Raw genomic sequence first — 144179 nt, 5'->3', positions numbered from 1 at the left:
AAACATAAACAAGAATGTTATTCCACTGGTTTAAGTTCTTTTTCAGAACTCATTTGAGTGCTTAAAGAAGAACTTTCTATTTAGTGCTTCTTTAGTAGTACTCTTCTCAGATTTCAGTACTCTTCTCAAATATTCTTTCTTTGGAAAGAATATTAAAGATGGATTTGCTCTCTTTTCTTCATTTCCTCTTCACTGCATTCTTACAGTACAGTTTATAGAATGATAAATATGAGAGTAACGCCTGTTGATTTTGACTCACTTTGGATGATAAATATGAGAGTAACCACTAATGATTTTGACTCACTTCTGATTTCCTTTTGGGGCTTTCTCCCTTTATTTTCAGGCTTAATCACTGCTATTGTAAAAATATTTACTGTCTTCACAGAAGTTCCCAAAGGATTTTTGACTATGACTTGGGTGTGTCCTGTTATTCATACATATAGAATTGATCCACCTAGGCATGTTGTTAATTAACTGCCAGTTAAGTACAAATCTTATTTTATTCCAAATATAAAACACACTTTTTCCCTATCATGCTGTGCCACACTTAAAATAGTGTTTGAGGAATTTCCCTAATCTTTATTTAGATACGCTCATCCTGCTAAAAGATAAAAAAATATATTTTTGGTAGCTAAACATAATAGGCTTTTAATTGTTCTACTTTTACTAGACTTAGTGTCTGAATTTAGTGCAAGAATCTAAATATTTTCCTGGGATGTCCAGGATCGTCAGGTTTCCAGATTGAAAGTACTTAGAAGTCCAGACTTATTTCAGCAATTTTCTGTACTCTGAATCTAGAGTGAATGTTCTGTTTCCACTTTCAAATGCTAAGAAATAGTTTCTTTTTCTTTTAAAAGTCATGATATTATTTATTTCTAAAAGAATACTTACTTAACCACATGGTATTTACTATGACTTTTTGATAGTGTGTGTGCTTCTGCAAAAGTTGCAGAAGTAATTTATTTCCAGAGTAGAGGTTTACTATTAGTCTGGTTATCTTACAATTTTCTGATCATTAATGTGAGAAAAAAGCTTTTTCTGAACAGAAATTGTGGTCATGTATAGCTTACTTTTGACCCATTCTAGTGTAGAAAGCAAGCAAATTTCTTTCCAATTATCCATATAGCTAATTTTCAGTTCAGTTTATATTTTTCATAATCCTTTTCATATGTTGCTATCTTTTAACTGAGTTGTATTATTGCCATTTACAATATCAACCTAAATAAGAGTGAGGAATAGAAGACCCAAAGGAAAAGTAAGAATAAACAATTTACAGTCTTAATAATTCTTAATTAGCTGCTACTTTGGATCCTTTAACCATGGTGATAATGAATGTGGAAAGCTCTGGAAGCCTTGGTAAGCTAGCTTGATCATCTGAAGAATGCCGGTACTTATTAGGGAAAGTTCATGATTCATACGCCAGCATTAAGCCAGGAGAATCTTGTGACCTAAGCAGCCTGGCTCTGCAGTGGTAAAAATGGGATTTTCTTATCTTAGAAAAAATTCTAGTTGTGACAGACAGCAGGGATGGGAGCAGACAGGACACGTTTGGTGAAGAGTGAACACGCGGGCTGTAGGAATCGCTGGTTTGGCACATTGCTGGTACCACGACAGAAATACAAAGTTAAACTGCAGCACACAAACTGTTCCACAGGCATGAATCAGAACATTCCTGAGAAATGGCAGTGAGGAGAATTGTAACATGAAATGTGTGGGGGTTTCATGTTCAACATTTAAGTTATTCTTAAAAAATTTTTAGTAATTTTCCTGATTGCTCTTCCATGGGATCTAAGCACTTAAACCCAAACACATGAACATTTATCACAGTGTGGTAGGTGGACAATTCTGGATGTAAGATTTGGAGGCATGACATGAAATCTAATCCTTCTTCTAACAGTAAATATTGACTTGATAGAGTCAGTCAGCTTCAATATTTCAATTTCCACAACTGAGTTAATAATTAAACTTTTGATATGTATGTTTAGAGCCTTGGAAAAAAAAGGCCTTTGAAATATGAACAATAAAGGATGCACAGCATAAATGAGCATTGCAAACCAACTCACTGAGACAGTCACATAAACACACTATCCTTTTGCAGAGCTCATTGACATAAACAATCTTGGTTATATTTAGAAGCCTTGCCACCTCTATTCTTCTCTCCTTTTTTTAGTGTTTTCACTGCATTTGACAAATTGAAGGGGAAAATGGAAGTACAAAAGCTGTAACCTAAATCATCACTTTTTAACTGAAATTTGCAGTCACAAGCATGAGAAAAGTAAAACACATATTGCTTACATTTCTTTTAAAAAATGGATTAATATCAGCAGGCAAAAATGTAATCATTGTATGTAACTGATGATCCTCTTGGCTTCCTTTAAAACCACGCTGGCAAATTCCTTAGAATTCTCAATGCTGAGATTTCTGGCAGGCATTTGAGGGTTTCAGTGGTAGCTTTTGTGGGAACTGCAGGGGTGGGGTCACAGCAAACTCCTTCCCGTGCCGTCATGTGTACAAAGCAGTTTTAAGGACTGATGATGTAAGACAGGCCACTCACTTTAATATTACATCAGGGGGTTGGTTTGAGTTCTGTGGAGGAAATACATTTAAAGCTTCATGCAAAGAGATGATTTGTAGGAAAAATTTCCCATCGTTACACGCCTGTGCTTAGTCAAAACATGTCACATTTGTATTCACACTTTTCTTCACCATCCTGTTGAGTTGTGGTTGAAATAAAAAGTCATACAATGAAAACTATAATCCATAGCAGTACATACAGCAAGTTCCATTACTACTCTACTTTATATCTTTGGTACTATTAGCTAGAGATGTTTTATTTACTAGCATCTATTCCGATAATCAGTGTAAGTGCCAGAAGGTGTCTGCCACAGACAAAAGTGGGCCCTAGAAGTTTTGTGAGGATTATGTAGTCTTTCAAAAATCTGTACAGTTTGTATTGGGAAAAGCATTTCATTTATATTTTATTCTCATTCCAAAGTTATGCTCATTATGAATATCAAAATATACAGAATGTACATAATCCTGACACTTGCACAGACATGAATCACCTCACTTTTCAACATAGCTTTAAATAACAGAATAGAATATTTTACCCATAAGAAAAGAATAAGCAAAACAAGGATTATGACAAAAGTTAGATTTTTGAAAATTTTCCCATAAGCATTGTAAAACAATAGCAAAATATCCTTTTATTTATTTTCTGTTGAGTAAAAAGAATAAAAATTCCTCAGTTCTACATGGCATTGTATCCAGGCAGTCCTGGTCCTCTGGGGAGTTCCATCACTGAATTATGTTCAATGAAGATTACAGGGCTCCTTGCAATAGCACAGTTTGCACACGGAAGAATAACACATTTATATAACATAAAAAAACCCTACTTCTACAATGTTATACAGGTTTAGGATTTAGATTTTGAGCCAAAGTGAATGCTGTAGTTATTGTCTGCTTCTTAATGGGTATTGCCACTATCCAGAACTCAGAATTAGAAAGGATTTCTTCATAACAGGAAATGGGCTGAACAACTCAATTTTACAAATACCTGGAAAATAGAGATTATGGTAGAAACAATGCTGCATTTTGCTGAGTTTTACCTTGCAGTATTTATTTTGACAATCTTAAAAAATTTGATGTAACCGAAACTCAGTCTTTATCAACATTTTAGGAATGCGGTGTATGGACTCAGTAAATTCCACCAGTGCCCTTAAATTCCACACAGTGGGGTTCCCTACAGAGTGCTCTGCAGCAGGCTTGTATCAGAAAACAGCTATTTGCTAAATCTTTTTTAAATATATGTAACTTGGGCATTTTTGTTAGCAGTAGTTGATTTGAACAATCTTATTGTATTGTGTCTTAATTAGGAGAAAGCCCATTTTCCCCAACTATAAGTCATTTTAGATATCGAACCAATCCAGGTTTTCAAATCTCTGACATTAGGCTGAAATGCATTTTTCAAATGGAGCAGATTTCATTATTAAATCAAACCTTCCCACAAACAGAACAGATAGCAGGAACATTAATGACACATCCATAAGTCTTTCATTAAAAGCTGACATAGATATAATAATGACAATTAAAATCATGTGGTTATTTAAAAAGACTTTTATTTTCAGAGTATAAATATTTTTGCAGTGAAATTATAGTCAATTCTCTCAGAAAATTGTTGTAAAGCTGATTTTCTTGTAAAAGCGAGAGAGATTTCTGCATTATTTATATACTCCTACACATGATAAATGGTGTCAGTGCTGTCTTTTTTATTAGCATGTCTTTCCTACAGTATTTATGACATTAGAGGATTAACAGTATTGGCTGCAGTCAAGTCAAGTGCAGAGAGCACCATGAAGGCTTCTCCTATGTATTTTAACTAAACTATTGCATTTTAGGACAGAGTCTTAAGCTAACAACTGAGTTTGCCTTTTCCAGTTGATCCTGAAAAGATTTCCTATTGCAATTTGTCCATGCTGCTAAAGACTTGAGGAATTCTGATGGAATTGTGTATGTGTACTTTGTTTTGGTGAATAAGTGATTATCACAATTAATTCAAGCTAGTGAACATTTTGCTAGAAAACTTCAATCCAAGACTTGAAAGATTTTACAGGGAGCTATAACCACATTGTTTTCTGTCACCAACCACTAGAAATTCCTTGTGTAGGTCATGGTTTGAAAATATGCTTTTTACATTATTCATTCTAGTCAAGCAGTTGCTTATGGATAAACCTTATGCTACAGGTAAAAATCCATTCTACAATAGGGAGTAAGGGTTACATTAATAATGGATGTGTATGAAGAGTGTAAATATTGAGTGAAAATGTACATTTGTATAAATGAAACATATTTGTTGTAAAAAGTGTGAAACAACACCTACAAGCAATACTTTTGAATGTTAGTTTTAAGGACAAAATGCAGTTTTCCTAGATGATTTCTGGATTATGCTACTCATTTGACAGTGTTCTGCAGCTCAAAGCAAGTACCTGAGATGTGTGTCTGGGATTACATCACAATAGCTCTTTATTTGGTCCAACTGCTGGAATAATGAAAAAATAATTGTCTAGTTATCATGCAACATGCTTTTTTACATTAAAGTCAAGTAATCTCCTTCTTCCCTGAGGTCACAGCCTGGCCCAGGCAGTGTTTTGTGTAAAGAGATTTACAGATACACAGCCATGGGACACTGCTCCCTCACACACAATTTCTCACTGCAGTGGCAGCTCCCACTGCAGCAAAGGAGCCTGTTTAAATGTGGAATTAAGCATAGGATTTATGGTTAATTTGTTGTGTCCTCTCCTCCTAAACCAACAGGAGTATTGCAAAGGAATTAGTACAAAGAAATTGCCAGTAGCAATATCTAAAAAGTCATCATCCTTATTTATTCAGTGTGTTAATCCAGCTATCAGAGTCTGTGTTCAGAGAGAACCTCCTCTGGGACAGGCACCAGCCATTTTTATCAACCTGCATTTCCAGCCTCCAATGTTCAATCACTCTGCATTTAATAGGAGAGGGACCCTTCCTGTTCAGTACAGTCGTAAAAATTGGGATTTTAGTTTTATGAATATAGCAAAAACATTTCACTTTGGTAAATAACTAGGCATGAAAAGGTTAGCATGGATAATTCCTTCACTTTTGTACTGGTTTCACATACTTCAGACTTATTAATTCTCCAGATTCTGCAAGAATCACGGCCAAAATCTCTTGAGTTTCATGTTCTTGCCTGTCACCAGTACTATTTGCTGTGTTGAAAGGAAACCAAAATCAGCTTAGGCACACTGAATATGTTAAAGGGAATTTGGTCTGGGTTTCCAGTTGATTTAAAAGCAAAACAGCCTATTCAAATCAAGACTCTTTTCATAGATTGAGATTTGTTTTTCAAGTCACACTGGTCTCTGTGACACTTGTAATTTATAAAAGTGATTTTTAGGATGAAATATAGAAATAGGGACTCAGAATAAAATGTTCTGTCAAAAGAACATTTTACTGTATTTCATTATAAGTTAAATGGTCTCACAAATCTACTTATTTAAAGGCATGCTAAAATTATGGTTGTGCAGATCAGTTTCTGATTTCAAAGCTTTGTAGAGCTGTCAGGTAATAGAGACACCTGTTTCTGCTGGGACTTTTTTATGACTCATACCACAGGGATTTTTACAACACAATATTTAGTGTATACTTTTATACTGTAGAAAGTTTTACCAATATGATAATAATGACATAAAATCTTACTGCCAGTAATTTTATGGAGATAATTACTGACTGTTTTTTCATTTAGACTTTATCTTTGATCATGTTACTTCCTGTGAGTTAAATGTGTAGTTGCTTAATTTTTTTCATGTGATATTAGCCTTGTCTAGTTCAATTCAGAATGTATTTATAGGTGGAAATTATTTCTGCATGATAAATGCATTATGTTTTCTATATTGATGTTCAATTTTGTTTTGTCATTTAGAGAACTTGTAGGTTGCAGGAATAGATTTGTACAGTTTATAAAGTGGTGTCATATGTAGAATAGGCAGCCACAATGAGGCAATATTAGAATACTCCTTTTTTTCAGGATTTCTTCTGATCTTGTATGTAAGAAAAATAATGTGCTGACTTTTGATTTTTTTAATCCTCTAAGGAACATAGTGACTTTAAGGATAATTAATCCCTCCTTACTTTGGGTATCTAAAATCTAGGCACCATGATGAACAAGAGGACTATTTATCAGTGAAGAGTAATGGTACTGTCAAAGAGTTTTCATCCCCTCACATGATAAGCCTCTAAGGTAGGTAGGACTCCAAGAGGAATTTGTTGAGTTTTGAAAGATTCTACTCTGAATATGGATTTACCTACAAAACCGGACACCATCCTTAGGGGGGTTAAGCTCTTAAGTCACCCTACAAACATTCAAGTGTGGGTTCTATAGAAAAGAGGTATTTCCTTTGGATCTCCTAAAGGAAACTGTAAGTGTGTATATATATATATATATATATATATATATAGCTATATATAACTAAATAGCTACTGGTTAAATGATCATTTAAATGATCATTTGTTGCCATGAGGCAGAACCTATTACAATGCATTACCTGCATTCTGAAATGTTTGCTCATTATTTTAATCACTTACAACTTACATTGAGACCTTGGCCAACAATCTATATGGCTGTAAATCCAAAAATTAAGTAGAAATAGATATTTCATTTATAGGACTAAATATAATGTACTTCCCATATTATCAAAGATCACTTAGTAAAGATTCATAAGTTTTTTAAAAATTTGTTACTTCACTAAGAACTAAACTAGTCATGCTCTGTAGGAATGCTTTCTAGTACTCTCCTCAGTTTATACTCCTCTGTAAAGAACTTACCAGTCAGCTCTGTAGTATTTTTTTCCATAGAGAAGGACTATGGTCTTTCAGTTCCATTCATGGTTACATTCCATTTGCTGCTTTGCTAGGATGTCCTGGTTTAGGGCACACAGGATTAACAAAGCGTTCCAAGTATTGTAACAGGAAAGTAACACATTCACAAATATTCTCATTAAAGTCCTTATCTTCAAGTTACAAAAGACTGCACTTTTTAATGATTAAAAACCACATACTGAAGCAACACATACTCAGAGAATGATTCTGACAGTACTTGGGTTGCATGGATTTGGGAAGATCCTCTCTTTGCTAACCCATTCTTGTGTCTTGGAGCTCTTTTACTGCAGTAATAAATACTGAACTGTTACTCAGGAACATGATATGTGTTTAGCAATGCCTAACTAACACATCTCTTACTAAAACAATTTCAATATGGAAATGTACAGTTTTAAATGTAGAAGATCAAATTATATTTGGGGTTGTACAAGGTGAGTAAGGCTACAAGTACACCTAAATAGCATCTTTGTATGAAAGGTGCTATTTATTTCTTGCTATTTATATACTGCAAGATTTATGTCTGTTTCATATTAATCTGTGAGGATTCTTAATTCATACTATAGTATTTTTAAAATTCAAAGGAACTCTATGTAATTCTAACCACAACTGGAATACATGATGTAAGAGCAGACTAGGTGCATTATCTGAGCAGATATAAACATCAGAGCTTGTTGGGATGAATTCCTGTGCAGTGCTCCTGGTGCACATCAGAGCCATTACTTCAGAACAGCTTCTCCACCTCCAAATTCTCTACAGCACATTCTGAAATCAGGAGTTTCTGAATCAGAGCCTGCTTCCAATATACATCCTCCAAAAAACCAAACAAATAAACAGCAACAAAGAAAAACCTACTGCTGGCCTATTGTTTTAAATAAAGGGGTCCTTGAAGTGCCTTTGTAGATTACTTTTTGCAATGATGTGTGAGACCCAACCTAATCTAATAGAACCCAATTTAAAAAAGTAAAAAAAAAATCTGCTTTAGGCAGGAAAATGAGTCTAAGTGATAGGAAATGATCTTTTATGACATATGAGCTTTATTCAACCCTAAACATTGAATCTGTCAGACCCAATATAAATGTTATCAAACAATATTCTCTTCCATTTTATCTTCATTTTATTAGCTCCTTACAGCACCGACTAAGCAAAATATTCTTAAACCTCAGAAGACAAATGCTATCTGTCTGTTTTCTGTGCTTGCCATATGTGATCTATTCATCTTAGGAAATACCCTCAGCTAAGTTGGTGTGAAGTTGAAAGAGTTGATTCTTTGGGCAGTGTGATGCTCCTGTAGGCACCCAGCCAGCTCATCTGGGACGTTTCTCCTTGTTCCTGCATATTTATGATACAGGCCTGCATAAATTCCCATAATGATCCATTAGTATCCTGCTTTCTTCATGCCACAGTCAAGGTAGAGAGTAGCTTCATAAGATGTGTTACCTGCTGATTATCACAATACAGACTTTGACAAAATCTGCTGATTGTCACACAAAGGTGTGCTGCTGTTAAACACCACATCCTTTGGAGGAAATTCATTGCACTGCAAGAAGCTTTAAGCTTCACAAAATACTTAAATTGAAATGTAGAAACCTTATAGACCATTTTCTCAGACTGCTCGCATTCTGAATCTTAGAACTGCTCTTAGCACCAGCTGTTTAATAGTGGAACTGTTTCCTGTACCAAGAGACCTCTAAGTTTAGTGCCCTGTTGTACAAAGGCAATATCTCACCCCTCAATTTACATGTGTCACTGTCTGGTCTGTTGTCTAAGTTTTAATATTCGAGACTGGAGAATCAGAGGAAGCCAGAATAAGCAACTGAATATGTGAATTTCATAAATAACTGAGTAAAAAATTAATTTATTAAAATTTTAAACTTATTTAGTTAATGGAAAATATTTAACATGCCAATAGCAATACTTCTGTGCTATTAGCCTCAGAGTAGTTCAAATTCAAAAATAGTAACCCCTAGCTGACTAATATTAATATGGTGAATAAATATGCTACCAAGAAAATTTAATATTTTCTAGGAAGCCAAGCATCTGCATATAAACAATTTCTGCCTTTAGCAGAATGTGATTTAGTGTCTAAATATACAGAGGGGGGAAAAGCCCTTACTCTTTCTCCTTCAAAACAGACAGGAGTTTGTTTACTTTCACCAAATATCTGCATGTGTGACACTCTGTCATGAGCATTCAGTTGCTATAAAACTTTTTATTCTTTTCCATAAACATCCTGCACATGCATCTCCCGTGCCTGTGCCCTCAGTAAGGGAGGAAGGAAGCCCTGAAAGACTGTCAGTGTATTCAGTCCGAGCTCCCAGTGGGAAGCCAAGGCAAAGGACACAATTCTTATACAATGGGCAAAGGTAACTACATTCCACAGTGCCAAGCAACCATCAAATCCAGAAGTTCCTAGTCCTTACCCTTGCCCTACTTCAGGCATCTGGGAATCATTGAAGTCTTGCAAATAACTGAAAATATTACCTGACTGATCACTGATCACATCTTGCTAATGTGTACATTTGATCTTATCCTAATTTTCTTGTCCCTTTTACCCCATATTGTGAGACAGGATATTAAAGTAAGTTCTTCTGCCTTTGACAAAGTGTAACAACATTTGCCAGATAAAATGTCAGAATTTTCTCCTAGATGTGTTATTATTATTTCTCTAGAGCCATAAAAATTGGCATACCACAAATGTCAATGGTGCCTTAAAGTCTGTCTTAGTGGGGGAAAGGGACTATAGAATAGTATGGTTACTTTTGCAAGGGAAAAAACCCCAAAAATTTTGTAAAATAACTGTTCAATAAAACAAATTATACAAAAAAGTCATTGCAGTGTAGGATACAGGTCTCTTCCTGCAATCTAGGAAGACTTTTTGCTTTTGTTTTATCATCTGTGATTAATATACCACATGCAGGTTTTGCTAGTAAACTCTGATCCTACATCACTGTATTATGTTTTTTGTTTCTCCTTGTTTATATTATACTGCATTGCCAAACTAAAAGTGCCATTGGGGATGTATGGCAGGATTTTTAATATTTGTTTTGGCAGGTCTTAGTTCAAATACAGATTTGGTGACACTATCAAGAGTCAAACACTATCAATTTGTTGCAAGGCATGTATGCCTACATCACAAAACAATCAGGCAAGAATTTAATTAGGCAAGTGCTAAATTAAAGGATACTTAAATACATTGTATTTAGTTTTCAATAACTACAACAGACAAAAACATGGAGACAAGATCTCAACACCTACTGTTAATGTGAAAAGACACCAAGCAGAAAATGTCACTAAACCAAATTCTGCCTGTTGTGCAGTGACTTTAACAGAGTTCCTTGTGAGTGTAGAATTCAGTCTGCTATATCTGTACCATCTGAAAATACAGACCCACAGAGCAGTGGTGTAAGTTTACAAAGCAGGCAGACACATTGAGGAATTTACTACAAACAGAAAGAAAAATTGTCTATAGCAATGAAAGCTCCAGTCACTAAGAATAGAAACCCTTTTTTCAGCAGAACTGTTTTTGGCATTGACCAGTCATTTTTCATTTTTCAGCAGCACATCAGAACTTTCTACCATGTTTATCTTTTGCTCAAATGAACTAATAAACTCCTGATACAACTCTTAATACCCCTTATCAAATTGTCACGCATGGCAGTGTTTGTTAACTTGCAACAAGAACATGTTTATCTTTTTGCTACAGTCAAAGCAAGCAGCAGAACTGAAAGTTGATGTAAGGAGCAGCTGGCAAGTCTAGAAACTCTGCTTTACTCTTCTATTTTTTAGTTCTCATGCCTTTTCTCAGCTTAAATTGTTCTGTATTCCTGATGCTAAAGATTGGCAGCAATAATTTACAGCCTAAAAAATATTCCAAAATCAGGTACAGCACCTTGAATTTATTATTTGTTCTTTCCAACTTTTTAACACCTGAGTGTTAAATCCATATATCAGGACTGGGAGATGCAGAATCATCACACAGAACAGAAACAAAGTCCTTGTCTCCCAATATATCTAAAACTCCATGTTTCTGCTGTAATACTGCAATAGTCTGGTGCCTTAGCATAAAATACTTAATTATTTTCAAGTGTTCTGTAGGCAGAATAGGAAAATACATTTTTATGTTCTCCATAAAAAAATGAAAATTTATAATAATGTCAATACCACCCAATATCATGCTTCATCAGAAATGTTTTGGGGTTTTTTGTGCAATGAGATAAAACTTGCTATTACAGGAATTGTAATATACTCTGTGGAATTGCTGTTCAAGGATATATAGAATATATAATATATAATACTCCGCTGGTATGAACTCCTAGAGAAATCAGTTAAAACTGTGTCATTAAATCATGACTGCTTTGTTTCCCAACTAGAGTTGAAGGCAGTTTTCCAGTTCCATTATTAACAGTGATAAAGGAAATTCTCTTTGGGAGTTGGTTGAGATGAAACTCAAGATGCAACAGTTCACCATCTCTGCTATCTTGTGGGTGACATCTGAGAAAAAGTCAGTGAAACTGACTATAAATGAAAGTGAATAAAATAGCAGTGACAGAAGTGCCGTGTGCTGTGCCTGCCGAGCAGCCGCAGCTGCAGCACAAAGGACAGAGGCACAGGGCGAGGGACCGGGGTGTCCCTGCTCCGGGGGCTGCCGGGCACGGCCCCAGCCCCGGGTCTGGGGGGCAAAGGTGGCCTTTGGGACACTGCCTCCAGGACACTGCAGTGTGCTGTGACAGTCTGGCAAAGGTGGCCTTTGGGACACTGCCTCCAGGACACTGCAGTGTGCTGTGACAGCCTGGCAAAGGTGGCCTTTGGGACACTGCCTCCAGGACACTGCAGTGTGCTGTGACAGCCTGGCAAAGGTGGCCTTTGGGACACTGCCTCCAGGACACTGCAGTGTGCTGTGATAGGCAAAGGTGGCCTTTGGGACACTGCCTCCAGGACACTGCAGTGTGCTGTGACAGCCTGGCAAAGGTGGCCTTTGGGACACTGCCTCCAGGACACTGCAGTGTGCTGTGACAGTCTGGCAAAGGTGGCCTTTGGGACACTGCCTCCAGGACACTGCAGTGTGCTGTGACAGCCTGGCAAAGGTGGCCTTTGGGACACTGCAGGCATGGCCGTGTCCTGTTTTACACGAAAATCCAGAGCCTTGAGCTGCCTAACTGGTGTCACTTTTTCACTCACAGCCCCCTCTGGGATGTTTGCAAGGGCTGTTATCAGGAAATTGCAGCTGTGGCTCCATCTTTACTTACCTCTGGTTTTGGGTGGGTTTTTTGACTTCTTGGAACTTTCTGTTTATGAACTAGCTAATCTGGAAAGGACGAGGTAGGAATGGAGCTGGTACAGAAAGATATGGTGTTTAAGGCCAGAGCTGACTGTTCCAGATCAAAACACATTCTGGAATTGGGTGGCAGCTGTATTGCTCCCTCTGACAGGTAAAGTGCTGGCACAGGCTGGCACATGCCACCTGACCTCACCTGGGTTCCACTCAGGCATTTGGCACCTCCCTGTCACTGTCCAGAGGGCAAATCAGGGCCTAGACCTTGACTACAGAACTCCTGCTGAAACATCCACATCCTGATGCTCAGACTGGAACCAGAACTCTGGAGATGTTTTCATTTCAGATATGTTTGAAGAAGGGATTTGTTTCCTTTTTTGTTTTAGACACACCCAGAGTCTTAAAAGAATAAAAAGGTGATGTTCTGGTACAAGTTAGAATAAATCCATAAAACAAGATTTTATGTGAATTATCAAAATACTAAAGCTAGACTATTTGAGTATGAGCCCAGATTATATCACAAAGCCCACATTTGATCCAAACTACAGTCTGGGGATCTTGTGGGCTCCCTCAGTTCTCCATATTGCCAACGGCAGTCATGGGATAATTTTGTTATGGATTCGTTCAGCACTCCAAAAATGACTAGCACAGATTCCCTGGATTCATATAGGAATATCTTATTGCTTCCTCTGAAGCAAAATTAACCTGCTGCAATCTTGTTTGGTATTTACACTGTTCTCACAGCTGAGATCTCCAAAAGCCTCAAACAGTAGTCACAGCAAGGCTGTAGATTTTGCTTTTAAAGGAATATAAAAATACAATCTGTCATTGGAAAAGTAAGGAAAATTTTGAAGCGGCTTTTCCTTAAAATAAAAACCAAGCCCCAGTAGTCAACAAAATTAATTTTGGTGAAGAATTCCAGTTTTTCAGTAAATTATTGGGTAATCTCACCTGTTAAATCTAACTACTGAAGAAATTAATAATCTCAAAACATTTCAGCTTCTACTTTAATTTCTTAAGTATAAAATAGGTCATATCTTGATAAAAGTCTGATTATAAAATATCTTGTTTCTTTCAAAGATTTATATTCAATTTCATTGATTCCTTGTGTTGCTAAAGTGTATGTACACAGTTTTCTCCCAACTATAGCTGAAATTATGTCAGCCATGGACTTCATAACTCACATTTGCACTTGCTGATAATACAATGATAAAGATCCACTTTAGTCAGAATCTTGGCACTAATTATTTAAATATGGGAATAAAATTGTATACATTCAAAAGTTAAGGAAAAATAAAACCATTTAGCCATCTTTAATCAGCCGTAAATGGCAACAAATTAACAAAGTCTGAAACAATTTAATATAATTGACAAATGTAGTAGTGACCATTTATTCATGGAGCTTATTTTTGTATGCACTTCTGCTTCCATAACTAAGCATTCAGTGAAAACTCCATTGCAGGCTGTGATGAATCCTTCCTTCCCCTTTACTTCTGGCCACATTCTTCTGCTTTATTCTATATTTCAAATATTATTCTACATTCTATATTTATTTTATATATAATAAAAAACTAAAATGTTGTTAATGCTCTTCCATTTTGTAAAAGAATCTAAATATTCTTGTATTACTAATTTCTTGGCACATAACAAGTACTTAATGTCTTTTCCACTGTGGAAATTCTACTCCAAAAATTACCTACTTGCTACTGTTCTAACTTTTAGAGCAATTTGCTTGTTCTTCTTAATGTCTCTTGGCCCTATAATTAAAAGAAACTAAACTCTCTAAGAAGAGGCTAATAGAAATCTGTGCTTTGCTAATATTTAAGAAAACAAGCAGAGAAAGAATATTATCTTTTACAAAGTGTTTGACACTGAACCCTACTCACAGCCTATTCCTAATGTGCTGTTAGCTGCAGTGGACAGTTTTACAGATGAGTTTTGCAGTCATTCCTCTGAGGCTATATCAGATCCAAAGATTTTTGTGACATACTGTTTCAAATGATTTGAATATTTAAAAAAATTATTTGAAGCAAGTATTTGAATTCAGAAATTTAAGTACACATCTCAAACCTTATGCTATACTCTCATTTTCTAATGCTTATTCTTCAGCGATAAAAGTGCGTAAAACTAAAGTTATATATTATTTGCTGTTGTGTGCTTTTTTTAAAAAGCATTTTCTATTAGATGCAGAGTCTTTACCTAGGAGTGTCATTTGGAAATAAAAAGAATGCTGAACATACACCTTGGCATGTTTAGAATAGAAAAATGCAAAAAACTCTAATGAGTTTTTTACTAACGACTAATATTAATAGTTCAATTAGTTTCATACCTTATAAGTAACTGTAATTACAAAGGCTGGGTAAACCTCAAGCCAGTCTGTGTTACACCTTCCATTTATGTCAGAAGGTGCTAGGGATCATCTTGTGATCAGTAGTCCAACAGGAGTGCTGAAATATTGATATGAAGATTTCAAATTAATGTAATGACCATTTCCTATTCTCTGTCTATACATTAATTTGAAATGCTGTTGCATCTTGCAGTGTTTTATTTGAAGGACATATTCCAGCAGGTTTTGACCTGTGAATATAAAATTGTTCAACACTGCTCGTTCCATCCTTCTAGAAAGGAATTTTCTTGTAACTGTAGTATTTCTCTGGGCAGGAAAAGTTCTGAGCCTCAGTCATAGCAGCAAGCCTGCTTTGTGACCTGGAGGACATGACCTGTAAGACTTTGCTGCATGAAAAATGAGACACATTCCTACAGCAGAATGAAGAAGAGCATCTCCCTGGAGATTAAACTTTTATATTAAAGTGGTATGGTGAATCCACCCAGTTAGTTTCTTTCCTGTGCCACCAAATATTTTGAAGGGTATTTAAAGACAGGAGCAGATCCTGTCAGAGAGACCATGGCACACCATCTATAATTTCTGTTAAATGAGTCAGGGAAGTGAAGAGTACATTTAACACAAAGCAGTGACAGCACTGTGTGTGCCCCACACTAAGCTACAGAAATAAATGTTACCAGCACTGCACATGTCAAACTGATGATGTATTGCTCTGCAAGACCAAGACAACAACAGACCATGTTTACATGTGTATGTTCTGCCTTCTCCTTCCAGAACTGAGACACTGCAGGCTCCAGTGGAACCTGCCACCCAGCAGGAATAAACTGTGCCTGGGACACCCCTGGGCATCTCTCCCTTCCTGCATTCCCAATGACTGGGCCTTCCTCAGAAGCCTCAGCAAGAGGTACGGCCACACAAAGACCTCCTGAGCTGAGTAACCATAGAACACCTGACAAACCACAATGTCTTCTGCAGGTATAATCATAATTTTATTTTGAGACTGTATTAAAACATGATTTTAATATTTTGGTGCATTTAAATAAATGTACTGAACAGATCTATGCATTTGATAAGTGACCTGATGTGTGTTTCCAAAAGCAGTAAATAAGTGAGGCTCACAGCAGTCATTTGAGTTAGCTTGCAAAACATCTGTCATATTTTCAGATACATAAATGCTAAATTCTTATGTAAAAAACAAGTTAGTTGTACCAAAAAAATGAAGCTCTCACTCTCAAGCCAAAACAGACCCCTCTTCATAATCCCATGCAGTTATCAGCATGTCCCTTGGATTTATGACTTATGACATTTATTTACCAACAGGTGGTTGCATATCTTGCCATTTATATTTTAAGCAACAGTAAACACAACTAAAAATAATATAAGACAAGCAAAATAAAACTCAGTGGTGTTTTTAAAGTGTTTTTAGAGAAAAGTTGTATTTATAAGCTAGGTCTTCAAGTAGTTCTCACCAGGCCCAGCAATACAGAAGAATACTGCAAGAGCAATAAGGATTTTTAGGGGCATTATGATAGTGTAATGGAAACACATCTGCCCCCAAAAGTCCCTCATTTTCCCTGCGGTTAAAAGCCATGCAGGAAGTGGTGAATGCTGTGGAACATCAAGAGTGAAACTATAAAGAAAAGATTTTTAAGTTAGAACAACTTTCCAACAATACCTCAGGATTTCATCATTTTCTGTTAGTCCACTGGACAGTAAAACTGTAGTTTTTCAAGGATCCTCAAATTCATCAGTTCTGGATGGAGAAAATGGTTCTGTCCACGTAATAAAGTGAATTTTGAGGCAGATATCTTAGAAATACTATTTTTGAGATGCAAAATACATTTTGCATGAAGAGAAGACAGGACAAGATTTCTTCTTTCAGCTCTCCAAAAAAACCCCAAAAACCCCAAAAAAACCACCAAAACAAAACCCCAGGATAATCATCATTAACTGTTGACCTGCATTTCTCATTTTTAAGGATACTTCATTGACAGAGTGAACATTAGTTTATAGAAGAAAGTTATACATAATAGAATTATAGAACATCTTTAATTTTAAAGAACTTTAAGATATTTTCCAATGAACTGTTTGGGCAGTTTTCCATACATACAGAAGGACCAGTCAGAGTGAAAATACAAAGGGGAATCCCAATTTAGTAGGCTGAATTATCCATATTTATAAATATCACTAGTAAAACAGGTAACACATTTGAACTTTGAGTTATGCCCATTCATTGGCATGCCCATTGAAAAGTTATTATTTTAAAACACCCCCCATTGAATAGCACCTAACAGGCATATCCTTCACAGATTCTTGTAGTAAAAACATAAAATATAACAATATTGTTGAAAAAAGCAATGCTCAATTCTTCATGTTATTTAGTACTATGTTGTAATACATTTGTCCTTTGTTCATGTTAAAATATGAAAAATTAACTAAATTCTTTTCTCAGGTTCCAGAAACTTTAACATGATCTCACTTGCATTTTTACAGATGTAAATCCATTGAATTCAGTGGAGATACTTCTGACTTAGAGCAGCATCCAGGCACCTACTGATAGAGGTGTGTGTACTTTGTGTGCTTTGAAATAGGCCTTTTAATAAAAAAAAAGCTTTAATACAAACAGCAGCAGCATCAAAGCAGAAAGCCAGATTTTGCTGACCATAAAACAGAAATTTTTAACAGCAGCAATGTGTAACATCTAGAAATGCCCTTTCAGTACAATTACTGCATTCACTTATTTTTCCTGATGCGTGTGGGCCAGTCCTGAAACATCCTGGAATTATTTTTCTCACCTTGTCCTACAACCTTGCCTTGCCAATACATGCCTTGTTGTAGATGACACAATGCATTTTATATTTTTGGGGGGGTGTGTGTGTTCTCTTTTAATTCTTGTCCTGAACTACAAATGAAAATCTCTACTTAAAAAATTAGTGTCCAGATACTATTTTATATTGGTTCATATAGAAAGGCCATGATTGCAGTAAAAGATTTGGACTGTCTGACTGAAGCTGAGATACTTCAAATAGCAAAAATACTACTTTATACTGTTGAATTGTAGTCTCTCCCATTAACAGCTAAATTACATTTAAGAGTATTAACTGAAAATATCAAAATAGTTTTGCTTAGAAGTTTTTCATTTATATCAACAATGTAAGTATTTGGCATTCTAGGAAATCAGATAGGACTCAAATTTTTGAGACTTCTTTTGAGCTGAGCTAGGAGCAGGTATACTCCAAACAGGAAAAAAAAAACCAACAAAACTCTGGAGCCTATCTGTAGAGAATTACAATTCCAATATTAAAAGAAAAAATGTTGGTAATTAAAGAGCCTTGTATCCAACAGGGAGTCAGAGATCAGGGGTAACCTGGAACCAACTGCTAAGGTGTAGCCCTGTCAGCTACCTCACAAAGCCAGTTACCTCACTAATGCATGGGGCTTTATTTCTGTTGATATATCTTTATTTACTCTGTAGGTGTTTTACGAAAGGTCCTGAAAAAAATTCCCAAGCTGAAAAAGGCCTATCCATTCACACTTGAATACAGAATTATTGCCCTTGCCCCCAAACCTTGGAAACAAGAACTATTTGGGCATTTTGACAACAGGAAAACCCCCCTGATTTTTTGTTTCCTTTTTCCATGTTGATACCTTTACCAAATTCCCTACATGTTTGCACTGTTTGACTGAGAACAGCATATGGCATTGCAGCAAGGGATTAGTGTAGTTAATACCTGATGTGCACTGTGTATTGGGCAAATGATGCTTTAAATTCATTGATTCCACCAGAAGCTCAAGCCAAGCTCACTTTTCTACCATGTCTTCCACTACAGCTGCAGCTTCCAGGTGACAGCAGTGGTGTTCCCCACATCTCTTAAACCCGTTTACAAAAATCCACTTCTTTGTTTTGTTTTTGCTTCATAGGCTTCTAATATGATTTCCAAGGCAGGTAAAATTATCTTTTGAGTAATGTCCTTAAAAAACATGCCTGAACAGACTGGTTTGTGTTTGCATAGACCTTTCCTGTGGCATGAGCTCCAGGTTCTCCCCAGGGCAGCAGGGCTGCTGTGTAACATTGCAACAGGGAGCAAAGAACAAGGCACAGTTTAAAATTCAGACCTCGGGGGTCTGTGCTCTTGCCCTGATAAAACTCTGGATAATTTCCTAGGAAAGGACAACTGATTCTGCAGCCTTTAGTAAGGCAAAATTTTAATTGTTCCAGGTCATGAGTTTCCAAACTTGGGGTCAGTAGCTCTCTGTCTCTTTCTCTGTGGCAGGATCAGAGGGGAGTCACAAAACTTTTCTGTTGCAACACGGGATCAGGAGGTGTCAAAGGTTGAGGCCTTGCTGCAGAAAATACAGACCCCAGAGCAAGCTCCAAACCGTGCCACAGGATTCCAGGGGAGATCCTGATCTTTTCACTGCTTTCAATAAAATTTCAAAAGTAAACAGATTAGGCCATTTGGTAATCCTCTGCTGATTCAGTGTGTTTGTGAGCTGGTTTTTTAAAGGTTTGCTTAAAAATGCAGAAAAGTAATTCCAAAAATGTAGTTTAAAATTTATTCTAAATAGAAAGACAGCTAGTAGGACTTTCAATTTTGTAAATTATAAATGCAATAAATAATTTGGGTTGGTATTTCTAATTTTTTTTCAATAATTAATGACATTTTTATCTGAAGAAAATTTAATTTTTACTACAAACATACCACCTACTTTTTATCTTCTGTAAATTTCTTTTTTCATATCAAATGGCAAGATAGACTGATCCCAAGTATTTAATTATTAATACTGTGGATACACAGTGCACTTCAGGAGTCTCAGCTCTGAGGCCAGCACCCCAAGCTGCACGCAAAGCTGCTGGGAAAACCAGTGTGAGGGAAAGAGATCAAATTTTTATAACACAGATGTTTAGGAAATCTATCAATGTTTTCTCTAATTATCATTAATTTAAGTAACACATACAAAATGAACACACATTCAAAGTTTAAAATACATGCATGATATCTATAGCAGCAGAAAATTGTCTGTTCTACTGCACACCAGAGACAAACAGGAGCTCTTTCTGTAAGTTGATGGGAAAAATGTAAATAAAAATATTGTATGAGGAAGGCCTACAGAAGCATAACTGTGTTCTTTAACACTGCTCATTAATCATTTAAATAGTGTATTAATTCTATAGCTAGGTTATTGGTGCTAGAAGCAATGCAAGTGAATTTTATATATCCTCAGTAGAGAGCCATATAGCAGATAGAATCTATTTTAAAAAATAATCTAAAAATAGCTGATTAACAAAGTGTGAATTTTACATCTTACTGGAAGTAGCTGCACAAAATTACATTTTAATTTAAGAGCTTTTAAGTAACAGTTGGTGAGAAGTAACTGTGGTATTTCAGCAGAGCAGAGCTGATCTTTGCTGATGTTTGGATGTGTTTCTCGTTTCCCTTAAAGCAAGATCCTCACATTGATCCACTTTCTCATCTCTGATTCTCTGCTCTTACATTCTCAGAATACTAGAGAAGAGACCACAGGAATTAAACCAATCCAAATCTGACAACTAGGAAGACTGGACTAGGCTGGAATGTATTCACAAAATAAGTACCAATATACTCTAGTATAAGTCAAAAATAAAAAATTTCTACAGTTACATTTTTAACTTAATTGGCTTATGAAAATTTAACCTTTCATAAATGCTGCTTCCGAACAGTATTATTTTCATGGAAAATAGTAGCTAAAAAGCATATTAGCACCACAGTTCTGACCTAAGCTCCTCCAAATCAGATTTCAGTCTTAAACAAGTGAGGAATTTGTTGCACTGAGGTTTGGCCACATCCTATTCCACTTTTGTTGCAATTATTTTGCTGTAAAATGTAAAATGTGAGAATTCTACAGAAAAACTGGATAACTCATCCTGATATTCATTTGCATAAATGCACTGATCCTGCACATAGTCATCAGATAAATCACATGCCAACAACTTTGCTTTAACAGCGTGTCACTGTCTCACTTCAGCTGAATTTCCAGGCCTTCTTGAAATACTCAAATTGATTCAGTCTGTATAGGTCAACTCTTAAAATTAACCTGACTGCAGTGACAATGTGATCACAATGTGAATGTCTGGATGTTTATGTGCAGCTCAAGCAGGTGATTAGCTGCATTAAATGTCAAAACTATGACAGACACATTTACACTAGCTGAGCTCCTGCATGTATTTTGTGTGAATATGCTGCATATATGAAACCCTGTATAAATTACATTTGTATCATGTGTTCATTCAGTGTTAAATATCTGTGCAGTGTATTTGGAACCATGAGAAATGTTTTCAGCATTTTCTAGAATCCCATGAAGAAAGTACAGTTATGTAACTTTTAAGTAAAATAATACTTAAATTCTTTGCAATATTGATTCCAAAATGTAAATAGTAACACGAACTTAAACAGCTCTACCAAGCTCAGGTTTACACTGCCTTACTCACAATAATATATTTCACAACTTTTAACAGTACAAAAATCAGCAGTCTTTAAATTGAATAATAGGTAAAGACTGTACACATGTGGACACACACAGACACACAGAAAGGATACGTTACAACTAAATACTTTGTGAGCAAAAAAAAAAAAAATGAGGTGGGGATTGACAATACAAATGCTACCAAGTGTTTAAAAGATTTTTTTCAAGGTTTAAACTGTCTCTCTTTTCTAGGGACCATCTTTTCTCCCAATTCACCTGTATTGCACCCTTTGAAAGGTGACTTTTGCTTCAGCTTTTGCTGTCTTTTTAAGAGAAAAACACCACCAATAGTTAGAAAACTTTTATGTTTAACTTTCAGAATTATTTTATTTTCTATCTACTTTTTTATTGCTGAAGACAATTTTAAAGCTAAAACATGATTATTTATTTAAAGTGTATAATAGCCCTTTACTGAGTGCAGCAGTAGTTTACTACTAAGTTTACTGTCCAATGTAAGAGCCATAATGTGCTGTTTTCTTTTGCAGAACAAAGTGACCACCAAAAGCGGGACTTTGTGGGCCAGTTGGATAAAACATAAGCTCATCTCGCCCCCAAAACCCCGACTCTGGAACCACAGCCTTCCAAGACTCAATTTGTAAGTAAAGTATCTTTGTGAGATATGCCCAATCAACTGAATCACTGCTTATAGAGTAAGCAGTAATTTTCACACTAATCAAGAGAGAACGTTACAGCCCAGTCGCAATACATCCTCCTTCTGTTTCTGGACAGCAGGAATTGCTAACAGATACTAATTGATTTTATTAATATTTTATGAATTATTTATCAAGCAGGTAAGAAGTACCTTTTCTAAGTGTCTATAAAATGACACAGAATAACAGTTATTAGACCCAGAACTCAATATATCTATTAAGACTTCTTCTCAAAGTGTGTAACAAATTATTATTTATGTTTCACTGTATTTCAGATTAAAGTTGACACATTATAGAGAAATAGCTGTCATTATTCTAAATTTGTTATTTGTACAATCAACTAGAAATTATTTTCACTTTAATTGAAAACAGGTCTCTTCCTACTAACAATGATAGTCTCAAGTATTCAGCTCTACATCATCATCTTACTACCCTCAATATTGTTTCATAAGATCATTCAAAGATGAGAGGAATAGTGGAAATTCACACACAAAAGGAACATATAGTCTAAATCTTCACTTTATAATTCCAACAGAGCTTCTATATAAAATCCATGTTTAAAAGCATTATAGTTTACACTTGGATGGCTGAAGTAGGCTAATGTCAGTTACTTTAAAAGAAACTAATTACTGTCCTTGAAAAGCCACTATTACATTCATTCTACATTTGATAATCAAAATGCGGAGCTGAAGAATGCTGTCCTAGCTGGACTGCTTTATAAACACCTTTATAATACATGCTGAAAGGAAAACGCAGAGAAGTTGATGGAAATTCTGGCGAAGTAAAAATGTTTAAATAATTCCTCTTTCTACAGACTCTACATTTTAACCGACTTATTTACGGCTGTGATGATTTAGGAGGTTTTTCTGGCTTTCACACGACCTGATCAGACGGTGCGTATCGACCCCCTCCGCACGCGCGTTTGGAGTTATTTGTGCCTGGCGAAAGTCGCCGCAGCAGCCACGCGGAGGCAGCGGGACGGGAGCGGCGGCCGGACACCGCGGGGAGCGGGTGGACACCGCGGGGAGCGCACACCGCGGGGAGCGCACACCTGTGGCTCCCGCGGGTGCCGGTGCGGCGGCGAGCCGCCCCTTCTCCGGGGCCCGGCGCCCCGCCCGGCGCGCACCCTGCGCGGCCTGCGGCAGGTGGGCGCGGGGCCGCGCCGAGAGCTGCCCGGGGCCGCGCGCCCGCCGATGCGCGGCCCCGCGGCGCCGCCGCCGCTCCCGGGGCGCCTTTCCGCGCCCGCGCCGCCTCGGCCGCGCCCGCACGCCCCGGTGCCCGCCCGCCGCGGAGCCGCCCCATCCCCGCGCAGGGCGCGGCCCCGGCTGCCCGCGGAAGGGGGCGCGGGGCGGCGGCCGCACCTGCGGCCTCGGCGGGGACGTCGCGGGGCCGCGCTGCTCCCCGCGGGCGGCGCGGAGCGGGGGCGCGGAGGGAGAGCGCAACTCACCGCTTGTCAGTGCCCGCGGCGGTGCCCCGGAGAGCCGGGAACGGAAACGGATCGGCGCCCGCAGCGAGCGGGGATCCCGCGCGCAGGGAGCCGCTCGCCGGGCAGGTCCCTGTTCTTGAAAGGAGACAGCCCTCCGGTCCTCGCTCCGAGCCGGCTCCTTCCGTTGGCAAAATCCTGACTCATTACATAAAAAGATCACCCTGCCAGGCGCCCTGAAACATTTCTTCATCACGGTCACGCCACAAGCTAAACAAGAGGCCACATCAAGGGGAGGGGGAGAGGGGGGAAGCGGAGAGCAAAAAAAATCCTGAGGGTTTTTTTTCTTTCATTAAGATCCTTTCCCTTGAAAAAAAAAGGAAAAAAAAGTGCAGGAAAAAAAAAAAACAACCAAAAAAACAAAGAGCAGCAGCCGGGAAAAAAAAAAACTAGAGAAGATTCACTCATTGTTGCCACAAAGACACCTCTCCCCTTCCCACTCCTTCTCCATGCTCATTCCTCCAACAGTGCTACAAAGACGTGCAGTCTGCGCCGGGAGTTGTGAGCCCGAGCCGTGAGCTCCTCAACTCCGCGGGGGCCGTGCCAGGAGACCCGGGGCGCACAGTCCTCTGCGAGGAGGTGTGGTGAGTCCAAGACCGTCCGAAAATTATTTTTTTTCCTAGAAACTACCACCAAATATAGTAACAGGGAAGGGGTATTCCTAGAAATTCGGGAGACGTCAGAAAGGGAAGATTTGTGAAATTCAGCTTCACTTCCTGCAGAGGGCTCCTAGCACAGGGATAAAAAAAAGGCAATAAAGTGCTTTTCATGCTTCTCTGATCAGATAATGGTTAAAAATAAAGAACGGTAAAACACTTAACTCACATTTCTCTGATACAATCTAATAGTTTTATATGGGAAGAATGCTAATCAGTAACCTCCTTTCCTCATTTTCTAATAATATTTATTAGATGTCTATCTCCTGTATTTATTTTCTCCACATCCTCATGTCAGACCTATGCACGCAACAAATAAAAGGAACGTGCATTTGAGTGAAAAATGGGCCAAATGATAAACCTCCCACATATCACAGAAACACGGAGTGTTTGTGTGTTATTTTAAACAGGCTTTGCCGTTTGCATCTTTCATGCTACACTGATGTGAATAATTCATGTCCCCGCTGTAGATGTGTGCAATATTGTTACTCGCATGAATCGGAATTTGTAGCTTGGCTTTTATTTAAGGGCTTTAACACCGAGTACTGCTGAGCACTGTGAGTCCCCATGGACCTAATGGTATCTTAGGCTCTTAATTAATTCAGCTCAGCAATTGACAGGATCAGGCCCTGACCGACAAACGCAGACCTGCACGCTGTCAGGAGCCACATTATTCCTCGTGTGTCTCCTACATCTCTGTTTGCTTTGTGCTAGTGTCTAACACCCAATCCTGACTCATATCTTCTTTAAAAACACTATTTCGTATGTTTCATAGGAAGCAGAATTGAATGTTTGCAAAGCAGAGACAAATGAAGATGTTATTATAATCTTAATTATATAAAGATGTCAGTGCTTTTGTAATAAAGCATTATTTATCCAGGAATAGCAAAGGTTGCTATAAAAACCACAAAGCCAGCTTTTGGGAGAAGATAATAGATTTCAATGTGTGCAACTCTTGCAGGTTAATTGGATTTCCTTAATGAAATTCCCCTCAGCCACATGAAATCCTTGAGTTTGTTCTTTGAATTTCATTATGACTTGCAGAGTCTTCTCTGCCCCCAAATCAAATGCAATAAAAACACGGGAGTTGGCTTCACTTCAGTGTTTTATGAACACTCACATTTAATCAAAACCTGGTTACAGACACCTTGTCTTTCAGCAGCTTTGAAGGGGAATTAGCTGAGTTTACCTGACACTCCTGAGTGTGCTTTTACTCCTAAGTGTGTTTTAACTGTTATTGCAGTGCTCAGTAAACAACTGCGGCAAAATACAGACCCAGGTTTCACCAACATGCACCCAGAGTGTTTCGTTAGCAATAATGCCTGGTTAGAAGTAGATTTACTTTTAAGTAATCTCCTGGAATTCAAAACAGCTCTAGTTAATTGCAAAAAGGCCTTTTTAATCTGGCTGGCTTACTTAACGGCACACTGCTCCACTCTGCCTGTCACTCTCATTTCCTGAGTGAAAAAGTGAATGGCAGCTTCAAGCTCAGGATCTTTTAATCATTAAAAGAAATGGATGTGCTGTCCTCTGTTGGTCATACTGGTTGTCACAAGTAAAATTGAATTTAAAAGGCAGGCAAGAGGCTGTTAGAGTGACAAAAAAAAAAAAAAAAAAAAAAAGAAACTAAATTAAATTTTCAAATTTTCTTCACCTTCTGCATTCACCAATAACACTATAACACTGCACAGTGTAAGGGATTTTTTTTTTTTAATTATGCAATGATAGAAACTGGATTATGGAGAGAACTCATTTCACATGACTGTAGTACAAATTCTGCCCTGGCATTCCCTGGTCCCCTGCTGCTGGGTCACCCTCTGTGCCTGGCGTGTGGGTGCCACAGTGAGCAGCAGGTGCCCTTGGGAGCCAAGGCTGCAGGGGGTGCGGTGCTGGCAAGCACGTGGCCACAGAGATTTGGAGTTTAAATTTCATATCCCCTGGTCTGGTCTGGGGACAGGGCTGTGTGTGCCGGTCTACACTCAGTGTGTGACCTGTGTGCCCCCCAGTGCTCAGTGTGTGACCTGTGTGCCCCCCAGGGCTCAGTGTGTGACCCGTGTGCCCCTCAGTGCTCAGTGTGTGACCTGTGTGCCCCTCAGTGCTCAGTGTGTGACACGTGTGCCCCTGAGTGCTGTGTGTGCCCCTGAGTGCTGGTCAGTGCTCAGTGTGTGACCCACGTGCTGGTCAGTGTGTGACCTGTGTGCTGGTCAGTGCTTGGTGTGTGATCCGTGTGCTGGTCAGTGTGTGACCCATGTGCTCCTCAGTGCTCAGTGTGTGACACACAGTGTGTGACACACAGTGTGACACGTGTGCCCCTGAGTGCTGTGTGTGACCCGCGTGCCAGTCTGTGCTCAGTGTGTGACCCGTGTGCTGTGGCCCCTCAGTGCTCAGTGTGACCCGTGTGCTGCTCAGTGTGACCCATGTGCTGCTCAGTGTGACCCGTGTGCCGCTCAGTGTGTGACCCGTGTGCTGTGGCCCCTCAGTGCTCAGTGTGACCCGTGTGCTGCTCAGTGTGACCCATGTGCTGCTCAGTGTGTGACCCGTGTGCTGTGGCCCCTCAGTGCTCAGTGTGACCCGTGTGCTGCTCAGTGTGTGACCCGTGTGCTGTGGTGCCCTGGCAGCCGGGCAGCCCCTCTGGGCACGGTGGTGATGGCAGCCCGGCCTGTGCTGGGCCGTGTGATGCAGTTCCCGCTCAGCCTCTGCCTGGGAGCCCTGCTGGGTGGGAATGCCCTCTCTGAGCTCTGCTGCTAAGCCTTGCTGGCTGCTCACTTCAACAGTAACATGTAGCATCCGCAGAGGATTGGGGGGATTGTAGCAAGGATGATTAGAGGTGTAGAAAACCTGGCCTAAAAGGAGATATTTTTAAATTTGGGCATTGTGTCATCTAAAAAGAAGAAAGTTGAAGGAAAATAGCGCAACACTGAAAAAAGATCTAACATCAAGTAAATGAATCCACTGTGGCAGTAGACCCGTGTGATATGTTAATTATTTCTACCTCTTAACTCTTGCTGGAGTTACTGTTTCTGGGCTGTACAAGTTTCTCCTAGGCTTTGAGTGCACAGATAATTTTCTAATAACAAAATTAATTTCAAGTAGATAACCACAAGACATGTCTTAAAATGTTACTTAGCAACATTGTTATCATGCTAATAGTTCAGCAGTGTTGCTCCACAGAATGTAAGTTCTGTGTGCAAACTGGAAAACAGGCTGTGTTACCTGATTTCTGTGTCATCTAACACAGACTCACAGGCCTCAAACCATCGTTAAGAGGGTCGGACACAGCCACAGCTCTTGTGCATACCTGGCTTTGTCCTAGATTATTTCCAAAAAACAGGCACAAATTTATGAAAGCTTTACTCATCAGTGGCAAGGTGGCTCATCTCCACCCCCCCTGAGAGGCTTATCCTTGACACTGTAGTAAACAGAAAGCAGTATTTATCAGATATGTGTTTTGTCCTTGAGTTTGATTTTTTCATTGAGTTTTCACAACCCTCCAGTGAAAGTAGTTTCAGGGACATGGATGTACCTCACTGTACTTTTTATTCCTAAGTAAAAATATGTAAGAATACTTACAAAATCCAGTGTAAATAGTTAAGGACATTTATTTCTGTTCATACAACAAATATACAGTTTATACTCCTGACAATAATGGTGCAGAATATGAGAGGAAGATTTGTCAGGCAGAGAACAAAATTGATTGTGCAGACACAGTGATCAGTAAAATTTCAAATAGTAAGTAAATATTAAACAGGAATCAATAAAGATTTCCTTCAATTAGTAATTCTTTTCTTATTTACACTGTTAGGATGCATTTATGTGCTGTCAACCCTTAACTGTGTGTTAAGGTTTGGTGCCTGGTCCCATCAGTGTCACTGAGTTGGACCTCCTGGGCACTTGTGGTACTGCTGGATCAGCTGTGTCCCAAGCACTCAGTGTTTGTTTCACTGGAGGAGGGGAACACTGCTGGGCTCCTGTGAGATAACAACTGCACCCTTTCCTTACCCATTTTCAGTGTCACAGGGAGGTTTTTCTATTAGAAAATAGGAAATGTAAAGTACAGACTAATCAGATTGCAAATAATCCTTCTAAGTGGTTAGTGATAGAGATGAAGAAACCTCATGGTTTATCAATCAGGAGAAAGAACCAGATTAATAAATACTTAATTTCGTGGTGGTAGGGTGGGGTGAACCAATGAAAGGGACCTGGGGGATTACAGGATGATCTTGATAGCTGCAGCCTCTGGAGAAGGCTCTCTTCAAACAAGAGTTTAAAGGAGCTGGAGGATCTCTTCAAACAAGATCCTGCAGAGGCTTCACTTGTTTCTCCCAGGAATGACTGCGTGATAAGGTAGGCACCAGCACTTGCCTCAATAGTGTTGTGTGGAAAAAGCGTTTGACATAACTTCCACTAGACGTCATCACTCATCTTGGCCTTTCGCGTTTCAAACTATTTTTTGTTTCTTCAGGCTGAGCTGAGGGTCTCTTGAAAGCAGGCTTAGAATCCAAGGAAAAGCGAAGGAAAACTGTTGTGCTCCTGCAGATGTGAGAAGGGCGGTCGTGCAGCCGCTGAGGGATGGGCAGGAATAACCGAGGTGGAGGCAGAGCTGGCACGACATCCACCAGAACGGACCCGCACCTTTTCCTGGGGCCGGAGGAGCCGCAGGAGCCGCTGCCGCCGGTGCGAGAGCCGTGGCTGGGTACCTGCGCTCGGGGGGAGCGGGGACCCGCCCGGGGGCGTGGCGCTACTGCTGCCGAGCGCGCTCCGGCGGCCGCGGCTCTGCGGAGCTGCCATGCCCGGTGCCGGGCGGGTCGCGGGCGCTCCTTGGAGGGTCCCGGGGCCGGGGCTCCGCCCTCCCCTAAAAATGAGGGACGAGCTCCCGCCTGCGCGGACCCGCCAAGGCACGGACGGGGTTCGAACCCGTGATCTTCGGTTTACGAGACCGACGCCTTACCACTTGGCCACCGCGCCTGCGTTAAGAGTCCTTCCTGACGCCTTTCTATCGCTGGCGCCACTCCCGCACGCCCGCCCACGGGCCGCCCTCGCGCGTGCCTGGGCTGCCACCTGCCGGGGGCGCGCGGCCCTGAGGCGCTGAGGGCGCGGCGGCGGCTGAGGGGGCGGAACGGGAGGGAGGGACCGACCCGGGCTGCCCCCGCTCCCGGTCTCGTTCTGGCCCTCGCTTTCCCTTCGTCTCCCTCTGGCTCTCGCTCTTGGAGCTGCCCGGAGCCTCCCTCCGCCTGTGGAGGCGTTCTGAGGGCAGCGCCCTCCGCAGCGTCCGCCCCGGAGCTGTGAGGGCGCAGAACCCGGAGGCGGCCCTCGGAGTCTCACATCGGCCGGCCCGGCTTAGAGAGGGGGAAAAAAGCGGGATTAAAGTTTTCCTCTTCCAAGAAGAGAAGCAGGAATGCAAAACGTTGGGATAACTAAATGGTAAATACTGAATTAAACACACTTGCTGCCCAGTAGCTGTTCCCTCAAAAAACTCAGTGTTGTGAATTGCAGAAAAGATACTAGATATTTTCTAGACAGGATCTCCTAGATTTTTACAAGTGTGACATGAAAACAAAGGTTTAAGTTTTCATTTAATGTGTTGTGGAGGTCTGTTTAAATTCTCCATGAAAGTGTTGCTTGATATCCCAAGCTTTATATTCCTTTTGGTGTGGTTTTGGTTTCCTGTGGAAGAAGCGTGTGAACATATTGCAGAGGTGCCATTGTAAAGGTTTGGATCAGAGCACTGATTTGGTAGTGCTGTAATGCAGGTGCCTTGCAAGGCTGATATAGAACCAAAATAACTTCACTTGGAAGAGACCTTCAAAGGTCCTCTAGTTGAACCACCCTGCAGTGAGGAGGGGAATGTTTATGTATCCTTTTGGGATGTTCTTTGAACTGTCATCATGGAAAGTTATGCTTGATGCCTTGAATGTATGAAAATACTTTAGTTCTTTAAAACTTATGATTTGTTAGGTTGTCTGTGATAATTCTAGGCCTGCCTGTATTTAAACAGAGTGATTTGAATGAGCTTGCCCTGCAGTGAAAGGTGTTTAATTTAAATTACCTTACTGGATAGTGAGCCCTTGTAAAGCTGCCCTGAAAGTGACCTGGTTTTTCAGTTCCTATGGGCATAACTGATGGCCTGGCAGTCTGAATGCTTGCTGGAATTTTTCTGCTAGTCTTGTTCATCACATGCCCTCATCTGGACTATGGAAAGCTAGGAAATGAGAACGGCACTGTTGTATTCTGCTTTTGTCTTAGTGTAATCACTGCAGCATTTCAAAGTGTGATGGTGTGTAGGAGTGGAAGCTGCCTCCCTCAACTCTCACACCTGTGAGTTTATGAACGGGTGACCTCAGAGAGCCACTTATCTCCCCTGGCTGAAGGAGTTACTCTTAGTATTAAGCTGGCAGCAGAAAGGAGTTGTTTTAACCATTCATGTTTGACTGATGATACACCATTTCTGGCCTACTTGCTTATTACAAAATATGCTCTTTTATGTGCCATACTTGCCAGTTGTAACTTGTCATCACTTCCTGCAGCTCACACTTCCTGTGCAGCTCACATCTGTGTTTATTAATGGTTTTTGATCCTTATGAGCTGAGAGGTAATTTTGTGGTGAGTGGAAGGAATATTTGAATTGTTGGTGGAATTCATGTGGGTTTTATGTCTTCAAATACACTACATTGTAATAAATGTATTTGCTTGGCATTGGGAACAGTATTTAATGGTAAATCAACTTCTATTGATCAAGTTCTTCCATAACTGTATGGGGAGATGGAAACTTCAATTTGAATTCATATAGATCTTCTAACTAGATTAAGAGGAAATGCTTATTAAAGTTTAAAAAATTTGTCTACTCTCTGGGCCTAACTTCCTTAGTGTGCCTCGAGAAACTGTTTCTATCTAAACAAAGTGTTGTATAATGGTGAGCTGATTTGTCACAATAGTTTTTATAATTAAAAAGGTTGACTTGATTTAAAAAAACTGTAATTGCCCTTTCAGTGTCTGGATACTTTTGTTTGGAAGTGTCTTTCATGCTGGCCCTTACCCTTGGTAGAGCTGGGTGTTAAAGCCTTTCCTCCATGCTGAATCCTCCTTGTGCATTAAGGGCTGTTCTCCTCTGACACAAGCTTCTTTGAAACACCACGTGGCTTTTCAAAAGGGAAGTGTTAGAGAGCTCTATTGCTGATTTGGTGTCTGTTTCCATGTGCAAAACGAGGCCTTTCAGCACATTCCCTGACTCTTCTGAGATACACTCAGGGGAACAATCCTATTTATGTAGATGTGGTGCCATTGAGTTTTATAAAGACTTGCTATGGGATGCTGAGGAGCTGTTGCAGCTACTTGAGCTTTGTCTTAGCTGTATGAAGAATGTTTCTGTTCACTATTTTACTTTCTAATCCACAGCACTTGTCTTGGAAGGGGCTCAAGAATGATGCAGTAGATAGCAGAATGGGCCTGCAGTCCTTTTTCTGCACAGAAGACTGGAGACTCACAGGTAATATTTTTACAAGAAGTGAAGTATTTATCTTAGAGTTTCTCATTTCATTTATGGATGAACACTTGAAGAAAAAACCCCAGGCCCTGGCTGTTGGCTCTCAGCAGCTCTGATTTGTTACTTTGATTTTGCATTAAGAATGTCTTGGTAAAGTTGCACTATACTTTGAGGTGTGGGGAAATCCATGTGACTTCTTTGCCATCAAAGAAACATCTCCTACTTGAGACACTTCAAATACTCTAAGGAATATGTTCCTCTAGCAACATCTGTACAATAAACAAGAAACCAATAGGCAGGAGTAAATGGCATTGAATGTGCAACAGAGTGAAGGCAAATGTGCTGATGGCCATCTGTAGAGCATGTTTGAATAAACTGAGTTTTAACTGAAAATCAAGGTTTAGCCTGTGGAAGAGGTTCACTCAGCATAATCTCAAGTTTTATCAAGCCTTGTTTTGTGTTTACATCAAATAGTAATATGAACACAACTTGTGAAAGAAGGTTATGTGTTTATATTTTGCCACTGTAAAACAATCAAGCCCCCAGACTGTCAGCTGGCACCAAACAAGTGCTTTATCTCTGTTATACTCCAGCTGTAATTTCTTTAATGCACAAATACATGGTCAAAAAGTGCTGCACTTGTTTTGCAATATTTGTGCTTGGTGTGTGATATCAAAGGTAAGTTTGTGGCCCATACAGCCCACAAGCTTTTACAATTGTTAAAGTTCAAAGAGAAAAGGTATTATATGAAATTTACAGTGTTTATTAGTAGGTTTTAATTTTTTCAGTTTTACTGACTTAATTATTGCTTACTACTTTATGGAGTTTTTAATATTTGGCCAAATATCAAAATTTCTGATGTTATCAGTGTAGAACAGACTTTAATGAGGAAAGGGTGGGTGATTAGTATAGGACTGCCTTCCCAAGGGGAAGTGTAACACTAAATATTTAAATGAAACAGTTTCATCTTTAAAAGAAGCTTGTGCAAACAGCTCATAGCTCATACTCCTGAAAAAATGCATTCAGGTGTTCCAGAAGCTGAGCAGAATGCAAATCAAAAATACAAAATCTCACAACCCAACACATCTTGAAAACCTTGGAAGAATTTGGGAAAATCATGTATTAAAGTTTATTCCAAGAGGTTTGTAGTGAGAGGACAAGGGGGAACAGATTCAAACTGAAAGAGAGTAGGTTTGGATTGGGTATGAGGAGGAAATTCTTTGCTGTGAGGGTGCTGAGATGCTGGAGTGGGTCACCCAGAGCAGCTGGGGCTGCCCCATCCCTGGCAGTGCCCAAGGCCAGGCTGGGCAGGGCTTGCAGCAGCCTGGGACAGTGGGAGGTGTCCCAGCCCAGGGCAGGGAATGAGATGAACTTTAAGGTCCATTGCAACCCAGGCCATTCTATGAGTAAATGATGCTATATTAAAAATTGCTGGAAAAAAAATGGAAATCCAAACCTAAACTTCAAGGGTTCAGGAAGTCTCTGTTCTTACAGATTTTGGCTCTGATTTTAAAGACAAACCATAATTATGTTGGAGTTTGTCAAAGTGCAGATTCATTCTTACTCCTTTTTGTGAGAAAGGTACTTAGAACATAGGCTAAATGTATCAGACCCATAAAATTCAGAATGATATTTTCATTTTAAGTAGTAACCATGGACAAATGAACACAAGTTTCCTTTTTTATTTTGAGACACTTAGCAAAAATGCTGAAATATCAAACATTTCCTCAGTAGCTACAATATTGCCACTATGTACAAAATATTTGATAAATGTAGTACACATATAAAAATACAGTATGCATTACATATATACAGTACAATGTGCAAAACATATGGCATTCAAACATATGGAATTGATTTTAGGGGTGCAAACAGCAAATACAAAGGCATCATGGTTCTAGAAAGGCAATACATAAACTGACGCCCTGATTGCCATAATTTGCATTTAGTAAAGTAGTGCTTAAATGAAGAGGGCCCCAGAGACAGGTGTTTATCTGCTTCTTTTCACAAAATGAGATGCTAAGACATAATTATGACTATGAAAATAAGAAGAGAAACACCTACTCGGGTTAGCGTTATTTCTACTGCAAGCAGTACTGTGAAGAAAATCCTATCAGGAAAAAAAGCCTGTGCTATTAGTTACTACAAATTCCTCAAACAACAAAAACAAATCTGTACTGTTAAACATCAAAAACAACTTTGAAAATATCTACATCCTTAATTTTAAAAAAGTACGGATAACACTTTTGGGGACTTAATTTCCTATGTTTTAAAATACAAAGTGCCTCCTTTGGCAATATAAATGGCAATGCTTTGGTTCCTATTTAAATTTTTATATTATCATAATTTATTTTAGGCTGTCTTTTGAATATCTGAGCTGTATAATTCTATAAAAATAGTATGATTATATAGTTATTAACCATTCCCTGCTTTCTTTTTGAGAATTTGCTCTCATAGCTAGAATGGCTTTTTTTGGCTAGATTTCTACAAATACATTTATGAACTTTTAACTTAAAAACACTTTCTATTCAGTATTGGACACTACAGAATGATGTAGGTGTCTCTTTTTTGCACTTTATTCCTAGCAAACTGGTATCAAAGGAATATTTGAGATTATTTCAGGTTTTAATGGATGCTCTTTATTTGCCATGTATATACTATGTGTAACTCAGTTCCACAGATCTCACATAAAACACCTCCTGGGGTATGGTCTAGAAGTCACTGAAAGGTGACTTCATAGACCACAATACAAAGAGTTTCAACAGAACATTTATTAGAGATAAGTGGAAGATTTTTTTCCAGTTTTAATAGAGTTTGCTTTAAGTTTACAATACACTTCAGATGCCTGTTTACATCGGTGAACTTTCCTGGGTTTTGATTACATAATGCCCTTCCAGTTCAATATATCCTGTAATTGCAGTTTCTCTGCCTTGAAAATAGTTCAGCAGCTTGTACTTGTCTTCTGATTACAGTGCCTACACTTTTGAGGCACCTGAATGCTTGAGATTATGTAACAGAAAAGGTTTAATATTGACACTTCTCTTTGGATCACCATCTTCTCTGAACATGACTCTTGTTGGTGAATTTAGAAATACCTGGGAAATAAATGTCAGTATTAAGTAGTGATTGTTTCTAAAAGCTGTGGCCTCAGCTTTCTGAAGTTCTAATTCTGCAGGTCTGCAAGCCCACGTTGCTGGATTACACTTTAAATTTCTGTAGAGAACAACTGCCAAAAATTAATTTTATTGTCAGAGAGAGTATGGCAGTGCTTTTTAAACTATTTCTAAGGTTAAACAAAATTTTGCCTGTAAACTTCCTTGCTGTAACTGATGCTGAAGGGCACTACAAGTGTGCAGCAAATTCCATTTCTCTACTGAACACAGGATGTGACTCCTCCTGAGTAACACCAGCCTAGGGAAACATTGTCTGAGCTCTCTCTGTCTAGATGTGTAAACAACCAACTTTTGATTTTCATACTGGTTAAAAGGTATTCTTAATTACTTTGAAGAACCCACTAACACCACATTTGATAGGATGCATTCTGTTAGTATACTGCAGCCATTAAATGGCAAATTTAGTGCCAGTGCATTCCTTTGCAACTGTTCTCTTAATGAGAAAGATTCAGTTCTGTGCAGTCAGACTGCACAGGCACAATTAAATTTCTAAGATGTATTTGTGCTACAAAAATTTTCATGTAAAACATGCACACACAAAAGTCTAAGCAAAACCTATTTCTGCCATAAACAGGCATATACAACTATGGCAAACATATCACATTTCAGAACAAAGTCTAAAGCAAACCATTTTATATAAGGTTTAATACACAATTCTGAAATGTACAGAAAAGTAATCACACATTCCCTACACTAGAATATTTGTACTTCAGAAACTAAAATGATCCCTTAATTTTTATTTTTTTTCAAATAGACGTTCAGAGCAGAAAGCTATACCGTACTGATAACAAGACATCCCAACTGTTTGGGTTTATTTCTGCACAAAGATTCCTATGGATTAATTAACATTCTACACTGCCAATAAGGGTAATTTTGTAGCAAGATGACTTTGCCAGTTTCAAGCTGTATTTACATGCACATCCAAAATGACAATACAGTTGCTCTAGGTTAATTTGTCCTCTAAAAATTAATTTACTTGCCTCTCATTTAATCAGGAGGCAGGGTCAAAAAGGGATAACTCTAACCACACATATATTGTATGATGTCTGGTGTATCACACATAATAAACTGACAGTACTGCAGAACACTAAATTTCATTCAGAGTTGTTCCTATCAGACCAAGAGTCCTTAATTCTTATTCTCGTAACAGCCGAGGGCACTTCATATCTCAGAGTGTCAGCTCCCAATATTGGATGATGAACAGGAATGCAAAAAGTTGAATGTGAAGTGTTCACTGTTACTGAAAAGTCCTATACCATCAAAACTTAAGGCAGACAGTCCCCATGTAATATTGTACTCAAGTATTGTAGGCACAGCAAGAAGGAATAAGGAATTCTGTCTTTCAACTGTGTGTAGTGAAAATCTCCAAAGATTGTTTCTTGTATTACTTTCATATTACAGTAATTCTTGGCCAGTAAAACCAGTGAAGGTACACAATGATTTAAAGTGCTGTAATTGATATGATGCAAACATATGGTATCAGTTCAAACCCTGAATCACTGATGGAATCCATTATTTTATCTGAAGCCAATGGAACTCTGTCGTATCAGTGAACCAGACTGCATTATATCTGGAGATGCAAATTTTCAGCTAATTCCGTAACATTTTCTGACAAAAGTATTTGTTTGATGTTAACATGATTGTGTTGTGTTTTAATTTTTGAAAAATGTGGTGAAGGCTGCTAAGTGGCTAACAGCTACTTACTGTTTTCAGTATTTCTTTGATACATAGCATTATTCTAAGAAGTAGGCAAAAGCTTTGGGGCATTTTTTCATTCAATCCTACAAAACTTTATTTTTGAAACTTGTTGGTGAGGAAATAACCATGCAATGAGATCAGTTTTCAGACTAGAAAACATGCAATATTTCTGTATTTCAGGAAACAGGGAGTGTTTCCTTTTATCTTAATTTAGGAATTCCCTAATAGGAAATTCCAATTTTGTGTTTGATTATAAGCCTCCATCATCTATGGCAACATTTAACAGCTATTACCTGAGAGACAACCATAGAATGTCAAAGTATATTAGTTCTACTTGATTTTTTTGTTTTTCTTACTCCTTTCAAAATAGACTCTGAAAACAACAACTATGGGCTTTAAAACAACAAAAAAATATTCATGTGCTGTGCTGTGAGGTAAGAGCTTAATTTTTGCTATTCTCTGTTTCAGATATGCAGTATGCCTTCTTATCACAAACAGTACATTCTGATCCTGGTGTTTAGGATTTGCACTGAGCAGCTGCTCTGTTGGTTTCCCTGATGTTATGTAGTGGCAGACAAAGCTGTTCAACAGACAAAGTGTTCACTGAAAAATTATGGTTGTCCTGTCAGCACTGTCCCCTGCAACTTGATCTCATCCTACAAACATCTTTTATTGAGGGCATTGGGACTATTATGCATAGATGCTTGCAGGATTGTAGTATACAACACTATTAATTAAACTTTTCTACTTCCTCAAACTTTTCTAGTATGCTGAGATACTGGATTCAATGATCTAACAAATATCCTCAAACACAAAGCAAAACAGGATATTTACTTCCATTATAATAATCTCTTGTTTGAAGACCACTGTGTTCCCCTCTGTTCACAAAAATAAGCTATATAAAGTTAAAAGAGTATACAAATAACTGTCTGATATACACATTAAAACCTAGCTATTAAATCCAGAGCATTGCTATAGAAAATTCAGTGTTCTCAATATTACCTGGCATTAGCTACAGTGGATTTCTTGCAGTTACACTTAATATCCCTTTGGATGCAGGTAAATTCCTCCCTCACGATTAAAGAATGGGGGAAGTGTTTTAAAATCCACAAAAGCAAAATATAAAAACAATTTGAACAAATTAAGAGACTAGAGATATGAAATTTCACTGAACCAGCCAGTGCTTCTATTTGCCTTTGCCCTCACAATTAGTTCTGAACCTGGCTCAGGCTTTCCACAGGAACAATGAAGTGCAGTGATACCTCCCCTCCCCCAGCCATTTGCTCACTGGGTCAATACAGAGAACTGACATCTCACTCTCAGTTTAGTCATGTTGTGTTGCTCATTTAAGCATTACAAAGTCAGAGATGTAACTTCTCTCTTAAATATTTGTGATACATTTACCTTGGGGTACTTTTAATCACAAAGTACAATCATCCTTTCTTGACTTGTGAAATACAGCTTCCAGAGGGCCCTGATCTGCATTACTGATAGGTGCATAAAGTGATTCACTGTTGTAAACTTGAAAATCAATAAGGAATTAGCTTCAAGCATTTGTTCTTCCCAACATTACTGTCTTAGTTTATGTTAACTGCAATCAGAATGGTTTAATAATGGACCTCTGTGTAGAGAGACTTGCAGGTTGTGTTCTCATTGGCTATAGCTTAATCCCAGTGCAACTGTAGATCTTGTGGATCTAGAAAGTCAGTGGAAAACACGCTCGGGGCAGCAGAACTGAGAGGGGTGAGTCCAGATGAGGAGCTGGGCATTGGAATGTCCAGCCATTCCATATTGTCCAAATTTGTATCGGGAAGGTCAAGAGACAGACAAGAATTATTAGTAGTAAACTGTGGGTCAGATGTTTCCATGGGTGAATGAGAGTGATCTAAAATGCTGGAGTGATTAAGCAGATCATTCTGGAGGTCTTCAATTAAAGAAAATGACTCTCTGTCCTCATTACTGCTTGTCAGTTGAGGAATTTCATTACCTGATGGTAAAGTTCCATCCAAGAGGGCTTCAAGTTGGTTTTCCAAACTGATAGACAAGCTGGTTGTTGGTTCTAAGGACACAGGAGGAGGGGCCATTTGGATCTGCGGAGGTGGACGGGATACCACTGTGTTCACTGGCATTGTAGTGATGTTGGCTGTTACTGGTCTCATTTTAGATATGGGAGATGGTTCTTCTTTTATTGGAAGGGAAATCTCTGCAATAAAAAAAGCCCACTATTGAATTCAAACAGATAATGACATAATAGCCTCCTACAGAGAAATTCCAGCCCATTTTGGGATGCATCCATAGTGAATTAAGTGCAGTAACAGTCACTGTGCTGCTCCACTCATATTCACATACATCAGACTCTGGCATGGCCTCCATGAACCACAGAGTATTTTAAACAAGTCCCAAAGTTCTGCTTTCAGTGATAGCTCAGCAAATTAGCATGAGTATTGATGAAAAAAGGAATGTATCTCTAGATGTTACCTTAACCTCCTTCATGTTTATAGTTCTTCTCATTAACTGGAATAATTATGGAACTAACACATTTCCTTGTATAGAACCAATTTTCAGTTTCATCCCTGTTTAGTACTGTCCACGTTGGTTAATTAAGAGCCCATGAGATGAAATGATGTGATTAAGAAGCATTTATTCTCAATTCTAGAATCTAAAACTACACTTCTGTCAAGAAGTTCCAGTGGCAGTAACAACAATGGGAAATAAAGCCTAAATTCCAATTTATTCTTAGGCATGAATGAAGCCCAAAAACAAGACAGACAAATATGCAAATAAATCCTCTAGCACAAGTGATGTTCCTAGCAGAAAAAATATACCTGACAATATATTTTGTGCTGGTTTTCCAAGCAAAAACCCACAGCCTTCTCACTCTCCTGAAGTACATTAGTAAATGAAACATTTTTCAGGGCAGAGCTTACTTACATTAATTGCAACAGCCCTGAATGCTTTACTTTGTTTTTTTCATAAAGATGATCATTAATTTAGCTTGAGTTGTTGAATACTCAAGTTACTTTTCTCAGTCTACTCATATTTTCTGCAGGTGACCTTGCAATTTGCATTGAAAAAGAAAAAAAATACTCTGATATTTAGAATATGGCTGAAGTGTTCCAGTAGCCCAGAACCAGTCCCTCTGCCCTGGCATTCCCTCCTGTCAGGATCCTTACATGACAGCAGTTATAATCCATTCCCTTAACTGAATCACTTGGCACATCTCCCACTGCTGTAATGGCTTCTTGGGCTCCTAAGCCTAATTATGGCTGAAAGCCTCTTCCTTTTACTGCTGAGCTACTCTGTTTATTATTTCAGTTTTATCAGTGCCTTGCTGATAGCTCCCTTATTTTAACTGACATAAAGTTGTTATTCATTAATGTCTCCATGTAGTTCATGCACACTTTTCCCAGTAATGTATCTTTGATGTTTATAGTTGATAACACAGGGTTATATTTAATGAAATTTTACTATCAACATGCTTGAACTCTTACCTTACTCTATTCTTTGTATAATTTCAATAAACATGTTATGGACTTGCTCAACCTTTCCAATTTTGATAAAGTATGTATGTGCTAACCTAAGGTGTTATTTTAATCATTTGAATGCTGCAGAGATTATTGTACAGGTCTGCCTGAGCTAATTTGCAACCATGAAGTTCCACAGCAGGTTGACTGTGTTTTGGTAAATGTCTTTTTAATAAGGAACCAAGCAAACTTTCAAAAATTTAGTTTCATTCAGGCTTGCTAGATTCTAACTCCTGTTCCTAAAAGAATCCTCATTTGATGATAGCAGTGAGTTTTTACTATCAGGTTTTAAATCTTTCCATCACACAGCTGTCAATAAGCTTACCTCCACTCTTGATGAGAATATCAAAAAGATCATCCATCTGCTGACTGTGTGCACTGGAAATCTGTAGTGCAGGAGAACAGGGTTATTCTCTTTCATGAGGGATTTTTTCCTATGCTTATTTTTCCTAGTTTTCATCAACAGTATGTAAGTACTAACCTATAATAAAGACTAAAATCCTTAATAGGAAATTGTCTAGCTAGAAAACAGATACTTTGGAGAGACATTTGCAATCTCTGTAGTTGGTTTCAGTACAAAGCAATAGGGAAAAAGCATGACAAAGACTTCATGAAGGCAACCTAGGAGAGAGGTGCAGGAAGCCAGGGATCAGGAGAGTTACTAACCCCATTTTGTACCAGGATGGTAACAACTGCAGCACTTTGGGCTTGCAAACCCTGCTCTGCTGTCTCTCAGAGATAGCCTGTAAATGTCACTCATGTAAGATGCATATTATTAGGTGTCTTTGGGATTTCTTCCCAATTTGTAGATTTATATTCTTTTATTTTTTAAAGGGGAGGGGGTAAGCTTTCAGGAACTGCTCATCTTTGTTTTGAACAGCCATCCCCTAAATAAATGAACCTTAACCAAAAGGTAAGAAAACCCCCCACAAACCCACTCATTCAAAAAGTCTAGAAAAAGTGGAGACTTTGATGAAGGTCTGAAGAAGTGTTTTAAACCATTACTTGTACTCCAGGGATGGAAGTGATTTGTCATCAGGAGATCCACTGGGGAGTCCCTGGCTGACTGGTAGTGACAGAGTAACCTGTGTGCCCTCCCTGTGGGGATGTCCCACATGTGCCAAGGACACAGGAAAGGGCATTAGGCACCCACTGCTGTGCCTCAGATCTGCCACCACAAAAACCCAACCAACACAAGGGGCTACAAGGTTTTATCTTTTGGAATTCTTTTTTGCATTCTGAAACGCACAACATTAGGAATACTCATTATTACTCATACTGGCAGAGCACTACCCAGGACTATTCACCAGGATCACTCAGTACAGACTTTTCCAGCAAGCACCAAGCTCGTGTTTGCCTGTGTGTACAAACACATTCACACACATTCTCCTCACGTTTACTCACTTTGGAAAATACAAACATATTTCCTCTCTTAAGTGTGAGGTTTGGGTATCCCACATTCTCAAAACAAGTCATCTGAAGGCTAGTTACTGTTAGTACCAGCAGCATTATCCCAACTAGATGTATCACACACTGGGAACTGTAAGACTTATTTACATACATGCTGCTTTAATAACAGAATAATGAAACAGGAGTCCTGTAGTTAAACACAGTTATGAAACTAGTGACAGGGTATGTTAGAAAATCTTGACACCAAACAAAAAAATCAAAACCTAAACCAAGCAATGGTTTTGGTAATTACAGAGAAAAGCTTTGTTTTTAGAGCCTGAAGAAGGCAAGTACCTCACGCTGCGACGGCTGAACACTGCGGGTCTGTTTTATGGCCTCCTCGTAACGAGGAGGATCTTTTGTCTTGGACACTGTGTTGTTGAAGAGGGGCTGCTGAACAATGTAAGGCTGGGCTTGAGATGGAGACCCAGGCTGCATGAAATAACAAAATAATGACCAAATAATGTGATTTAGTGAATTGAGGATGTATCAAGCTCTACAGATTATTCTATTTTGTCACATCAGTCCCCTTATTAATGTAATCAGAGGATAAAATAAGTTTATTTCTCCCTCTAACACATATGCACATATCAGCATTATTTTAATCTACAAAACATTCTTCCTTGAGTGAACTGCCATATGTAAACAGTCACATGTTATATAAGAATAATAATAATGTAAACATGAACTTTATGGAAGATTGTTAGGATATCCTTACCTTGTTGGGAGCAGCAGGTCCATTCTGCACAGAAGGGACCTGATTACCACCAGGGTGAATGTTAGAGTTTGATGATTTATTAATAAAAGATTGTGAAGGTGTTGAAACTGGTGCAGTCTGATAGGAAAATACTGCATTTGATGTGGCAGGTGGAAAAACCTGAAAACAATCAACAGATCAGTCTCAGATTGTGGGTTTTTTATTTTTAAAGAAAGGTAATATTGGCTATATTACATTAATGAAATAGACCTTTGTTTTAAAAATACTTGCTTGCTTAAATTCCCTATTAAGTGAATGTTATTTATACTGATTTTTCCTTTAAGTGGAATAATTTTTAAATTCAGAACAGTTAGCTTCTGAAAGAAACTTTGTGCTCTGACATACTTTCTTTCATCACTCATTACTAAAAACATTTTCCTGCAATTTTCCAGGAAGCATGAGGAAAGTGTATGGAACAGTTCAATAGAATATCCATGATTTCCCCATCTAGTGGACAGTCAATAACATGAGCTTATTTCTGGCCTGACACAAACTGTACACAATTTGCCCTCTCCTGCCAGTTTTAAGGCAGAATGGTTTGTCTGTCATATAATTCTAATTTTTTTTGGAAAGTAACTACAGGTATCTATGAGGATTGAGGGAAAGGCAAAAGATAAAACTGATGAACATGGGTATCAAGTATAAGTTTGGTTACTGGTATATGAAACTTTTTATTTCTTCAACTGGTAGTCCACATACTCATTGCAAATGATTCCCAGCAGAATCCTGTTTCTCATACTTTTGAGTTAAAGGGAGATAAAGAGAAGCTATGAATGCATCAGCATGTAAGGCTGTTGTAAATTCTGCCCAAATACTCCCAAATACCTTTATAACAAAGGTGACAAATCTTAGGTCATGGATGTAGATCTAATGCTGCATGCATGAGGGGTGTCCTGATCTGTTGTACCTCATCAGTATTTTTCATTTTGATGTTAAAACCAATGCAACAGCAGGCTGCAAACTCTGCTGGGAGCTGTGGTCTTCATGACACTTGATCTGAATAGTGGGGAGGACTGGAGAAAATGTCCTACAGACATTTCAAGGAACTTGGAGGCAGCAATGGCAGCAAGCTGCCAGTCTCTGTTACAAGTACATGCCTCAGGATGACTGGAAAATTTCTCTATAGGACCTGTTACATTAACATGCTAAGATTAGCCCCTCACCAAAGTGCAGAAAACTTGCATTAAATCTGCTTTTTGGATGTATGTCAGTTTTGACTCCTCAATGTCCTCAATGTCCATGAAATTACACAGATTGAACAAGCAGTGTGAAGAGTACTGATGCTCTTTCAGCTGTGTCCCCCTTTATTACCCAGCTCTCTGGAGAATGGCAATGCACAATTGCACATCCTCTAAGTTAAGTTCTTATCTGCAACAAGAGCCCAAGCACAGGCAGATAAGGTTACTCAGGGACAATCCCCAAATCACAGCAGAACATGGGGTTCATGATGCACTTTTGTAAACTGAAATAAGAACTTTGAAGGCTGAGATGTAACAGTTACATAATATACTGTAAAAATGACCCTCTTCATCTTGGAATTTGAGTTGTTTCTGAATTATCTGTCCCTAGGGGCAGGCTGAAAATCCTTGCTGTCCACTGATAAGGATGCAATAAAGGTCCAAAACTAATGTCCACATTCCTAATAACAGGGGTCAGTCTAGAAGAGGCTCAGAGGAGGAGAAAGCCTTTCTTTTGTGATGACTGGTGCTGATGGGTTGGTATCAGTTCCCATATGAACATGACTGGAGGGGCAGTCACAACTGTACATCCAGTGCTGAGAACATGTGTTGGAATGGGCCATTACAGAGCTGATTGTTTTTGGTAGAAGCAAGAGAAAGATCTCTCTGAACCATCCCCTGCATTCCTTAGGAAGAGCTATGGTAGGGTTTGGACTCACTGGAATTACCATCCTCAGGATCTGAGTCCATAGCTTTCTTCATAAGGAGGGATGAAATCAACAAGGAAAGTCAGAACACCAGAATTAACTTCTATAAAAGAATAAATCTTTGAAGTCCTAAGTAAAAGCTTTCTCTTAAAAACTGCCTATGAGAATCTCTTATTTAGAGCCAGTGGCAAATAAGAGAAACTGACTGGAATATACCTGGCACACACCACTTGTGCCAAGTGTGAGGAAGGATGCAGTAGGAGTCATGGCCTAAGTGTGCCATTAAGATAAAAAGTCTTTAGACTATGTATATATCTGCAACTGAAAAATAAAGTCCTGCACAGACTAAAATTTGGGAAAAGAAGGAGTTACAAACCCATTGTATCACACAGAAAAATATGGTACAGATGTTAGGTGACTCGATCATTTGTATATAACACAAAAAAGATTCCCAAAGCACTGCCTAGAACTAGATCATACAACTATTTATCTTCATGTTTATTGCTATCCACAAACCTTTCTGACTTGTTGGCTCTGACCAAGTGCGTGCTGCGTGATGGTATTTTGTTTTGATTGTGGAGCATGCATCTGAGGTGCTGTCTGCACCAGGCCAGAGGAAGAAATAGGAGCAGGTATTTGTGATGGGGTCTGTATTCCAGCTTGTGATTGAGCCTAAAGGATGAAGATAAAATATTTGAATTACTTGTATCTTACACTAAGTTACATAATCTATTGCACACCTTATGCAGAATAGCAGTAACATGTATTCTGGGAGGGATGAGTGGGAACTGTACAAGAAACCAAACTGTTACTGTGTTTGGTACTGGGGAGTTCCCAGCTAAAAGGTGATGTTTATTTTGCCAACAGAGTTTAAGACAAAGACAAACTGGAGAGAGCCCAGAGGAAATGCTAAAAATAACAGGGCACAGAGAGAGCAGATATCAGTAAGAAAGGACTGTAAGAACTGGCTTGAGTAATTAGAAGACAAAACTGATAATGCAAGAAAAAGGTTGCTTTTAAGACCATGGTAATTTTTCATGGCCAGTGAAAGGCAAGAAGTATGTCCAACTCATTAAAAACAATTTTAAGTGATAGTGGAAAACTTTCTGGAGTATAAATGAAGTAAAATAGCAGGACAAGCTGCTTAAGGTTGTGACAGAATTCTAGTAGGATTTTAGAACAATTCATGTGGAGATCTGGGTGTATGGCTCCTAGGAAGAGTTCTTGCACTGCAGACTGGGGCCCATTCTCACCAGAATTTTCCACCCCTCATAAAGGTTGGTGGATGTGCTGCTGCACAGGCTTGCAGCAAGCCTGGGCCCACAGCATGCACAACAGCCAGGGACTCACTGCAGCTGGAAGAATACTTAGCTGCCATGATGGGTGGCAGGGGATGTTCCAACAATGCCAGTGGGAAGTGCATTACTGCTTAATTCTACCATTCCTAGTTCAGACCAACAGGTTACACTGATTCAGCTTGGTCAGATTACTCCTGTACATCTGTATTTATAGCCTGTCGTGGTTTATGCTGTATTTATTCACTACCCATAATCAGCCTAGAAATAATATTTGCACAACCATGGTTTCTTTTTCTAAGTCCACAGGAGAGTTGTACAATCTGGCATTCACATTTTTAAATATATTGAAGCATCACCACATAGTAGGTAGTTCACATATGTTTTGCAAACAGGGCTATCTCAAAGTACTGAGATTGTAGCCATCTATTACAATTTGCAGTTAACAAAATGATGGTATATGCTACCTTAAATCAAATTGTGCATGGAGGCAGTACATGGTAAGGCAATTGCTTATCAGGAAAGAGTAGGAACAAAGTTGCAAAGAAATAAGTATTAGAAGCAGGTATTACAAGATCAACTCAAGCTTTTGCACTGTTTCCCTTAAGCAGAAACAGGCTAAGCCTGAGTTTTAAGTTAATCTTACAAGCAGCACATTTACCTATTTACACTAAGTTATGAAATACTGCCATGCAGGTTACATGATAAAAAAAATAGAAACACCCTTACCTGCAACTTGATATTTCCAACTGGTAACTGCACTGCAGTAGCAGCATTGGGTCCCTGGATGGACAGTGGGAGGAGCAGCTGGGCAGTTCCTTGTGTAGTTAATAAAGCTTGAGGCTGGGCAACAACTGCAGTTTGTGGCTGCCTCTGTGGACTAACATAAAACTGAGAAATGGCATTGTGAGGTTCAGCTTTGGCCACAGGTATCTCCTGCTTGATAACAACTGCCTTTTTGGCAACTGGATTGTGGCCAGCGGTGTACACGGGCTGTCCTAAGGAATGGCTGGCCACAGGGACAGACTGACTGGTACTTGAGCAGTCAGCAGGGGCACTTTCATCTTTGACAGCACCACTGAACTGCTTCTGTTCCAAAGCAGCTGAGTTACCAAAAGTCTGAGACTGTTGCTGTTGTCCCCTTTTTTCAACCTCAAGCTGCATTTTCAATACTTCCACAAGTTTTTGCTCTTGTTCCAGTTTTCTTTTGAGCTCTTCAATTTGTTTTTCTTTTTCTTGAAGCTTGCGGTCCTTTTCTGCTACATCAAACTCCATGGTTGAGATGCTGCCACTGCTGCGATTCTGATTATCCTCGTTTGTAGTTGCCCTCAGGGGTGAAGTACTCAGGAACTGGGATGGTGACATCATGGTCATTTCTGGGAAAGTGTCTGCCATACTCGTGTCATCTGTGCTTAGACTGGACTGTTCAGAGGGAGAGGGGGATATAGGCAGGGGAGAGCTGACGTTTTCAGTATTTACTGCTTTGCTGCCAGGTGCAGTAGATGTTTTTTCCGGAGGGAAGCTGGATATTGTAGTAGCCACTGGTTTATTTACTGCTGCAACAGGAAATGCCACAGTCACTTCCCCAGTGTTACCTGTGGCCCCACTAGAAGTTGTCACTGTCACAGAGGTACTTGTAGCAACCCCATTGTTGTTAAGATCTTGATAGGTTTTCAGACGCTCAATAAGGTCTGTTTTTGTTCCAGACACTGGTAATCCCCTCAGTTTCAACTCCATTTTAAGCTCTGCTACCTGAAATAAAATAAAATAAAACACTATAATAAAAAAGGAAAATATTAAAACTTACTGATAGGCATTCTTATTACATCTTAATAATGAAAATTATTTTCATTCCCATATTTGCTAGTTATTAAATCTCTGGGTTCTGACAGCATGCATTATCTATGAACACATTGCCATGACCTCCTACTTACTTTAGTATTTAAGTGGCCAAAATCTTAGCAGTGTTCAGCTGTACAGTGAATAGTAGCAAACTGATGATGTTTTTTCATAAATATTCAACATGGAAAAATGCACCTACAGCTCCAGTTCTGAGCTAAAAACCTCTGTAGCAAAGCAGCAGACAATGGCAGCAGTGCAGATAAAAGCAGTGAGCAGCAGCACGCTGAGCCCCTTTGTTACACCATCAGGACAGACAGATCTGTTTCTGAGAAACTTTATCAGGTCAGCTGATGATTTAATAGACTCATCAAACACAAAAGGCTCTCTTGCTAATTAGCAACCAGTCACCCTATGTGCCATCTGTGTTTCCTTTACAAAAACAGTTTAAGCAGTCAAAATTGATTTCTGACAGAAAAATGTTCTCAGTTTTTTCCAATAAGCTTACAGACAAAGTAAAGTGCAAATATGTTGAATGTAAATTGATTCTATATTTCAAAATATCAGTTAAAGAAAAGCAGTCACAAAGAATGACTTCTGTTTATCATAAACATGCACCACATATTAGAGCTGCATATTAGAGCTACCTCTAATAGAACAAAAGGTAGTGACCTCAGTAGTATTTCAGTACTCAGCCAGCCTAGAATTTAAGTTGGAGGTATTTTTGATTTGGAAATGATGAGAAGATCACAGCAATATATTTTACATCTCTAAAACCCACAGCAATTTTATGTTAAATAACTCCCTAGCCAATAACCATCAGCTGTTTCCCCCAGTCTGGTACCCTCTGCACTTGGGAGTGTGTTCTAATTTTTCTCTTTTTCAACAATTCATTTCTGAACTCAGAACTGATTTAGCTGATTCAAAGGTAAAACTACCACCAGCAGGTCTGCAAGGAAGGCTTATGTGAGTGTTACCACATCAGCAGGAATACCAATAAATTGTGCCAAGAAATAGATAAGTGAACAGCTTTAATCACTGCAAAGCACAATTCCAGGTATTAACTTTAAAATCTTCACAAGATTTTAGTTAAAAATTTAAGGACTGGAAAACTGATTTCAAATGTTTTTGTTTGAATTGCATTTGACTTATTTCATATTAAAAGATTGGCTTTAACTTAGGACAATATATTACCACATTGAGAATCCAATCTTCAGAAATTTCTTCATTTTATCCCTTCAAATCTAAAAGAATCCTCCCTCCCACCCCTCACAAACGCTGGTAAAGGCAGAGAGAAAGGAATTAATTGCCCACTAGATGTCCCTACGCTGCTGCTGAAGTTTGGCACATTCCTACAGCTGCTGAATCCTAAACCCCCACAAGCTGCTTCAGATTTGTCTTTATTCCTTCTCATTTATTTCAGAAGGAACAAGATCCTATGCAATGCCCTCACAGTGCAAGCTGAACAGTCTAAACAGTTATTTATGACTTAAAGAAATTTTGGAATTTAGCATTCATTTTCATATGTGGGGTTGAACTCTGGTAAGATCTTTTCTGTTCTCTCTTTATAAATAGTCTTATTTCTGTTTCTATTTATAGCAGTGACCTCTCAGAGTATGTTTTTATTAGGGCATCTTTTCATTTATATTGCTTAACTAAACCTCTTCACTGATACACTGAAATTGTCATGAGGAAATTACTGCTCCTGTGTTTAAATCTGCCTGAGCTGAAAAACTTCACATGAAGTGAACCTCACATCTTACCCAAGGTGTCATAGTGAGGGACCATTACAATGTGTCTGAAATTCCTCCTCTTCTAATTCTTTGGGAAAGAAATGTCAGTTCTGGAACATAGGCATATGAGGAATCAAACATTTCAGTCCAGGAGAGTTGTGTGTGAAAACTTAGACACTCTTATTCTAACCAGTTAGGAGGAAAGGACAGTTTTCATTGGTACAAATTGCTAGGCACATTCTCAACAGTAACAGTTCACAAGTTATGAATTACAGGAATGCACAGGACTGGACAAATCCCTCTTATCTTTTACCTTCAAGTCATCCAAGCTTGAAGGCAGAGGACCTGGTTTCCTGCTAGGAACATTACTGGTCTGTCTTGGTGAGCTGGCAGCTGATGTTGGTGTACTGTTGTTGTTCAGAGTATTCAGTGGTGAATTCCCATTGTTGCTCTGTTTGTCATTCAGTGGCCTTCAAGTAATAGGGAAAAAAGGGACAAGAAAGTCAATGCTAAATATATTATGTTTTCAATCAAGAGGCTGTGATTCTGAATCTCATGTCTGTGAAACTAATGAACAAATTAACTTTTTTTACAAATCTATGCTTAACCTAACACATTACTGTTAAGTATTTTCAGTAAAACAAAACAGGAAAACAGAGAGTAGTATGTTGCTATTTTGGTTTGGTTTTGCAGTTAAGCATACCAGTTTATGCTTCATAGTTTTGATTATTGTCATGGTATCTCTGAAGAACACTATGGACTGCAAACTCTATTTACACAAATTAATCACCAGCTAGGGCAATTAGATTTTTGTCTGGCATCAATAACCACCCTCCCATCACTGAACTCTGTGATGCAACCCTTCCATAGATGTCCAATGTTCACACACAGTATGGACTGACATAAAGCAGTTCACTTTGAAGATGATGCATTTTTATCAGCTGTACTCAAGAATCTCATAGAAGGATTCTGAAGTAATTGTAAAAAATTAAAAATGCCACCATTTACACTAGGTATCATAAGTCAGCTCTTTGATTTCGTTCAGCTGATTTATGAAGAAATGTTTCTGAAATGTCAGTAAATGGAACATAAGAAGCGTGGGCAAGCAGGCAGAAACATCGCCAGTCCAAATGTTAGGATACATGGTAATTATAAATACAACCACAGATGGTAGCTTTAACTTTTCTAGCCTCACTTGCTGAAGAAAAAGAACTCAGTGAAAACTCATTTTAAAAAAATAGCTGAAAGTCAATTTGAATTTAGGCTTGTGTGACAGTGGCATGCTACACTTTAAGCACTTCTAGGAAAAGATTGGTCTTAGATAATGAGAATTAAACTCTGCAGATAGTCAACTTCTTGTTTTGTTATGGGATGCTGGCACCTCTTTAAACATTTATTTTTTTGACTGTTTCTACCTATAAATCAGTGAGTGTTCTTCTCACTGGTAAAAGTGCTAAAGATCAGTACTAATGAGGAACTCATACCAGCATTAGAGATGAGGCTATAAACAACAGACAAATCTTATCATATCTAAAAAGACTGATATGTCTTATTTGTAAACTGCAAGGATGTGGTTTGTGAATTTGATGTAAAAAAAATAAACCCACAGGAATAGTGCATGTCTTTTTTAAAGACATGGTCTGCAAGCTTCTCTCCTGCCTACCTAGCTCACATTTGAGTGAAAATGGTGTCAAAACTTTCTTGATTTTGCACAAATGTATTTGAGTTTCAAATATGCATTTTGTCAGAAAAAACACATCTGACAGGTAGGATGTTCTGTTTCCATGTCACATAAAAATAACTAGGACCACCTCAAGGCTTCTCAGACCTCAGGGTTATTTTAACAAGAGAACAACCTCACACCTTGTTAAATAAGGCAAATAATACCCACAGTGATGCAAAATACCATTTAAAGTTTTCTTGGGTTCCAACTGTCTCTTTAATGTTTGCAAACCATGTTTACTTCTAAAGCCCTAAGCCTGTAACTGATGTATATGTTTTTTCTTAAAAGGACACAAACAATGCTTCACATACTTCAGCAGTGCAGGTAGAATTGTCTGGTAGTTGTAGTGTTGTTGCTGTTGGCTCAGGATCTGCAGCTGCAAAAACAGTTGCTGCTGTTGTAGCAGACGAGCATAGTTGGAGTCCATCTGTGGCTCATTTTTCTCACCTTTCTGATCAGGTGGAATATACTGATGGTACTTCAATTTTTTCACCCTTGGCTTAGGTTCTTTACATTTCTTGCTCCGATGTTTATCATTTGGGTTCTTTGGGTGGCTTTGCTGTTTATGGATGGAAAAGATTGAAACAAAACCACAACAAATGTCACTTCAAGCAGTTATGCATGGCTCAGAGATGCAGCATACCAGAGCACTTTTACTGTAGAGAGCTGCTGAAAACAACTGTCCTTGAAAACATCCCCAAATGAACCATCCTTGGAAGGTTAACATACTCCAGCTGGCTTATCCCCTGCACATGTAGGGGTCATCAAATCACAGTTTTTGAATGGTTTCTCAAAGCTGGCACAGCTAAGGGATTCTACTAGTCATGACCTGTCATTGCAAAGAGGCATTCTTCTTAAGCAGCTAAATTCAAAGCCACTTAGCAGTTTGTGGAAGTAAAAGCCAGTATTCTAAATTCCATCTGTAAACATCTGAGGTACTTAGAGGTCTAGACTGAAAGCATGGACAGACACTCCTGTAAATTACTGGCAGCAACATCTTCATTAGCAACACTTAAGTGATTAAAACTTTCTTCCTTTACAAGCTCTTTGAAATTATTTTGAGGGGAAAATTGAAGGCAGAAGGTATCAAAGAAGAAATGCTGTGTTGATCCATGCCTGTTCACTACACAGATAGCCTCTTTTGGGGCACATCTGAATTAAGGTCCTGCATTAAGTAAGCTGGTACATATCCAGTGATTTCAAAGGATATAGCCAAATTTATATTAGAAAATGACTGCCAGAGGTCATCCTGGTACATTTAACTGAGTTCATTTCACGTAGGTAAGTAGAAGTCTACATACAAATATTCATTAACACAACTGAAGACAGTGGAGTTACTGAAATGAAACATTATGGACATCTAAAAGAAATCCCTGTCTAACTGTATTTGAAACGTTTCCAATGCTGCTGGCAAAGTCAGTGCAGAAAAGAGAACTGAGTATGTTCTTCTGATCCCCAACAAGGGTACAGGAACTTCTCCCTCACAATGCATTCTGCTTATACATCAAAACAACTGAGACAACAGTTGTGAAAAAGGAGCAATGCTGCTCACCACTGCTTGCAGGTAGACTGTGAATGCAGTGACTCTCTATTCAGTTATCCTCCATATAAAACCCACCTTCACTAAGGTTGGCCCAGGCTTGGCTGCAGATACAGAGGTTGTGGTCAGGGTGGTTGCAGCAGTGGAACGAGTCACGTGCTGTTCGATTGTAGAGGGGGTTTTGAGAAATTCAGGAACTGGAGAGGTTAAAGGTGGATACTGGTATTAAAAAAAATATAAGGAAAAAGAGAAACATTAAAAACGTCGACCGCCTGAGTGACTGGAAATAATGTGAAAACGTTAAGACAATTGACTATCACATCAAATTCACAAATACTTTTTCGGAGGAATGGTGAAAACAGAACTCCTGTACATGTGTACAAGTACTCTATAAGGGCACATTTTGGCACACTTCAAACACAGCAAATAAAATAAAATGGTTTCTTACTTTGACTTCTTAGTTAGCTAAGAAAACATTGCTTTATTACTATAAAATTGAGACCATCAGTATTTTTTGTCTGTGAAGTCAGATTTCTGTGTATACAAGGAGAATCTTAACACCCAAACAAGTACTGAAAGGCATTGCTTTCATAAAGGTCAAGCTTCAGCAGGCAAACAAACTTCTTGCTTCAGAATGATCACGCAGCAGGACAGAAGGTGCATTTTCACCCTTCCTGTGGTATTTTCACAGAACCCCACCTCTGACTGTGCCAGGAGGTGCATTTCTTCTATATCTTATGCCAGCAGAAGTGTAAACCCGAACTTTGCTCATCTTAAATTTGTCATACCAATTTTTATTGTGCTGAAATTGGTTTGTGATTTTAGGTCTTAAAGAAACCTACTTATTTCCTTCTGTGGTGAATATCCCTCTTGATGGAATACAGACTCTACATAAACAGATCTCAGCCCCTGTGTTCCTAGATATACACAGAAATCTTTACTCAGAAATAGATTTTTCATTCTCGGATTATCTTCCTGTTACAGTTAACTGTGTTAACAGTTTTCATTAGTCTTTCTTGGATATAAGTAACTGAAAATGTTCAGGATATTCCACATAGAGTCTCACTGCATCCTTACACAGTGGCATTAGCACTTCTCCTGGAATCACCTCTTCTGACAGGCTTGCAGTTTTACAGAGGATGTCCACAGGAGCTCCCTGACTCCACTGCTGAACATTGCACCCCAGCTCTCTTCCTCCTCAGTTTTCTCTTGAGTCAAGAGTCCCCAGGTTTCCACATTTCTTTGTCATGGGAAAGAGGGGCATTGTGTATTTTTCTTTCCAAGAACGGTTCATTCTATTGGAATTGCATTTCTCTCCTAAAAGCCAAATCACCCAGTTCTTTTTGCATAATAACAATCCAACTGTGTGCTGACTGTGCCTTCCTACTTTTGTTAGGTGACCTGTTCTTACGTCAAGGTTGTTAACGGTAACATGAAACCAGAACGTCCCAGATCACCTCCCACAGAGCACTGGTACCAGCTTCCTTTCAGCCAGCACTTCCCTCTTTCTGGCTCATTTCTGGTCATCTCCATCCTCATTTTCCTAGTGTTTACTATCATCCAGTAATAAATCCAGCCAGATGACATCAGTTGCACTTCCATTGTTTAAGAAAGCAATTAGATCCCCTAGCACAATGCTCCTTTTATAAAAGCCTCTTCTTTATATTCCTATCAGTAAACATCCTTTTTCTTCCAAATTAATTCCAAGACTTGCATTATAATGAAGTCTGACAGGTACTTTCTGTTTCATTTCTTCCTGTACCTTTCCTGTATTTTTCTGTACTACAAAGGACTTAGTACACATTTTGCAACTCTATGTCCTGGTTCTTTTGTGTTTCTGGGATAGCAGTTCCCAAGGTGCCAGTCTGTATGAACAAAGCTCTCTGACTTTTGCTCACAATTAATTTGTAAGAAATTTCCATTTTGTCTTCATGTTTCATTTAGACATCTCACTGTGTTCCCAACCATCAGCTGCCAAGAGGCAACTCTAGCCCATAACCCAGTCAGCTGAAAAGTGGGTTTGATCCCTGTCTTGCAGCCACAGAGGAACAACTCCTGATGCTTGCTTTATTAGACAGCAGATTTACCATGCCCTCCCTGTCACTGAAACACTGTGCACATGCCTGGCCTGTCCTATCCAGCCTGGTGGCAGGCTAAAGATACAAATGTCTCTATTTTTATTTCCAAGTTTCCAAGTGTTTGCTCTGGAAAGCATCTGATATCTACACAGTATCTGTTTTTGCTGGACTTGCACAACAAAAAAAAGCACCACCAAAACCCCAAATAACCTCTTTTCACATTGCATGAAAATCATGGTGTTAAACATTTTCCTCTTGCCAGAGAGTAAATTACTTCTCCTTACACTAGCCATTATCCTAACCTACACACAAAGCTTTTTACAGACTTCCCAATTTTACCTGCAAGTGTTAGATAAAGCAATGAACCATACACATAATTTATTTTTAAATTCAAAAACTTAGATTTAACAGATCTTGACTTCTTCACCTGATTGCTTCATAAACTAGTCATTATTTAATTTGATCAGATCCCTATTCCAAATAATATGATTTCTGTACCTTTTCTGCTGGATGCCAACAAGAATCTAGCAGGTTAACAAGCTACAGAGAATATATTAGGGAAACAGTCATTCTGTGCCATCAAGCAAAATTCTTCAGCAGTTTTGAAGATAACTATTTAATATCTTCTGAATTGTGAATACCTCAATTTGATCTGTTTAGAGTATGACTAAAATGCCTAATCCTTACCAGATGCAAGTACACTGGGTTAAAGCAAGTTTTAGGTCATCAGTCAGCAAGAGCTGAAGGTTCTGAAACTTCTGTTACATCCTCTGATGTCTGGAAATGTGCAGAGGAGGAAGCCTTGAAAAGAACTCTGGCTGCACTCTGCTTTATTCAAAACTTTCTTTGTATTTTTTTATTTACTTTGTTGTAATAAAATTTAAAATTTATCAGAGGAAATTAAAAGAATAAAGGAGCCATTCCCAGACATGTCTCCTGTAGAGACCTGCTGTGCTGTTATTCTTTAATTCAAAAGGAACAACAAGGTGAGCATCTGTTTTATTCTGCAGAAGAACAACTTCTCATTTTAGATGTGTGCACAGAAGTGGCTGTAATGTGATATGAAATCCATAAGCAAAGGCTTAAAGGTTTTTCTGAAGCGCTTTTTCAATCAAGTTCAAGTGCCCTGCTTTTTGTTTCTGCAATCACAGATCTCTCTTATGCTTCCTACTTGAAAAGCTTTTGGCATGTATTGCTTTGAATATTTTTATTTAACTCTCCATTAGGAACCTAATTCCTTACTCAGGAATCTAATTTCATGTGGTTTCTTTTCAATTTATTCAACACAAATTATGTTCTCTCAATGTGAAACCGAACTCATATCTTAAATCTGTATGTCAGGGAACAATGAAATACAATGGATGTGCTGTACTTTCCATCCAGCATTGTTTCTGTATATAAAATTTACAATACTGCTTCCATCTCCTGCGATAATAAGAAAACCAAGGAGAGTAACACCAGATCCTGAACCACTCAGCTATCTGGTGTCCATGGTCATGAAGACATTACAGACTTTGGAGCATTAACAAGAGCTGTCTCTTTTTTACTTATTTAACAGTTGACTTTTACATTACTTTCTGCAGTAAGGAGCAAATCCTCAGCTCTCTAAATCCTCACACATTTAGATGCTCTGCTATAGAGATAACATTTTATCTGCCACGACACATTTACTTTCCTTTCTTTGTAAGTACCTTGAGGAAATACTAAAAACCTCAGAAAAATCAAAATAACTGTTATTTTGATTTCTTAAATAGTAAATTCCTTAGGCAGTATTTTAATAATATAGGAAAGAATTTTTAAATTATGTGGGAAACCTTTTTTGTGGACTTTTCTGAAGGTAACAGAACTGACATCAACTGTTGTTTTTTCAGTAAAGTTTCATTCTAAATGAGTTCAAGACCTTGCCCAGAAGGAAGACAGACATTAAGTAATCAATAACAGCTGGAGTAAACCATGGCCATGACCTTTTAAACAACTTCTGGGAAAGCTGCAGATCTTGTCATAATGAATTCCAGGGAATTTATGGCTTCACTGCAGCCTATGGGAATTTCATCACTGCCACCAGCTAAGCCAGGGTTCTACTCTATACACCCCCAAGCAGAAAAGAGAGTCCCAGACAGCCCTTTGTAGCAGCAGATGTATTCATTCTGTTTGAAACCATGCCCCACTTCTGCAGTGCCAGACCAAAAGCATATTATGAAGATCTTAACATTTAAAAACTGTACCTGTGTTGATGTAGCAGCATTTGGGGTTATTGGTGAGGGTGAGTCACTTGGTTTTGGCTCACCAGGGGAAGCTGCTGAACCCTGGGATTCTTGGCTGGCTGGTTGATCTGGTGATAAAGCATCACTGCTGTCTTCATCAAATGAAAAATCATCCAAAGCTTGAGGGTAATTCTCTTGTCCAACTGCTAAAATGTTTACATAGAAAGAAACAATGTTTTTTTTTAATTGCACAAATTTAATTTAGACATTTATGGCAGAATTAGCTAATTGCTGGAAAATGATCAGTTTTCAGCAGTCTAAACATATGGTACCTAAGTATTTATTGTGTTTTTAATATGAGAGCCATATTAAATCAATAAAACCAAGTGTGGAGCAGAAGTGGTTTTAGTAAGAGATTAAAAGGTACATTCAAGAGATGTGGGGTGCACGCAGACACCTACGACAGGCTGAGGGATGGCTACATATGTTTGATTATTTGTAATGATTTTTATTTTAAAAAATGTATTTTCAAAGTTTCATGTAAAAATAGGACTACTTTATTTAAATGATAACAAAGTTTAGGTCTCAGAAGCGGAAAGAGTAAGTAGTAATAAACTTAGCATGTGTTATCTTCTAGTGAACTCTACCCTCAAGAGTTAAATTATTTATTTTCCACAATGCCACATAGATTACAAACAGAAGCTGTGGGACTACTACTTGCCTATAATGGCTTCTTTAACGCTGGAGTCTACAGGAAGAATATTTTTTTCTACCAGTTCCATAGGGCCAGGTCTCTGAGCAATCTTCTCATTCAGATCATCTGCCAAGCGAGCTCTCTTCAGTTTCATCTGAGTGGCCTGTAGTGAAGGCTCTGCAAAGGTCTCTAAAAGGATATATTGATTCAAATATTCTGTTCCACTTGTTCCCCAATTTCATGACAAACAACATTGTCTTGTCTTTGCAGTAACCATTCCACTTGTATCAAAAGCAGCCAGGTATAACAGGTAACAGGATAACAGTCACATTTATTAAAGGTTCTTTAGGGCCAGAGGAGAGCATAAGGCTGTCAGGTCATTTTAGAGCATGAGTAGAAACTGAAATAGAAACACTCCATGTACACATCTGATACCATAATTACCATTATAGATCAAGAACAATATGCAAGAGCAAACAAATAAACACACTGCTGGGAATACCTTCACTGCCATAGATGTATCTGTTAATACACAGATTTAGAATACAGACTATCACAGACACTGCAGAAGCAGAGAAATAGAGCAGATAAACCTTCAGAATGAATTGCCAGGCAGTGTCATTCAGGGAGACAAGGCAGAGCAAAGCAAGGCCCTGCTGTGAGCAGCCTGGGCAGGCTGCAGATGCAGCCTGTGAGCACGTACCCTCCAGGATGTGCATTCTGACCAGCTCCGAGCGGTCCGGCCGGCTCCGGATCTTGTGCTTCAAGAAATTTTCAGTCTGTAAAGAGAGGAGGAAGCACCATTAGCTACTGTTCACTTAAAAACTCAAAGCAGTTTGACAAATCAGCCACATCCAATCAATGAATAGTTGCAGTTTCATTCAGATGGGGGGTTAGCACTGTCAGAACACAGGCAGTGGAGGGGTTCCCCCTGCTTTGTTCTGTTTTCCTAGCAGTTAAGCAGGGCTGATGGATTTCCAGCTTCTACAGACAAGATGGGAATGTTTCCCATCTTTCCCATAATCACAATAGTATAGATTTGCCATAGAAAAAAACTGCTGAAGCATAATTTCCCCAAGTATCCAATCCTTAATTGGAGGTTAACCCCCCATATGTTTTAACCCCCCCATAAATTTAATCCCCACTGATCTGTGAAGGGTCAGAGAAGTTCCTCTCAGATTTGATATTTTATTTTAACAAATTCTCCCAAAATAATAATACATTTTTACTGTAATGGTAAGAATTTTTTCATATACTCAGAGAATTTAGTATCACAAAAAATTGACTCTCCATTTCCAGATGTTAATCACAAGTCTACACAAAGTGGTTTACCCTGGCTCGCTCCAGGCTCTTTATCTGCTCATGGAATGCAGCTGGACTTTTCAAAGCTGTGAAGGGAGAGGAAGAGTTAAACAGACAGGAAATAATTTTCTAAAGAAATATGCTAACCAGAATGTGTGTATGAGTTAACACCACCTCAGAGTTGTGCTTGCAGGATTACATTTGATTTGTGCTAGTTGTATCCACCTATATTTAGCAGAGACGAGCAGTACTCCTTTATAGAATACCTGGAATATTTAACAGATTTTTACCATGTAATGGTTAACTTTTTCACCATCTACAAAGGTGTTTGTTTAGTTATCAAAACTGTCCTACAGTGGAAATTTTGTGAGGTAAGGTTTAGAATGCCAAAATGCCAATTTAATTTGATTTATTGCACTGAATTTTCTGGCTGTCCATACCTCATACTTGCTGTTATTAGAGAGAACTGGACCTTCCCTTAAGAACGATGTGTTGATTTAAAAATGATATAGAAAAATGTGGAGGAGTTAAATGTTCATCTTAGAAAACAGAATGATGTCTAGCTACTAAATAACCAAAAAGAGTAAAAAAACCACTGTTAACCTAGCAATAACATAAATTGTAGAGTGCTCCATCTCAGTGCTATCCACTTAGAGATCCTCCATGTTTCCTGTGCACCTCTCATTTGTTTGGAAACCTTTGTCATTCTACTCTTTAAAAACTGCTGGTTTTATTAATAATGCCAACTCATTTAAGTAATTCAGTTTATTTAATAAATCAGTCGTCATTATTTAAGTAGAGAAAATAAAAGCAGAATCGGACTAGGTCTACAAATCCCTGCATTTCTGTCACAATGGCTATTTTAACTGAAACATGATGCACTTGAATTCACTGAAGCACAGTGAATTCACTACATGCTCACTTAGGTTATCAAAAGGATCCCACAAGTCTTTTCAAATGCTAAAGTTATTTTTAATGATCTCACAGAAATGCTTATCTTCATAATTTTATATATTCAATTCATAATTAACAGTACAGAAATACAAATTACTAGGTGTAAGTCTTACGTGGCATGATGCCCTGGTCCACCAGCTGCTCTCGTGTCCGTCTCTGTTGCAGCCTCAGCTGAAGTACTGACAAAAGAAAGCATTGATTCCTGTGTGAGCACAGTCTCCTCATCCAGTGCAAAACCCCCATTCTAATGATACCAAGTACTGCAATCTTAGAAATCCTTTCTGCTGTGTATTCAGCCCTGACAGTAACCTCCAGGAGCCCTCCTAGGAACAGCTGCTGATAACAGTTCCCAGGGATGACTTCCATCCCCACTTTCACTGGAGTTTGCTCTCTATCTCATCCCTGATGCCAGGATTGTATTTCCCATGTGCATCCACTTTTCCCACCAGTCAGGCCTCATGAGGAGTGTTGAGCTTACATCACGAAAACAGTGAGGTAGAAAGAGTTTAAACCATAAACTGGAGCCCATAATGATTACAGAGCCTTACTGCATGTCCTAAGCCAATCTTGCATGACTTCACTGGGCTGAAATAGAAATGAACTGTGCAGAGCATTTTAGAAGAAAAGGTCTGTGTGTGTCTTGCTCATTGTTTCTTCTTAAGGCTTTTTTTTTTAATATAAAGGCTGATTGTACATTAAATAAACTTTGCTGAAACACAAGAAACTGAAGCTAAGCAGAATTTTATCTGCCTTATTTAAAAACAACAAAAAAGTGTTACAATCAGGAACACACCTTATTCTCTCTCTGAACATCAGAAAATGTTGGTTTTTTTGACTGAGATATGTGTTATCATAATTACTTAAAGGACAGAATATATCCAGTACTGTCAAATGTGGAAAAACAGCTTATAAAGCTTCAGAGGTAACTTCTTACATTTCATTACATTTAATGAAATGTTTCTCACACATTTCTGTGTGTCAACCAATGTGACATATATTAAATGCTACACCAGAAACCACAAAACCTGGGGGAAGAGGTAGACATTAAAGATTTATACTTTTAAAGATTATGGCTTTTTGTTGCCGGGGGGAAAAACAAGGAGGGAAAAAAAGTTGTTTCTACCCCTCCCATCCCCTTGTTTCTGTATCTAATTATCATAATGCTTCATTATCTCCTTGACACATATAGCTACTACCCCAAAGTGAAATTTCATCTTCTGAACAAAGGACAGTTAAGACAAAGTATAAATCACATTAAAGATGTGATATTTACATGCTGAAATTCCGACTTGAGAGCTTATTATGGGTGTATGATTATGGTATGCTGTTCCTATTGTATTTCACAAGGAAGCAAAACAAGCTAATGCATTGTCCAAAACATCAAAATGAATGTAATTTCTAAAAAATTAAGCTAAGGACAAAGTTCATTGTTTCCAGAATTTAAAAGGAACCAGCTTATTTCCTGTTCTGCAGTACAGGAAGGATATTCCTCTGGCTAAGGCATTAAGACCGGGAATAGCAAGTCCTGAAAACAAGGACATTATTTTCTTGTGTCACACAAACATTGAGAGTTCAAATACAAACATTTCAGGGCTGTGGCACAGCAGATCAGTTCAGACTTTACAATTTTCTTTTACAATTTTTTCTTCACTAAGCTTTCTCATAAAGCCCATTTTGTAGGTGGAGCTGGTTCAGCTATAACTACCTAAGCATTGCTAGGGATGTGCTTTCAATATTAGTAATCACAAGTGGGAAAGAACATTATTATTGAATATATTATACTGAACATTATATCTAAATATAAGTGATAGGAAGCCCTGCTGTGTAGTTTAGGAATGTATCTATGATTTGTGGCTTCATTTATGGTCAGATATTTGGCTTAAGCTTTACAGAAAGACTAAAAACACAGCCATATCCTAAACAATGTACAGTGTAAAAAGGGAACATACATGGGACTAGAGCAAAAGGGAGAGAACAGTAAGAATGTACCTGCACATAAACCTTATGTGCTCACGTGTGAAGCTTTAGCATTTTTTAAGAAAAAATGTAACAAACCTTTTTGTCTCTCATAACATTACTTGTCTGCCCATCATCTGTTCATCTACACTGGGCACTACAAAGCAATAAGGGAACATTTTGAAGTTGCCCCATCTGTATCTGGACAAGTCATAGAAACAGTGAGAAAATCAGAGATATAGAAGATATAGAACATGTAGTTATTCACTTACTAGATAAATATCATGAACTTATATATTACATAATAAGGAAAGGACAGCCTGTAGCATGACTAATAGGAAAGCACTGCAGGGGAATGCTAAAGAAGAGATGACTCATAGTTAGAAAGATGGTATAAGATAATAACTGAAGATTTTGACTTGACCAGAGCAAGGTTAAACAGAAACCAAGCTGGATGAAAACCAGATGTTTGCTTTTGCAATCAACTCCAAAACTAACGTTGAAAAAGCGTTTCATAGCTACATTTTTAAAAAAGATAAATATTGAGCAGTCAAATGCATTATTAAATAGAAAATTTTCAAATAGAAAGCAATCTTGAATAAAACCCCTAAACATATTATTTTTTAAAGTTGGAAAGCTAAAAAGGTTTTGCTACTCCAAAGCAAATCCATCAGAAAAAAAGCCAATATTGATATCTCTATGAAAGAGATACAAGGATCTAAAGGATCTAAAATACTTTCAGCCCCTACGGTGACACAAAGCAAAAAGCAGAGCTGTTGATAAGGATGAAGCAGAAGGACCTGTCTGTGAGTTGCAAAACTTCACACAGTCAGAGCACACCTGGGTTACAGGTCAGGGTGTCAGAGCAGGAGTCACAGCACAGGCAGGAGTGACCCTTCAGTGTCTCTGCAGGTACACACAGATGTGTCTCTCTATGCTGGAGGGGAGCCTGCTGTGGCTATGAAGGGAGGGAACAGCAGTGAGGTCTGTGAAAAGCTCAGGAGGAAATGGGGACTCACAAGAACAGCCAGCCTGACGGGAGGATGGGAGTCATGGAAACTGAATCACACGTTTTCAATAGGGAAAATATAATGAAATTATCTTCAGAGACAAGGATGAGCCATATGAGAATTCCACTTATGGCAAAGAATTGCTCATTTATTTCTGTGGGAAACTATCTAGAACAGAACACAGGTTGGTTTAAATCTAATGTAATTAAAGCTAATACAGACTTTACTTATGATATATATGGAAATCCACATAGCAAGAGATTTCTAGAACAGTCAGTAACACACAAAGTGGTATATCTAGTAAAGCTGGATTGAGATAAGAAGACAGCCTAAAAAAAACCCAAAAAACCCACCAAAAAACCACCACCAAAAAATCTAAAAACCACTGAAGCATTACCCAAATACAACATATATCTATATATCTATATCTATATATGCACACATACATATATATTATATATGCATATATATTTTTTACTCTTGTTCTAGTGTGGGTCGGGGTTTGGATTTTTCCTTCTTTTGTTTTTCTCCCTCCCCTTTATTTTAAAGAAACATTTACAGACAAACCATCATGGAATGTGGGGAAGGGAGAACTCGAAAGACAGGAGGTGGAGGTACTACAAAGCAAAGTTGCCCTTGGAATGGTGTTTACTCAAACATTGTGTTTTACAGATGGTTCTTATCAGAGTAAATCCATTCAGCTTGCTGCCAGATAGTTTACCTTTCACTTTTACACTTTTAAAATCAGGAAGTTACCTACATAACATCTAAAATCATAAGTGATTTCCAAAATGAAGGCACAACATTAACAAATATTTACATATGTTGAAAAACTATTAATGCTGTTAATGCTGTTCCTCCTATTTAAAGTACATGTGCAAAAGAAGGGCAGTGTTAACACCATTAAGCAAATGTAGTTGTTAAAAGACAGTACAAATATTTTGCACTTCACATTATCTGGCAGGAATCCTCCTTCACACCACTGCAACTCTAAAAATTGTCTGTGAACTGCTTCTGAATAAAAGCCATGCACAGAGAGGTCAGACCAATTCCTGCTGTGACCGAGGGAGAAGGGAGGATATTCTTTTTTGTTTTCAACTAAACATACGATTTTAACACTTGAACACCAGGTGGAGAGATTCCAAAATTTCCATGTGTTTTCTTAAGTCAATAAAATGATCACTAAAGCTTGAATAGCTTATTTAATACTTACTGACAAAACAAAAAAGCATAATCCCTCCTCACAGTAAGAACATCTGGTTATCTGACTCTCAGAGTCAGCAGAAGTCTTGTGACTGCACTGGAGGGAGAGTGTTTAGCCAGCACAAAGGCTGAGTGCCAGAGGCTGGTGCTCCACTCTGCAGCTCCTTCCAGTGTCAGCACACCAGGGAATCAACACTTCTGACCAGGGAATGGAGATGGTGGTGCAGAAAGGGGAGCTCACCCATTAACCAATGCACTTGGTTATGTGGAAGTGAATCTCTGTAAAGCAGTAACTTTTATAAAGCCAATGAATGCCCTGTTCTCACCCCAGGAGTCCTGCTCAGGTTCACACACAGTGTGCCCCAAGGGGCAGAGACTGAGGATAACCAGAACCAGCAGCTCCCAATCTCCTGCTGGAGCGCTCTGGGGGTGAGAGCAGAAGTGCCACAAGCAGGCACTTGAGGAGACACAGCACGTTCTGTACACCTTGGAAAGGCAGCAAACAGCTCCCTGGGCATGTTTTACTTGCTGTGAGTGGCAGAAGGAGTGAAATAAAGTGTATTATTGAATCACCCACAACAAACAGCTTTTATCAGAGCTGAGCAAATGATGCCTCTTACGAATCTGTAACGTGCATCCTATAGAAGAGCTGTCTCAAAGTAGTACTACATAATCACAAGCACTGGAATGTAGAGGCCAAAAATAAATCAATAGTTGTCCTGCAGGAACAATGCTATCTACACTGATTGACAAGCTTTCACCACTGCTTCTTGCCTTGAAAAAAACCAGAACACATATTGTGCACAGTTCCAGTGGTTCCAGCACTAATAATTCCACATCTAACATAGTTCATTACATAGCCTATTAATTTAAGATCAAATTTTAATCTTTTTATAGAAGGTACTATGAAACAGCAAATAGTTGTTGCCATTTCTCAATTACACAGCTGAAACAAACATTTCACCGTGGACACAGGGTCCAGGAGACACCACACAGTCCTTTCAAATGGCAGCAGGAAGAAACACAACACATCGAAATTTTTTTTATGTTCTGTATGTAATAATCTCATTATTCTCCTGAAGTTAAAATCCAACAGATATTACCTATTTAAACACTTCAAACTGCAAGTGGAAATGAGAAAATGTAATGTCCAACATTCCTCCATAACCCCTTGGAAATTTCCAAGAGCGGCAGAAACTCCAGCGCAGGCTGCTAGGCTGGCTACCATGGAAACAGACAGTGCTGGAACCGCGGCCGTTTCCTCTCGGTGCAAAGCTGGGACACTGAGAGCCTCCATTTCTCTCTGCCAGCTGCCAACAGCTTTTCTGCAGCCCGTGCCCCCTGGAGGCTGGGGCACAGCGGGCAGAGGCTCCCGGCACAGGCTGCAGTGGCACCGGCACCGCGGGGAGACACAGAACTGTCCCCTGGGCTGAAGCGCTGGACCCTTAAGGCAACGGTGTCACCAGCGTGTGGCACTGCACAGAGCACAGAATTCCACCGGGAGTGATCCCAGCATCACCTCTGCCCTGGAACTGGGACACAGCCTCACAGGGCAGCAGCTCCAGAGCTGCAGAACCTGAGCACCGAGTGCTCTCTGGGCATCCTGCACTGCTGCCCTGCACCCCACACCCCACTGCTCACATCCTAAAGTCTGGATTTTCTACACACCCTAACTTTATGCTAGGCTAATCCTCCAGAAATAGGTTTTGCTTTCTCCTGAGCTGAGATTTCTCTCTCAGCTCTATGATAAGGTATTGTACTTAATCTATTTAAAAAATGGTTATTTTTTTCCCACTAATATTTGTTCTGCAAATAAAAAAAATATAGTAGAAAGTATATTTTGTGTAGTAAGTAAAAGAAAGAGCAGGTGATATGCGAGGTACATAATTCAGGAAGGTTATGGAACATGGTAGTTTGCACATGGTATTACACATTCCACCAGGCCAAAGTCAGAAATTTGTTAATATAATGTTAACTTCATTTATATGGCATGTCAAAAAAGGAGAGGTGAGAAAACCATGAAAATAGCTACTTTTAATTTGTTGGAAATGATTCTAAGTAAGCTGTATGGAATTTTAAGATAAAATGCATTTTACATTGTGGTACTCATTCCCCATCAGCCTGAGGATGGTAACAACAGCATATTAAATACTCTTCGTTTTAAAACAAAAATAATTTATCACCAATTCATCTTGTAAAAAGTATCAGACATCATCTAACCATGAGTGAATGCCTTCACAACTTCCATGTATGCCAGAATATAATTTTTAAAAGGAACTATTTTATTTTATTTAGTTATCTTGCTTTCATTAAAAAAAAAAAAAAAACTTACTGGTTTGTTATATAATTTCAATGTTCTTTTTTCCATTATTGTATAAGTGATTTTTCTGCTAAGACTATATCCAAAATAATTAAGAAAAGTTGAAGCAGCTCTTTTGCATATTCATTTCAAACAATTATTCGGTCATACTTCCATTTCAGCTTAGAAATGTACTGTGTAAATGTAAAGTACATGAGAGGAGACTACTGAGGGCCATTTCAGATCATCTCTCCAGAATTCTGGAGGGGAGCCCTGCAGGACGTCCAGATCTCTCAAATGACACCACTGTGATTTAAAGCTTTTGTCTGCAGCCAGTGCTGATGCCCAGATGAGTGCTCCAGCAGGAACAGCATCCACTGAAAGCACAAAATGAAAACCTAGATGGCAAAGAGAGCTGCATGTAAACTGAACATTTCAAACAAACACATGAACTATAACAATATCATTAGCTGAGAGGCTTAAATGACTAGGATATAGGACAATCTGTATTGTATCCTATTGCTGTGGAACATGTTGCTTAGAAACCAGCCAGAACATACACAAGCCTTCAAACAAATTACTGGGATGTCTGCTGGGATGAATATATATATATATATATATATATATGTGCATGGATATGTAAAAAGCAAAATCTATACCTTTCATTATTCTGTTTATGTCTTTAAAATGAGAAAAATCATCATGTTGGGTGAGAAGTCTTAACAAACTAAAGCTTATATTACCATTTTCTGTAAAATTGCATAACTTCAGTATATTAACATTTTCTAAATCTGCAAGTATTACTCTGCTTAGTGCAGACCTCTGATTTTTTAAAAATAATCTGCATTTCCTCAAATACCACTATTAGCCAAAAAGTGTACTGTGAAGGGGCTCATGAAACTTGAGTTTAAATTCTACATCTATTACAGCTTCCTTTGTGATAATTTGGAGTGTATTACATAGAATGATGACAGATGATTTCCAGCCAAGCCCCCTCCATTGTCCATGCTATTCCTAGGCACAGCAAACAAAATGCACACCCAAGCAGATTCTCCACCTCAGGAGAGTACACAGTAATTGAAAGCAGAGCAAGGTGGATTGCACTGAGAGCCTGCTTGCAGCCGGGGCTGTGAGCAATGGTACTGAGTCACTCTGCTGCAGACAGCTCCAGACTCTGCAGATGCTCTGTGGGTGAGTCCAGCTGATCACAGGCATGGAGAAGTTGCTGCATTAGGGAGGACCCTGCACTGGAGGCTGAGGCTCCCACGTGTTGTGGTGGATGTGACAGGAAAGAAGAATCCCCCAGCAGAGCAGCAAAGCAGACAGTGCTTTCAGAGAGTGGTTTCATAACTCAATATGATCTAACACAGCATTACCAATGAAAAGCCAATGGTCTGTGCCTCCCTCCACTCCCAGCTGCTTCTGCTGCTTTCACACTGGCAGAGGTGCCTCCTGCCAGGTCTGTGCTCTGGCCTGGCAGCACCATGAAAGAAATGCTCTTCAGCAATAGCCACTGACTTTGGGCTCCTAATGCCAACAGGAGAAAGAGGCTGGCAGTATGCAGGGTAAGGTTGGATGGGAATACCCCTGGCCCTTGGCAGCAGCACTCCTAATCCTTCTATAAAAACTTCAAGAAATCTTATAGTTGCCATAGCAAGTTTTTTAAAAGCTCTTGTTTCGCCACCATCGTCTTCTAATTGTATACATATTACATACAAAATCAAATTAGTACATAGTAGTCTTGGTTTGTTGAAGTAGTTAAGCATGTGTTTATTATAATGGTATTACAATATATTTATTATTAATTTAAGTGCTACACTGAAGAAGAAAATTCTGTGGAGTAAGTGCTGATTTACTTTTACGACATCCAATTATACCATGACATTAAAGAGACTGTTTATGGTAGAGTTTAGCACAGCCCTGCAGGATCATTACACAGAATTTACAGTGCTTCCTTTATTAACAAAAGAATAACACTTTCTCACCAGTATTTTTCTCATTATCTGTGTCTCAAGAAACATACCTGATGGACTACCACTAATAAGGGGTCATAAAAACACCTCTAAACACCAGATGACACAACTTAATGCTTTTTCTTTATAAAAACCAACCAAACCAAATAAACCAAGAGCAGAATCTTTATCATGCCAGGGCAGGAGAGCAGAAGAGGTCAAGAGTATCATCAATACTCAACATGCCAGCAATAGCAGGAAGTCTTTTGAATAAACAATTCTCATGCACCATGGATTTGATTGCAAGGGATGAGGGGAAGAAATCCTTCCTGACTACACCTGGTAATCTGTTACTCAGGCAGCACAAAGACAATTCCAGTGCACACCTGAGAAATCCACTCATTGCACCCTGTATCCTGTTTGCAGCACTTGCCAGTCTCCAGTTCCTCACAAACCAGTAAATTGAAAATGCATTACAAATCCCGGAAAGAAACTGTGTTTTAAGGTGGAAATAAAATTTCCTTCCTGGCTAGTTTTTTTTTAAATTAGAGTAGCCTGCAGGCAACTGGTAATTTTGAAACTCAGATTATGATATGAAAAATATGGTGCAAACAAACTGGGATTCAGCCTCCTTTTAAATCCCACCTAATCACCAGACTGAACTGTTTAACCAGTTTAATACTGTGTCTTCAGGAGTTCTGTATGGTCATAGAGCTCACCCATCTTTGTACTGAAACAACTCAGGGTATAAAACAAGATCTCCTCAACTCTCTCCAGTGCTGTTGGAAACCTTTCAATCTGCAGGCCAGATATATTCCCAGGTCCCAACAGGTGCACTGTTTGATGGCACTGAATATTCCTTAGTAACTGTATGCACATTTAAGGCTTTTCACTTGAATTTTCCAAGTGTTTTGGTTGCTTAATTGACAGAGCTACAAGATGCTGCAGGAGGTACAGTCAATGGTACAGGAATTTCTGAAAAAGCTGTTTAGTTAGCACTGTGTGGTTCACCTCAGAGACAGAAAATATATTTGTTCCTTGCTCATAACAAAGGTAATTTTGATCAGACAGATAAAAGAACTTTTTTCACAAAAAAGGCAATATGCAACAACAGTATCTGAGCTGTTTACAAGAAGTAAGTAGGATTCCCTCCCATGCTACAGGATGCTATAATGTGTATCAATAGCCTAAGGAAAGAAAAAGTTCAGCTTTGCAATCTAAACTGCTAATGTCCTTAATATTAATTTGCTGAAGACAGTGTTATTGGTTTTGCTTCCACCAAAAATCCCTTTTCTTATAAAGAAATACTAAGTAAAAAATATTGCACCTTGCAGTTCTCTTAAGGTACTCATTGCTGAAATAAGCACTGCACTATCTCAGGATTTTTACATTTACCAAACCTGTGCAAAGTAGCTTATGAAACAAAGGCACCTTTTGAATTGGATCTCTACATAATTACATTTTTAATTTTTCCAAGTTTTATAACTCATATATCATATTTTTAAGTATTTTTGTGTCCTAAGGAAGAAATGTTTGATAATTCACGTGGCAAAACCAGCCACATCATTTTAAGGAGGAAGAAAGGAGGAGAAAAGAGGAGAGCAAAAAAAAGAGAGACAGAATGGCACAAGCTAATTTAGAAGATACTGTTCTGTAAAATAAGTTGTCCTACAATTTATGTTTTTCAAAAAGTAAAATCTGTTACCTGTAGTATTATTTAAATAGGATTAAACTAACAACTGCAACTGAATTTTTAAAAATCTATAAAGTGTCTGAACTACATATTTTATAACATAATGAACTGGAAACATGAAGCTCTGTTTTAGTCCCTCTAGATGTAAATCAAGAAGATTTGGAGTGTTTTCAATAATTCATTCTATATACCACAAGAAAGAAAATGATTGTTTTTCTAAGCTTTAGAAGGAGGAAAGGCTGGAAGAGGAGATCCTGTAGTCAATCAAACTCTCAAGAAGAGGTTCATTATTTTAATCATTACATTGCCAAACTTGGGAGAGATAAAAGAATAAGATATATTCACTGGGGAAAGTGAAAATGGAGAACAGGTACTAAAACACAGAAAAGGAAGCAAAGATAGTGATTATGGAAAACATATCTTCTTGTATGCAGTGAATAATTTATGCTCTCAAATATTAATGAATTTAGACTGGCAGAGTATCCCATAATTGCAGGTTTTTTGCTACTCTGACAGACCATCATTACTGTAATGTACATTCTTTCATCCACTTTCTCCATAACTGACATGCTTGAAGAGGCCTGAAGATAATAATCACTGCTGTGGTTACTCATCAGCCCACCTACACTACCCACCCTGCTGCCTTTGCCATGTTTTTTTGCTCTTGATTTTTTGGTAGCTTACCCCAGACAGGTTTTGTTTCTTTCCTACATCACTGCCCACCCCTGTGACCCTCCTGGCTCCCTTCTCTCGCTGCTGTCCCCAGAGCCTCAGCAGCAGCAGCAGCAGGGCTTTAACTGGGCTGCTCTGAGTTGGGAGGCAAAAGCACCCCGAGCCAGAGGCACTGCCGGCCCTTTCTTTCATCCTGTCTCCCAGGCAGGACTTCCCTGCCACAAGGGAGGCAGAGCAGTTCTGCTCTCAGCCACTGCCACAGGCAGCAACATCAACCTCACAGTACCTTCCAAACCTCTCAGTACCTTCCCAACCTCTCAGTACCTCCCCAACCTCTCAGTACCTTCCTGATCACCAACACACCTTCAGTACCAGTACCCTGCACAAAGATCAGGGCTTTCCCTAGCTCAAACTTAAAGCTAAGTAATGGGGGGCATTAAACTAACCTGTCAAGTACTGAATTTAGTACTGAATATGGGCTATCTTTTTGCCAATTTAAACACTATTAAGATCCAAATTTAGGAAAAGAAATGGACAAAACCCCCAAACAAACCCAGCATTTAAATTCTGATAAAGGCAGTATCTCACATAGAACTCTTGCCACCACACCAAGGGAGAAGTCTCTGATTCACCAGAAAATCCAGAGATATCTGGAGGAAAAGCCAAAGCAGAGTGCTGTAAAAGGAAAGCAGGAGTTTTGTCTACTACAAATGCAGTTTGTGTCCTATTGATTAAGCAGCTGGAGCTGAGCCCAGAGCTGCCAGAGCCTGGTGTGTTACTCCTGCCGTGTCCCACGGCTCTGGGCAGGGTGGCAGCCGCCCTCCAGAGGTCTCTGCCTTCTCCTCCTTCACTCTGGCCAGCGGGAGGAATCCTGCCCGCAGGAGTAAGACAATTCCCCTGTCTCAGCAGCATTATTGCCTCAGCCTAACAGAGATTACTTCAAATGAATCTCATATAGTTCTATTTGTTACCTTTGAATGATATTCCAAATATTCTCAGACTACTGCTATTTTAGAAACTAATGCCCGTGCATTTTATCAGTTTAATGCCCAGCTGAAATCTAATAATTTAAAAAGACATAATGTGGTTTGAAAAGCACACTTCTCAAAACCAGAATCAAATCTAATTTGAAGTATAAGGGGAGAACAGAATTCCAAAGAAAGGAGCTGAGAAAAGCACTGTTGAAAATGAGGTAACAATATGTCTAATACTAAAGGTGTGGGGGGTTTTATTTTGACATGCCATATTTAATGATGCTTATTTCATTAGATTTATTTCAATAGAGACATTTTGAAGCGCTTTGTGCAATATTTACAGGACAATTTCAAAGTCCTTAATTAATTCAGCACTAAGTGATAACCTGAAGACTACTTGATTGCTCATTTTTCTTCATACTACAATTCCTATCAAACTATCATTATTTTTCTGGTCCCAGGTAAAATAAATATTCAGCTTTTAGAGTATTTTTTTTTTCAGAGGGAAAACAATACCTCATTTAATGTACAAAAACTCTTTCTGACCTACAGCATTAAATCAGGCATGCTGGTGAACTGAACGTGCCCAGGACTTCTGCATTCTCTGTCCCCCAAGCAGCAAGTGACTGACCTTCCTTGAGACTTTTCTGGCTGTTCCCCTCAAGGCATTCCTTCTCCTTCAGTGGCTTAAGATCTCCTGCAGGTAAGATCTCGGAAAAGCCCTGCTGCTGTTTCTTGGAGCTATCGATCATGGTGGGAATCCTTTAGAATGGCAACATCCAGCACCGAAAAAATCGCAGGCCGCGGTGGGCAGCGATGCAGCGCGCTCCGCACGGGGCCGGCCGCGGGCTCCTACGGCAGCAGCAGCCCGGGCACCGCCGCGCCGCCCATGGCGCTGCCCCGCCTCGGCTCGGCTCAGCCCGGCTCGGCTCGGCTCAGCCCACCCTGGTTCGGCTCAGTCCGGCTCGGCTCGGCTCAGCCCACCCTGGTTCGGCTCAGTCCGGCTCGGCTCGGCTCAGCCCACCCTGGTTCGGCTCAGCCCACCCTGGTTCGGCTCAGCCCACCCTGGTTCGGCTCAGCCCACCCTGGTTCGGCTCGGCCCGGCCAGGCTCGGCTCGGCTCGGCTCAGTCCACCCCGGCTCGGCTCAATTGGCTGTGGCCGCTCCGAGCCCGCAGCCCGCTCTCAGCGCGGGCACCGAGCATGTGAAGCCGAACTCCCAAAGCCCGCCTCTCCTCCCAGGCAGACACTCCTCCTGTGCCTGGAGTTACGCTCGCTTCCTCTGCACATTGGTGTTCAATGTGCAGCTCGGTGGTCAATCATCTGACAAAGAATGAGTCAAGCGGTTAAAAATAAATCCAGCAGTTGCTGGAGAGCATTCGCTGATACCTAAGACAAACTACTGCTGAGGTCCCTCTCCCTTTCCCCCCTTCCTTTTCCCTGCCCCCACTCCTCAGAACACTGCTGCAGGCAGCAGAAATATTTCATCTTTGCCTGACCGGCACATTCATTACTCATTAAGTTTCACCCGTAAACAAAGCTGCACAGCGGGATTTGGAAATGTTATAGTTATGTCAGGAACCTTCCCACCCATCAACCCCAGGACTGGTTCCAGAGACAGGTACCTAGCAGAGGTAACTGGGAAAACCAGTGATTATTTCCATGCCTTTCCTGCAGTATGAGAGCCTCTGTTCCTTGTTGTAAAAATCTAAGCCCCGAGTATTTTATTATTTTCCTTTTTGCATTAGTTACACATCTCATTATTCCCAACAGTTTCATGAGTATTTCCTCCCACAGCTTCTGATCTGCCATTCTCTGCAGCATATCCCATTTATCTTACATGAGTCATCAACTTCAGTGTCAACCTGGAAGATTTCAGGGAAATGGATCCCCTCTAATTACCTGGCATTGGCCATAAGGGAACAGCAGACGAGTCTGCATTTAATTTCCTGTACTTAGAGAAAAGAAAGTATACATAATGTTTAAGAGTCTCTACATGTCAGCTAGGAACTCTGGCAGGTGTATTTTCCCTTCCCTTTGCCCTAAAAATGCTATCATTGCACACAATTTCTGCACCTCTACTTTGTATTTTAAATCCTTCAACCTGAAATTATAAAGGATATCTCCATTCAGATAAAATGTTTCACTTCCATAGAATCAGATTTGAAAATACCTATATACATTGAGACACAGAAATTTTAGCAATGGAAACTAGAAAAAAACCCCCATCTTTTCCTCTTTGGATCTTTCTACGAGGCAGCCACTGAGCACTGACTGTTCACCTTGACAGTGCACTGCCAGGGCAACTGACACCACGGGCTGTGAAGCTGCCTGGCCCAGCCAGCAGGATCTGGAAGCCTCTCCCTGTTTGCCTGCTGCTGGGAGAGGGAGACCTAGATCTGCTCAGAACTGCACACTCCAAGGAGGAGTGAGCTCACCAGGCTTTAGCAACCTCTTGACATGTAAGGAGCTGACAATACAGGCAAAAAACTCTTTGCAGCATGAATGATTTGAGGCCACTCTCCCAGCCTAAAAATCAGTTGTCTGCACATCATTTGTATAAAAATTATCAGCTTAAATTATGTTCTGCCTAAAGACAAGTTACAGACTATTCCAATACATTTGCTTTTGCAGTGATTTTTACTGAACACAAGGAAAAAATACTGTGGAAAAGCTCCTTCATAAATCAAATTAACTTCCTCAGCTGAACACTTGCCTGCAGCTGAACACTTACTGTGCATAAGAAACAAAACTACTGTTGAGAAACTCCACACATTCAGAAAATAAAACAGACAAGCAGAATACAAACACATACTACTTAAACACACATTAAACTCTGACACAGTCAATAAACAGAGTATTACACACTTTCTGATATAACAGATTATAACTCCACATTTTTCTTGTACCAAGAGAGAAGTTAATTGTTTGGATTGATTAATTATATTCTAACAGTATACCAATATATAACAGCACAAATTGTTTTATGAAAAGGGTACAGTGCACTTCACACACTCTGAACTGATTTCCCATTGATTCAAAAACAGTATTTTGAAATTTAAAAAATTCCATGCCCTAATGAGGAAGTGTGTAATTAAAGGTGCCAGAGAAAGACATTCTTCAAACACCATATTTCTGAAGAAGTTCTATCCATTCCTATCCCTTTACACTGCCTGACATAAATTGAGAGTACCCAGTGCTCAGGTGAAAGCTGAGCACAGTAACAGCAGCTGGGTGGGAGCAGTTCAAGCCTTCAGGAGCGTTTCTCTTGTTCAGAAAGTTGATCTTAGCTAGGAGTTGGTGCTGTCCACTCCTCCCCCTTTCCAAGGGTAGCCACCCCACAGCAGATCAATGTGCTTTTGCTTCAGTTACTTGAAGTTATACCTCATATTTTGCTTCAATTTCACCTCTTAGTTCAATACAAGCTTAAAACACAGATGAAAATTTTAGAAGACCTTTAAGAAGTCTGATCAAAATCTCAACAGTAACATGCAAAATCCTTAGTATGAAAAGTGGGAATTACACATTTTATGAAAAATAAGAATGAGGAAATTCTTGTACAGACTAGGAGAGATGAAAGGTCAAAATGATGCTGTGCATTTTTCATGTAACCAAATACTGCCATTGCCAATATTGCTATACAATATGGAATAGTTGGGTGAGGGCAGACATAACAAATGAAGACAAAGAAAAGATGCCTTTGAAGAAGGAAATAGTTCTGTTCCAGATTCAGTTATACTGTGAATATGGAGAATATCTGGATATTCTGCTCAGGGATAAGTTTTTCTTAAATCCCTGCATGGAGAATATGCAGGGATATGAAGAATAACATTTATCTCCCACATCATGAAAAAATATTCCTATCCAACAACCTTTTGTTTTCCCAGCAGTCCTGAATACACCTTAATCCAAGCTCAATTGATAACTTGGTTTTACTGGTTGAGTGTGCAACAATATAGTTGTTATATTTTTAGTGATAAGGCTTCAAAGAAAAACTAATCATCATCTCATCATGTCTGCTGGAAAAGTCTAAAACTCTGGGACAGCTTCACAGGCACCTGGAGGCATCTCACAATTCCCAGCTCGACAGCACTGCAAGGTGGGAAAAGTGCCTGTTCCTATGATGGACTTGGTCAGCATTCCTGAGAGCTGTACCAGAAGGAACAGAAACACTGTTAGCACGTTCCTGTACCAAATTCCCCTGCTCCCTACCAGTACCAGGTGTTCCATGAGCAGGTCCATGGGAACCCAGGCAGTGCTGCCTGCTGCCCCCAGTGCTCACCCACCTGCCAGTTAAGGACTCCTCCTTCCCTGCCAAATGAAATGAATTTGGAACTCCTCTAGAATGGCTCACATATGTTCTTACCTGTGACTGCTAAAGCACCACAATGACTCCTGAGCTTTACTCATGCATTTTCAAATTTGATGGCAATTTTTTAAGCTCTTATGAAATAGCAGAATTTCTGTCATGAACCACTACCACCACACTAACACACTGCTGGTGTTTGGGCAGTATCTGCCTTGAAGATTGTTTTGACAGATAAAACTGCTTTGTATTTCAGTTACTTTTGTTGTTGGTTTTAAAGAACCATGATTTCTAAAATTGTGACTTTACAGGTGGGAACTTAACACCTTCCCACTCAAATCACCCATTTTGGCCTACCACAAAAAATCCTCTAGTGTAAGTATTAGTGAAACAATACCAACTTGTTTGTTCTTTGACTACTCTTTATTTTAGCAGTAATACAGTTAATAGAACAACCCATGAATTACACAATATAAATCAGGGACAGAAAGAGCTTGGGATCTTACAACTCCATTCAGAGTTTGAAAGGATTTTGTGTTCAGTGTCTAAAAGTGAGCTGGAATTTGGATTGTAATTTGAAATTGATGGCATTGTTAAAAACAGGCAGAAAACTTTTTCAAATTGCAAATTTTTCTTTTTCTCTTTCTGCTGCTGACTATTTAAATGGAGAATGTTTTGTAATAGAGAGAACTACTCATTTCCAAACTAAACATTGGACATAAAACCTCTGCAATTTGAGCATGTACCTGTTTCAAATGAGCTGGTTTTAACATTACAAATAGCAAAATGAAACTGAGACTCACAGAAAAACCTATAATGACCTAGAAACAAAACTTGTGGCTGAGAGACTGGTTTCTATCAAACAACAAAACCGAAGTATCTCTTCCAGCTGAAAGAAAATCTTGAGTCCTGCATGTTGTATTTTTCAGTTACAGGTTTGAACTCTGTTACAAACTGCATCAGTGTATCCAAACCAGAAGCTGAAGTAAAAGACACACAACAAGCTCTTGGTTTCAGTGAAAATGAAATGTTAGAATTTGCATTATTTTCAGAGGGCAGAAGTACCTCTCATTTGAATTTCAATTACAGTTGAATATACTGCATAAGAGTGGGTGAAATGAAGAAAAAAGGCCTCAGAATGGAACATTTCTGTCAGTTTCATAAGCCAGAATCTCATTTAAAAGCAATGTATTGCACAAGTTTTTCACAAACATTTGCTTTACATCTAAGGTCATCAGCACTTGTTCCTTCCATTCTTCTGCAGCACAGACTCCAAGTGTTCTGCCAACCTTCAGCCTACAGCACAAGTGTTATTTAAAAGGTGGAAGTGTCTAGTAGATATAAACTAAAATTCCAAAGTACAGGAGGAAGCAATGCAGCCCCAGGTACCTCCCCAGTGCCTGCCTGTCTGCCCCTCACAACAAATCCTTGTCTGGGTGAAGCATCAGTGAAGTGCTGAGTGACATCACTGACTGGGAGCTGCTTCACAGCCTCATTAAACACCAAGTAACTAAGCAACAATTGCTTTAACAGTACATTCCAACTTTCACATCATATGGAACTCATTCCTTTGCAATCCCATCAAAAAGAAAAACAAAACCAAACCAAATGCCCTTGGGTGCTTAAACTCTTTCACTACCATAATAACATTTTCAAGTGGGAAAGAAGTCTAATTACTCAAATATCTATTTCACCTTGGCTTTACATACACCTTGATGAATATCTTGGTGCTTTATATTGTATTAGGATAATCGAGTTCTTGATCATGGTGTAATAGTTTCTTCACATAGGAAAATAGTGCTCTGACTACACAAACTAAAGCATCAGTTTACATAACCCCTATTATAACTTATTCTATTACTTCTATAAACATTAAGAACATTACTTCAAATTATTAATTAAGGGGAATTGTTTTGGGGGAGCTCTGTTCTGCCTAAATTCTCCACCATTGTGGCAATAAAGACCCAAACAACACAAATAATGGTCACCATCTACCTCAGTCACCCTTCCCAGAAAAATACCAACCACTTACAGTGATGTCAAATTTATAAGTCTGCATGTTCTTCTACTCCCACTAAAACCCACACAAATTCCTTTTAAGGGAGGACATATGTTGGCAGTGTTCACTGCTTAAATGAAAACCACCTTCCATTTGGTCTTACCCATATACACATCTACATTAATAAATATTTTTAAAATGTGTATATAGAGTACATTAAAATGTGCATTTTTGTATATGTTTAACTATACAGATCTACATTTAACTGCATATATATATATCCTGTAGAGGACAATATTTAATCAGCCACTGTGCTACCTCTGATTTGCACAAGTTGCCTACAGTAAGTGCTGCACACCAATCACCAGTTCTGTTTGCTCCCTGTTACCTTCTCGTAGTGGCTCTGTCACAAATGACACTTCAGCGACAACATCTGCACTTAGGACTTAGTTCTAACAAATTAAAACAATTATACAATGGAATTTAAAATTAACTCAACATTCTTTTCTAGCTATGCATTTAGTTATACACAAAGAATTTCAAGAAAAAAGGTCAGAATAAGACAGTTTGATCAAGTGATCTCTTTAAAGGAAAACATGCTTTCTGTATCTCCTGTAATCACTCAAATGCCAGCCCTCAAACAGGATTTCACATATACCAGATGCCTTGAATTGAGTCAGTCACAGGTCATGTCTCCTGTGTTAATCTCTTCACAATAAGCAGATAATTAAAAAAAATAATATCTATAAATCAAACTAAAATGATGGAATGTTTGTTTAGAAGTTTACCAAATGGAATGACCCTGCTGGAATTCTTTCATGTAGCCTGTGAAAATGTCAGAATATATTCCATTTAAGAGGTCACAGTCCCTAGAGATCTCTGAGTTTTGGCTTGTGTGTCTTTTCACATGCTTTAATATTTGAAAATTGTTCCTTGTAGACACTGACTGATGGCCTGGGAATGCTAGGATTGTGGGAACTGGCAGTACCAGTGACAAAGACAGACTTACTGGGAAATCAGTACCTACTCGGTTTGCGCTCGCCTCTCAGATAGGATGACATTCAAATATTTACAGGGAGACCAAGGGACTTCTGCTTTTCTCTACTGACATGTTAAAAAAACCAATCAAAACCCCAAAAATAAACTCCCCCAAAAAACAGAGCACTACCAAAAAAACCAAAGCATAAAGACAAATATACATTAATTACAATATGCTGCGTGTTCTTAGCAAAGATTATTTCACAGAATATTTGCAATGGATGTTCCATGGGCTTTTAAAACCTTAATGGAAAGACAAATCCCAGAATCACTGAGGCTGGCAGCAGCATCTTGAGATCCCCTGGCCCAAGTCCTGCTGGAGCAGGGTCAGCTGGAACAGGCTTGCTCAGGACAGTGCCCAGGCTGATTTTTAGTATTTCCATGGGTGGAGATTGCACAGCCTCTCTGGACCACCACTGTATACACACATTATTTATGACTACACTATAAATGCACACACACATTTCTACTGTAAGCTTACAGAAATTGTGCACTTCTTTATCTAGATTGGCCTTTCAGGATACACTTCCTTTGAGGTCTGGTTTGTGGGGGACTTTTATGTTTGGTTTGTTGATGTTATTGTTGATGGTGGTGCTGTTAATGAAAATATCTGCATGCTGTTTTCCAGATCTCACTGCTTTCAGCTTAGTGATTATGAAACAGCTGAATTTAAGATGATTTTTCAATTACATTCCCTGCCAAGCTATTATTTTAATCAGAACTAAGTTTTCCATTTGTTATTCTCTAGTCTTTCCACTAGCCATCTTTTCTACACTGTGTCTCTCCCAGCTCTCTAAAGAAAAATTCTAAGCGCAGTGACCTACCTATATATCATTACAAGGGGGAAAAGCACACCTAATCACTGATCTTAGAGGAATGGAGAAAAACCTGTCATACACAGATGCAAGAAGAATGTCCCAAATCTCACCTGATTCCCTAATATCAAAATTGCAGTTCAAATCTATGAATTGCACAGAGGATTGAGAATTTGTTCAGAAGCCATAAAACTATGCCAAGAATGCACATTACCAGTGCTCCATACTGGGAGAGTGGAAGATAAGAGATAACAAGCAAAATAATACATCGCAACTCTTAGATGCCAGAAAAAATCCCTTGGATCATCAAATTTATTTAAGTAATACCATTAGGTTAAGTGGGATGTGGATTTCATTCAGTTATTTTAAGAACTGTGTCTCCCAGCTGACTTGACTGGTCCCTTAGGAGGACTCAATATACACCATTTGGAGTATTTGTTTTTGTTTGGGTTTGTGTTGGGTTTTGTGTGTGTGTGTGTTCCACCTAGCCCTGAATTCCCCACAGTACCCCACAAGCTCTGCAGCCCCACAGGAAGCTGCAATTCTCACCTGACCTTCGGTGCCTCAGGGTCTCTGATCCTGAGTGTCCCTGTCCTTACACAGCCAGGGGCAGTTTTCTCCTAATTGAGATTTTACCAATCTTACTTTTACTTTAAAGTGTTCACTGTCCCAAGGCTTTTTTCCTCCAAAATATCCAAGACTCTTGGTTCTTCTCTCAGTTAGCCCAATTCTGCTGGAGAACAGCTGCACAACCCCAAAGGGAAGCAGAAGCAATCCCATTCCTGTGCTGGCTGTGAGCTTGGAGGAGCAGACACCTCACAGATCCCACTGCCTGGAACAGAACTGCTTCTCCACACCACACAAAGGGCACGGAATGGACACACTCTCCTTCTGACACGATTTATGGCCAAAATGCAGAGTCAAAGGGCCCTCAATGGCCCTGACAGGTGCCAGCCACTTATCCACTCATTTTACAAAAATATAACCAGGCTCCCACCTGTGGATGACAACTGCACAAGAGCAACTTACACATCTCTTTTTCAGAAACTAGTAGCCACTGTCACAAGAAGAGTTTGGCACAATGAGATAGTCAAGGAAGCCACTGCAGAGCCAAGAGAGGCTGCTGTAATACACAAGGAGCTTTCTATTTTACATGTACCTGGAAATAATGACAGCATGACTCCTCACACCCAGCCCTTCACAGCTCCCTCTTCCAGCCAAAGTGGCATGCTCACCAGCTCTGGAAAAGTATTAATTCAGCATGCAAAAACCTCTGGTCATGCACTGCTTCCTTTTTCTGATGGTATCTACATGTGCAATCCCTTCCCATCATTTGGCTCTGAAACAGCAGGTTGGAAAGCTGCAGGCAGCATCATTCCCATCCACCCTCCTGCTGTCAGCAGCAGACAGCCTATCCTTCCCTCCCTTGCCACCTCCTGGCTCTCAGACAGGAGCTCATGAAACTCTGGTACAGCATGTGGGCAGCACATTGTTCTGACTGGTACTTGGGCCGTGCCACGCTGCTGCTCCTCTTGTCAGCTTCCTCCAACAGAGCCCAACTCAACACCCAGCATCAGTCTTCTCCTCCTGCTTCCAAAGAGCCTCAGCCATGTCACTTTTCCTCCAAGCTGTCCTTCCTAAGGACACAGCACTGTGCCTAAAAAGCACATCCTGGACCCAGCCTGGTGTCCTTCAGGCAGGGATGCAAAGGCAGAGCCTTTTCCCAAACTCCATGTACGTGAGCAGGCCCACTGCTCGTGAGAGGGACTGTACACCCATGGCTGTCACGAGATCACAGACACACTTTGTCATCACTCAGGAGGTGACAAGTGTGAAGAGCAGAACCAATGAAATAGGAACTTTTGCTGCTTTTTAGCAAGTGGAGCAAGAGTTGTCTCCAGAGAACAGGCACGGAAAAGCACTGCAATACACAGGGCACATGCTTACATGATCAATGCACTCTATGTACTGCCTAATTATCCAGAAAGATGCAGACTAATGAGAACCTGAAATTAGTGTCAAATGAAACAGCTCAAAGGAAATAGGAGAACCTTAAAATTATGACAGTCCAGGAAACTGACATGTAACATCCACCTCCCAAAATTATCCATTTGTCTTTGTTCAGGGAGTAAATACCTGCATGTAATAAGTGACTAGAAAATCTTAAGCTGCTAATGCACTCCAACTGTTTTGTTATTGATCCTCTGCTGGAAGTTAAAACCTCTTTGACAGAGTTGGCACAGCATATAAATGTTCCTTTGTAAACTCAAGGGACAGTAATTCCACTGGAGCTTAAGCTAACCATGAGAATTTGCAGCAAACCCACCGAGCTCTGCTCACCCGAACTCTTACTCCTGCTTTGCTCTGTGACTGAGATCTCTGGGGCAGAGGGCAGGGGAGAGGAGGAAAATGTGAAAAAGGAGAAGGGAGTAACAGCTCCAGTGACTGCTGGCTCACCCAGGCATGCTGTGATTACCTCCATGGTAAACAAAACCAAACCAGAGCAGAAGCCTCCTACCCTTGCAGTGACATTGGAAAAGCTGGAAACACAGTTTCTGTACTAACTTGTGCAAGTCAGCTTAACAACACCACAGAACAACACTAGAACAGTTCAGCCTCCTCCTGGACTACTGCCAAAAGACTCATTGAAGTAAACAAAAGGTTTAAAGGATCACTACCAGAGCTCACAGTAAGCATAATGCTTCCTGCATGAAAATATCCTACCAAAAATACCTTTAAACATTTCAGAATTTTTTAAAGTGCCACTGCATTTCTGTGAACTGCAATCTCTTACGCTTATAGACTTTATAAAGTAGTGGCATGCTAAAATACTCTTGCAAATATCCACTTTTTGGTAAAAAGTTAAAATACTAAATTGTTAAAACTACTTTAAATGTGAATCCATAAGTTCAAAGTTCAAATTTGCTTCTGACTTTCATCATTTCTACAAAAAACTGTTTATAGCCAAATTAACCAAATTTATTAAATCTGAACTAATAGATGAGCAATAGTTTGGCTGCTCTGGAGGTTTGACAGGACACAGATACCTCATCCATTTCAGTTTTACAGGAAACTAAGAAAAAACAATTTTTCCAGAAGTATTCTAATATTGAATTAAAATTTGCAGGATAACATAAATGATGTATTATTTATGCAGAAAAAAAACCCCATTATAGAAAATGATCCCTTTTTGTCTGATAATAATACAACTCTCAAAAATATTTCATCAATACTTGTAGTATACACCAGGTGCAGTTTTTAAACTAAAACTTAGTTATTAAACTAAAACTTAAAAATCTCCTCAACTCCATGGCAGGTTCCAGAGTGGCTGCTGCTGCTCCAAGAGCTGCCCTGGCGGGTGAAGCTCCCGGGACCGCCTCCCCAGCACGGCGCAGCACCTGGCCGCGGTAAGAGCGGGCGAGGAGGGTCCCTCGCGTCACCGCCCGTCCCCCCGGGGCACCGGGTCACCCCTCACTCACCATTCTTGCGCTCGGTGAGGGGCGGCAGGCAGGGGCTGGGCTGCAGCGACAGCCCCCGCAGCTCGTGTGCCACGGCCTCGCTGTGCGGGCTGGGCGCCAGCCGCGCCGGGGGCCCGGGCTCGTCCTCGGCGTCCGCCGGCCCCGCGGGCTCCATCCTGGGCTGGCCTCGGCGCTCTGCGGAAACAACGCGGCTCTGGTCACTCTGTGCTCCGGCAGCACCCACAAACGCCTCGCACACCGCTCTGCATTCACACCTGGGCTGTGGGCAGTTCCTTTGCACCCAAAATTCACCTTCAGAATTATGGACATTACCTACCGATCTCGGGGTTGGCAAAAATACAGTCAGGGAATGGATTCCGAGGCAATTTCCAGAGAGCGGGACAGTTCCTCTGCTCACACTGACAGAAACATCACCCCGTGCTCACCCTCACCAGAACTCCTGTGCCCCACCCTGTGTCCCCACCCGCGTATCACCACAACATCCCTTTTCCCCAATAACTTCCATTGGAGAATGCTGAATTAATATATTATGCTAACATACAAATGGCTTTTAATATTGTCAAGCTCTGCACAACTCTCCTTCAGATCCCAAATCAACGTCAGTATTTATAGAGGACTTCACACCACCAAAGGAGTATATCAGACCTAATTAATCCTCATTCTCCCCAGTCAGGAGGAATTTTGGCCATCAATATTTTAAAATTAATTTTACTGCACACTAGCTACTTATTGAATAGTTGAAGAAAAGTCCCAATTTACTATAGCCTTCCTTTCTATCATTAGTGTAGTACTTAATCTACAGTAAGGAGAGACAGAAGTATGAATTACTGGTGCAGGCTTTTTATACCTCACAGAACTATCAAGTCATTAAAATTTCAATAAATCAATATGGACATCAATGAAGTCCTATCCCTGGACTCTTGGAAACTTGAATGATATGAAATATTAACAACTCAGATCCACAAAAATGAAGAAATGTCTTATTATTGTGAGATTTTTTGTTACTCTTATATTATTTTTCTTAATAAACACAACTGCTTGCCATACTCAGCCTTAAACTTCAAATATTCTGAATATAAACACCACATGTGTTGGGGCATGTATTCAGAATTTTGAAAATGCAATATATGTTTCAATGATCAATACCAAAATATTTCAAGTGTTAACATGGTATTTAAAAAACCAAGATGACAAACCAAAGAATGGCCTACACTACAAATGAATAGAGAATGATGTTCTGAAAATGTGAATTGAAAAATAAGAAATATAAGCAAGTACTGCTTGACATACACCTAAACAGAACAATTATCATGGTTAAGTGCATATTTTTCATTATTTTCCCTAGTTACCAACTGGAGCTTTCACATTAAATGAAGACACATTAACTTACTGTTATGCAAGATTTTTCTTCTTTGTTCTTAGCTTCTAGAAGCATAATTTACTCAGCTCTCACTCGATTTCCTGACATTACACTCTCCTCAAACTCCCACTCACTCATACAAATTAAGTACATTATTAACCAAGCAGGTCTCTTCAGAGCAGAATTTAACTGAAAATTCAGCTGCTTATCTGTTCATATTCACAGCATTTTATCCACAATTTACTAGTTATGAGTTGCCTTGGAGTCACTTTTCAGAGAGATGAAGCCACGTGAGCTGTATTCATACTTTTAAACCAGTTGAAATTAACAGAAACACCTTCTTGTACTAAGGCTCAGCATTTGTTATGCTGCAGACTAGCTTTGACTCAATTTTTCCCCCATGACAGGTAAGTAAACATCATGCTTTGAATTAAACTAGCTTGACTTTCACCACATCTACACTGCACTGCGGAATTGGTAACATGTCCATCCCTTCGTTTTTATTTCAGGAATGTACAGAAATGTGGGTTTATTGTCCAGATCCAACTGAGAACACAGCATGCCATTAAATGATGTTGACTGCAGCACAGCAGCACAACTCAAAACAAGTTTGACTTGTGCTTGATCTGTGGTTTGAACATTAATAGATCAGATTGGAAGGGACCTTCTGGAGGTCATCTAGTCCATCCCCCCATCTCATGGCATTACCAGCTCTCAGGAACTTGCCTTGTCAGCTTCTGAAAACCTCCAAAGCAAGTGATTTCACTACCTGTGGGTAACCTCAGCATGAATGCTCTGCCCACCTGCTTCACACAGAATTTCTTCTGCTGATCATGACTCTCAGGGCCCTGTTTTCACTGTGGTTTCATACAATACATGAATGTCATCATTAGGAAACCTCCAAATCCTAAATTCTCCAGTGCAGAACTCTAACCCTAATTCTAAACTTTCCAATTCACAGTAAAGTCCCAGATACTGCACTTCCCTTTTCCTAAATCTTTTAGATAGGCTGCTAAAAACCCAGGTATGTTCTCAAACGATCCTTTAACTTTAGAACAACCCTATTGCTATGTTGCTACATAATCTTTGAACAAAAGACACTCCAGAATTCCCAGAAAGTCTAAATTCCTCAAATTCTTTACTCATATCTCAAACCACATTTTGCTCTCATTTCTTTTTGTTATTACTTATGAACTGCTCCTGTATCAGACTACAGAAATATTTCTGAGCTAAGAACAACAAATTCTCTTAACCTTCCTCAGAAAGGAAAACACACATCCCCACCCAACATTTTCAGGGTTTTTTTGTAGGGAGAAAATAGTCAGTGACCTACATCATGAACATCTGGCATAGATACACCAGGATTCTTACAGCTCCTTACTGAATCAATGAACAGAACTTCTAAAAATATTAGAAAGATGGAAAATTGAAGACTTACAATAATATAAACAATTAATTTGATTCTTATCTCTTGGCTTATTAGAATCTAATAAAGAATTCATTCAGCTGCTCAACTTTCTGAACTTGGCATCCATGAAATTAATAGTTTGCCTTTGGCATAAGGTTTTCCTTATTGATTGAAAAAACTAATTTAGGAACTTAAAAATAACTTTTATAAATATCTTTCCAAACAATCAAACAAAAAAAAAAAAAAAAAAGGACAAAAAACATCTGTAAACATCTCTGTAAATGTATTTTTACACTGCTGCATGTATGATAACAAACCATTACCATTTTCTAGCACACTCATTTTAACAGCTCCAGATGAACACAGCTGCTTTAGCATCAGGTGCAGGCTACAACCAGCAGCATTTACTTCACATAAAACTCAACTAAATATATGCAGAATATCTCCCATCTATTTCCAGTCTTCAAAAGCCATTTCATTCTGATGTTTCTAATACAACCAACTGTTTGTACATCAACAATCCAAACATGAAAATGAATAGTAGAAAATATTTATTCACCTTGTTTAAAATCAAACCCTGTACAACACCTTATCCAGCAACCATCTGCAAAACTGAGAAACCTCTGATTTAGAATGTAAAGCCCATAATACTCTCACATTTTATATTAAAGATAACAATTTGCCTCCCCTTTCTCATTTGTTTGAAGCCTCCTCAATCCTGAAGAATTATTTCAGATTTGCCATCTGCATTTACAGATGGTAACCATTATCTATGTAACCCCTGAATAGAAGTAGATCTACACACAAAGTATATTAATAACATAATTGAAACTCAACAGCTAAAACACGTACAGGAAAATACAATTTTAAAAAATCCATTCTACTAAAGTTTCAATATTCTACTTAACATAATCCAAGAAAGCACCTTTTATACCAGGCTGATCTGACAAAAATGAGTTGTCACTCAAGGGGTTTCCACTTCCTTCTTTGCAACTAAGACACCTGAAGTTAAAGTTGTGTGAGCCATTCATCTGGTCCATTTCTGCTTATGAACTGTTGCAAAGCATAATACCAACTTCTTTCCAGAAACTAAAAATCACATTACTCAATTGTTCCAATAGTCTTAAATTATTACAGGTAGCTGGGTTTTTTTGTTTTGTTTTTTTTTTTTTTTTTTTTTTTTTTTTAACACAGAAACAGCAAAATGTTTAATAGTAGAGTGAAAATTTTAAAAAATATTTTCCTACCTAGCCTTTAGAATACATTATCAAAATAGAATCTTCACCAGCACTGCTAGGAGGCTTCGGTTCACATTTCCCTGACAAGTACATAGGAACAGAGTTCCAGCACTGGCAAACCAGAACTCCTGTACAATGTATGAGCCTTATGTAAGTGTTCTCACAGATTGTAGGTGGTTGCTATCTTCTTAACTGCTGAAGACAAACGCTCCTTTTATTTTTAAACATTTTATCTTCATAAGACAAAATGTATTTCCTTGGGAAAATCTTATCATCTTATATCTCCCTGCTACTTGAGACACCAGAACTGGTATTTTATTCGGCACAAGCTCTGAAATCTGGATGACACTTCAGTAGTAAACCAGCTTTTATTTTAGCAATCTGTTGGAAAATAACAGTTCAAGAATGACAATGCATTCAAGCTTTGGCCAAGTCAACTGGCTGACATTAACACTGCTCACTTACTCACACCTGCAAGGAACCTGTACCCAGTACAGTACTGAATTAACAGGCATCAGATATTAGCAATATCAGCTCCAGGATTTTCAGAATTATGGTGTGAACATGAGCACTCAGTTTCTCCATTTATAAAACTCAGCAAAATTTAAAACTCTAGCAGTTTGTAATATACCAGAATCTTCAGTGGGGAGAATACTAGAAATGTCAAAAGTTGGGTTTGTTTTGTTTTTCTTACCTTTTTCTTCAATGTATCAGAAAACACTAAAAGAGATCCTCAAAAAGTGTGAGATCCAGCAGGTTAACCAACAGCTGCCAAGGCAGCCATTGCATTAAGCTTTTTAGTCTCCCGGTCAGTGCCTGGAAAGACTTGGTAATCTGTGCAGTGGGAACAGTGCTTTCTGACACTGAGGCCCATAAGCACTTTGGGGGCTGTTATAGTTTTAAATATTCCTTCTGTTTGAGCAGTGGGCACTAATGACCTGAGAGAACGTGAGCAGTCACAATCTGAGACTGACGTGGCAATTCCCCTTCCCCTCTCATGAAGAAGGGCAAGGACTGTGCTTTCAGAATCAGCAGACCTACCCATGCCTACACAAGCCTACAGCAAACTTCCTTCCTGGGCTACAAATGAGTCCAGTCCAGTGGTCAGAGCCTTGGAATGCTCAGTGTCTCCTTTCTTCCAAGGATCAGCACACATCAGGCCTGAACATAAACAAAGCAGTCGGGAACACTGAGCTCACTGAGGAGGGCGGGAATTGGGAGCTCCAGGAGTCACTTCCCGGAGAGGAGCCCTGGGCATGGAACACTTCTGCAAGGACAGGAAGGGACACAGGCTTTTAAAGGATGGCTCCTCTGGGCATGCTGCCTATCAGCCAGGGGTAAAGAGAATTACACAAACAAATCATGCCTTGGCTGCAGTCTCCATCTCCATCAGCTCCTGGAACAACCCCAAAGAGGGGCTGTGCTCCAGAGGGTGACACTCCTCAGCCCCAGCGGCTGCTGGAGTCAGAAACACAGCAAGGGCTGTGGGGGCACAAACCCTGATGGGACAGCACAGCCTCACCTCTGCTGGGCTGACACCTTCCTACACACACCCCCTTACTGCAGCACGGGAACTTGGACATGGAAACTGACATTTAATCACCAGATTGAAAGAGAAACTGCAATCTCACAGTTAAACACAATGTTGATAAACCTAATTAATTAAGTTTTGTGGTCAAATACAGGGCAATAAGGATTCCAATCATACAGCTATTTTTATGAAGGTAATTATACAAAAGCAGAAAAAGATGAGAAATAGCAGCTGACTAACCATGAGTAATCACCTTGGATTATGCATTATGAAAAACTCACTATTACTATTCATTTCTTTAAAAAACAGTGTGCAGAAGTATCTGACAAAACTGAGGTCCTGTCACGCTTCTCACTGTTCCAGTACCTGGAATAATGTGTTTCTTCCAGGAGCAGAGTCCTCTTGGACTGGTTGATACTGCAGAAAAATATCCACTTTTATTAAATAACTGAGATTAAATTTTTGTAACTGTCTGCTCTAGCTAAATTAATACCACTGAACAGACACCAAAAGACCTCCAGAAACTCATTTAACACTTCTGCATATTTTGATGACAAGGCTACATTGAGATTCTCTTTACTAATTCTTCAGAGAAAGTCTTTAAATCTTAAGTCTTCGGACTGATCCAAAAATGAAAAATGAATAAGCTACAGTGGCAAATGCACATGGTCCATGAGGTAATGTATAGAGAATTACTTGTACCTGGACAGAGGCTGGGGATGAGTCAGGAGAATCCTTGATGATACATTCATTCCCTCCACTGCTACCTCCAGGCAGGAAAAAAAATCACAGTAATTGGTAATGGGAGCTGAGCCCTGCTGAGTGCAAATGAATTACCCTGCAGTGTGGGGCTGTGAGGAATAAAGGCAGCCTCCCACAGCTCCATTAAAGTGTGGGGAAACTAAAGCCTACCCTGTCGCTGTGCAGGGCCATAGAGATGATTTATCTATTCTTTTCTCACATTACTGCCTGCTCAAACTAACCTGTTCAAACAAGAGTTCGTGAAATCTGGGCTACACATCAGCCTTCACTGGGAAGAATCTACCTCATAGCAATGTTGTGAAGCTTAGTGTTTAAATACTTTAAGGTTTCATACAAATGTTTAAAGTAATTGTAAATATTACAACTATCTTCTGTATTCACATTTCAAGGGCTTTAAAATGATAATAATAGAACTTAATATAGCAAAGGTTCAATATGCACAACAGTCATCACTGAAACAGAACCCATACCTTCAGACAGAAGTGATGTTTAAATTGTTTACTGATTATATAAAACTGTTCAACTATGTCATCTTTCTTTAAGAAACAGTTGAGAAACTCTGCAGTGTGCACCAAAACCAATAAATTGGTCTGAGGGACCAAAGAAAAAGTAAAGTCTAACATTAGCTGCCTCTTAAAGGTACCATCCAGTCAACAAGCTCCATTTTTAGGGAGAAGTCTGAACTGCTCTGCAATTCCACCCTGCACGAGAGATGCTCATCTCTGGAGAGCTGTTTAAGACTGGCATGGAAGCAAACATCCATTAACCCACCCTGGTAACCCAGGACAGCCTTCAACTCACCTTCCACTGACACAATACTTCATAAACAGAACCTGTGCTGTGTTAACTTGCAGTGTTTGCAGCAGAGTTCATAAAGATTTATGCTGAAAACTCTGAATCAAGAGAAGACAATGATTTATTTATTCTACAACTAAATCCATCTTCCCTAAGAGCACTTAGCAGCAAGCAGAATGCTGCCCACAATACCTGAAGTATAGAAGACATTGACCCATAACTTGTTTTAAGTGAAGGACTTCAGGCACAGTCCTCAACAACTTTTCACTTTTAATCACCATATGAACAGACATAATTTGATTTAATCTCATATTTTCTGTGGATATTCTTAATAAAAAATGCTCCTCTTAAGGCAACATTAAGTGGTTCAGCTGGTTCCACTTGATTAAATAAATACAAAGCTGTCATAGCACATATCCTCACTAGTTCTATTAAAATAAAGAGCTTCATAAAAAGACTTAAAACTAGATAGGCAAAACATGAAGTAGTGTCTTGTTTACATGTTACTCTATAAGGAAATAAGTTGTATGCAAATGGTCAGAAAAATCTAAATATGACATTCCTATTTTTCAGTCTGTGAAGATGATGTTGATTGCCAATATTCTAAATCTGCTTTAATTCTCTAATTTAAGAAGCTGACATTAACACTGGCAACAAACACATTCAGGCTGAGTTTACAAAGCAACATAGGGTCAGTTTTACACCTAAATTTAGCAGGGCAAAGAAACAAAGAAACCAACCAAACAACAGCTATCTGCATTATTGTGGTGTGCAAACAAATGATTCTCCTAGTTTCTCACCTTCATAAATATCTACATATTTAAATAATATTTTTTTCCAATGAAACATTGTGACATATGACTTCCAAAGCCACTTATTTGAATACCAATTAGCAAAAATCCCAAAGTTATTAATTTCAGTTTTAATATGAAGTGCTTTGCAGGAGTATTTGAGTAATTGTGCCATCAACTCAGATTAACCTCATCAGAAGCAAGTTCAGCTCTTCTGGTCTATGACAGAACTTTGTGAAAGCAGTTTGTAAGGTCCCATGTGCTCCATGATTTTCTGTGGCCAGCAAACACAAAGTGTAGCCAGAAGAATCTATTTATGTAATTGAAGTTGCCAACATGGGAAAAAATCAAAACCCAAGTGCTTGTTTTTGTATAATAAAGGCACTTGGTATCTCAGACAATACTTGATAACTTTTATCAATGAATCGGATCATGATCTTTCCCTGTGTGTTCAGAGACCTTTGATAACCAAAATAGAGGTCCTTCTTAAAAATGAATGTGGGTAAAGCTCTTAAGGCAATTCAGGAAAGGTTAGATGACTCCATGATTTCATTTGTTTGCTTGGATACTGTGAGATGTTCCCATTTATGACTAAGCTGCAGGTGCTACTCTGTTTATTTTACTGCCTGCAAACCAAGCCCTTGAATTGAACAAAGCAAGGAAAGCACAAGGATTCAAACCAAAGAGGAAGGAACTGCAGGACTGCCTCCCATTGAATGTGCTGCTTTCTACCTCAGATCAGAAGTGGGACTGATTGCACAATCATTTCTAGTAGATGAGATTCCTTGAAAAATCTATGTTTGCTTATTTTTATATCTACACACTTTACAAAGATTAGCAAAGTTTTATTATTGAAATTTGACTATTAATTATTGTAATTATTTTATTATTGTAATACTCGGAGTTAAATTTGTCTTTAAAAATGCAATCAATTTCTATTGGACAGAATTTAACATACTATTTACATTCAGCAAGAAACTAAGTGCTACCTAGACTTTTATTCAAAATAATGTAAGCATAATTAAGAGATTACAAGCAACTTCAATTTAGGGGATCTTGCAAAAATCAGAATCATTATGTCTGAGCTGAAATTCAGTGACGTGCAGAAGGTCCTCAATTAAGCAGTCTCTACACACAGGTTTAGGAAAGCTAAGAAAATCTCTCTCACACAAACCTTTTGCTGCATATTGACTGGACCAACACAGCTACTTTGAGGTATTAACAATGCAAACAGTAACCTGAATTAGCTCCCATGGAAACCAGTCAACTTGTTGCTCCCAACTTCTGAAAATGAAACTTTTAGTATTTAATCTGCTAATGGACAAAAGGAAAACTTAGAAGGTGACACATTCATGTTTAATTAAAAAAATATATCAATCAACTTGCGGTACGTCTCAAGCAGCAATTTACTGCACATTCTTTACCTGATTAACACCAAGTGCTTAAGAGTTCACCTACAATATTCTTTCCTGTTTCTTACTTCTAATCCCACATTGTGTTACATGGCCTCATTTTTATACAGCAATGACAAAAGGTCACAATCTGAATGCAATTATATCACTTCTACTAGATTTACACCTTACAGCATCTTCCTAAGAATTAAAGTCAGGGGTTTTTTTAATAGAAACAATAAGGATGTAGACTGGAGGAATGCTGAATTCCATACAGTTAAGCAGACTTCCAGGAAGAAAAATCCCACAACAAACAACAAAATCCCAGCCCTGACACTCCTAAACACTGGAAATCAAGCAAGAAAATATACCACACACAAAGTATTATGACTAACAGCATAACAAGTTATTTGATAAAGACAAAATTACACTCTTCACTTAACAGAAGCCAAATTTTTACTTTTCAAATCAAACATATTTCTTCTAACAAGGAACAGGGTGGGACCACAGGAAGGAATATAACTTATTGCTTCTTTATAAATACAGATCCAAGATCATAACTGATGAAGTCTAATCTCCAGATCAACACCCATATTCTAAAATAATCAGAAAAAGTATGTTATTAGTATGGTGCCTGAAAACTCTGATGTTCCAAACAGTTTAATGCTATAATCCACAGTCCATGCCCTCAGTATTTGAAGAACCAATTTCTCACGATCTCCAAAGCTAAAATGAACTTGAATTCCATCTTCCCTACTGAAAGTAGCTAAGGACTAATAGGGCAGAAACTCTGGGTCAGGAGAGTTTATGTTGCCTAAGGCCAGTTTTAAAGAAGTCTTATCTGTTAAACTATTGTGTTCCAATATTTCATTCCATACAAAGCTGCTTGTTTAAAACTAAGTAAGAAATAGATGGTAACATAAAATTGTTTACAGTAGATTACAAATTTCTGCACTTAGCAGCTGTCACACATTTACTTTGTGTAGTTCTTGTAGTTTGAGCAGTGCTCAAAATATTTTAAAAAGATGCTACAAAGCTTTATTAGAAACTCTGTTGGAAAATACAAGATATTTGTTAAATGTAATCTGGTATCAGATATAAATACTGTAGCCAAGGAGTTTTTTCCCTTGGTTTATTTTCATTGTTCTTTTTCTAGTGTCAGACAATAGTTATTTTTTCCCCAGATTACTTCAATACCCACTTTCCTGATTTCTAGTCCTGTATTCTCTATTTTCTTCTATCCTCCATCTATCACTAAATCACCTGAACTCAGTTTTACCCATCAAAAATGCTCTGTATACCATCCTTCCTTGAGAACCTTTTCTTGACCTTGTTCCTCAGGCAGCCAGCACAAGGCTTGGCTTAGGCTTTCCAAAGTCTCCCACCTATGCCAAGAACCCACAGGCAGCTGGGAGACACCTTGGAATTCTCTCCTGCACCACCCTGAGGCCCCAGCTGCCAAGGTATTGGAGAGCAGCTGGTGCAGAGCAGTGCCCAAGGCTCTCTGGAGTGTGGTTTTCCCTGCAGCACAGGGAGCAGTCCCAGTGTTTTACCCATCCCCAGGTCACACTGGGGGCTGGGCTGGCTCCACATTCCCACCTGTGCTCCTGCCCACAGCCTTCCCAGCACAGCCAGGATGAACTATGGGCCACAGCAGGTTCTCACCACCTGCATTCACCCCTTCCAAGAGATTCCATTTTTCTCTTTTACCAATTTTGCACAACAAGTTTTTTAAATTAGGCTTCTGATGCAGGACCTGGTAAAAGAGTCATCAAATGGTTTAACTGGCAGAACAGGGGAAGGGTGGAACATCTGGCAGAGGAGGGAGGATCTGATTCCAGAAGAAATCACAAAATACACTCAGTTATTCACAGAAGCAAAGAAAGTTGGTTAAAACTGTTGAAAGATATAGAGAGAATTATTTAGGGCTTGATTCACACAGGAATACTTATAATTCCCATAACCATAGAGACAGTTCATATTTTGCAAAAACTGACAGTATTTGCTCAGTACTTTATATTTGAGTGCTGCTGTATTATTTGACATTAACGTAAAGAAGCATTACTGTAATTAACCCATACAAATTCAGAAATAATAAAGACTGCAAAACAAGAAGCAGTAACTTCTCTTTAATTATTTACTAGAAAGACCTAAGTGAGCTCTACCCTCATAGAGTGGGTATTAAAAACCTTCTGCAGTCCAGACACTGCAAATGAAATTAATGTTGAAAACATTAAGTAGAAAATGGTGAAGTTTCCAGTTGTTTCTCTACATTCCTAACTCATACAAGTCTTTAACAAAAACCTTATAAATATACTAAGTATACTTATAAAGAGTATAACTGTGCAAAGAGTACAAATTACAAACTGAAAAACATTAGCCAAACATTAAGGCTTTTCTTTTTTGGTACCTGTCTTAGTTGTACTTTCCATGGAAAAATATGTTTAAAATTTTATTTTTAAAGATTAAATCCTAAAATAAATAGTGTACCAAGTGATATATAATGAAAAAATACAATCAAAAATAGTTCAGAGTGATTTATTAGTCCATTCAAAAACTCCTGAAATAACTTAATACACTAACAATTTGAACTCATTTAAATGAGTGTCTCTGATGAATTTTTATGAGCTACCTCTTTTACATTTAAAGAATGACTAAGATTCTAATTTTAATGTCTCTAGAATTTGTAAACAAGTTTTCAGCAACTGTTCCCTAGCCTTCCAGCAGGCTTATTAGACACATGTGGAAACATGAACACAACTGCATGTCCTTCTCAGGTAGGTAACTAGGACCACCTATGTCATAAATTCACTAAGAAGGATAGAAAACCAGTGGGTGTCCTTTTTGTCTTTATTTTTTGTTTTGTTAATTTGTGTTTCACTAGTTGGTATAAAGATCAAAACTGAGTATAACCAGGACTTCTCTCTCACTCTGTTGCTTTTGGCACCATGCCCAAGTAAAAGCCCCTTCTCCAACATTTAATTAATGCTTAAGCCAAGTACCAAATATGAAATCTTAAAATACTCTCTACTGAGTCAACAATCAGAGAGATCCAGTTTATTGCCCAAGTGCAAAACTGTTACATTAACATCTGGATTTAATAACAGTAATCTGAATACTTCAATAAATTCTGTAATGTGCATTTGCTTTGGAGTTTCAGGATATGGCAGATTTTTGTGGTAGACATCAATCTTTGCCACAGAAGGAAAGTTTGAAAAAAGCTGTATCCTGTAACTAACACTGGGCAATTCTGGCTCTTGAACTTCAGGTGCTAAAAATGTTTCAAAACAATGCTAGGAATACAGCACAGCATGGAAAAAGAAGCATTTCTTCATCTGAAGAAGCAACCATCAAACATTCATGGTTGTCAAGTGCAAACAGTCTTAATTTCAGTGGTTCATCTTTGTTTTTTTGACAGGCAGCTAAAAAAGCAGCAGATTTATTCACAGTAAGAACCAAAGGTTGTAGATTCACTAAAGGAGATCACAAAGTGAACTGGTTTGCCAAGTGTAATCAAACCTGCTCTTCATGGAGCCTGCACACAGCCCAACACACACCTTGCCTTCAGGTTAGGGGAAGCTCCCCTGGCTTTAAGTGTTTCTAGTTGGGCTTTTTTGCCTACCACAGTTCTGGGGTTTGTTGGAACACATCAATGTACAGATACATCCCCCTTCTGTGTATATCCAGTTCTGCACATCGTGTTCTTCCAGCCTCTGCAGCAGCTCCTAGCCATGACAGTCGTGTGCAGTGTCTGCTTTTTCTGTAGAGGTGGAACCAATGCTCTGGTTCATCTAGGAGGCCTCAGTGGAAACTATCAAGAGGCTTTAAGTCTTGGTTATCCTGAAAATCAGGCAACCTGTCCCACCCTCTTTTTCCCACACTGAAGATGAGGAGGGAAGGGCAGGATCAGAATTTTCACCATTTAGGGATCAGCCAAACTCCAGAAGCACACAGTTCCAGAACTGAGAATGTTTAGTCAATATAACCCAAGTTCCTTGTTTTACTGAGCTGCTTGACTTCCCTTGTTAACACCTCCTGAAACAGCACTATCAGCAAAGGCAAACACCCTTGGTGACTCCCTTTGAGAGAGAATTTTCCTCATCTATAACTGGATTGATTTAACCAAACCACACAGAATCTGGAGTCCCTCTGGAGGTGCTGTGCTGGTACAAGCCTGAGTCACTGCAGAAAAACTGTTAAAAGTAAACAAAATGTTCTACAGGCCGAAGTTTTAATATCAAAACCACTCACATGTGGAAAACAGCTAGCATCTATGAAGGCTTGCAAGCATGACAGCCCTTTAAAAAGAGAAAATATTGTTTAATCAACATATGAGTAGTTAAGTCATACTCTTAAGAGGTGATTAAAACCCACTCACATCAAGGCCAAAGCATAAAATCACAATAACTTGCTCTTCAGTTTATGTAATACAAGTACTACATATAACCAAATTTCTGTTTGTATAGGAACAGATCTCCTGGAAAACCTTCCATTTTAACAGGATTATAAAACCTTAAGCACAACTTAAAGGAATACACTGCTCACTAAAAAAATAGCGTAAGAGCTTTATTAAAAAAAAAACTTATTTAAAAAGTTTAAATTTTTTAAGATACAGCACTTACCTTGTATCTCTAGCACCCTTGTAGAGTGTCTGTTTCAGCACATTCCTGGTTGGTTGGAAAGTAAAAAGGAAAAACAAAAATCACAAAGATGTGTCAAGGATTCGTTATTTTAAAAGTTACATATTTTGTTCTACCTGAGATATTAAAGTTTTAAGAATACTAGTTCAGCTTTCTCAACTTCTGCAGTTTTCAGATGTAAGAGTGTGTTATTAGGTTAAAATCCTGAGAGTAAAGTGATTTTAATATACTTCATGTGCATCTTTTAGCACCTTTCATCCTCCTGCTCAAATTCTAAGATGATATTTGTCTTTCCAATTACCTCTGGCAAGAACAGCAGTACCAGAGGTGCATCATCTGCTCCTTTTAGCTCAACTGCAGTACACAAACTCAGCCCTAGTTCCTTCAAGTCTTCACACCTGCAAGTGCCAATTATACAACAGAAATGCATTTTAGTTTTCTATAGATTCCAATACAATGGAATGTTTACAAAAAAAGGAAACTGTTCCCATCCACATTATGCCTTTCTGCTATGTCAAATGGACCTGTTCCAACATCAACATTTCATTTATTGGAATACTTTAGACTGTGTGTGTACATATATACATATACAGACACATATGATTAAGTCAATAGAAACCTACTGCTCACTGTATTTAGAAAAGTTTAAAATCAGTTCTTTTAAATCTGGCATTTATCAAATGCTGTTTCATACAGTAACACTGATGGAGTTTGCCAGCTTTGGCTTTGAACCCACAGGTATCAGACTTAGAAGGTCCCTGACACTGCTCAGCCACACAATTTTACTTTTGATCCCAGAGATGAATCCTATCAGACTACTTTTAATTCTTTTAAAGGCTGAAGCTGATGTTATGGTTTCTGTACATGTCAGTGACAGAGGTTAAAAGCTGCACATGTAAAAAACCAAAGCAAAACACACAAGAGGAAGAGGTTACAAGACGGAAATGCCAAAAAGAGCCAAAAAGGCCCACAAAAATAAATGGCCTATGATAAAATATATTCCCTCTTCCTTCCAATCATCATTTCATCAGTAATCTAAATGCTGTTTAAAAAACCCCAAACCTCAACTAAGCATATTCCCTATCCAATGTTTTTAAAGTATTTTATGCATATAAATCACTAAATTTGTTTGAATATCTATGTATTAACCCTCACTATTAAAGCTGTTTGATACTACCTTATAATTCAACAGAATCTGACAAACAAAAGGTAAATATAAAGGTGATTTCAATGTTATTGTATGACTGCTTCTAAAAACTCATTTGCATCTTTAAGTTCAGATTTCTACACGTCTCCAAATACTGCCAAATCCTGAAAGATATTCCATACTCCCAACAATGTACTAAGGATGTTCAGCTTCCAGGTGTTTTTATTTGCTGGTGTCATCACCAGGCAGCAATCCAGTCGAGTTTTAAATGCAAGTTAGACCACAAAGTCGCATCTCCCCTAAGCAATAACACAGGACAGAAAACTTTAGAAAGGGACAAGATAAAATGTCACACATTAAGAGAAGAATTTTATGAAATTCCAGCTGTGCCTTTGTTGAAAGCTTTAAAACCTCAATTAATTCAAAACCTGGGCATTTTTTCTCATAAAGGAAAAGATGTAGCATGAGGAAGAAATGTGAACACCTTTGCATAAAGAAGAACTTCAGATCATGCTGTACTCACAGGACAGTGAAATCTTGGCTTTTTTTCTTAAAAGGTGAGTGATGTTTAAGCTTTAACTATTTTAGACATATTGAAACACTAGACTTTATGGAGGTGTTTTTGAAACATTCATAAAAAGATAATTTTCCTGATATTTACTTTACAGCTAAACAAACAGGATTTTTTCACTTTAAATCCTGTAGTCGTTATTTCAGCCAATTGCCTGCAGCAGGCAGAAGTCCTGCTATCTCTTGACTGCACCGAGACTGACTAACAGCAGTTTTCTGCACTGCACACTTGCACACCAAGACAAAACCCACGTAAATGGAACAAAGGCAAATGTATGTGCTGGCAGAAAAGGCAGGGCACGGCAGCACAGCTCTGCACCTGGCTGCCCGCGTCCCCAAGAATGTCACAGCCGCGAGTGCCAGCCAAGGGCTCTGTGCATGCAGGTGCTGGGGATACATACACTTGTTAACGGCGCTCATTCTGGAATCATGGAATCATCAGGCTGGGAAGAGACCTTTTATATCGCCCTGTCCAACCACCGAAGCAGCACTGCCACTGAAACCTCTAAAGCACATCATCCAGCGCCACATCGTCTTTTAAACGCCGTACGGATGGTGACTCCACCACCTGCCTGGGCAACCTATTCCACGCTAAAATGGATTGACCGAGTGCCATCTAAATCCAAGCATGCCGCAGAAAACGAGCCGAACTCGTTACCAGCCCCTGCTCTAAGGGTCGCGGCTCTCCTCACAGCCAGTGACCTCCGCTGCAGCTCCACGATCGGGGACACGGAGGGCTCCGCTCTCCCCCGGGCGAGGCGCTCCCATCTCAACGCCCGCAGGGCTCGGGCCGGGTCCGCAGCGCCGCCCTGCAGCCCGCAGCCCCGCACCGCCCCCGGGAGCGAGTGTTCCTCCCTAGCAAAGAACAACACAGGGCACATCCACCACGGCCGGGCCGGGGCGAGCCGTCCCAGGGCGCGGTGCGGACACCGGCACCTCCACCTGCTCGGGGCCCGGAGAGGCCCGGCGGGGCTGGGGGGCCGCCCCACCGTGCGCCCGGCTGCGGCCCGGCGGGGACCCTGCCCGCCTCCGGCAGAGAGGGGGCGGCCGCCGATCTCGGCACTCCCGCCCCCCGCAACCTCCTTCGGAAGGCTCTGCGGGCGGGGCGGCGCGCAGCCCACCCCGGGGCCGGGCGGCGATGGCTGCCGGCGGTGCCGCTGTCGCCCAGCGGCCCGGCCCGGCCCGGTTCCAGCGCGCGGCAGCGCGGCCGCCCCGCGCGGCGCGGACCCGGTGAGGCAGCGCCCGGCCGCGCGCGCCCCGCGCCCCCCGCCCGCACTGCCCCGCTCACCCCGGCCCGCCGCGGCCATGTTCCTCTCGCGAGCTCTGCGCCCGGGACCGCCCTCCCCGGGCGCGCGCCCCGGCGGTTGGCCCGCGGGCGGGGGCGGGGCAGCCGCGCGCGCTGGCGCCGCGCACGTGCGGGAGGCGGGGCGGCACATCCGGGCACTCGCGCCCTCAGAGAGCCGGGCTGGGGGGCGCCGGTCCCGGGTGCCTCCGGTGCGGAGTTACCGAACCGTTGAGGGTGGACACGAACTCTGAGATCATCGAGGCTAACCTATGACCGAGCACCACCGTGTCAACCAGACCGTGGCACTAAGGGCCACGTCCAGCCTGTCCTTAAACACCTCCAGGGACGGTGACTCCACCACCTCCCTGGGCAGCCCATTCCAATGTCTAATCACCCTTTTTGGAAAGAAATTTCTCATGCGTCCCACCTAAGCCTCCACTGGCGTAGTTTAAGACGGTGTACTCGTGTCCTGTCGCTGGTTGCCTTGGAGAAGAGTTGGACCCCTATCCCTCCAACCTTTCAGGTACTTATAGAGCAATAAGGTCCCCCCTGAGCCTATTTTTTCTCCAGGCTGAGCTCCCTCATCAGCTCCTCATAGGAGTTGTGCTTCAGACCCTTCCCAAACTGTTGCCTTTCTCTGGACATACACCAACACCTCAAGGGCCTTCCTGAACTGAGGGGTCCAGAACTGGATGCAGCACTCGAGGTGTGCCCTCACCAGTGCCAAGTACAGGACAATCATTGCCCTGGTCCTGCTGGCCACACTATTCCTGGTGCAGGTATTTTTGAAAGTTCTCTGGGATCGCTCCCCAGGCCCAGGCAATTCGCCCCGTCCCTCACAGCGGTGCCTTGGCCGCGGCGGCCCCGCCGCTTCCTGGGGGCACCGGGCCCTGGCGGGAGGGCCGGACCGACCCGACCGCGGGGCTTTGTCCTGGGCCAGACCGACCCGACCGCGGGGCTTTGTCCCGGACCGGACCGACCCGACCGCGGGGCTTTGTCCTGGGCGGGTGGAAGCTGAGGGTGCCAGCGTCTCTTCTCGGGGTGCTGCAGTTACACAAATTTGAAATTCGAAGCCGATGGATTGGGTATGGCTTCAAATGTTGGCTGTGCAAACATTCACAAACAAGATGGGACTCATACCTCGTGTATTTCACCTTCAGGCTTAGCTGTCAGTGTCTGAGGTGACTGAACTTGATTCAACATCAAACCAGTCACGAGGATAAAATTCTTCAAAGAAGTTTTGGAAACCTCATGATTTACACTTGAGAATGTGCAATAGAGAACAGAGGCATTTGTTTTGTGATCAGAATATGATCGTGCATGCATGCAGTAATTTATTGCACATATTGTGCAACACTGTGCTCACAGCAAATATCTAACAAATTGACTTTTACTAATACCGAGCCAGTCCTGTTCTGTAAGTACAAACTGCATCAGGCCCAGTATTGTGCAACCCTGCTTTTGAGTTGTATTTTTTTTTAGGTCACAAATTAAGTACTAAGCTGCCACTTGGTGCTATGGTCTAATACAGCTTTTTTATTATTTGCAATTTGCTGATGTCCAGGAGCTTGCTAAGAGACTGCATTGAGCTTATGCTGTGTGCTGACCAAGCAAAACATGGTTCCCTGCTCCAAAAGAGTTTTTCAGTGCACTTGTTCAGCAGCGATACCACAGGCACAAAAAAAGAATCAGTTATAATTCCTTATGATTTTAAGACACCATTTCAATACACTTCACTACTAATGGATGCTTTGACATTGAAAGAATTACTTGCTCAAATTGTTTTAGATGGATTGGAAGGTTATTTTTTTGTTAAGCTTAGTAAAACACTGTAAATTTCTCTTATATTTCACTAGATTATGGTTAGCTAATCAGATTTTGTCCAATTCCAGAAGCAAACTAAAAACAACAATGTACAAGAGCATTGTGCAATAGGTGGAAATCTCTTTAATATTGCAATGCAGCCTAGATCATTCTGGTAGTTCCAATGGCTGCATTAGAGGGCATTGCCCATTCATTGATTAGAAGGAAATAGACATGGATCATATTGCAGAACATTCTTGGAGTATTCCTTGTTAAAAAATACTATAGAACTTGAAAAGCCTGGAAAAAAATTGTCTGAGACAAAGGTGTGTTAAAGGGTTTGACATAAAATACAGATGGTGCCCATTTCTTGAAGGTATTTGTGCTCTATGAAATAGGAGTCAATGAAAAAGACACATTTAAAGTGGCAATTAACTACTTATAAACAGTTTCTTCCATAAAATCACTCCATGGAAATTGTCCAGCTGCACACAATTGTTCTTGACTTTTGAGCACCACCTTTCCTGTCTTGGGCATGGACATGTTCAACACTTCCTTCTCCTTACAGAATAGTTCAACAAGAGCCCTTGGCATATGCCTCCAACACTAACAATGGATGCTGGATCCCCCTTTTTATAGCAGGGTAAGGATAAGAAGCACTGTACAGTGGTTGAAGCTGGCAGAGCAATGCAATGCTCTGCAGTGAAAGGATGGACCAGTGTTCTGCTGTTAGAAAATGCAGAACATGAAAAGCAGATAAATGATACAATATCAGCATTTTAATATTCCAATTGAGGCACAAATAAAAACATCTGTTGTGATTTATAGTGAATATGTATTTAATCATGCAATTGCAAGCTGCATATTTTAGGGAAGGATTGTTTGTTTAATGAAACAATGCAAATATCTTTTAGAAATTATTCAGAAATAACCTATGCTTTTCAATTCTAGTACAGCCTTTATATAAAGAATTGATTATTCTAGAGATGTAAACACTGTGGTTAGATTTGTTAATAAAGACTTCATTATTTAAGGCATACTATAATATATTCTGTATTAGTGTCAACTACATATTCCATGGGGGTATTAAATTTCGAGATGAAATTCATTGAGCAAAGACCACCATTTTGCCACCTAACTTGCAGATTACAGAATAGTAGTGCAGTTGGCTTGCAGCTGAGCAAGCTACTTTGAAAGTAGGGCAAGAACTACTACAGCTTCTCCTGGAGTCATATAATTTGTAATTATTATGTTTCAATATATTCCTTAATGGCCTGAGATCAAAAGATTGACAAAACATGTTATGCGAGGAAGAAATAACTACTTTCTCCGCAGAGCTTTCTCCAAAGGGCTGTGAGTGAGGGGGAAGTGGATGAGTTGTTGATACAGCGTTATTTGCATTTGTAAAAGCTTTTAACACTCCAGTTACAAAATGGCAGCACAGTTAACAAGGGGTGGTTCTCTCACGGGGGAACAACTCCTTGAGTTCAACAGAAATCAAAGGACAGGAATGTCTTTGTGAAGTATCCTGTTGTGGCTGCTCTTCAAGGGGACATGCTGGACTAAATGGACTTTCAGTGTAAACCACAGGACCAGTTCTTATTTGTCAAGGAAATGAAAGAGGAAAAGGCAGCATTTATCAACATCATAGCTAAAACCAAAACAAAAAATATGAAAACCTCTCACCAGGTTACAAGTTAAACAAGTCGGTTAAATAAGCATTATAAATCATTATGATATTGAAACAGCCATGTTACAGAAACATCAGGCTGACCTTATCTCTGCTATAATGTTTTTGGTATTCCCTGGAGAAATTTGCCAACATCTGAACCCAGTGATTCTACAGAAGGGACTCGATGGCTGAGAGCAGCTTTCCTGCAGTTTTGGTTTCCATTGCCAGCTATGGTCCTGCTGACCCTGCTGAATGGAGCTCACTGCAGGTCATCAGTGGCTTCTGATAAAAGAAAACAGCATTACACTTCAGGTTACATCTGAGAAAATGATATAGCTGATCACCACTGGCTGTTATTACATTGGGTTTTAACACTGCCAAACGGTGCTTATTCATACTAACTGTAAAATCAGTCTTGCACTGAAGCTTTAATAGTCTGTCACAAGAAATGCACATTTATTAATGGCATTTAAGTTCTATTTTTTCATTTTTATTTGGTCTTTCCATTAGTTTCTTTCCTCTAATTCTCCTAATAACTTCTTTGTTATTGCTGTTGTTGTTATTTTCCCCTATGGGGTGCCTGTATCCCCTCTATCAGTCCATTTTGCCTGCATCAGACCCTTCTGCCTGTTTTTCCTCTCGTGTAGATGCAAGCTCACCTTTGAATATGTGTGTATTCCATCTCTGCAGCCTCCTCATGCCTCTTTTCTGCTCATTTGCCTGCTCCTTTAAGCAACAGGACCCATGCCAGAGACTGCTGTTCTTTCGTGGCTCAGCCACAGCCCTGCAGTTTTGCAGAAATTGGAGGCTTGCAGGGAGGAGATTGAGTTGGCAACAGGAGTCTGCCTACCTACCTACCTACCCCTAGGCTGCAGGTTTTGTTACCTGCTCCCTGTCCTTTTACTTAACACCTGGTAGAGACAAAAAGAGATGAAAGAAAAAAAAGAGGAAAAAAAAAATACCCAAAGCCACTCTCTGTATCTCTTTCCTACAGATATACCAAAAAGAGTGAGGAATGCTCTGTCAGCTGGAGCTAGTGGAACAAATTTGGCTTTGGACATATCCTTGTGTAGATGTAAAGTAGAGATCCCCAGCCACTCCTGGGCAGTAGGTGAATATAAATGCCCAGGACATTAAAGCTATTCTGTTTATATCTGAATTCATGTGAAACAAAAATCTTCTTCAGTAAGCAATATTCATTGCCAAACCTGTGATGGCTTAATCAGTGGCAGAACAGTGCAGCTACTTCAGGTTGGGGTTTGTAACCAGGGCTGTGACCAGGTCAAGTTGGTGCTTTGGTCAGTGCTGAGGATCTGGAAGGACACCAAAGTCCCAGAGCAGTGTGTGTGGGTTTGGGCCAGGGGCTGTGTGAGAAGCATTTGTTGGCTGTGGGGCTCTAAAGGCTGCTGCAGTTAGCCAAGGAGACTTGAGAAACTGCTGGGCTATCCCTTTGGGAAATGTTTTTCTGGAGAGCTGAGGGTACCTGCTCCAGAGAGCTGAGCATACTCCACAGGATCACCTGTACTAATCAGCTTTATGATTTGTTCATTTCATGAATATTGGAAATGGAGCTGCTGGTCATTTTGCACTTTAAAATGATTGCTCATTTTGTGTAACTGTGCTAACAGTATAGAGTGCTTAAACTGCAGACATATGGGATCGAAGTGTGAGGAATTAATTCCCCACAGTTGCTGAAAGATCCTGAACTCTTTGTCACTTACTTCTCTTGGTCTTCAAGAATCAGGATTTCTGAAATTTCTGCTGTGAATAATTTGTGGAGAGGGTGTTTGCAGTGGGCATGTTTGGTATTATTTTGGGAACACTGGCAGCCAGCCCTTTACTTCTAATTAAATGAGAGAGAATTTCTAACAGAGAGAGCTCCTTGATTTAATTTTAATTTTTGTCAGAATGCCCAGAGCATTGAATGGGTGTTTGATCATTGGAACAACGTCCTTAGCACAGATCAAATGAACAAATACAATTAATTTACTACCACCACAGGAAAATTCTAAGATTTTGTTTATACAGATTGAGGCTGACAATGAATATACAGCCCCAAATGTGTGATACTCTTGCCTTTTCCCTGATGCAAGTTCAATTTCTCATGTGAAGCTCAGGGATGAGAGGCAGAAAGCAATTCCTTTGGTATGTGTGAGATGGAGGCTTTTCTAACTCCTTTTTGGGGACTGCTAGTCCCAGGTAGTAACTGAAACCTTTTCCCAAAGATTGCAGCTAGATTAGTGCTCATCTTTGTTTTAAAGCATTTTGAAATATAGTTAAAATGCAAGTTTGGCAAAAGAACTGTGTAAAATGGAAAACCAGCAAAATGTGAGGAGACTGCTGTTCATTTTGTAAGGCAAAGCTTGTGACTTAAGAATGCTGCTTAGCAACAGATGGGGAAAATCTGAAGGTGATCACATTGTCTTGCAGTCCCTGAAAATTAGTTATGCATGTTCATTCTGCCTTTTGAGTCCCATCCTTTTCATGCCCTGTCGTGTTTTTCCTTGCATGAGGACTGTGAGAAGGCTCAGCCGTGTGTCCCAGCTTTGCCATCCCCCATCCTCACTCTGGCACTGGGGATGCAGAGCTCTGGCTCAGGCTGCTCCAGTTCTCTGCATCACTGAGCTGCTGCTGGACACAATCCCTGCTGATCCCAGGGAGCGGGAGCCAGAGTGGCTGGGAGGGAAGGAAGGGAGGAGTCCCAGACTGAGCAGTGTCTGTGGATGGTCTCACTAAGCACACACATCTGTCTCTGTGTGCCATTCACCAGCAGCCCTTGGTGCATCTCCTCCTCTGCAACTTCTCACACCTTGTTCTCCAGTGGTTTGACTTCATCTGTCCTTTTCATACTTTCAAAGAGCATGGGGTGGCTTTTCTTTTCTAAGTTTGATTTCCTTAGGAAATTTCCCAGATTGAAAAAATTATTTTATGGCATTGCTAATGAAATTGGCAGATTGTGGCATTTGGGAAGCTGTAAAGAACCCATTTGATTCATGTGCCACTGCCATCATTCAGCATGCACAGGGTGTAACTATAAATACAATATTATAAATTGGCAAGTAGTGTTTGATTTATTTATCTGCGGATGCCTTCCCTGTGAACCAAGGCTTATGCTGACCAAGTCATTAATCAACTTGGTAGGCCTAAAGGATAAACATCTCATACCCAACTGAAGGATTCATTTGCATAAATAATTAAGGAAGCAGTGATTTGCATTCATATTTAACAGGTATATGCCACCAGGGATGGTTTTACTTTTCCCTGGGGGAACTTCAACTTTTCAAATGCAGTTTGGACACAACGTAGCATGGGAATTACCTAGAACAGTTACATTTTTTGTTGTTATTTTGTTGTGGTGGGGTGGTTTTTTTTGTTTGTTTGTTTTTGTTTTTTTTTTTTAATTAGCTGAATAGCAAGGCACTTTCCAGGAATGGTACTGGTTTTTCTACAGAGTGCTGAGAAAACTTCAGGGTAAATTATTCAAGATATTGACTCGAGATAACACAGCAGACTAGAAGAAGTTCTGTTTTGTAAGAACTGTCACCATATATTGATTATTCTTATTACTTAATAAAACCACATTTAAAGACTTGATCATATGCCTGTATCCTCTAGTTGGCATCTACACACAACCTGGGAAAAAACTACCACCATATAGCTGCTAATTTGAGCTTCCAAATTGCAGGTTTCAGTGTTCAGTTAAGATGAAATTAGTTGAAAATGAGGCATTATGTACCAAAATCCCTGTGTCAGCTTTGAAACTTAAGCTTATGATGAAGTAAGACATTCCCAAATTGAAGTTATGGCTGCATTCTCTCTTCCTCTCTATGCCAAACATGTGTTCATAATCCTTTCTACTTACTCATTATTTCTAAACACAAAATAGCAAATTAGGTCCGTATGAGACTTTTGGATAAATAAAACCAGATCATAACTGATTTGGCCCTCAGCCTATTTTGATATCTGCCAGTTTAAGCAGTGTGACCCTAAAAATAAGGGTCAAGCTAATTACAGTTGCTCAGAAATCCAGATTTTCCAGGTCTGAACTGGGTCCTGCCTGCCAGCTTGAATTTCTCAGTGTTCTTGAGTATTTAAAACCTACTCTTAGATAAAGGATTTGAACTGAAAAACTCCAACAGCAAACAGTAACTTCTTGGTTCTTGACTCCATGCTACCACTTAATCCCCAGCTTTCCTGTCTCACAGGGTAGTTAGACACAAGCCAGAAGGTAAGATTCAGCTGGCTTCTAGACATGTTTTTGGTGAGCTCATGCCATGGAATAGGTGTCCCAAAGCTACACTGGAGCTGGCAGAATGTTTTTGCATGTGACAGAATGAATTGGTGCATCAGTGCTAGGAATCAAGAGAAACTTCAGTGTAAGCTGCTCAGAGTATCACTACACTCCTACAGAAATAAAGATTTCATCTGAAACTGGTAATAAACAACATCATATGAGAGCTAAAAATGCATATGGAAATGAGATTTTAAGGTTTTAAGGTTCAATTGACCTATGAGTCAGTGGTGAGTTTCAATTTCACACTTCATCATGGACTTGCTTTATCAGTTTGGGCATAACCCTTTGCCTTTAGTTTTTTTGGCTCTCTGTGAGATAAAATGAATACAACACCAAGTGCATGACAGAATTAAGTTCTTTATTTTATAACCTAGCAAAGAGACACAGTATTCTTCTCACAGTGCCTGGTTGGTATTTGACTAAAGCTTGTATTCTTTCAACCACAGTAAGTCAAGTTAAATGAGACCCACTTATGTCCATAGTCATTAATTGCTGTATTAATATTATTAATCATCAAGCCCATGAGCAAGTCTATTCTGTTACTGGACAGTCATTTCACTGCACTCTGACCTCTGTGTGTTACTTTGTACCTCATCTCCCTGCCTGTGCTCTCACTGAGACACAGAGACCTGTGGATGCTGCTGGTGCATTAGAACAAAGCAAAATACAAGAGAAGGGTTTAAAAAAAATCATTATCAAACCTTTATAACCCATCACAGCTAAAAAGTTAATGAAAAATTTGCAAAAGGAATTTCTGTATCTGTTTAAGTCTTTTGAAATTCTTTTCTGGGATAAAATTTGTAGTTAAGTTCCTTGTTTTTAACTGTTATCAAGGAAGATAAAGAAGGTCTGTACAATACATTGGAAAAACTCTGGTGGCAGGATTCCTTAACTGACTTTTGTTTTGGTTTGCTGGTTTTTTGTTGTTGTTGTTGGGTTGGTTTTAGTTTGTTGGGTTTTTTTTTGTTTTTTTTTTTTTGTTAATGGAAGAAACTTCATCTCCAATCTGGTTAGAATCTTTGATCCAGTTTTTAGAATTTGAACTTTTAACTATTTTTGTATTCAGTAAAAAAACACTGCAAAACCTCACTCATGTGCAGAATGCTTCATACTTGAAATATCATACTGTTCCTACAATTGCATTTAGATAAAGCTGTTCACCCTCAGATAATGAAACCACTAAAAACACCAAAATCCAGAAAACCCAAACAAAGGAGAGGCAAGAGTTCTGACTTGCAGAAAAAAAATCTGAGCTGACTGTTCTGGAAATGATCTTCAGAATTAGCTCATTATTTATTCTTGGTGCACTCCACCAATTAAACAAACAGTTTTAAATATAGAATGGGGGATGGCCTTAGCTGGCTTTTGCAGGGTCAGTGCAGATGTGAGGCTCGTGTCCCCTCCTGCAGGCTCTGTGTGTGCCCCTGCAGCTGCTGAAGGTGGGAATGGCCCCAGACATTCCTGGTGGACCCCAGCTGAAATTCCTGTTTGGGTAATAGCACAAGAGTTATTGAAGCCACTAGAAATATGTCAGAGATCCTTAAGGAGCTGGTGGGGCTGACCAAAAACCCCAAATCTCATTTTAATACCAATAGTACTTTGTGGAAAAGAACTTGGATACCTTAGTATGTGATTCAGACCTCCTGTCAAGTAAATATTAAAGTGAAAAAGAAGAACTTGGTTATGATTTCTGTCAGCTAGTGATGTTATTTGCAGTATAATGCAAATATTTAAGAAAATGGCAACTTTAATAGTTATATGAACTATAGTACACCAGATTTATTGCTGCAGTTCAAGGCTTGTCTGAGACATCTTCATTTTCTGAAGCACTGTCTGTATAGGCAGTGTTTCGTATACCAAGATTTGCACAGGACATGTCTACCTTCAGATTTTAGGTATTTTTTCATATTTAATATGGGCAGGACTTTTCTTGAAGGGTCTCTAGATTTTGCTGTTGGGCTACAGCTGCAGGTGACCTGAACATTTCCATCCTGGCCAGCTTTTGTTAGGAGTGTCTGCCCCCCTTGCTGTCAGTGTTGGAAAGACATTGTGTAGGCTGTGGGGAAAATGGATTGATAGATTTCCAAATGCTTCTGTAACAAATGAAACAAGAGCACTACAGAGACTTCAGAAGTTAGAATTGTGATAGCTTAACACAAATATATGTTGATTTTATAGACTGGAGTTCTTCCTAACACTCAGCATTCAGAGATTTAAGATGATGCAGAAATAAAGCATATTTTGACAATAGGAGGAGTTAGAGAAGGGGATAAAGAAAAATTAGACAAAAGTAGAAGACATGCAGTTAATATTTTTGCTGTTGCAGATCTCCCACACCCTAATGTAAATGCTTAAGCATAGAATAAGAGTTTTTGCAGGATCTGAGAACTTGCCAATTGTAGTACTGCAATATGTAAAAATGGTTCTGGGATATAAATGCCACAAGAAAATTTCCAACTTTTGCTATCTATGAATAAGATTCCAAGAATTTTGTGACTTATAAAAAATACTTCAAAATTTTTCCAGGGTGGGAAAAATTTATAAAATCAACTGATTATGATTTTATTGTGTCTGTTATTTGGACTGCTTTTAATCTGTTTCAAAAGAAATGTAAGGCAAATCCAAGAATTTAATGTTGCAAGAACTGCCAACCTGCTGCTCTCTTTTCCCTGAGTGTCAGCTTTCCAAATGTGACACGCCTCAAGGCTGGGGCCAAAATGAAAGCAAAGTACAATACTCTTTTTATGTAATCCCCTTGATCATAAGTACTGGACAAGGCTCCAATGCAGCCAGTCTTGCAAAGAATTCAGTGTTATTTGTGCTCAACAGACATCACAAATTGCCACAATATTTAAGCAGCATTCTTGAGGGGAAACAAAAGGACAAGAATACAGACAGTCATGGTTAGGATAAGAGATGTAAAAAAGAAATAAATCAGAAAATTCCAGAGGAAAAATAGAAGAAAGATAAAAGTTGAATAGAGAATCTCAGAATAAAGTAAATTCACAAGAGTTTACATTTTCACAAGAAAAAAGTGATGAAGAAACTGTAAAATGTTACTTAATTCAGTGCTAAATGGTGCTATGAGTACAAGATTCACAGATCTCCACTGCAGCTGCACAGCTGGGACATCCCCTTCACCCCAGGATGTTCAGGGGAGGGACACTGCTGGGACATCCCCTTCACCCCAGGATGTTCAGGGGAGGGACACTGCTGGGACATCCCCTTCACCCCAGGATGTTCAGGGGAGGGACACTGCTGGGACATCCCCTTCACCCCAGGATGTTCAGGGGAGGGACAATGCACATGTCCCACTGTGTAACCTCATGGAACTGCAGGGCTCTGTGCAAAGAGCTCAGATTAGAATTATGCTGCCTATTTTTAGGGGGCTGAAATGCAGCCTTGTCAAGTTTAGGCTTCTTGTGCCAATTTCACTGGGAAAACTCGTGGGCTTTGGATCACTTGGGAGATGGTTTTTATGTGCTGAAATTTGAAGGTTAGCATATTTCTGTGGACAATAGCACCTCAGCATCTCATAAACAGGAAGAGTTACATGTGGTTTTACTCTGACTATTGATTGTGATCAGAACTTACATGAGAAAGGTTACATTAAAAAAGGCAAGTCAGTTCCAAAGATTTTGTCACATAGCCACTGTGTTTTCTTAAACAAAAACCAATAAAAATAAGAATGGTCTAAGTGCCATTCTGAGAGCTGAGGAAGAGGCTGAGAGTGCAAGAACAAGATTGCACAGCTGACTGAAAATGCCAGCTTGGAAACAATGTCAGCTGTTTAATAATTCCAGGCCCCTGCTCTTTGATGGGAGATGATTAAGGTGAAAGAAAAAAGAAGTAACGATGAGGAACTGAGGACCCTAGAAATGAAAACTATGCTTTAATTTATAGAGGGAAGCTCTCACAGACAGAACTAGGGTAAAATACAAGCTGAGAAACTGGTACCTATTTAGCCCTGATTAAATATTCCTAGGAAGTCTGCTTTACAGAAGTTGTGGATTAAGGTAATTTTATCATGCTTAAAAAAAAATGATGCTAAATTTAGTACATCCACAGGCCCATTTTGACATATTGCAGCAGCATCTTCTGTTTAGACAAGAAATCACCATAGCAGTGCAGCAGCCCTGGTTACCCTCACTAACTTCAGTAAGAATCCATCTCTCAGCTAAGTCTTGGCCAGCCAAGCTACTTCACGGTTTTCAAGACTTTGACAGAGGATATTTCTTCCCTTTAATTTATTGAGGAGAAGCTTTCAAAATACAGATCAAAACTCAAATAAATAATCAGCCTCTTTGTATTGAAAAGTCTGGGAGATGAGTTCCTAACATTTTGTACTCAAAATAATAAATGGCCCTGAAACTCATAATATTGGAGTATTTCCTTGCAAAACCTTATCAAGACATGAGAATTAAGAAGGTGCAGATACTATTGGTATGTGTATTTTCAGTGCAAGAAGGTACTTAACAGTTAACAAAATATTAAAGACTTATGAAGCACATAAAAGGGTGGGCTAAATAGATTTGCTAATACAAGCTACATTTGCTTCTAAAAGGTTGTATGGTTATTCCAGAAGAACTGTCAGTGATCCAAGCCCAGGAGAAGTTGCAGAAAGGAGCAACTTGGCAACTCTATAGCATGTGAACACCTCACAGAGAGGCTTCACCTACTGAAGGACCTGGGAACATGGAGTCTTGGTTTGGGGACAAGCAAGAAGCTGAGACACTCCCAAACTGAAGGCAGTGGGTGTTTGTGTTTGGTTTTTTAATAAAAAAAGCACAAATTTAAAACATCAGCAATGACAAGATGTACAAATTCCATGACTGTTGGTCGAAGAGAGGGTTTTCATCATTCACCCAGCCCTGTGTGTGACTGCATTCAGGCAGAGCCTTGGGCTCTATAATTTCAGGTGTAAGTGGTTTCAGGACACAGGACCTCTCCCTGCTTGGAGCACAGTCTGTACCTCCTGCCCCAGGAGGACACAGCTCTCACTGGCCATCACACCTAATGCAGTGAAATGCCAAAGCACAGGAGCAATAATAACATGCAACAACATCTACTTGTGGCTGTTCTAGAGAAAAGGGGCAAACCCTGCATAGAGAAGGAAAAAGGAAAATTCCACACCTATAATCAAAAGGCAATTTCATTAAAATGTTTAGCAAATAATTATTTAATTGCATGATGTAACTTTGATCTAGCACACAACACAAAGCTACAACTTTATCTCCCATTACTATCCCTTCATTTTCACCCCATACACATCAATGCAAAAACTCCAAACCTCACTGACAGCTGAGGCAGCATCTGTGAAAAACCCCAAAGCCACAGTTCATGGAGCACCCTAACCCCATTGCACAGGCAATGTTTGTTCTCCAAGGCTGCTCAGCTGCCCTCTTCTCAATCAGGCTCCAAGGCCATGCACTCAGGGCACTTGGATCTTACTCTGATTTCCAGTTCTCTTAGCACCACTTTACAGCATTCTCAAACCTCTGCACATCTGACAACATTAGTTTGAATACACAAAAGTCAAAATGAAAAGACTTCTTCTCATATTAAATAAATTAGAATCTAGGGCAATAGAAACCCAAAGATCTGGATTGTAAACCACACACTAAAAATATAAATGTTTTGGTATCAATACAGCCAAATGCAAAACAAGATAATGAACAAATTTTAATCTTATTATGGGTGTATTTAATACTAAAATTTGCATCTGCAGAAAAATGTTCCCTTGGAAATTTGTCATAGCTCAACCACAGATTAAAGTTAACAATTCATAATTCATACTTAAAATGCACAACAAACATTTAACCTGAAAGTTCACAGTACTGTTTTTACCAAACTTGAACACAAAAAATATTTTCTTCTTTCACAAAGGAGATAATATTGGTCTGTTGTTCCCATTAGAATCATATAAATACATGTGCAAATCATAGATAAAGGTTTTGTAAATAACAAATGTAAATACATTAGCATGGAATAACACTGGACCAACCCTTTTGGCAATGGCAGTTTGTACACAGTTGTATCAAAGTTCAATGTAGAATGTATAATTTAACAATGCACATATTCACAAACATTTCCTTCTTTTATGCTACACAAAACACTAAAAGTATTATCTTCTAGGTGACAATGGCTTTACTGAGGTTATTGACAGACAGTTGATTTGGAACATAAAAATATAAGAGCAATAGGACACAAAAGAAGCCAATATTGGAAGAACTTTCAACACTTTTGGAAAACGTTGCTTAGAAAATGACTGCATTATACAAGAGGAAATATTCTTTGGTATAAAGGAACAGTGCTGATGGTATACCCAGATTTTTCACTTCCAAGTGAAAGAGCTACCAAAACTGAGTAAAAAACAAAGCCTCTTAAAAGTGTAAGTAAGGCACACTCAAAATTAAGTTGCTCTGTGGCACCACAGAATTTCTACTCAGTTAGACCAAAGGTCTAACTTTGGACTAACTTGGTAAGCACTTTGAAAGCACTTTGTAAAATCCAGCAGGACAGAGCTGTACCGGCTTTGTAATGGTAAAAAGTGTAATTGGTAGTAGGGTGAGCAAGCAAAATGCAGAGCATAGCATACAAATGGATTTTACTGTGACAAAGGCTTATGGTCATGTTCTAAAATTCAGGATTCAGTCCCAGTATAGTCTAAATAAACTCCTGAGCAAAGACCACAATGTGTTTCAAATAACTTCATCACTGTCAATCAAAAAGTGGCAGTTGCCAGAGAATGAGACATTAAAAATGGCAAAAGGAGTGTTGTATCATGCAGCAGGTCACCCAGACTAATCAAAACACAGCACATTTTTAGCTTGAACAAGACATCATAACTTTCACAAGAAAACACCTTTATCAGTTAGTCTCAGCACTTAATTCTTATGGTCTTGGTGAAAGTTAGTTAATTCAGTTAGAAATTTAGTTCAGATTTCTAACTGAAATTTCTAATTTCAGTTAGAAATTTAGTTAATTCAGTGATATTATAGAATTGGTTAAAGTGCTTTAAAAAGAATAAAAATAATTCATATTTCTCTATTAAAAATATTTTTTCCTCTTGAAACTTGTCTTTAGTAATAATTAACTCACATATTAAAACTGATGGAATAGCATGAGCAAGAAACAGCTGGTTATCTTAGGGGGGCATTTATTAAAATATTTCATGTACTTGCCAAAGTACTGTGCCAGAAAAGCTTATCTGTGCCGTGTGTTGAACAATCTCATGAGTCATTTTTTGCTTTTTCCTTTGGCTAGTGCCTCTGCATAGGTCAAGTGAATAAAGTCAAAGAGTTGTGTGGCATTGGCAGCATTACCCAAAATCTTGGCCAGCTCGTCCTTGGACAGCGTCACCAGCTCTGCAATGCTTTTAACGTGGGTCATTAAGGCACGGCAGTTCTTTGCATTAACCCCTGGCATTTTCAGCAGGAAGTCCTGAGGCCCAGGGTTGTACTTGTCTGACTCGGGGAGAATTTCGGAGTCTGCGGTGACGGCCATCGCCGTTTCTGCGTCGGGTTGGGGATGGTTTTGTTTCAACTCTTCAAAGACTTCAGCAGTAGCGTGGGGAGAGGGACACCACAGGATTCGTAACTTTGGGAAGTGCAGTGTGAGAAGGGTCAGTTTAGAAGTAACATCATTGCTGGAAATTTCTGGCTGTAAAGAGCCTCGCGGGATCAAGGAGAAGGGTTTGCTAGGATCAAACTCAATGAGGAGCACTGGCCGCTTGTAGTAGCGGCACATGGCCACGCACTGCGCGTACAGCCTGCCGTTGTTCAGGGAGCCGATCAGATCGCTGATGCTCTTGCGCTCCACGCAGATGTCGGGGGTTAGAATATAATCCCCAACTTCCAAAGTCACGGGCTCGATGTCGATGCCACGGCGATGGATCAGGGATGGAAGCTCGCTACGGAATTCCCGCATATCCACGATTATGGTTTGCTGGACACCCTTCTGTTCCTGTCCACCTGAAGGGCAAAGTAAACACAGTTATCCCCGTACATCCTGCTCTGGTGGTTTTCCTGTGTGCTGCCAAGGCTTCTGCAATGGATGGACTTCTCATCTTAAGTTATACCTCAAATTCAGCAGTACAATAAATACAGACTTCATTTGATTTTTAACTGTTTTACTTGCTTAAACATGTACTGTAAGTTTATGAAACATGCTCTGCAGCTTGATATAACTACCATGCTGCTTGCTGAAAGCTTCGTATAGGTGACAATGAAATAGATTAAGCTGTAGATGAAAATTATTTAAATGGATCAGGGAAATCTTTAAAAGGTAATGAAGCTGATCCCTTTTATTTCTAGCTCTTTCCCACAGAAATACAGCACTTTATTGTGGAAACTATGTGTTGCGCTCTACAGATCTGCAGGACATGAAGAGACTGCAGCACCAAGGCCACAAAAGATGTAATAGCAAAGATTAGAGAGCACATGGCAAAGGAGAGCAGGATTACAGAAACAACAGTAAAGAAAAACAGAGGCATAGCATACCTGTCAGAGAAAAAGAACAAAAATATGGTTGGAATTGCAACAAAAGAAAAAGGACTACAAAGGAAGTGATCACACCCATAATGTGCAGTTGTTTACCCAGACAGCATGTTTTGTCAAGATGAAAAGAAATCCCCATCATTTACTAGCTCAAGGACAACACTGCCTTTGACCATCTGTAGACTTCAGTTTCTATGTTTTAATTTCTCTTCCTACAAGTAGCACTAGACAGCCTCATAACCAAGAATCTGACTAGGAACAATCCAAATGGTATCCATCTTAATGGTCAAATACTTCATTAACCTGTACTTTCAAAGGAAACCACAGTTCATTGTCACTAGGAAATAATGTTTCTTTAGCATGAAGCCAATGTACAATGTGTCTCTGCCCCAGACAGTTTGAGGGAGATTTAAGGTGCAATAGTTCAGGGATTTTTGGGAAGCTCTGGCTGCAAGGCTGACCTAGGAGCTGCTCACCTGCTTTGCGTGTGTCAGCAGAGACAGAGGCAGGTCTGGCATCTCTGAGGAGATCTAAGTTTGTTTCATCTCTTCCTTCTCTTTCTTCAGGAACAACCATGCTGGCCTTCTCTCTAAGGGACCACAAACAAACACACTAAAAACTGCAAATGCAGGAGTAAAGAAGATTGAAATACCCTTCATCCAGATGTAAAATTATATATAGTTTAATACTAAATGCAAGCCCGATCAGAAATGCAATTTTCTGAGTCTTTCTAGGTTTTTCCTTTTACAAAGGAACTAATGACTAGCAATAGCACTGTAACCCGTGAGAAGGCACTGTCAGTAAGTAAAAATACTGTCTTATACAGTCTAAGGAAATGTTTTGTTTCCCCAATTAACTTAGGTTATAAGAGCTTTAGAAATTATCTTACAAGAAATGTTAGCCGCAAAAACACAATTACACAAATGAACTTCATAGACAATTAGGAAAAAATTCAAGCAATGCTGATTAGCCTTTACGTTAATATTAAATCCTGCTAAAATTAATGAACAAAATAGCAGGCGCTTTGAAAAGGAAAGTTTTGACTTTTTGGTGATTCTCAATAGGAAAGTAGTCTTTACATCTGACAAAGAATTGAATCAAAAGTTTATTTAAAGCCTTCACACAGTTAAGAACATCACTCTATTTAAAATGTTGGGGAATGACATGAATTAATATTGAATTACTTGAATTAGTATTGGGGAATTACATGAAACCCTAATTCTAAGGGCAGTTAAACTGTGTTACCGAATGAGTTTTTCGAAGGCCTCCTTCTCCTTCCTCAGAGCTGTGAGGTAGCGCTGCTCTTCTGTGGAGCCCCCATATATGAGGAAATAAACTCTGTAGGTATAGAAGAGAAAAAAAAGAGGTCACAAAACTTGGTATTAAGTTTAAAAAATTCACCACCAGTAAATTTAAGGTTAGCAGCAGTAAATGCCTGACAAGTTAGTTAATTGCATAGTAAGTTTTCTATATGTGACATTTATTCATAAAACTGAGTTTTGAAATTTCCAGGTGTATTAAATACATATACATAATGTGGTGATCTTTCTGTCAGTTGCTATAAATGCAAATACTAATTTTCTTTACTGTGTTTCCTTTACTTGCTTCTCTGTTACAATTTCTGAATTACTGGTCTTCAGCATGATAAACATCAGGAAATGTGAAAATTAATTAAACCCAAGATGAATCCTTTTCTTTAAAAATCGTATCTTCAGAGATGGTTTAAAATGAGACTACACCACCTGAAAATGATCTACTGCTACTAAAATCATTGAAGCAGAGATCTTGGAATTGTTTCTTTTTTTTTAACAGATAGGCTTTTGCTGTTAAGGGACTAAATACCTGCTGGAAAGTAAAAAATATCTTTAGGTTACACCAGACATTCTGCTTTTGTTTAAACTTAAGGGCTGAACAGGAACTGGAAGGTAACTAATGAAACTGAACAGCAGCATGTTCTGCATTGACTGCTGACAGTGCACTTCCAATTTTTTCTTTTCAGACTAGAATTACCCTCGCCAAGCCAACTTGCCTCAAAGGCTTCCCAGGCCTGCTTGCCTTGTAGATTTCCAGCTGCCGAACAAAAGTGAGTTCTGCATCATACAGCACAACATATCTGGGTTCTACTTCGTGCAGCACCCGAGTGAGCGCGTAGGGATCCCCACAGCCCTGCAGCGGGTGGATAATTGTCAGTGGGTCCTTGAAAATCCCATAGTAACAATCTGAGGGCAAGCTGAAATCAAAATCTTCAGGAATGGTCTCTTCAGTGTTGCTTTCTTGGCTACCACTTAATTCTTTGTTGTCTTCCACCTCGACCTCCTCTCTCTTTTCCTCTTCAGTTTTCCCTATCATTTGGATTAGAGTCCGGTCTTGCTGCTTCTTCTGTTTATTTTGTTTTGAAGAAGCTGTCAGCTTGGCTTTTTTGGCTTGAGGCCCTGTGTCTGGTTTGGCATTTCCTTTGGACTTCGTGGCTTTTCTGTCATTAATCCACACTTCTCCAGCTTTCTCGTCCTTTCCAAAGGTTTTGTTATAAAGTCTTGTTAGAAAAGCTTCTGCTCCAGTAATAATATACTCCCTGAGCTGTGCACAGGCTCGGTCATCACTGGCACAAATGAGCACTTGCCCTGCAGTCAAGAAACAATACCATGTTTACAGCCTGTAATGCTGTGCTTCTTATCCAGCTAAAGCACCTCCCGAGCTAATGGTTTGCACTGATCCAAGCCCTGTGCCTGCCAAATGCCTTCACATTCGGCTGCCACAGTTGCTCTGAACTTTGAGAGAATCTAAATTGCATGGCTTTTTGTACCAAATAAAATTAGAGCAGATTAACGGAAGTTCAACATTCCTTTTTCTTACAATATCTAAATTCATAAAGTTTTCCTTCTGACCACTGAAAACGAGGCAGATACAGTGCATGTTGAAACATACTCGAACAACTATTCATTTTTAAGATGTGGAATAAGAGAGAACTTAAATTAGACCATTCTAATTTGTCAGCTGTGTTAGAGAATCTACAAAACACGTTTCACACAGTATTATTGACATTGGTGAATAACAATTCTCTGCAAGCTGACTCAGATAAACTCCTACAACACTAGGAGAGAGAGCCAGTTCTTACCCAGAGTCAGAACACTGTGGGTGGGAGAAAAGAGCACTTTTTTACCCTTACTATTTCCTAAAATAAAACTTGCTGAATTTTAAGGGAATGAAAAGCCCTAAATTAGGAAAGGCAGCAAAGCAGTTAGACTCTCTTCCCTGCCTCCTAATTTCTACCTCATTTATATGCAAACCATGCAAAGCAAATTTTCAGGTGCATAAGAAGAATGTGCAAGTCAGAAAGGGTGTAAGACAGAACCCTATTTTTGTTCTGAACCCAAACTTCAGAAATGAGTGAATGGCACCTTAATCATTATAAATCTCCATATCTGTTTTATTTGGCTTGGAACTAAGGTATCAGTACACTTCTGAAATGTAACCTAAAATTTTTTCAGAATAATGCAGGTTCTTTCCTAAAAAGTATTGCATTGTAGGAACAGCATTTCTCTTTTAGAGCAAGACCTAATAAAAGTTTAATTTTACATAGTTTATGTACATAATGTACAGAAATTCCTCATCTTGAGGCCACAAATTACTAAATTTAAACCAGCTCTTTGATAAAACTACAGAAAAGGGTTAGTTCCTTCTCTCCAAGGTCAAGTAGAAGTACAAACCAGTAGAATTCATGGAAAACTTGCAGGGTTTCATATTCTCTCACCTGGACCGCCAAGGTTGTCACTGTTCTTATTCTCATTTTCAATCTCTTTCAGTACTTCTCTCAAAGCTTCCCATTTTGGGTTACTTTCTAGAACCAATTCCCTTTTCAGTTCTGAAAGAAAGTAAGATTGAACATAGCAGCTCTTGCAGGCAAAATATCCTTCAGACTTTAAAGCACTGGTTAAATGTCATTAGTGTGATGGTTGTTGGCACATATGATATTCAACAGCCTACATATGCAACTTGTTATGCTAATCAGGTGGAGAACACTCTTAAATTTAAAAATGGAGATAAATGCTTTTGTGAAGCAAAACACTGAAGTATTCAGTCATTCTTCAATTCTGAAACTCCTGAATATATTTTTTTAATAAAAGCAACCACAGCCTCCTACTCTTTCACATAAGATAATAAAGATGAAGCTAAACATCAATGTAATGCAAGAACAATTTCACAAAAGCTCTTCCAGTGATCAGCTGAGCAAGCTGAGGAGAATCCCTACGTCGTGACTCTTTTACGTTGTTGATCATATGCTTTTGGAACTAAGATTATATCTCCATTTATCCCAGCTAACAGACTGAGATCCTGTGCAGGGAACCAGAGTACAAGTAATAATATGCAAAGCACTTGGAATCGTGTGACACTCTTAAACTTAAAATTAGAAATTAGGAATGATCAGTACCATTTTCCTTCTTTACATCACGTTTTTCAGAGCCTGAGCCTTTGCCTTTCTGATTCAGTTTCTCATCTGCAATGCGATAAACTCGAGCTCGAGCATTCACAAACATTGAAGTGCTGGAGTCAAGGAACAGCCAGCCTGGGGAGGAAATGAGAAGGAAGCAGTAGTAGTTTGACATCTGCAATGTTTATGTCTTCCAACCCTCTGCAATAAAAACCCCAGATCTTCAGCTGGAATACCTGCCCTACCTGCTTGCTGTGTAATCACCAGCTTAATAAATGACAAAAATGTGATGCAAATCTCACTCTGTTAAGTAACAGCAGTTAAGTGGGAAGATGAAAGAATTATCTGTCAATAAAAACCTACGTCCTTATGGCTGGTTGTGTAAAACCTAATTAGGTACCTTCATATGTTTGGGAATGATAATTAAAAACATCAACATTGCACCGTTTCATGCATTAACTTGTATGGTTATTCCATGTTTACCTGAATTCTCACCAAAAGCTTTTTCACTTGCTTTCAGTGACTCCAGGAGATTAAGGAAAGTGACACAATCATACTGGGTTAGATACAGTAGCAAAGTACGTAGGATCTTCAGATCCTGCACCAAAGACTTTGTCTTAGCTCCGAGCTGATGCCAGAGAGGATCTAAATAGTGGCGGATTGTCTGGAAATTAAAATTGGAAAGTTTGGAGTGTCAAACATACAGTATTGCATTATAGCTTCTAACAAGCTGAGAATCCATTTTAACTTTACAGGCTCTGGTTTCCCAAAGTTATTACAGATACCAAAATAAATATGTACTGGTGAGATATTTGTTTTGATATAAGTTACTATATTTTAGCAAAGTTAACATAATATAGATGTCTTTATGAAACACATTTCAGCAATTAGCATATATAATTTAATGCTTTCAGTAAACTTCTTCCTCTCCATCTAATAACAAAATACTGGTAAAATTATAAAAAAACACCCTTATTTTACTGGTACTGGCCTGTTGTATTTAGTATCTAATGTCCTTTACTTAGGTACAGAAAAAACCATTATAATGTCATTTAGTTTCTAAAATCAAGATAGGTACCATGAAGATGTGCAACTTATAGAGCCCAAGAAAGAACCTTCAAATATCCAAAGTTCAGAAGGCCTTCCATCCAAATTAAATCAGTTAACCAATAACTGTGTTGCACTATGACAGTTGATTTCACCCTAACAAAAGCATATGTGTGCCACACATTGCAGATCTGTCAAAAATAACAGTGAACCCAAAGTTATTGACATACATAATGATTAAAGATACAGCAGATGCATGCATGTACATATTGTCTAGTACACACAGTGCTTCTCCTACTAGAGAAAAAAAACACAAGCAAGAAATTCAGAAGGAAAAAGGGAGTATGTGTATGGCAATTACTGATACTTATCTACAAAGTGTTCTGAGCTGAAGTTGCAGCTATCTTTTTAATAACAGCAGCAACAATTATTATTATAACCACGAACTGGGATGTTCTTACTCTTGGGACTTTGGAAATGAAGGAAGAACAGTAACACCAATACATCAAAAACCCTACTGACAACTGTCACATCACCACTCCATCCCCTTGTCCCAGTAATAAGCATGTCATGGGAGAACACTCAGCTGCTGCTGGTTATTTATTTTGCAAATAACATTTCTGTCTGCATGGCAGGCACTTTGGAGATCTATAGCCCGTTACTTAGACACTGCAGAACAATCAAAATTGTTACCTTGTCAAAAGGTTTAGCAATAGCATTCTCTAAAGATAGATCTTCTACTTCAAGAGCTGGGTTGTAACGTTTCAGTTCCTTCAGACATGCATTCAGAATGTCCAGGATTGCAGTCTGGATGGCAAGCATAGCAGGGGTCATGGCCACGTGGATTTCCACCACTTCAGGTTTATGCTTCTCTAAAAACGAGTGCACTGCTATGTGAAATCTAAGAGAAAAACAGCTTCTTAAGATTTACATGGGTAGTTTTATTTGACTTAGAATTACTCAAAAGTTTGTACAAACTACAATTACAATTATTTAAAATGTAAACAACTAAGTTATTCCAAAATCAGTTTCTACTGATGTGAAGACTGCAATCTTATGAACAGCCTTGGAAAACCATCTGTGCCACAATTATGACTGTAGTCATTCTAGTCATGTGAGCCTACAGTGCTGGTGAATGATCCACGGAAAATTACTGCACTGGATTCTGCATCATCATCACACATAACAAATATTAAAACAAACCTAAAAAATCATATCAGGGAGAAACTGGAAGGGGTTCATACATTCTGTGAAATCACACAGCTGCACCAGCAGATTTTACGATGTTCCAGCTGGCAATGCCAACCTGCAGGTCCTTGTTGGAAGCCTGTCCTTGGAGCCACTCCAGTTGCACAGATCCAGAGATGCCACCTGACTGCTCCTGACAGGAGGAGGCTCAGAGAGCCCCATGGCTGCTGACCTCTGCAACTCCACATTTCCCTTACTGCAGCCTGCAGCCCCAGGTCTTGTCATGGAAGTCAAGGAAGGAAATCTAGAGAGTTTCTACTCAACCTTTCCTACTCCAGGTATGTCCACTTTTACTTCCCTGGGATACTGCAAGACTCTTCAGGAATTTACAATGCAGAGGAGCCAGTCATTAAGAAGGAGTGAAACACATTCCAGCCTGGACTAACAGAACAAATGGGCAGAGCCCCTGCCCAGGGCAAAAGCACTGACTGGGTCATCAGTGTTCATTCCATTTGTGGATCTTCCTGGAAGACTCTGTGCATGCTACATTTTGGCAATTCGTTTTTTAACAGTCATCAAGAAATGTTCTTCATACACAGCATAGGTGTGTAAAAAAATTAAAATAATTTGACATGCAGAAAGAAATGCATGGAGTTTCATAACAGCTGGAAACAAACACGTCCATGAATAGCAGAACTGAGAGACTGTTTTCCTGTCATTTCATGGCTTAAGTACTCTTGTTTAGTAAGAGAAGTTTTTCTTAAACTGTTAAGAATGTCACTTTTTGCTGCAATTTCTGCTGACTAACAGGAGAGCTCTGCCATAAGGTTCATTCCTATAATACAGTCAATTGAAGTCCATTTTCAAAAATTCTCTCAGAAATTCAGCATCTTTAGGACTATTTCTGTCAAAAACTGAAAAGGTTTTGTTTGGGAACACAGGAGGCAAGACAGATTAGCAGTGTGACTGCACACACCTCATTTTCTTAGAAACCCACTGTAACATCTTTCATCTTTCCTTTAAGAGTAACTGTCCAGTGAAGTAAAGAAGTGCCTCACCTTGGCCACAGATAAAGCTTCCCAACAAAAAGATTCTTCATCACTCTTTCCACTTGACAAAAGCCAGTGTTAAATGCAACTGCATTATCTGTAAAAGCTTTAATGAAGCCTTGCTTGTTCTTCTGGCGATAAAGTCGCAAGATGAATGCCTCCTGACAGGACTCAATGATTCTGTGTGCTTTGTACACCAAAATGCCTGGCAAGAGAAAAAAATAATCAAGTTAAAAAAAAAATATAGAAAGGTCCAAGTTTGTACAGATTTTTCCTCACAACTGTCATATTCTTCTACTGTTGTTTAAATACAGGAATTTAAGTCTTCTAAAATGAACAAATTTTCTGGGGTTGAAACAAGTGACTCCTCAGTTTCAGTACCATGGAATTGCCAAATAACAGAACTGGGTTAATAATGCATCTTTAACAGGAAAAAAAAAGCTTGTGAATTAGTGGCAGGACTTACTAGCTAGGAAAATTCTCTACTCCTGAGGCACAACCTGAACTTGAATCTTTTAAAAGCAGGAAAAGCAGATGCATGACATAACACATTGTTACATCAAAGCAAGTTTTATGTCTTCGAGGCTGTGATAGTTGAATTCTTTTGTTTAGAGAAATTCTGGAATTACAGACTTGTCAAGTAACTTTAGTTGGCAACAGTTCAAGTGTTTACATAATAAAAAAACTTCTGAAAACATTTATTTTGCTTTACCTTCCCATATTCACACTCAAGGACAGTAAGTACCAAATATATGAGTACACCACCAGTTTTCTTCATGGCTATAGGTGCAGTAGGAATAAAAGACTTATCAAGCACATTTCAATAAAGACAAATGAAACAAGAGTTTAATTTAATTATGTGTTTGAGGCAAACATTTCCGGAGTTCACAGTTCACTCAGCCAAGACCTGCTAAACCAAGGCTTGTTTTTCCTCATGCTAATCATGTTAAACAGCACATTGCATTATTTTCTCTCTCCCCCTACTGAATTCAGGCCTATGTGGTATCTGTTCCAGGGGAATCATAAATGCCTTTCTAAAGTGGAAGCAAAGGACATCAAACACCACAGGTTTTACCTTGTGCCTACATAAGCTAATAAAGTTACAGAGCATTTCATTTCTGTAACAAGTCTCCTCAACTCACCACACAGGCATTGGTTTTAATATGCCTTTGCTTGCTAAATGAAAAAGCATCCAGAAAATACAACTGCTCACCATTCATAATTAATGAAATTCATTATTAGTGAAATAATCCACTACAAGGTATTTTTCTATCTAGAATTTGTTAAATCTGTCCTATAAAGCAAATTTTTCAGTACATAATAATGATCATCTCTGAACACCTTCCAAATTTTTCAAGATGTGACCGCAGATGGACACGACAGGAAAGACAGAATTTCTAACAGGTCAGTAAGACTGTGTTTATTGTAATACCTTCCTGCTTTTAGTCAACATACATCTGCTTATGCAGGGAGTTCACATCTGCTCTGTAAACCTTGGTAGAAACAACTTGCCACTTTTTACTACAGCAACTTGCATCAGTTTCACTGTGCTGTCAAGTACATCATTTCTACTAAGCTAAAACCACCAGGAATAATTCTGCTTCACTGCAGTGATCATTTCTTATTTTCTTTAGCTGGATTTATGAGTTCATCAGATGTTAATTCACATTGATTTTACAAACAACATTTTTAACACCTAGAAAGGCTTTTGCTGTTATCTCCTCATGAAACACTTCTACAAGATTTTGCTGTACCATCTCACACATAGACAAGGCACACAGAGCCAGGTGTTGGGAGGCTGGGAATGAAGCCACCAGTCGATTGCAGCTGCTCTCACACCGACCTCTGGTGGCAATGAAAACCTGTCACAGCTCTGTGGTACTAAAGGACAGTACCAGTTATAAAACTTTACAGTATTTCTTCTTTTCATCTTTTTTTTTTTTTTATCTTCTTCTTCTTTGGTAGGGTAGAGAGGACAGAGTCAAGAGAAATAGAGAAATTACCACAGGTTGCCCATAAAATCTATTCACTTCTTTTGAACTTAGAAATCTGGTGTTCTTCGATTCCAGCATAAAAGTGTTCAAAATGTTTTACAGTAGAACTTGCTGTAGCTTGACTAAAAGGAAGGAGGTACAGCTTCTGAAGCAGAAAATCACATTCTTCTAAGCATATAATATTCAGCTATGTTTAATCATTAAGATGTTAACACTTAGAAAACAGTAAAATATTCTTAAATCCCTGGCTCTCTTTTTCCAGCTCTCCAGGCTGTAACAGGGTTTCCAGGAACATAAAAACAAGAGTGGCTGGGGGAGAAGGGGAACAGAACATGAGAAGAGAAGGGTAATTCTCACATCTTCCATGTATAGCTTCTATATAACTACAAAACAAGGCTGCAAGTTATTCTCCAAATCTTTACAATTACAGTAACAGCATTACTTCAAAATACTGGTATTTGCATAGCATCCAAGGCTGTCAACACAAAGGTATTTTTTTATGAGAAGTCATCAGGAGTAATTTGTTAATGCAAAAATATAGGTAGTGTGCATGGCTCATAAAGCATGACATCTAAAATCTGTTTTAATGATAGGCCAGTGTCCAATGGACCCCAGGACACTATTTCATCAAGTGCAATCAATTATTCCTCTTTGAAAGCCTTTTTAAAGTGTATGATTAAATAAATCAAATGAGTTGAGAGGGAAAAAAAAGGAACAAAAGAACTACATATTTGCTTCTTTCACCACAGTCTTGGTGGGGGAAAAAAAAAGGAATAACTTCAATAACTTCAATACCTGTTAGCAGAATTCTTCATATAGAATTTTTTTTTAAGCTTTGTGTATTTTCAAACAGAACACTCTTACCTTTATTTCATTAAGCTCTTACCAGTAATGAGATTGGCAGGGATTCTGTCAGTAAGGAAATCCACCACAAGGATCCGACTGGTTGCAAAGATGACTCCTCCTTGTGTATAAAATTCATATCGAGTATTATTTGCAATTTCATTGGTAACACGGCGAGGGAGATGAACAACTCCATCTGACCTCAGCTGATCAATAAAATACTCCTAAACCAAACACAATAAAAACACAAGACATTATTGTGGTATCCACAGAAAGGGATCCATAAAGCACCTTTGTTTCACTCTGGTAATTTAAATACTCTGGTAATTTTGAGGAGCTGTCAAAGACAAGACATGACAGTATAACATACTAGAATAAGTCAGAATAATTATGATTTTTTTCTTCTTTGACATACTTTCTTCAGTTTCAAACTCATGTAACTGGACAACACTTACATAAAAATGAGCAACTGACACTTCAAGGAGCTTACATTTTCTTATATATCAATATCTCATTTTCAGAGAAAATGCAATTTTAATACTGCCTTAAGAACAGAGAATTGGGAAGAGATCATCTTTTAGTGCCATCACCGATAGTCATGACTACAGCAGGCAGATCATATACACCAAGCTCAATCTTATAAACTACAGCTTCGATCTTTATCCACCTATGGTTGCTATAAAAGGTTCCCGAAGACCTCCCCTTCCTGATGCCAGAGGAAAAAGAGCAGCTTTTTTTTGTACAATTAGGGACAAACCCATCAAGTCTGACAAGCATGTTTCATCCCTTTCTCCTTACTGGTTACTTATGTTATGTACTTGTTTTAGGTCATTAGTGTTATTAGGACTTCATTGTGCTGCAGGAATTGAAATCCAACTGCTGCAATCCTGAATGTGCGTGGTTTGACAGCTTCCCCAGGACCTGGGGGTGGACAACAAGCTGTCCCTGAGCCAGCAGTGCCTTGTGGCCAAGAAGTCCTGGAAGATCCTGGGGTGCATCAGGAAGAGCATTGCCAGCAGGTCAGGGAGATGACCCTGCCCCTCTGCTCAGTGGAGTGCTGGGTCCAGTTCTGGGCACCTCAGGACAAAAGGGACACGGAGCTGCGGGAGCAGAGGGTGACAAAGAGAATGAGGGGACCGGAGCCTCTCTCTTGTGAGGAAAGGCTGAAGGAGCTGGGGCTGCTCAGCCTCCAGAGGAGATGGCTCAGAGGAGCCCTCAGCAGCGCCTGTCAGTGTGAGCGGGGAGGGCTCAGAGCAGGGACCGGGCTCTGCTCCCTGGCCCAGCAATGGCACAGCAGGAACGGGCAGGAGCTGATGCCCGGGCAGTTCCACCTGAGCACCAGGAAGAATTTCTTCCCTGAGAGTGCCCGAGCTCTGGGACAGATTGTCCAGAGAGGCTGGGGAGTCTCCCTCGCTGCAGATATTCCAGACCCATCTGGACACAATCCTGTGCTGTGCGCTCTGGAACGACCCTGCCTGAGCAGGGAAGCGGCACCAGATGAACACTGTGCTCCCGACCAGCCTGACCCGTTCCGTGGTTCTGTGCCGGGGTCGGTGCACAGCGCCCGGCCCGCGCCCGCGCTGCCCTCACCGGAGCCCGCACACCCTCCCGCCAGCCCGGGGAGCCGCCGGCCGTCCCCGGGCCGCGCCCGCCGCGCCGGGAGGGGAAGGGGGGGGCGCTGGCAGCTGCCCTCACCTCCTCGGCGGGGCTGGTGTTGAGCACGAGCACCAGGCTGGCGGGCTCGCAGTAGAGGCGCAGGAAGCGCAGCAGCAGGCGGTCGATGCCGAGCCCGCGGGCGCACACGACGAGCCCGTCGCGGTGGAAGAGCTCCAGGAAGATCTGGCTCTCGTGCTCCAGCAGCGCCGCCATCGCGGCACCGCTCCCGCGCACGCGCGTGCGCGCGCTCACTGACAGCGCCCCCTGCCGGCCCCGCGCGCGGTCCTCCAGGACGGGCGGGGTCCCGAGGCGCGCGGGGGTCCTGAGGCGCGCGGGCAGGAGGGTCCCTCAGGGAAATGTCCGTCCCCTCACGGATCCCACAGCGGGCGGGGACGGGACCCCACACACGGGCTCCCTCTGCGGCCAGATGAGCCTCCGCTTCTCCTCGTGCGGAGAGTGTGTGCCGAGTGGAAATGCGAGGTAGCCGGTCCTGTCCAATCATTTTGTGTTTGGGTTAGATACGAGGAAAAGGTTTTTCATCCATAGGATGGGCACTGAACAGGGCCCTCAGGGCAGTGGGCACGGCCCCAAGGCTGACAGTGCTTCAGGAGCATTTGGACACCGCTCTCAGGCACGGTGCGGGATTGTTGGAGTATCCTGTGCAGGGCCAGGATGGATGGTTCTTGTGGGTCCTTCCTACTCAGAATATTCTGTGATTCCATTATTCTTTACTGGGTTCTTTTAAGCACCAAACCCAAAGTCTCCTGAGCACTCCTCTCACAAGGCATCGGCCCCTCGCCGTTTCCGTGGTGTCCGCCCCGGTCAGTGCGCACGATGCAGTTTGTGTGCAGAGGGTGAAGGCGCTCCTCAGAGCTGCTTTCAGAAACAGCTGGAAATGCGGGGCACTCCTCACACTTCCCCTGCCGTTCACCGAGCATCGTGGAATCACAGAAGGGTTTGGGGTGGAAAGGACCCTCACATCTCCCAGTTCCACGCCCTGCCGTGGCACGGACACCTCCCCGTGGCCCAGGCTGCTCAGAGCCCCCGGGGTGGCCTCGGTTCACGATCTCGCCCTGGAAAGGGAAGGAGAAGCTGCCGGCTTTGTGTGCAGGGCTGGGGGGCTCCTTCCATCCCGGGAACCTGCGCTAAATGCTCCCATCATTCCTTTTTACTCCGGTTATCTCTGTCAGTAATCCCTGCTTTGGGTAAAATGCCGTTAGCAGGCGTTGAGCCAACGGTCAAATATATTCAAATAAACACTTTCAGTTCTTTGTTTCACGCTGTCACCTGTGGGCAGCTGCAGTGGGGGTTCCTTTGGGTTTCTGTGTTTTTCTAATGAGGGAAAATAAAGCACACGCTGCCAATGTGTTCCTTTACTGCACACCGGTTCCAGTCAGCGCAGTTAATGAAGGAACACTTTGTAAAGCATTATTTGTAAATTTTCCACACAGACAGAATTATGCTAAAGAGCATTTTAAATTAATGTAGGAAAAATGCAGATTCTTTACAATGTATGTCTTTGTATTTTAGAATTCAGTACAGGTCCTCAGGGCAAAGTAGAGAACAAGTCTTTAAAAACCGGCAAAGATTAATAAAATATAGGGACAGGTCTTGATTTTTCTCATGCATGTTTCATGTTTATGAAATTTTATGCTGATTTCTAAACAATTTTTTCTTTGCAAGTTGGATCACACTGCTAACTGTTGTGGCAAATACCATGCTGTGATTCTCATTTTTATCTGGCTGCCAACAAGCTCTCTGATGTTTGCATTTAAAACTTATTTAAGACCATAAAAATGTCAGAAAAACAGTTTGGGGGTTTTTTTGGACAACTTTTTATTTTTGTGGACTGCAGGTCATTTAATTGAACAAAACAAAGGTACATTAACACAATGATTACATTAACATATATTGCTGTATGGGAAACTGAAGCCCAATAAAGTTACTTCTTTGAGGAATTTCAGTATTCAGAATTGTCCATATAATTCAGGATTCAGCCATTTCCTTGCTCTACTGTTTCCTACAGGATAGACAGAGTGTTTCCTAATGGTCCAGATAAAATATTTCAGGCATCCCTGTATCACAATTTTATTTTTACTCAATATATTTTTATATACTTTTACTTGGGCCAAATGTTGTATCAATGTAAAGCTGTTGGGAGATGTCCTTCTCGTGGGTACATATTTGTTAGCCAGCAGAGGGCTGTCATTTCTTACCTTTGGAGACCAGAATTTAGGCCTAAATCTTGCAATTTATTTTTGTGCAGTTTTTATTTGCAAAACACTAGATTAATATTGAAAAAAATTCATAAAAACACAAGAAATAACCTGAATAATAACAAGATAAATAAAATTTGTCTAAGAATTATTCATTTAATTTTAAATTTGGGAATAATAGGCTGGGAGAATGTTATTCAGGGGAGTGCATGAACACATTTCTATATCCAACAATCAAGGTTTGTTTTTCATTTTAAACATGTTTTTAATGTAACTTTCGGAGTTTCATTCCATATAAAATAGGAAGCACACAAATGATAAGTTACTTTCAAACTGATAGATGATGTGAGATGATCAGTGCAGCCCATTATCAGCATCCCAAGGAAGACATTTACTTGTGTATTTTAAAAATGCATGAACAGATCTATTTATTTTATCATATCAGCACTAAATGCAAGTCAGGTTAATTGCCTGCTAGTGCAACAGAACAAATCCCTGCAGAGGGGATCAGTGTTTGGCTCACTCCTTGTTATTTGGAGCAGCAATGTTAATGTTAGTCTTTATGTTACACTTTTGACAACTAATTTGTTTTTAAATTTTAATGTTTACAAGTGATTTCTCATTACTGTGAAAGAGGAAAATGCTAAAATCATGCCTAAGTGATTAATCTGCTCACTTGGGTAATGACAACAGTCTTGTCTGAAGACAGTAACAGATCTTTTGTGCCATAATTATAAACTTTTATTACTGGTCATGTAAAGAGCTGAAGAGGACTCCCTGTGAGAAGAAAAACAACATTTAAATAACTTATATAAAAAACATGGTGAGATTGCCAACTCTGTGGATTTTTTGTGTCTATGGTTTGCTTTGTTGTTTGGATTTAGAAATATTAGTATTTGTCTTTTGTTTCGATATACATTGGAAATTGAAGAAATTGTGGTTTATAATCTGGAAATTGATTAGGACCTGTGTTTCAGCCACATTTATTCATATTCTTAGAACAGGCAGTTTAGAGGGGGGCACTTTCTGTGATCTGTAATTGGCTGAAATTGATTTTTCTCCATCAGTCTACATAGAGAACATTCTTTATAAGCTAAAAAATATTACCCCTATAAAAGAAAACCTAATTATTCTTTTTCAATGAGGCTATTGTAAAAATGAAATGTGACATGGTTTTGCTGGGTAAAGAATGAACTGCAATAAAAGTGCTGATATTTGGGCTCTGCTCTGATGGACAGGGAGCATTGGAGGGAAGGGTGAGTTCTCATCCTGCCCTGGCTCTGCAGGACACCCTGGAATTACCAACCCCCTTTTCCCTTAGGTGTAATTGCCACACAAGTCACAGCAAGTGTCTTCAGTATCATTTAAGTAAACTCTGGATTAGACTTAAGCAGCTCTCAATGTTTTCCACAGGATGTTTTTGTTTTTTTCTCCACAATACAAAGCTAAGTTTAAAACTTCAAAGATACATACACATAGTTTGTACTTCAGTATCCTGAACAACCTCAATTTTGACTTTCCCCCCCCCTTTCTGCATCTTATATGAATAATAGATGTGGTGACTGTGCAGACTATCCTACTTAATAATTTCTAGATGCAAAAGTCATGAAATGCAAAGAGGTTTCTTTATTGTAGCAATAGACAGAAATATCAGTTAGAGGAAATGTTTTAATACATTCCATGTGTCCAAGTCTCTCACATTTCTGAGGTCATATTCACTCAGTGATGTTTAGGTGCTCATCTAATAGAAGTAATTTTACAAATAACCTCCTTAGGAGCAGTTGATGGTGCAGTGGGGAACACTTGCAGCATTGTGGCCAGTGCAGAGTTGTTGTGTGGTAGTGGCAATGCAAATCTGCTTTTTTCAATTTTAGTTGAAAATTTTGTATTTTCTGATCCCAAATGAAAAATGAAAAAAAAAATATTGATGACTATAGAATGTTATGAATGTTATTAGAAGTGTCAATGTTCCTGCCACTTTTAATACATTAATTTGATAAATCTGGTGATATCCCAATGGTTGATTTTAGAGAAGCCAAATTAATGTTCTTGCTGTATTGGTGCTACATTGCTTTATGTTTTATGAACAAAAGGGGGTTTTATTTAACTAATTTTTAGAACCAAACATTGTTTTGGCTTATGAACAAGTGTTTGTGTGTAGCTGATTGTGTAACTTGCTGTAAATTTTGGTCACTCTTTTTTCTGAAAGCCCAGGGTGTGATTTGGTGGTTGGATAAATCCACCTTTGTGACTGACAACAGCTTTCATGGAAAGGCTGTGACCACACGACAGGATGGTCTGCAAGGGTCACATCCTGCCTGTCCACATTTCTGTAAAAACTGTTGGTGGTTTAGTGCTGAAACAAATGGCATTAGAGGAGAAATAGTTCTTGTTTGCCTTCTGATTATCAGAATAATGTTAGCACAAATTTGCATCCCGTGCTTCTCCTGACAAAATGGAGTTGTTTGCTCCCATCTAACTGATTGTAGCATAGAAAATGGGTGTTTATAGATTTTTTTTGTGGGAAGTTGGTTGCTTTCTATGGCTTAGAAGACCCTAATTAAAAAAAAAAAAGGTGGGAAAGACAAGATTCAGATGATCATAAACCCAAACCCTAATTACACAAATACCATTTATGGACAGCTGTGTGGAATTTTCAAACAAAGTAACTTTTCAAAAAGCAGAAGTTGTTGCTTATGAACAACAAGAATAATGATTTATTACTGTAAGCCTTTATAAATGAAAGTGTTTGTGGAATTTTACTTTTTGAGGTTGCAATGGGAGGGGATGTCCCTGAAGAAAGCAAAAGGAGTGTTAGTGGTGGAGGTGCAGCAATATTTCAGCTGGTTCTCTTTCTGGGAATGATGCACCTAGGGAGAATCAAGGCTGGCACATCAGCAGTGATGACTTTTGGACAGAATTTGGAGTGGTTAGATATTTGCATCTTGCATTGTCTGATTTTATTCAGAACACAGATTTGAGAAGTGGTGTGATGAAACTCAGAAAGAGCTGTTGGGGTTGATGAGGAAGAGTAGGGAGATAACCTCTGGTGTATCAGCAGCTAAGCTGCTGCAAGGAAAGGAAATGAAGTGTTGGAAATATTCTGACCTATCCATTAACAGGTTAGTGTAGTACAGACACAGCCAAATAAATTGAGAATATTTCATATACAGAAATGAAAGCAAGGCATAATATTCTTATAATAATAATATTCTTATAATAAACAATATTCTAAAATAATTTGATTTTTTTAGTCTAAGATTAGTAGCTTCTTATTTTACCCACCTTAATTTAGGTGGGTAAACCATTAAAGCAAATTGCTGTCATTGATGGTCTCTGAATCCATGACCCCATTACCCTCTTTGACCCTATTATCAGTCTCCTTGGAGCTTGAAAAAATTGCCATTGCTTGAATGGAGTTCCATGTTTTCAGGCTTCCTAAATTTTCTAGCCATTAGGATTCCTTCTAGGCTAAAGAAAGTGTATCCCTGTATTTTGTAACAAGTGTAACAATGCTGCCAGCCCCGAGTGCTGCTCCAGCTGCAGTTTGGGAAGCCTGGGCAGAAATCAATCCCAAAGTGCTCATCCACAGAGATGTGCTGCAAAGGAACCTGGAGGATGGGAGGCCACAAAAGCTTTTCCTATGCACTGGTTTAATTTTCTCTTGAATCTTGAACTTTGAATTCTTAGGCAGTGTTCCACTTTGCTTTGCTGTCAGTTTATCATGATTTGCCTCTGATGCTCTGAAGCAAGACTATTACTAGATATGGTTTCCATAGCAATTACAACTCTCTCAATATGCTTGGAACTGCTTTCTCATTGTTTCCATTTTTTCCAAGGATTTTTATTTACCAGATGAATGGTGCAAGGTAACTTTATAAGAGAGCTGCAAAGGGCATTTGTTGAGTGCTTTTGGGAAAGGGACCAGCCATCTTAGCCATTTGTCAAAACCACAGTGAATAATTTGGCAATTAAAAAACTCCCTCTATTATCTCCCCACATCTGCAGTCTAATGGAATATGTAAGAGTGCCACTTCACAGGGCATCGCTTTCGTGCAGCTAGGTCAGAGTTTGAGCTGGAAGTGGTTGAGATGTGTGCACATGCTTAATTTTCCTGGCTCTTCAGAGTGGAGTCAAATGGAGCAAGTAGTGTTATAGCTTGTAAAATCCTCTTTGCTTGTGCACTACCAAGAGAGGATCAGATGCTCTTTGTGGTCCCTGAAGTCTGCTGTGATGTAAAAAGAAAGTACTGGCAAGTAGATTTGGTCCAGTTCTGTGCTGGCTTTTGCCCCTTTGATCATGACCCCTTGACAGGATTTCCAAGTCAGGACAAAATTCTCCATTATCTCTGTATCATTTTCTGGGTTATACTCTAGTAATACAGCAGCAATTGTTTCACACAGTGACTTTTACAAATCAGAGACCCTTCTTTTGGAAGTTAAATTAATTCAGTGCTGGGAATTTCCCAGTGAAGTTATGGGAACAAAACCAGGAAAGCATGTCTCATACATAGCCATGAAACTACTAGAGAAACTACTAAAGTACTAGAGTTCTTCATCAGAAATAAATATCTGTCTTGACTCTCCTTGTCAAGTTTCATTCAGAGGATGGGTTATTGCTATTTCCTGGCAGATTTTTTACTGTGTAATCTCTTGGTTCCCCTAGTTCTAATATTTCATCTCTCCTCCCTTGCCCCCCTCTATTGAATTGTGATTTGTGGTGTCTCCTAACCAAGGCAGGGCTCTAACTTTATCCAGAGAGTTACACCTTGCATCTGATTATTTGCAGTTTGTGTTGTGTCAAGTTCTTTTGTACTCACACAGCCAAAATCCAGTGAGCTAGGCAGATTTGTTATGAGACAAAGTGTCTGACTCTCTAGAAGGGCACAGATGGAACGGTGCTACTTTCACAGTGGATGTGCTACTAAAATTTAAAAGGAACAGCATGAAAAACATCTTATCTGTAAGCGAAGATTCTCACTGAAATGTCTGTCTTTGGAATCCAAAAATGGTGACTGAATACATGAGGTGTTTGCTAAGGAATTAACTCAAGCTGTTCAGCTCTTTTTCAAACTTTACTGTGATGGATAAACTAAATTTTCTTGGGATATTTTTGGAAATATTTTTCTTATGAGAAATAGATCTGTATAGAATTTCTGCTGAAGTTTGTCAGCACTTTTCAGAGTAGCCACTTACTTTGTAAGGGCTCTTTAGACAAGAATTTAGAATTGAATTCCAGCCTCAGTCACGAGATGTGGAAATGCTAGTGCTGTGGATCCTAAGGAATCAAAGTTAATTGCAGTAATTTACTGCTGAGCTGTGTGGTGCACAAAATCAAAATATATAGACTGACAAGAAAATCTACAGTCAAGCATATTCATTTTAACAAATGAATGGTACAATTTCAGTACCATTAATAACTCATTATGGGTATTATTTCTTCTGCTATGCCTCCTTTGACACACTCATGGTGTACCAAATCTGCCTTTTGTTCTTCCTTTGTGCTGTTATCAACCACTGTCTCCCCTCTGGAGGATCTTCACAGACATGAGTCCTGTCCACCCTGTACAAAACCCATTTCACTTCAGAGCACAGCCCCTGGCAGGGCTCCTCTCAGGGGGTGGTGCCCATGGGGTGAGGGACAGAGGCCAGTCTGTCTCCAGAGGCTGTGGGGCTCACACTCCTCACAGATGGATACAATTCAAAAATATCTTCAGGGAAGTTTGAACTAATTTTTTTCTGGATTTCACTGTACCCCCTTTTGAAAGCTTTTTTGGGTGCAATATGTTACAATGTGTCCCTCCTGTGCTGTCAGACTGTAGAGGGATAGAATACAAGAAACTAAAGCTGGTGTAGAAAGTAATCTCACCCCTAAGGAGTTGCAGCTGGGCCAATTATCAAAGATCAGGAGCAGGCCTGACTTTACCAGGCCACAGCTGTAAGCAATGAGAAGCAGAGTGCTATGAAAGAGTGGGGTGGCTGGGTGAGAAGGGAACTGGAGTCAGTGGCTGCTTTGGGAAGGAGAAAGAGTCAGTGCTCAGAGGAGCTGTCCATGAGATAGAACAAGCAGATATGGAACTGTTGTGATAAGGAGACAGCAGTGTGGAACCCCTGCAATATGATAACAACATCAGACCCTGTGCTTAGCTCTGGCTCTTGCCTTCCTGCAGAGCCTCCCGAAGTGTCACTTATGGACAGAGCTGGAGGTCCCTTTTTTCAAGCAGTGTTACTGCTCAAACCCCATTCTGTCTTTGCTGACCTATCCTAATTATTGCATTTTGATTTTTCTTGTTCCTCTAGTGAGCAGAAAACTCCTCAGAAGAAGCACAAAACTGCAATAGAGGTGGTCACCTATAATCTAAGTCTGTTTATTAATCTTTGCACATTATTGTCAAGTAAGCTACGTTAATTTAATCAACTTAGTTTAGTATATAGAGCTTTAATTTTGTACCTTTTTCTTTTATTTGAATGAAACACTACTTTTGGATGAAGTGGTGTGGACCTCATCATCATCACAGGAAAGCAGTGAGGAAGGAGAATAGTAATATATGTAATGCATATGAAAAATTGATTCCAAGGGAGCAGTAATATATGTAATATATATGAAAAATTGATTCAAAGGGAAGGTTGGTCCTTTGAATGTGGCAATACATATTGGGGCATCTCTTCTGATTTTGAAATATTTTGAAGAGTTTTAGAAAATATCTCTTGATCTAACTTTTTAGCCTTTGAAGCTTTACCACATGACCCATTTGCAAATATTCATAATCCTGTAAAAGAGGTACATAATGAGGTTCTTAAAAACCCTTGAACATTGATTAAAGTACTTTAGAATCCAAAGAATCTTATTCCTATTAATGCATAATGAAACAACAGCCTTTACATTAGAACTGGTTACCTGCAAAGTCTTACCAGCTTTTTGCTTTTTATTTCACTCTGCTCTAAGGCTGCTGTTTGATTTCTCCTGCAGTCAAATCTCCCATTTAGATTACCAGGGAAATTGGGATTACACTTTCAATACCTTATTCAAAATGCTCACGGATCAGAAAAGGAATAGATAAATGAGTGGGAAACAAGCAGATTGAGGTGTTTGTACTGTCCTTTGTCCCTTTTTAAACTAGAATGCCCTGTCTCAAAGATAGCATTTAATCATATGTTTTTTCAATATGAAATAGGAAATGCAAAATTATTTCTAAGGTTGTATTTTGGTAACATTTGAATTTTGATGGTATGCATTAAGGTATTGAAAATACATAGGTTAAGGCTGATTAAGTGTGTGTAATTATGTGGTTTCTAAGCAACATAGGCAACACTGTATCACTATAAAGTATTAATTGTAGCAGTTGTAATAGTCAGCAACTCTTGTTTGGTTTGTCTTGTAATGATGCTTTAATACTTTCTCAATATTTATCCTGATTAACAGGATTTTTAATCCTCTGCTTTTGGGGAAGGAAATAATTGCAGCTTTATTGGGCAAATTACTTGGTCTTTCTAGCTGATGTCTCTTGTTACCTTCTTGAAAAGCTTAAGAGCACTTCCAGCTGTAACTGCACAGTGTAGTCTTTCTATGATGGAGGAATATGGTTTCAATATCTACATGGCTAATCTTGGCAGTAACTGAAGGTTGCAAAGTAGTTTGATAGTATAAATCCAATATCTCTTGAATAGGTGTCCATATCAAAGAAAAACCTGCCATGACTGGCACTGATTGCCAACCTTCTTGGCAGATTCTGAAACCTGGGACAGAGCTGAACTCTTGCATCCGCCCTGGTTCAGAGACAGCTGTGTCTTGTCAGGATTGGCAGCTGTTAGTGGGGTGGTGTATGAACCCTGAAAGGTCTTTTCCTTTGGCTTTTTTCCTTCATACTTTGTGTGGGCTCTGGTTTTTAGTGTTTCATAGTAATATGGATACTTTAAGAGAAACAAAGATCACTTCAAGACAATAAAATCAAATCAAGCCGATACAGTTCCAGAAATGTCATACCATAAAAAAGGCTAGCAGAAGAGATGAGGTATTTTTCTTGTCAGTCATATCTCAAAAGTTGCTATTTTGACTCCTACCAGGAGGAAGGAATGCCATAACCTTTCTCAGTGTGGAAGATGAGTTCAGGGGAGTGAAGTTGTGGTGAATCATCTCTAATAGGACAATAAAGAATATCCTTTGTAGGGAAACAATCATGATGCTATTCTATTTTTTTCCCTCTTGGGCCCCAGAATGCTAGTTAAAAATACATATTTGGGATGATTTTTAGGAGAATTTTCTCTACTTAGTTTTTTCTTTTGCCTATATGTATTAATATAGTCCAAACCACTATTTTAATAAGCAGCTACTTTTGGTTATCATGTTGACATTCATCATTCAGATTTGGGTAGAAGTTTCTATGAGCAATTCCTTTTCTCTTAGGACTTCTGGCTCTCACACTAAAAATTAATTAAAAACTAATTTAAAAGATGAAAATACTTAGGATCCTTTATACTTTTAATTAACTTAAAAGACTTAAGGGAAGGTTTGTGGTCATTTTTGACCACTCACGCATTTCAGTTGAAAATTAATGAGAAATAAGTTTCCAGAGTCATCTGTGAGTAGTCCCATGAGTCACATTACTTCTGCTTTTTCTGAAAACTTCAGTGAATGTGGGCTGGGACAATCTCATAGAGAAGTTTTACATTTGACTGTGACTTATGAGAAATGCCTTCTTCAAACACCAAGGTTTGCTGGAAACATCCAAATACATTGTAAGGTTTTAAGAAGTGTTCCATACTAAAGCCCAAGGAACTTTTATCTTGGTGGATTTCAGTTTGTAGCCCTGTGTTGGTACTTGTGGTTTAATATGCTATCCCAATGTACAATATATGGTCAAAAATATAAACATTCTGTTTTTCTTGGTAGTGTGGCACAGAGGTTTATGTTGAGTGCATGTTTTTGGGGCTGGGTTTTGATGTCCAAACCATTCCAAAGCTCTCAAAAGGACAAAGATTCTGTAACAAGGAAATAAGGACCAATCCCACAGTTGTCTCCAGAATTCATTAGGACGTTTTTGTAGTGTTGTGAAAAGTTACTTGGTTCATCTGACCTGAAAGTAATTCTGACTTGGTTTACCTTAATGGCATTAGATTATGGAAACATTACAGATCCAAGTTCTGTGTTGCATGAATGAGGAAAACTCTGCTGCTCTGTATTTTTATGTCATCCAAACTGTATTGAAAATGCTTCCTGCTAAGAAGTACCCCAGGCTGAAAATCAAGTATGTTTAATATTATCTATGGTGTGTTCACTGAGGACACTTTTGCAAAGTGTTCAAGCTCTTACAGGACAAAGAAAGAGGATAGAAAGAAAATTAGCTAGCTGATTCTGCACCACTTGGTACAAATGTGAGCTGATGAAGTATGGACCTGTTTGGGAGAATACTATGGGTAAATAAAAAAAAACAAGAGAATATAAATAAAAATACTGGGCAGATTGTTCCTGCTCTTGGTGAAGTTGTGTAAAGCACATATGAAAAGAAATGTCTGTGGTAGGTAAAACTTACATGTTAAAACATCTAAGGCTAAATCATTACCAAAGACAGAAGATGAACTGAGCTGACATTTCACAAGGAATCTCATCTTCCACAAGATGGAGCTGTGTGATTTCTGCTTTTGGAAGCATTCAGTCTATTAGTAAATGATTCTTTGATTCTGTACAAGGACAGGAGAATCACAGGGATCTATCATTGCTTGCTTTCTTAGATGCTAAGGAACTGCTGCAATTTAATTCTAGATAGTCTTGTGGGTGCTAAAAATATTTAATTTAACATGAAGGCCTCTGAAACTAGAAGGAAATCTGTATTAAAAAGAAAAGAAGAAAAAGAAACCCATTACCTTTCTCTGTGAAGATCACAGCAATTTGCCTATTGTGTGAGGGCCTGTCAGCTTTTCTTTATTTACTCACTTTGATTATGACTGCAATGCAGATTTCTTTGGAATGGTTTCTTATCATTTATGCCCTGCAACATCTGAATGAGGGAGGGATATGACTGCATAAATGATAATTCAAACAAGTATTTTGAGTAACAGTGATGGACCTCCAGTTCTGGAGTGTTTATTAGGTCTGAGCAGATGTAAGTGAAGTACTTGATCAGCAGAATGCAATACTGGCTTTGGAAGCAATGACTGGAAAAGATCAAGGATTCATAGCAGTATTAAAATAACAGAACATAAGGTCCTGGTGTGATGCCTTTGCATACAAAGGTAATGCAATCCTTGGCCTGAGTAAGCAGCAGAGCTGAGCAGGGGTAAGGACTAATGGGAGCTTGTTTTTCCTGGTTCCATGGCCTTGGTGAGCCTGGCTGGGGAGACAGGAAACAAACACAGCATCACCCTCAGAGCCAGGGGCTGCCATCAGCAGAACTGGGCAGAGGTGAGGAGCCAGCATCACTGGGAATCTCTCAGATGTGAGCCAAGGAACATCAGACAAAGGCCTGGAAAGGTACAAGAGTTCTTTCACATTGTATCAAGCATTCAAAAAGATTCAGTTACTCAGGTGTTATCACAGGATGTGGCAGCAGCAACCCCAGTGCCAACTGGGCAATTCCCAGCAGGGCTCCTGTGCATCCAGCCCAAGCAGGCTGGGATTGCCTGTGGCCTCCTGGAGCAAGGGCTGGCAGCCAAGGCTCCTTTAACTTGCCCTGAGAATGCAAGCAGCAGCTTGTGTGCAGCCTTGTTCACTCACCCAAGTGCCACAGTGACTGTTTCCAACCTGATCCTGGCTTTTACTGTTTTGGGTTATGGTGGGTCATGATTATAAACACTTTGGAATTTAACACATTTATATGATTACAGTGCATATGCTGAAGCTTGGTTTCAAATGAAGTTATGTCCAATCAAATCACAGCTCCTTCTTCATTCACTTTTCATTGCTAAAACCTACAAAATGTTCTGCCAACCACTCCCCTGTTTTCCAGCCTGTGGCTGGCAGAGAAATGGGAGACCTGTAATTGCTTCCAAATCCCATGCAAGAGGGTTGTGTGGCTGATGCATACACAATCATCAACTGGTGGGTATCTCAAGCATAATAGATAATTGCTGAGCTTACACAGCAATATTTTCCTCACTGGGAAGACTCATGTCAGTCTTTATCTCCTACTCAACTGTCAGTTCTCATGGAAACTTGTTGGAACCTCAAGTCTTTTAGACTGAGTCCTCTTGTCAAATTTGATCAAAATTAGCCAATTCATTCAAAAGTTATGAGGGAAAGGATAAGAACCAACAAGCTGGCAGTGCATCTGTGTCATTTATTTCCTTGCAAAACTAGCATGGAAAGCAAATTTTTGTAATTTTTAAAATAAGCAGTTGGAATTCCGTAACCTGCATTTAACTGAACTTACAGAAATTCACATGACTAAGTCAGTGTGCACAACTTGGTGTTGGAGCTGCAATGTTGAGAGTCCTTATCATTTTGAGTTTGTGTGCATATGGATATATATATACTGATATATAAACCACATTTGCTCCTGGAGTACCTGAGGATAAAACCTAGATTGTCTAGCAGTTTTTCAGTTTGTTTTCCTAACTCCAGCCAATTTTGAAAAAAACCCCAAACCCACCCCTTGTTCCAGCAGGGTTGGTTTTCTAGTTTTTTTTTTTGACCTGTGGTGAGCATTTTACCAAAAGAGAAAAGCTGAAGGAATTAGCAGACAACAATTATGTTTTCATATAATCTGAAGATCTAATGTGCTCTCTGTTGCAGTGAGCAGACCTATCTAATTTTGAAAATAGGACTAAAGGAAAATATTGCTTGTCTGAACATTACATGAATATGAGGGATCATATAGTTACTGAGTTTGCAGCCTGTGGATAAAAACTCTTTTACAGAGTTAGGTATTATACAACTTAGTAGAATTGCCTCTTTAATTATACATTTCTGAATGCAGGAAAAATGAGTGATTTCTTTTTCAAAGAATATAAAATAGTTTAAATAGTAATAAAGCACGTATACCAAATGAATGCATTTTACTTTTATATTAAATGAAATCAGCCATAGAGGTAATTTGGTTTACCCACTTTATTTTTTACATGTTTGTCCTAAGCCTTTTGGGATGTAGCAGTCTTTTGCTTGTAAAAGCAACCTTACATTTGAAGTCAGAAGAAGCAATCCTGTGGTTCTGTCACAGAAAACCTGATTTTGGCAAAGTACAGTAGTCCATCTAGATATAGATTTTAACTTGAACATTATCTGTTAGGAAAGACGATTGTGCATGCTCTGTGATTAAATCATATGTATGAAAGGATGGAGACTCTCTAATTTGATTCTTCCCTCTTTCTGAGTGTAGAAGTTGGAACCTGCTTGTTTCAGACTTACTTGAAAGACTTTCAGAAATGAATAATTCACATCAATAATGTGAGTTGAATTGCATCCCTTGAGGGAAAGCATGAAAAGAAAAAGGCAGGCATTACTAGTCAAGCTTTACTTTTGTGCTACCAATAAACAAGGCTTTAAATGAAACACAAAAGCAGCAAAGGGTGTGAAATTCATAATTTGAAAAGGAGGCATGTAATAACAGGGAGAGCTTCTGAAGTAACTTAAGAACCAAGAGAAGGTGCTTTATTTGCAGGTAAGTATAGTGCAACCTACACACTTCAATCAAGCCAACAGTAGGCTTTAGTAAGAGATAATAAATTGTGAAAGGTGGTTTTGTGAGGAGGCTGGAAAGATGCTTGTATTTCCTGCTTGTATTTATACATGCAGTACACACACCAAAATAGACCTGCTGTGCTGCCTTGCACTGTGGCACCCAAACAAATTGTTATCCATGGGCTCACTTCAAGCTGGAGCTTGCATTTTCTGTAGGGAGATGTCAAAGTTCACGGGTAGGAAACATCAGCTATGATCACCCACCTAAATAAAATACTCATGTAATTTATAAGGTGCTTTGCAGGTATCTCAGCAGTTATCAGGCTGTATAATAGAAGTACACAAAGGGCTTAAAAATGATGTATTGGAATGCAAATATTTATCTAAGTAGAATGAAGAGGTTTGCTCATTCAGTTGTGAATGAAAGTTCATTTTGGGTTCTATACCTTTGAGGTCTGATGATATGTTCTTAAGTGGAGTTACATTTCAGTCTCCCTGGCCCATCTCCACTCCTTCACATGCAGATTTCCTGAAATTCTGTAGAAATGAACAGAGGCAAGGAGCTCCTAGTCTGACTGTAACTAATCTGTAATAACTCCCTATCCAAGGCAAGATTAAAGGCATTCCTGATTAAGTTAAGGCAAGTCTGATGTGTTGTGGAGCAATGTTTTTTTTTTCTGCAGTCAGGTTCCACCTGCAATAAAACCAGCAGTGCCTGCTGTGCTCTTGGTAGGCTCCCCAGGGATAGGTGTGGAACACCCTTTGTGTGCAGAGAGAAATCTCTTTCACTCCAAAAGTAGCATTGCTGGAAATGTTGTGGCACAAAAAAAAGTCAGTGATTTTCTAAGTCTTCTTCCAGGACTTGCACGGAACTTTTGCCTGAAGTCTGGTTATTTTATTCCTATTTTGTTTTATTCTT

At 39.5% G+C, this 144179-nt stretch overlaps 2 protein-coding genes and 1 non-coding gene across 6 annotated transcripts; all 3 read right to left on the bottom strand.

The window, feature by feature from the left end:
- Window positions 1–29212: 29212 nt before the first annotated feature.
- TRNAT-CGU (transfer RNA threonine (anticodon CGU)) lies at window positions 29213–29284 on the bottom strand. Its single transcript has one exon. It is a non-coding gene; the product is annotated as a tRNA-Thr (tRNA).
- Window positions 29285–35896: 6612 nt separating this feature from the next.
- On the bottom strand, window positions 35897–99999 carry MRTFB (myocardin related transcription factor B). 4 transcript variants are annotated; one of them, XM_058035182.1, is made up of 17 exons: window positions 99963–99999; window positions 96940–96984; window positions 83042–83215; window positions 59761–59826; window positions 58724–58779; window positions 58095–58170; window positions 57419–57580; window positions 56719–56903; window positions 52494–52634; window positions 51187–51434; window positions 49466–49622; window positions 46310–47332; window positions 44802–44957; window positions 42362–42520; window positions 41938–42075; window positions 40520–40580; window positions 35897–38873 (listed from the first exon to the last, which is right to left on the bottom strand). In XM_058035182.1, exons 3-17 carry the CDS (start codon window positions 83193–83195, stop codon window positions 38335–38337), a joined length of 3321 nt encoding a protein of 1106 aa, XP_057891165.1. In that variant the 5' UTR covers window positions 83196–83215; window positions 96940–96984; window positions 99963–99999; the 3' UTR covers window positions 35897–38334. The 4 variants fall into 4 exon arrangements, with proteins under 4 accessions (XP_057891165.1, XP_057891163.1, XP_057891166.1 ...); XM_058035180.1 differs by lacking the exon at window positions 44802–44957 and having other exon boundaries at window positions 99963–99997; XM_058035183.1 differs by lacking the exons at window positions 83042–83215; window positions 96940–96984; window positions 99963–99999 and adding an exon at window positions 72038–72278.
- Window positions 100000–112919: 12920 nt separating this feature from the next.
- On the bottom strand, window positions 112920–128645 carry ERCC4 (ERCC excision repair 4, endonuclease catalytic subunit). The gene is made up of 11 exons (XM_058035396.1): window positions 128472–128645; window positions 126820–127000; window positions 123949–124144; window positions 122396–122603; window positions 121139–121319; window positions 120656–120790; window positions 119978–120088; window positions 118256–118847; window positions 117472–117564; window positions 116703–116815; window positions 112920–115701 (listed from the first exon to the last, which is right to left on the bottom strand). Exons 1-11 carry the CDS (start codon window positions 128643–128645, stop codon window positions 114968–114970), a joined length of 2718 nt encoding a protein of 905 aa, XP_057891379.1. The 3' UTR covers window positions 112920–114967.
- Between the last annotated feature and the right edge of the window lie 15534 nt (window positions 128646–144179).

This window comes from Melospiza georgiana, chromosome 16 (assembly GCF_028018845.1).
Source record: "Melospiza georgiana isolate bMelGeo1 chromosome 16, bMelGeo1.pri, whole genome shotgun sequence".
Taxonomy (NCBI): Eukaryota; Metazoa; Chordata; class Aves; order Passeriformes; family Passerellidae; genus Melospiza; species Melospiza georgiana.
Note: the sequence above shows the minus strand (reverse complement) of the source record. Positions and strands in the feature narration are given on the sequence as shown.

Excerpts from the sequence above, each read along its gene's own strand:
- MRTFB (XM_058035182.1), bottom strand. The coding sequence starts at position 83,195 with ATGGAGCCCGCGGGGCCGGCGGACGCCGAGGACGAGCCCGGGCCCCCG. Across the intron at positions 44,958-46,309 it reads TTGGAAATATCAAGTTGCAG|GCTCAATCACAAGCTGGAAT; the intron begins GTAAGGGTGTTT and ends TTCATCCTTTAG. Across the intron at positions 42,076-42,361 it reads GACCTGCTGCTCCCAACAAG|CCTGGGTCTCCATCTCAAGC; the intron begins GTAAGGATATCC and ends TATTTCATGCAG.
- ERCC4 (XM_058035396.1), bottom strand. The coding sequence starts at position 128,645 with ATGGCGGCGCTGCTGGAGCACGAGAGCCAGATCTTCCTGGAGCTCTTC. Across the intron at positions 120,089-120,655 it reads TGATGTAAAGAAGGAAAATG|AACTGAAAAGGGAATTGGTT; the intron begins GTACTGATCATT and ends ACTTTCTTTCAG. Across the intron at positions 115,702-116,702 it reads TGCTGACACACGCAAAGCAG|GTGGACAGGAACAGAAGGGT; the intron begins GTGAGCAGCTCC and ends TTTGCCCTTCAG.